At 37.9% G+C, this 144,179-nt stretch overlaps 6 protein-coding genes across 10 annotated transcripts; 3 read left to right on the plus strand and 3 right to left on the minus strand.

Annotated features, from left to right (window-relative positions):
- Positions 1-741: 741 nt before the first annotated feature.
- Positions 742-29,158, minus strand: slc37a1 (solute carrier family 37 member 1). 3 transcript variants are annotated; one of them, XM_056755593.1, is made up of 20 exons: positions 29,052-29,158; positions 28,369-28,601; positions 25,887-25,968; positions 25,397-25,505; positions 24,341-24,419; positions 9,400-9,535; positions 8,075-8,151; positions 7,756-7,922; positions 5,727-5,779; positions 4,808-4,885; positions 4,576-4,704; positions 4,390-4,480; positions 4,024-4,086; positions 3,672-3,757; positions 3,501-3,549; positions 2,975-3,048; positions 2,795-2,873; positions 2,563-2,660; positions 2,382-2,446; positions 742-2,281 (listed from the first exon to the last, which is right to left on the minus strand). In XM_056755593.1, exons 2-20 carry the CDS (start codon positions 28,422-28,424, stop codon positions 2,266-2,268), a joined length of 1,587 nt encoding a protein of 528 aa, XP_056611571.1. In that variant the 5' UTR covers positions 28,425-28,601; positions 29,052-29,158; the 3' UTR covers positions 742-2,265. The 3 variants fall into 3 exon arrangements, with proteins under 3 accessions (XP_056611571.1, XP_056611569.1, XP_056611570.1); XM_056755591.1 differs by having other exon boundaries at positions 28,941-29,152; XM_056755592.1 differs by having other exon boundaries at positions 28,369-28,628; positions 28,941-29,152.
- A 613-nt stretch (positions 29,159-29,771) lies between these two features.
- Positions 29,772-37,580, plus strand: zgc:152951 (uncharacterized protein LOC569013 homolog). 2 transcript variants are annotated; one of them, XM_056754073.1, is made up of 9 exons: positions 29,772-30,021; positions 30,497-30,744; positions 31,522-31,636; positions 34,171-34,244; positions 35,727-35,924; positions 36,030-36,167; positions 36,329-36,418; positions 36,538-36,681; positions 36,796-37,580. In XM_056754073.1, the coding sequence occupies exons 2-9, from the start codon at positions 30,505-30,507 to the stop codon at positions 36,922-36,924; spliced, it is 1,128 nt and encodes a 375-aa protein (XP_056610051.1). In that variant the 5' UTR covers positions 29,772-30,021; positions 30,497-30,504; the 3' UTR covers positions 36,925-37,580. The 2 variants fall into 2 exon arrangements, with proteins under 2 accessions (XP_056610051.1, XP_056610052.1); XM_056754074.1 differs by having other exon boundaries at positions 36,538-36,667.
- A 21,131-nt stretch (positions 37,581-58,711) lies between these two features.
- htr1fa (5-hydroxytryptamine (serotonin) receptor 1Fa) lies at positions 58,712-77,899 on the minus strand. 2 transcript variants are annotated; one of them, XM_056755122.1, is made up of 3 exons: positions 77,743-77,899; positions 62,520-62,645; positions 58,712-62,442 (listed from the first exon to the last, which is right to left on the minus strand). In XM_056755122.1, the coding sequence occupies exon 3, from the start codon at positions 62,438-62,440 to the stop codon at positions 61,337-61,339; it is 1,104 nt and encodes a 367-aa protein (XP_056611100.1). In that variant the 5' UTR covers positions 62,441-62,442; positions 62,520-62,645; positions 77,743-77,899; the 3' UTR covers positions 58,712-61,336. The 2 variants fall into 2 exon arrangements, with proteins under 2 accessions (XP_056611100.1, XP_056611101.1); XM_056755123.1 differs by lacking the exon at positions 77,743-77,899 and adding an exon at positions 63,302-63,365.
- Positions 77,900-96,025: 18,126 nt separating this feature from the next.
- Positions 96,026-105,421, plus strand: pou1f1 (POU class 1 homeobox 1). Its single transcript, XM_056755529.1, has 7 exons — positions 96,026-96,167; positions 101,981-102,130; positions 102,258-102,356; positions 103,857-104,102; positions 104,755-104,919; positions 105,058-105,118; positions 105,211-105,421. Exons 1-7 carry the CDS (start codon positions 96,026-96,028, stop codon positions 105,419-105,421), a joined length of 1,074 nt encoding a protein of 357 aa, XP_056611507.1.
- A 4,922-nt stretch (positions 105,422-110,343) lies between these two features.
- Positions 110,344-126,797, minus strand: chmp2ba (charged multivesicular body protein 2Ba). Its single transcript, XM_056754092.1, has 6 exons — positions 126,629-126,797; positions 122,925-123,016; positions 116,323-116,517; positions 113,982-114,084; positions 113,790-113,896; positions 110,344-111,879 (listed from the first exon to the last, which is right to left on the minus strand). Exons 1-6 carry the CDS (start codon positions 126,660-126,662, stop codon positions 111,760-111,762), a joined length of 651 nt encoding a protein of 216 aa, XP_056610070.1. The 5' UTR covers positions 126,663-126,797; the 3' UTR covers positions 110,344-111,759.
- Positions 126,798-133,111: 6,314 nt separating this feature from the next.
- vgll3 (vestigial-like family member 3) lies at positions 133,112-136,459 on the plus strand. The gene is made up of 4 exons (XM_056755380.1): positions 133,112-133,489; positions 134,445-134,769; positions 134,929-135,432; positions 135,838-136,459. The coding sequence occupies exons 1-4, from the start codon at positions 133,364-133,366 to the stop codon at positions 135,876-135,878; spliced, it is 996 nt and encodes a 331-aa protein (XP_056611358.1). The 5' UTR covers positions 133,112-133,363; the 3' UTR covers positions 135,879-136,459.
- Positions 136,460-144,179: the final 7,720 nt, after the last annotated feature.

Raw genomic sequence — 144,179 nt, forward strand, 5'->3', positions numbered from 1 at the left:
CTGTTCCTGAAGTCACTGATAAGCCTCATCAGGTGTTTTATATCAGAGTTCGGGCTAAACTCGGCAGGAAAATGGATCTCGCGGGCCAGAGTTGAGAACCACTGGTCTAGTGTTTCCTCGCGTTTTCCCTGGTTTTTGGATTAATTGTTTTCATAATATCGTGTGGGGTAAATCCCTTACACGTAGATCTACCATGATTTTCAGGTGCTACTTAAGTTACGATGCTTTTGGCAAATAGACCCAAAATTAAGACCACTCTTACTATTGTTTTTACGATCAATTTAAGATTACAATTCTTTTTGGAAACACAGTCCAGGGCGGGACTTGTCACATAAAAACATGTAATTATTGCCATTGTGTATTTTTTGTAGAAATTTCCCTTTTATAGAAATTCTTCAAATTACGAAAAAAGTATTTTTACTCCAGAGTTCAGTAGATAGTTGGGTTGTGTGGGTGGTGAAGTGGTTAAAAGAACAGACAGGGTTCAGTGCTGGAGTCATTCAGGGAAAGCATGGTATTCCCTGTTGGAATGATCATAACCCAAGCAATAAAATGTCCTCATTATACTCAATAATTACATGTCAATTCACAAACTGTCTTTGTGAAAAAAGTCTAGTGTCTGTGTGGATATATTATGTTTTACAATCTTGAGCCAGATTTTGACAGAATCATAATTTCAACTAAATAAAAAAACAATTGCACAAAATGTACATAGCTTGCACAAGCCACAGGAGGAAGAGGTAAGCTATTTGTTTACTTTATTCAAAATGTCTTCTGTATACACATAGCAACATAATACAGACAATTTCCAAACAAGGGGCATGTAAAGCAGCTGATAATAAATAAAATAACAGTAAAAGGCACAATGTAATTTACATTTCATCACGCCAAAGTACTATTCATAAATTATATAGATACATTCAGTTATCTAGAGTGTGCTCTCCTTTAAGGACAGATGCACATTTGTGTGACACATGGTTATATAAGCGGTCCAGCTTCAAAATAAACTTCTGCATGTGCCTCTAGCATTGCAGATCAACAGAACCCTGAACATTATACACTTTACACATGAATAGCTGCAGAATTCTGTATACGAAACTAAATTCTGTCAACAGAATTTTTCCCCCCAGATTTAAAATGACCATTTACAGAATGGCAGTGTATATATTATATATCAAATAACCAACAAAAAAGGTTTGTTTTGTATTATTATATTTATATTAAACAATCTAAATTCTGAATTGATAAATATATTCAGAGCAGTAAAAATGTTGTCCTTGTATGTGCAGATAAACTTTTCTGATATCCTTCTTTTATAATCAATCTTCGAAAATATTCAAGTTGCAGGCCAGCATTAAAAGACTGACAAGAATAATAAATAAATATATTATTAAGAAAATAATTTTATAAGTGAATGATCACATGGCAGAATGCCCTAGTGGATCCCCTATATACAAACACAGGATAAGAACATTTTAAATCGGCACACCAAGAGACAGAAAAACAATGATGGAATAAAGGTTTTAAACAATGCACAATATTGGCTTTGGTTCATAAAAAAGGCAGATGAGAACTATATAGGCCTAAATATATTATAGATTTATCCTATATACATAAACCCACTATATTCACTCCACAGGCTTTATTCACGACAAAGAACCTAATAAATTTCTGTTTAAACAGTTCATTAGACTTCTAATGTCACATTCTATTTCATGTGCCAATTGAAATTAATACCCAAGTAAGGCGCTACATGCCTGGCAGTGGTTTCGTGGTCTCATGTAGAAATTACACTGCATTTATGAAAGATTCTCCTCAATAGCAGAAAAGGAGAGGCTACTTTTGGTTTTGCAAGTGTGCGGTCTTCAACTCGAGATACGTTTAGGTTTGATCTCTAGGTAATGTTCACTTGTTTGGGTTCAACCCTCAAGGGACAAATGCAAGCAGAGCCGCAGATTGAATATGTCATCACAAGACTCAAAGATCATCAGAGTCTGTGAATCAGTAAAAATATGCTATATAAAGAAATTATCTCGTCAAAGCTGTTTGGCTGTCACCTTACACTGATACTCATCTGAAAAAGGTAATAAATTGTCTTTGTACTGTCCAAACAAAGGGAATAGAACTGGTTTCTGTCAAGTTTTGGTCCCAAATTCAAGTTGTGGTCCAGGTTAGGAAGTGGTCAGATAAGAGATGAGATGAATTTAAACATTTCCATTTAATTCCGCCTCTCTCCGTTACTCTCCCTCAGGTAAGTGCAAGTACTCAATGTTCCTTCATTCTGAAAGAGAAAAATGATAGAAAATAACTCATTTTCTTAAAACCAATAAAACATGTACTTGGCTTTTGATTTGCATACAGAAAGTAATAATATCACTCACTCTACAGCAACTCCTGGACGGCTCTTACGAGAGCAAAGCTCCTTCATTACAAGTCTCAGCAACAGCTAGGAACAAACATACAAACAAGGTCGATAAAATTGTTTGCTAAACGAATAAGTATAAACGAAGGGTAAAAATGAACGGTCTCTTACAGAAGAGTAATCATAGGTGTTAAACTCACCAGAAGTGCCAAAAAGTCAGCAGTCATGAGCATGTAAAAGACCTGATTCCATCCTCTTGATGACAACAGCCCTGCAAGCAAAGGTCCTACAGCAGCGCCTGGGAACAAGGAAGGTGCAAGAGTGACCTCTTTCAGTTCTACCTGCAAGTGCCTGAGGCTGAATCCAATGTCTCACAATACCACTTACATACAATATGAATGTCAGCTGAGTGGATGAATGATATGTGCTTACCAACAGATCCCGTACCATCTATAATAGCTGTAACTGTAGAGAGAGCCCTGGCATTACCCTTTAGACTCTTGTGGGTGCCCTATAGACAGAAATAATACCGATCAATTAAAATATGACCAAGCAGAAGATGCCCTTCTGCCCAGAAGATGAAGCCCACATTAGAGTTTATAAAGTGCTTACAAGATCAGCAGAGACAGCTGTTGTGATGAGAGAATAAGGTCCATTAACTAAACCACCACACACCAGCAGCATTCCTTCACATAGATTAAAAAAAATATCAACAAAAATTATAATTTTTCTGTTCTGGAAAATATTTAAAAATAGACACTGTTTTAGATCTTTTTAAAGTGTTTGTAATTGTTTTATTCAATGGGGCACACAGAGTTTTGGAAAATAGAACATTTTCTTATGACAAGACTCAGATAATATATTTGATGTGGTTGCGTTTCTTTTGAGGGCAAGTTAAGTGTTCAATTGATAATCATTTTGTATGTTAAAAACGAATCAAGTGTCTCCTTTCCACATGCAATGCAAAGCAAGACACATTTATGAATAAAAAAATGTTGCAAAACACAACTTGAAGTATCCGTCATGAATCATTTCATTTATACTTATCATTAATCCTCTACAATAAAGCAAAGCAACATGGGTCAATACTCTTACAGTTTATAAACTTTGAAAGGCAACACCATGAGACATGTCTTACCAATAGTGGGACCAAAGCCAAACTGACTCATCATAGAGAAGCCATACAGCTTGAAAAAGAAAGAAAACACAAACCACAGTCAATCACGGGAAAAATGATCCACGTGTTCAGTTCCCCTTCATCTAATATTTTCATAATGTTTTAAGCATCTGTATTGGGAGTTTAACATACGGTAGGTGCAGCCAGTAGAAGCATCACAGCGCATGTGGTGGCCCTCTTTCCCAGCTTATCAGACATTACTCCAGCCAGAATGCCTCCTACATACATACACATGCTATGTTAAATAAGGCCATGTGGTATGAGGATAAATATGCATGACAATGAATACACATGAGGATAAATTTGCAACATTAGACTGGTCTTTGTTTTGCTATGCCACTCATACATACAACATGGAGAAGAATGAAAATACAAAGTGGGGCGTGCTTATAAGTTGTTACTGTGCTATAAAATACTATGACAAAAGATCATACTGCACACCCCTTTCAATGCTAATTAACATAAAAATTAATCTTCTACATACCGACAATGCCTCCCACATCAAAAAGAGTTGACAGATCTCCAGCTGTCTTGGCATCAAGGTGAGCTGAGAAGCATGAGAAAATGCCATTTAATTTCAGTATTATAAAATGTGGTATTATAAATGACAATTTGAATACCGTATCATTTATCACAATCAATGCAGATTACTTATTTTCATCATTTTATGGCTATGACTACTAAAATGCTCTCAATCTCATTTTTAGATTTTTTTTATTTAAGTCTGAATTTCAACGAGTGTGACATTTTACTGTCAGCCTAATTTGCAGAGCAACTTTTCCCTGACATGCGGATAATAACCCACCAAATGAAAAGTGTGTGTTTGAGTGCGTAAGAATGTTTCTCGAACCTGCTTTAGTGATATAGAGGGGGAGCCAGAAAAGGAAAGTATAACTGACCAACTTGGCAAACAGCAAACATAGAGAGAACTCCACCACTCCCTGCAAACAAAGGCAGAGAGAAATTTCAATAACATGCTGCAACTTTTCATTGATGATGGCATCCTGCTTTGCAAAGATAAATGAACGGCGCTCACAGGAATTCGTAAAGCCCCCATGAAACTGATGGGTGACGGTTCTGCTTCACTCTTCACCACCACGACCTGCTGTACAGGAACACACACTCCAATGCTCTCCTGCCCAAGAAGGAGCTCTGTATCCCAGCTCTAACAAACACAACCGCAAAGAGGTAAAAACATTAAATATTAACACGTTATAAGGGAGTGCCTGAGAGTCTAATGAAAAACATACACGCACAGGGATTCTGACCTGTGTTTTAGTTCCTTGTTTGTACTGTAAGTAGAGGTCTTTATGTCCGTTTGCACCATTCCAGCTTTTATGAAGTTTCTGAGCAAACAAAAAAAACAATTGAACTATCTGACAGAGATGTTAAAAAAACAGAGAAAGACTACTATTCTGTGTATATGCTGTAAGAAAGTGATGACATTACTATACTGTTTTTTCTTATGTCTCAACCGAATATTCTTAAATGTACTTTCAGTGAAGCTGCTTTGCAACAGTGAAAAATTGTTAAAAGCTTCAAACTGTTACACTAGAAAAAAAATATGAATTTATTTATTTGCCCCTCAATACGACAAACTCAGATTATATGTGGTCAATCAGTGAAATAATTGTTTGTTGTCGTGGATTATATCCGTGTGCATTTGCCATTTGCGTAACATTCATGGAAAATTGCTAATTATTTACTGCCATGAATATTTAAAGAACATCCAGAAACAATTGAAAAGGCATTGAGGTAAACAATATAAAAGAATCAAGAAATATGCAATAGCCAGCTGCAAAGTGTTTGAAGTTCCCCTTGAATTTAATTAATTCCTCCTCCACGTCAAATTGAGAAAAAGAGGCGTCAATCTACACTTCCTGCATCTGTCATCCCTTTCCTCCATCACTTAAGTATCTGTTGGTTGTGATAAGCCACGCCTCCTGGATCAGAATGCGTTTTACAAATTGGAAATCTCTTAGCATTAGAAGAGCACCATTCGCTCTACTGAGACTCAGGTGTACGGATCACAGACTCGTCGTCATAGCGACAGCTATAGAAAGCAAATGTGTATGAAGAGATGTTACCAACCCTTCTCTTACCCCAACCTTACCCCTAACACGAAGGCGACACAGAAGCGAATGTGAATAAAACTACAAGCAAAACTAAATAATACAGTTTATTCACCTGATGACTCGCAGCTGAGCTCTGGGCACTGGCTGTCTTGAGATCATTAGGGTCTGGAAGAACAGACAGATTCATATCAGATTCATAAACAAGTTAGGCAGAGGCTGTTGGGTTACATCTATTGTATACATCATGTGTTAAACAGCTGTGGTTGCTATGTGTTTGCAAAAACATCTGTGTGGAATTTAAGTCATGCAACAATTTTTGTTTGTTTGTAAATGGCACCTGGGGCCAGTTTCAGAAAGGAGGTTTAGTGCAAACTCGGGAGTAAATTTACCCGGAAAGTCAGGGTTTTCTGTTTCAGAATGTGAGGTATGTCAAACCCGAGAAAGCAGGGTAACTGAAGGCGTTTCTAAAAGAGAGGTAACTTTCTCAGAGTCAGTAACAATACTAACTTACTCTGTGAACCACACCAGGTCGGGAGCAGGTTTACTCTGGTAAACTCAGTTTCTTTCGATCTCCTCCCCCTTTTAAGCACAAGTGGTGTACCTCATTCATTAATTTCATTCATTCATGGCACACATTTTGATCACTAAGATGTCATACAAGCTTTTATAGAGGATTCTGTTTGTGAAGAGGCTGCATTCATTCATATGAATGTTCTTTGATTTCAGGAGTGCAATTTAGGACCCGAGTGGATTTTGTCATTTTCCTGTGCATTTTTATTAAAACTGTACCGTTTTCTTTACAGTGAATTAGATATATAAAAATATATGTCCCCCCTCCTTACATCAATAACATCAGCCATCGTAGCCGTATATTACATCAGAGCATATTCTTTCCCTTACATGTTTTCACAAATGGTAGTTTTCTTTGGAGAATAAAAAATTACTTAATAAAGTGTGTAAATAAACTGCATGAATAAAGAAATTAATAAATACAGACAAATGCAGAAATTTTGTGCTAAAGGTAATAAGCAATTAATTTAGACGTGCACCCATTCCTACCCAAAACTGCTTTGAGCAGGGTTCGAACCGATGATCAGTCTGACTTTTACACGAGAGTCTTACACACTAATAAGTGTCCTATACACCATCACATCACGTTGTTTTAAGGTGCTATACAAATAAACTTGACCTTGATTCACAGCTTTCATTAACTATACACTTTACTGTATGTCACTCCTGAGGTTTGTTTCTTTTGAAATTCAAGATACACTCGAGTGTAATGCATGCAATACATGTAGAAATGCTAATTAAATGCAAAAGAGGAGGGATCTCTTCATTTGTTCTGTGGCTATAAGTTACAGTACACACTACACATGTGTAAGTGCTTTTTATAAACTAACACAGGGTCACAGGGTTCGCGAGTTTTCTTGACAGGTTTAGTTTAATATTTACCAATTAAAATAAATGCATAATTAATAACATATGAAATCATATCTACAAATGATTTAACCCAATTGCATGTTTGTTGGTTTGGAATATAGCTGTTGGGAAACGCATTTTCTTCGCAATTAGTTTGTTTTTGTTGACAAATAAAATGTTTAAAATCAATATTAGTGGGCATGACTTAATTAATTGGATGTGTGAAAACAGCTGTTGCATTGATTTTTAAATTAAACTGGCAGCAGACTGACAGTTGAAAGGGAGGAATTAACGGATGCTCCGGCCAAGCAGTCTCGATTATGTCACTTGAGATGGTCATATCAGGGCAGAAGTGCATTTTCAGATTTTAACCGAAGATTGTGAGGGAATTGAAGCTATTTACTATAAACGCTGCAATATTTCATGAAAAAATAAGAAATCGTCACTTTCAACCGTGGCCACCTTGGCTAATATGCTGTAAAATTATCTGAAATGATGTTACCCTGTTTTAGATATAGAGCTAACTTAATGATGATGAAATGTAAACATTTTGCAGTGTAGGACTGGGATGAGAAATGAGATTTGCATTTTGTCTGGCTATATGAGACTACTGGGGTGCAGGTGGTTGTGGCAGTTTCATTCACACTTGAGTGCAAACAGTCACTCTGAATAAAGACCAATATGTGATCTGGCGAAAACCATGTCATTTTTAAAAAACTCACGCTCTATCAAAAAGAAGAAGCAGATAACCCCCATGGCAGCGATGATAATGCCAGGGACGATGAAAGACAGACCCCAGTTTGAGGAGACATAATATCCAGCGATCAAAGAACCCAGAATGTTCCCCACTGATGTGTGAGAGTTCCACAGACCCATGATGAGTCCTCTCCTGATATGAAAACATGAACACATTATGTTACGTCTGTTCAAGTGCCATTAACAGATTTAGATACAAAACAGTTAAAAGGTAGATAAACAGTCGAAAAAGTACTGTATATGCTCAGGATATTTCAAAGCTAGTAGTAAAGTACTTCCTCTCACCTGCCTTTGCCAAACCAGTTTCCAATGCAAGTGACCACACTCGGCCAACCAGTGGTCTGAACCAAGCCATTCACCACCTACAGACAAACAAAGACAGTTCAAAAGTTAAAGGGGTTGTGCAACATTGTTTCATACATTCTGACCTATTGTCAAAACACGAGTTGGGACACATAGCATTTCTGTGCTCAAACCACCCCCCTAGGGTTTGTGATAAAAAATCTGAACATAAAATTCACTTAATCAACAACAGTTCCTTTTATAATGTTCTTGTTGCTGTCACTTACAGTTCATATATTAAAACATCCACACAAATATTGCATCCAGTATATACCTTTTCATGATATTTAATTAAAAGGGATATTGTCTTTTTAATTGCATTTTATATTCCGTAATACGTTAGTTTACCAAAAATGAATTTGCTGTTCATTTTCTCACCCCCAGTACTTCCAAGATGTGGGTGGTATTGTTTTTTCAAGAAGATATTTAAGAAGATATTGAATTAATGAATGTCAAATTAAAAAAGTTAAAAACTGCTTTTTCAGCACAAAAGTAATCCCTGCCCCTCGACGTTAAAATGGCGTTTTATGAAGCGAATCAATTGGTCTGTGGAAATAACTGAATGCTATTATCGAAACTTTGAGTGAATTCCAATTGAATTCATGTGCATTCATACACTTATAAGGGCAGATTATAAGTAAATACTGTTTTTTAAATCATACATAATGAATGCAGTAATAAAAACAACATCGTTATTTATTTATCTGAGAGAACAGTTCACGTGGTGTAGTACTTTTCCTGCTGTTACATTAAAAGGCACAACAACGTGACCTATAGCATGTGCAAACCTACTGCCTGTGGATTGCCAATTATAACATTGCAAATAACATTAAGTTTCTTGGATAGACCGATCAAATCGCTTTATAAGACTATCGTTATGAGCCACGGGAATTACTTTCGTATTGAATGTAGCAGCATTTTGGACTTTCAAAGGCGTGGCATCTTATGACGTGCATTTCTTAAAGCACACCATTCTTAAAGTCTATCCACATCCATTGATTGGATGATTCCTATTTGCATATTAAGAGTCAATAATTTTGATGAATATAGTTTGTGACAAGCATGTAACTTGTAATGATGCTTTTCCATCTGTTGAAATAATGCCATGTTAATCTCAGCTGGCTGTCCAAAGTTACCTTAAGCATGCAGAAACAAACGTCTACAGACGTTTCTGAGACTGTACAAATCATATGAATATTTAACAATAATCTACATAATATAAAGAGCAGTAGGATGCGTTATTTTATTGTTTTATAAACAAAACTTACCTGAACAAATATATAGAACCAAAGACTATGGATGTCATAGATGTATCCCAGTCCAAAAATACAGGTGAAAAGGCCACTGGCCAACATGCCGACCGTCAGGTACAGACGAATGGGCAAACGCTCTCCTATGATTCCACTTAAAGGGAATGAACGACTGTATTACTCACTTTTACATATATACAAAAAATCTTTAATCTTAGCAACAATGAACTATTGACAAACATATTATTACGTTTAAGTTGTCATCTGTAAAAAAATTCAGTTTCATGTGCTGGTAGACCAGTGGTTCCCAACCTTTTTTCCTTGGGCCCCCCCATACATTTATGACAATCGGAGCCCCACCAACCCTCATTTGTGTGCGTGTGTATAATTGGTACTAACACACACATAAGTAGATAGTAAATATAAATAAATTAAATGGTTAAAAATGAGTAATTTAAAAGATATTAAATTACATTTTTACTTGAATAATAAATCAAATGTTCATGTAATTTTTCAGGCTACTGTCAATAACTGATTATTTTTACATTTACATTATGCATTTGGTAGGCCCTTTTATCCAAAGCGACTAACACTACATTAACCTATACATTTATACATAGGTTTGTGCAATCCCCTGGGATCGAAACCCACAACCTTGCGTTGTTAACGCAATGCTCTAACCACTTGAGCTACAGGGTGTCTTTACATTTTGCTTGGTTTCATCCAATTTTCCACCACAGAACACACATTCTGGCCGAGACTTGTCTTGTCCTTCAATAAAACATAAATTGAAGTTTTGTAAGAGCATCTAAAATGTTTCATAATTTCTGACTAAGAATCACCGCATTTACATATGTAACGAGCAAGGCGGGATGAGAGCCGTGGGAACGACACGAGGCCTGTGATGCGAATGATAATGAGTGTCAGCTGCGCTTTGTACCGGTCTCACATCTCTCAAGGAGGAGATCGGAAGCATAAAATGTCGAGCGACAGGAGTGTACAACGTTTTTTCGTGGTTTGTTTATTAGGGTTTCGAGCACGAAGTGCTGAAAACCTATTGTTTTTGTAAGGATTTTTATTATTAGGGTTTCGAGCACGAAGTGCTGAAAACCTATTGTTTTTGTAAGGATTTTTATTATTATTATTTTTCCGCCTTAAAACCGGTCGCCCAGCCCAAACCGTAAGTCGTAGAAACTTGAGGCTTGGTCAGTTGGTTGTATCTGTGCAGGTTACTCAGATACATTGACCCAGCCAAATCGGCCCATAGGTGGCGCTACAGCGATGCTGAACGCGTTTGGGCTCGTTACTCCTAAACCGTTTGTCGCACACCCAAGTGTCTTATATCAGTGTAATCATTGGCTCAAAACTTAAAAAACGTATATCTCCGATTTCATTTCCGGTATGCAAATTTTTACGCTAATTTGCATTTTATGAAAAAAATAAAAAATGAACTAGTCCCTGGATTTTTGCCCGATCGGAACCAAACCAACGCTGATAAATTCTGTGGAGTGTGAATGTAAATATTCATTGAAAAAAAGTTGAAATTTCGATTCAGGGTCGCTAGGGGGCATCAAAACGTCAAACCCGGAAGTGGCTTATTTAATTAAAATGGCTATACCTAGAGAATGGTTTGAGATATCTTCACGGGGCTTAGACCATATGTGTAGATTCTCAGTCTGGGGTTACAATAAAAAAAACTCGGTATTTGGCCACTAGGTGGCGCTATAATAGCAAAGAACTCGAAAAGGGCTATAACTACGCAACCGTTTGCCCGATCGACATATTATTTGGTATGGTGTGTCTTTGTGTCATGAACCTTGACTATATAAAAGGACTTTGGCGTTTCTCAAAAAACATGTCTGCCATCGGCCAATGAAGTTTGAGCACTCATTAGACCGGGTTAACGGAGGCCGATCAAAACGACACTCGCTGGGCTTATTCGTCTCACGGTCTTTAAGGTCTGTAAGAAATGTGAACTCATTTGGCCACCGGGGGGCGAAATAGCGCTTTTGGAGTGCATGATCAATTCTGTATCACGTGACATTTGACATATACAGAAACTATTGGTATCATAAGATTGCTCTTCTCATTCTGAACAACTTTGCCTCTGGACACTCTTCTGTCGATCAAACGGTTCGTGAGTTATCGCTGATGATGTCAAAAACCTACTTTCGCGAACTAGTTCCTGGTTTTTCAACCGATCGGAACCAAACCAATGCAGATGACTTCTGTGGAGTGTGAATGTAAATAATCATTGAAAAAAAGTTGAAATTTTCTTTCACCGTTGCTTAGGGACGCAAAACTTAAAATGGGCTGAGCCTATCACATTAAAATGGCCATAAATCCAGAACGGCTTAACATATCATCATGGGGCTCAGATGATATGTGTAGACCATCACTCCAAGGTCATCTACAAAAGAAGGTGGCGTTTGGACACTAGGTGGCGCTAAAACAGTTTGTTGACATGCATCTCATTTTTAAACAATTGTGTATCATATGACATTTGACATTTACACAAACTAATGATATCATTCGATAGTCCTCCTCTTCATTCTGAACAACTTTGCCTCTTGATGCATTGATGTCAAACAAAAGGTTCACGAGTTATCGGTGATGGGGTTTAAAACTGACTTTTGCTAACTAGTTCTTTGATTTTCAAGCAATTTAAAAATTCTCTATTGCAGGCACATTATAATTTATCAATAGAGATTAAAAAATGACCATGCCAGTTAATATGACGCGATTGTCTCCCGGCTTCCCTAATGTGATTGGTGCCATAGACTGCACACACATTGCCATCAAGGCACCCCCAGGCCACAATGAAGGGGATTTTGTGGCCCAAAATGGGGTTCACAGTATAAATGTGAAGGTGAGATTCATAACATTTAGTTTGATAATTATTCAAGGGAATGTATTCAATTATAAAACAAATCTCTTAGATGGTGTGTGACTATATATCATAGGATCAATGTGGTAGCGAAATGGCCAGGCTCTGTGCACGACCCAAGTATCCTAGAGAGTTATGCACATTATTTAAACGTGGCAAGTCAAATAGACTTTACAAACTAAATAGATTACTAATCTTGGGCCTAACAGAACTGCATGTTTCTATTATACAGGTGACTATGATGGAATCCTGCTAGGGGACAAAGGCTATGCCTGCAGGCAGTATTTTATGACACCATTACCTGACACCAACCAACTTTGAATTAGATTATTTTGTTGTTTTATCGAGAGAAAACAGCTAGTCATGAGTGTGTAATCATGCAACGCTTCTGTGAGCTAATACTGATAATTTCTATCACTTTTCTGTGTGTGTGGGACTTTGATCCGTCGTGGGTTCGTTGGGGTCTGACCCCTTACACTGTTCGTGGATGCACTACTCCATTGAATGGCATAAATACTCGAAACCCGCTTAAAGGCTGCTTGCAGCTTTAATTAGGGTTCGAGCCCGAAGGGCTAGAAACCTATTGTATTTGTTGGTTTTATTATTAGGGTTCGAGCCCGAAGGGCTAGAAACCTATTGTATTTGTTGGTTTTATTATTATTATTATACTTCTTCCCTAGAACTGATCGTGCAGCCCAAACCGTAAGACCGACAGAGCTGAGACTTGGTCAGATGGTAGTAGTCCTTGTCGCTACTCAGATACACGGAACCAGCCAAATCGGCCCATAGGTGGCGCTACAGCGATGCCGAACGCGTTAACGCTTGTTACTCCTAAACCGTTTGTTGCACACCCAAGTGTCTTATATCAGTGTAATCACTGGCTCAAAACTTAAAAAACGTATATCTCTGATTTCATTTCCGGTATGCAAATTTTTTCGCTAATTAGCATTTTATGAAAAAAAATAAAAATGAACTAGTCCCTGGATTTTTGCCCTATTGGAACCAAACCAACGCTGATGAGTTCTGTGGAGTGTGAATATGAATAATTATTAAAAAAAAGTTGAAATTTTCATCCCCCATCGCTAGAGGGCGCAAAAATGTCCAAAACGGAAGTAACATATTGAACTAAAATGGCCATAACTCCTTAACTGTTTGAGATATCTTCATGGGGCTTGGAACATATGTGTAGACCCTCAATCCGGGGTCAAGGTAAAAAAAATGCTGCGTTTGGCCACTAGGTGGCGCTATAATTTGAATGAGCTAGAAAATGGCCATAACTACGCAACAGTTTGCCCGATTGACTTATTATTTGGTATGGTGTGTCTTTGTCTCATTCTACATGAATATCTAAAAGGACATTGGCGTATCTGAAAAAACATGGCCGCCATTGGCCAATGAAGTTTGAGCACTTATTAGACCGGGTTAACGGAGGCCGAACAAAACGACGCTCACTGGGCTTATTCGTCTCATGGTCTTTAAGGTCTGTAAGAAATGTGAACTCATTCGGCCACCGGGGGGCGAAATAACGCTTTAGGAGTGCTTAAACAATTGTGTATCACGTGACATTTGACATATACCCAAACTGTTTATATCATACAATAGCTCACTTCATTCTGAGCAACTTTGCCTCTTAAACCACTTCTGTCGATCGAATGGTTCGTGAGTTATCGCTGATGATGTCAAAAACCTACTTTCGCGAACTAGTTCCTGGTTTTTCAACCGATCGGAACCAAACCAATGCAGATGACTTCTGTGGAGTGTGAATGTAAATAATCATTGAAAAAAAGTTGAAATTTTTCTTTCACCGCTGCTTAGGGACGCCAAAACTTAAAATGGTCTGAGCCTATCACATTAAAATGGCCATAAATCCAGAACGGCTTAACATATCAGCAAGGGGCTCAGAAAATATGTGAAGACCACCACTACGATGTCACATACAAAATAACGTGGCGTTTGGACACTAGTTGGCGCTATAACAGTAAAAAGGGTTAAATGTACATGTCTTTTGGTGGCCTAGACCACTGTGTGTCACGTGACATTTGACTAATACACAAACTATTGATATCAAACGATAGAACTCCTCATTCATAACAACTTTGCCTCTTGAACCATTGACGTCTATCAAATGGTTTGTGAGTTATTGGCATGATGTAAAAAACCTACTTTTGCAAACTTGCTTAAGGATTTTTAAGCAATTTCAAAATTTCCACTACAGTACATTTCTCTGGACTCTCTAGGTCAATAATCATCAAAAACATGTTGAGTTTTTTTTGTTTTGTGACCATAACAGGGTCCTTTATTATATTAGCGTTAACCGAGTACGGTGAAGGTCGCTACTCCTTAATAAATAATCCAACAGAATTGCCATTAAGTACTATTACACATATTATGACACAAAACAAGCACGCAACATGTGATTCTTATCGGAAGAGGCATGCCTTCACAACAGTCAAAAAGGTGAAATATCATACATTTAAATTACTATTTTAAACTTGTCTTTAATAAATACATCATTTGCTAATCAAATTGCTAATCAGCCAGTCACATAGCATAAACTCAATCCATTTTGGCATCCAGACGTGGTAAACACACTTGCTGAAGTTTAAACCGAGCATCAAAATGGAGAAACAATTGCATATATGGTATGGGATATATTAGATAACACATACCACCTGAGAATTGTTGCCAACCATGTCCATGTTTTGATGGCTACTTCCAGCAGTAAAAAATGGACCATGTCAGAAAGCTCAAATGATCTCAAACTGGTTTCTTGAACATGACAATGAGCTCACTGTACTCCAATGGCCTTCAGAGTCACCAGACTCAACGAAATAAGCATCAGTTAAATGGCAAGGTCTTCTGGAATATTGTTGCAGACCATGAATGTGAATCAATTATCTATTTAAATTGGTCTTATTTTTATTAATCAATTTTTCAGAACACAAAATGAGCTATTTTGAAGAATGTGCATTGTATTAACAAAAAAGACCTATATATGTGCATGGAATGTTTTAGAGACACAGGAGTTGCTTTGTTTTGCTAATGGCTTCGTTCTTTATCAATTGACAGCTGCCAAGCCACACCCTTAGCAACCAAACAGATTATTTTTTGCAACCGTCTAGCCAGACCTACATCTCTGCAGTAGAATATTATAGAGACAAGGGGCTTGGTTCGTTTGACTTGTGGTTTGATGTGTTATTAATTGACAGGTGCTATTCCACACCCATGGCAACCGAACAGGTTAGCTTAGCAACCGTTTAGCAAGATCTATATCTCTGCAACAAATCATCGTAGAGACATGAGAATTGGTTCATTGCACTCGTCCCTTAGGTATTATCGGTTTACGCCCGTTTTTGCATACGAGTGTAAGCATGCATGGTCTGTATTAAAAGTTACCGACCGTTTCTGTCATATTTCTTGGTGTGGAAGAGTGTCATTCGTTGTGGATTTGTTACGGTGCCATTCCTGAGCCTAGTTGACAATGGCAAGGCCAATAGAGGCCTTAGACTGCTCGAACCCGCTAAATGCTGCTTGCAGCTTTAATTCTTCTTCTTATTATTATTCTGCCATAAAACTGATACTGCAGCCCAAACCGTAAGGCCGACAGAGCTGAGACTTGGTCAGATGGTAGTAGTCCTTGTCGCTACTCAGATACACGGAGCCAGCCATATCGACCCATAGGTGGCGCTATAGCAATACCAAACGCGTTTGCGCTTGTTACTCCGAAACCGTTTGTCGCACACCCAAGTGTCTTATATCAGTGTAATCACTGGCTCAAAACTTAAAAAACGTATATCTCCGATTCCATTTCCGCCATTATAGATTTTTCGCTAATTAGCATTTTATGAAAAAAAAAAAAAATGAACTAGTCCCTGGATTTTTGCCCTATTGGAACCAAACCAACGCTGATGAGTTCTGTGGAGTGTGAATATGAATAATTATTAAAAAAAAGTTCAATTTTCAATTCACGGTCGCTAGGTGGCGCTAAAACATCCAAACCGGAAGTAACATATTTAGCTAAAATGGACATAACTCCTGAACTGTTTGAGATATCTTCATGGGGCTTGGAACACATGTGTAGACCCTCAGTCCGGGGTCACAATAAAAAAACAGTGGCGTTTGGCCACTAGATGGCGCTATAATTTGAATGAGCTAGAAAATGGCTATAACTACGCAACAGTTTTCCCGATTGACTTATTATTTGGTATGGTGTGTCTTTGTCTCATTCTACATAAATATCTAAATGGACATTGGCGTATATCAAAAAACATGGCCGCCATTGGTCGATGAAGTTTGAGCACTCATTACGCCGGGTTAACGGAGGCCGATCAAAACGCCACTCACTGGGCTTATTTGTCTCATGGTCCTGACGGTGTGTAAGAAACATGAACTTATTCGGCCACCGGGGGGCGTAATAGCGCTTTTGGAGTGCATGCACAACTGTGTATCACGTGATATTTGACATTTACCCAAACTATGGTTATAATATGATAGTACTCTTCATTCTGAGCAACTTTGCCTCTGGAACAACTTTTATCGATCAAACGGTTCGTGAGTTATCGCTGATGATGTCAAAAACCTACTTTCGCGAACTAGTTCCTGGTTTTTCAACCGATCGGAACCAAACCAATGCAGATGACTTCTGTGGAGTGTGAATGTAAATAATCATTGAAAAAAAGTTGAAATTTTTCTTTCACCGCTGCTTAGGGACGCCAAAACTTAAAATGGTCTGAGCCTATCACATTAAAATGGCCATAAATCCAGAACGGCTTAACATATCATCATGGGGCTCAGATGATATGTGTAGACCATCACTCCAAGGTCACATACAAAGGAAGGTGGCGTTTGGATACTAGGTGGCGCTAAAACATTAAAAAAGGCAAAATGTACATGTATTTTGGTGGCCTGGACAACTTTGTGTCATGTGACATTTGACTAATACACTAACTATTGATATCAAACGATAGATCTCCTCATTCATAACAACTTAGCCTCTTGAACCATTGATGTCTATCAAATGGTTTGTGAGTTATTGGTGATGATGTATAAAACCTACTTTTGCAAACTTGTTCAAGGATTTTCAAGCAATTACAAAATTTCCACCACAGTACATTTCTCTGGACTCTCTAGGTCAATAATCATCAAAAACATGTTGAGTTTTTTTTTTGTGACCATAACAGGGTCCTTTATTATATTAGCGTGAAACGAGTGTGGTGAAGGTCACCACTCCTTAATAATTAATCCAACTGACTTGCCATTAAGTACTATTATACATATTATGACACAAAACAAGCATGCAACATGTGATTCTTATCGGAAGAGGCATGCCTTCACAACAGTCAAAAAGGTGAAATATCATACATTTAAAATTACTATTTTAAACTTGTCTTTAATAAATACATCATTTGCTAGTCAAATTGCTAATCAGCCAGTCACATAGCATAAACTCAATCCATTTTGGCTTCTAGACGTGGTAAACACACTTGCTGAAGTTCAAACCGAGCATCAAAATGGAGAAACAATTGGATATATGGTATGGGATATATTAGATAACACATACCACCTGAGGATTGTTGCCAACCATGTCCATGTTTTGATGGCTACTTCCAGCAGTAAAAAAAATCGACCATGTCAGAAAGCTCAAATGATCTCAAACTGGTTTCTTGAACATGACAATGAGCTCACTGTACTCCAATGGCCTTCAAGAGTCACCAGACTCAACCAAATAAGCATCACTTAAATGGCAAGGTCTTCTGGAATATTGTTGCAGACCATGAATGTGAATCAATTATCTATTTAAATTGGTCGTATTTTTTATCAATTCTTCAAAACACAAAATAAGCTATTTTGAAGAATGTGCATTGTATTAAAAAAAAGACCTATATATGTGCAATAGAATGTTTTAGAGACACAGGAGTTGCTTTGTTTTGCTAATGGCTTCATTCTTTATAGATTGACAGCTGCCAAGCCACGCCCTTAGCAACCAAACAGATTATTTTTTGCAATCGTCTAGCCAGACCTACATCTCTTCAGTAGAATATTATAAAGACACGGGGCTTGGTTCGTTTGACTTGTGGTTTGATGTGTTATTAATTGACAGGTATTAATTGACACCCATGGCAACCGAACAGGTTAGCTTAGCAACCGTTTAGCAAGATCTCTATCTCTGCAACAAATCATCATAGAGACATGAGAAATGGTTTATTGCACTCGTCCCTTAGGTATTATCGGTTTACGCCCGTTTTTGCATACGAGTGTACGCATGCATGGTCTGTATTAAAAGTTACCAACCGTTTCTGTCATATTTCTTGGTGTGGAAGAGTGTCATTCGTTGTGGATTTGTTACGGTGCCAATCCTGAGCCTAGTTGACAATGGCAAGGCCAATAGAGGCCTTAGACTGCTCGAACCCGCTAAATGCTGCTTGCAGCTTTAATTAGGGTTCGAGCCCGAAGGGCTAGAAACCTATTGTATTTGTTGGTTTTATTATTATTATTATACTTCTTCCCTAGAACTGATACTGCAGCCCAAACCGTAAGGCCGACAGGGCTGAGACTTGGTCAGATGGTTGTAGTCCTTGTCGCTACTCAGATACACGGAGCCAGCCAAATCGACCCATAGGTGGCGCTACAGCGATAAAAAACGCGTTTACGCATGTTACTCCTAAACCGTTTGTTGCACACCCAAGTATTTTATATCAGAGTAATCACTGGCTCAAAACTTAAAAAATGTATATCTCCGAATTCATTTCCGGTATGCAAATTTTTTCGCTAATTAGCATTTTATGAAAAAAATAAAAAATGAACTAGTCCCTGGATTTTTGCCCTATTGGAACCAAACCAACGCTGATGAGTTCTGTGGAGTGTGAATATGAATAATTATTAAAAAAAAGTTGAAATTTTCATCCCCCATCGCTAGAGGGCGCAAAAATGTCCAAAACGGAAGTAACATATTGAACTAAAATGGCCATAACTCCTGAACTGTTTGAGATATCTTCATGGGGCTTGGAACATATGTGTAGACCCTCAATCCGGGGTCACAGTAAAAAGAATCCTGCGTTTGGCCACTAGGTGGCGCTATAATTTGGATGAGCTACAAAATGGCCATAACTACGCAACAGTTTGCCCGATTGACTTATTATTTGGTATGGTGTGTCTTTGTCTCATTCTACATGAATATCTAAAAGGACATTGGCGTATCTTAAAAAACATGGCCGCCATTGGCCAATGAAGTTTGAGCACTTATTAGACCGGGTTAACGGAGGCCGAACAAAACAACGCTCGCTGGGCTTATTCGTCTCATGGTCTTTAAGGTCTGTAAGAAATGTGAACTCATTCGGCCACCGGGGGGCGAAATAACGCTTTAGGAGTGCTTAAACAATTGTGTATCACGTGACATTTGACATATACAGAAACTATTGGTATCATAGGATAGTACTCTTCTATCTGAGCAACTTTGCCTCTGGAACAACTTCTGTCAATCGAATAGTTTGTGAGTTATCGCTGATGAGGTCAAAAACCTACCTTCGCAAACTAGTCGTTGGATTTTCGACCGATCGGAACCAAAACAATGCAGATGACTTCTGTGGGAAGTGTTTGTAAATAATTATTGAAAAAAAGTAGAAATTTCCTTTCACGGTCGCTTAGGGGCGCCAAAATAAAAGAATGGGTGGAGCCTATCACATTTAAATGGCCATAAATCCAGAACGGCTTAACATATCATCATATGCCTCGGGAAATATATGTAGATCATCACTCCGAGGTCCAATACAAAATAACATGGCGTTTGGACACTAGGTGGTGCTATAACAGTAAAAATGGCTAAATGTACATGTCTTTTGGTGGCCTAGACAACTCTGTGTCACGTGACATTTGACTAATACAAAAACTATTCATATCAAACGATAGATCTCCTTATTCATAACAACTTTGCCTCTTGAACCATTGATGTCTATCAAATTGTTTGTGACTTATTGGTTATGATGTAAAAAACCTACTTTTGCTAACTTGTTCAAGGATTTTCAAGCAATTTCAAAATTTCCACCACAGTACATTTCTTTGGACTCTCTAGGTCAATAATCATCAAAAATATGTTGAGTATTTTTTAGTTTTGTGACCATAACAGGGTGCTTTATTATATTAGCGTGAAACGAGTATGTTATAGGTCGCTACTCCTTAAGAAATAATCCAACTGACTTGCCATTAAGTACTATTATACATATTATGACACAAAACAAGCATGCAACATGTGATTCTTATCGGAAGAGGCATGCCTTCACAAAAGTCAAAAAGGTGAAATATCATACATTTAAAATTACTATTTTAAACTTGTCTTTAATAAATACATCATTTGCTAGTCAAATTGCTAATTAGCCAGTCACATAGCATAAACTCAATCCATTTTGGCTTCTAGACGTGGTAAACACTTGCTGAAGTTCAAACCGAGCATCAAAATGGAGAAACAATTGGATATATGGTATGGGATATATTAGATAACACATACCACCTGAGGATTGTTGCCAACCATGTCCATGTTTTGATGGCTACTTCCAGCAGTAAAAAAAATCGACCATGTCAGAAAGCTCAAATGATCTCAAACTGGTTTCTTGAACATGACAATGAGCTCACTGTACTCCAATGGCCTTCAGAGTCACCAGACTCAACCAAATAAGCATCACTTAAATGGCAAGGTCTTCTGGAATATTGTTGCAGACCATGAATGTGAATCAATTATCTATTTAAATTGGTCGTATTTTTTTATCAATTCTTCAGAACACAAAATAAGCTATTTTGAAGAATGTGCATTGTATTAAAAAAAAGACCTATATATGTGCAATAGAATGTTTTGGAGACACAGGAGTTGCTTTGTTTTGCTAATGGCTTCATTCTTTATCAATTGACAGCTGCCAAGCCACGCCCTTAGCAACCAAACAGATTATTTTTTGCAATCGTCTAGCCAGACCTACATCTCTGCAGTAGAATATTATAAAGACACGGGGCTTGGTTCGTTTGACTTGTGGTTTGATGTGTTATTAATTGACAGGTATTAATTGACACCCATGGCAACCGAACAGGTTAGCTTAGCAACCGTTTAGCAAGATCTCTATCTCTGCAACAAATCATCATAGAGACATGAGAAATGGTTTATTGCACTCGTCCCTTAGGTATTATCGGTTTACGCCCGTTTTTGCATACGAGTGTACGCATGCATGGTCTGTATTAAAAGTTACCAACCGTTTCTGTCATATTTCTTGGTGTGGAAGAGTGTCATTCGTTGTGGATTTGTTACGGTGCCATTCCTGAGCCTAGTTGACAATGGCAAGGCCAATAGAGGCCTTAGACTGCTTGAACCCGCTAAATGCTGCTTGCAGCTTTAATTATTATTATTTTTCCGCCATAAAACCGGTCGCCCAGCCCAAACCGTAAGTCGTAGAAACTCGACACTTGGTCATTTGGTTGTATCTGTGCAGGCTACTCAGATACAGTGACCCAGCCAAATCGGCCCATAGGTGGCGCTACAGCGATGAAAAGCGTGTTTGCGCACGTTAACGCTCGTTACTCCTAAACCGTTTGTCGCACACCCAAGTGTTTTATATCATTGTAATCATTGGCTCAAAACCTAAAAAACGTATATCCCCGATTTCATTTCCGGTATGCAAATTTTCCCGCTAATTTGCATTTTAGGAAAAAAAAAAAAAATGAACAAGTCCCTGGATTTTTGCCCGATCGGAACCAAACCAACGCTGATAAATTCTGTGGAGTGTGAATGTAAATATTCATTGAAAAAAAGTTGAAATTTCGATTCAGGGTCGCTAGGGGGCATCAAAACGTCAAACCCGGAAGTAGCCTATTTCATTAAAATGGCTATACCTAGAGAACGGTTTGAGATATCTTCACGGGGCTTAGACCATATGTGTAGACCCTCAGTCTGGGGTCACAATAAAAAAAACTCGGTGTTTGGCCACTAGGTGGCGCTATAATAGCAAAGAACTCGAAAAGGGCTATAACTAAGCAACCGTTTGCCCGATCGACTAATTATTTGGTATGGTGTGTCTTTGTGTCATGAACCTTGACTGTATAAAAGGACTTCTGCGTATCTCAAAAAACAAGTCTGCCATCGGTCAATTAAATGTGAGCACTCATTATACCGGGTAAACGGAGGCCGATCAAAACGACACTCGCTGGGCTTATTCGTCTCACGGTCTTTAAGGTCTGTAAGAAATGTGAACTCATTTGGCCACCGGGGGGCGAAATAGCGCTTTTGGAGTGCATAAACAATTCTGTATCACGTGACATTTGACATATACAGAAACTATTGGTATCATAAGATTGCTCTTCTCATTCTGAACAACTTTGCCTCTGGACATGCTTCTGTCGATCAAACGGTTCGTGAGTTATCGCTGATGATGTCAAAAACCTACTTTCGCGAACTAGTTCCTGGTTTTTCAACCGATCGGAACCAAACCAATGCAGATGACTTCTGTGGAGTGTGAATGTAAATAATCATTGAAAAAAAGTTGAAATTTCTTTTCACCGTTGCTTAGGGACGCCAAAACTTAAAATGGGCAGATCCTATCACATTAAAATGGCCATAAATCCAGAAGGGCTTAACATATCATCATGGGGCTCAGTTGATATGTGTAGACCATCACTCCGAGGTCACGTAAAAAAAGGAGGTAGCGTTTGGACACTAGGTGGCGCTAAAACAGTAAAAATGGCAAAATTGACGTGTATCTCATATCTTAAACAATTGTGTATCACATGACATTTGACACTTACACAAACTAATGATATCATTTAATAGTCCTCCTCTTCATTCTGAACAACTTTGCCTCTTGATCCATTGATGTCACACAAACGGTTCACGAGTTATCGGTGATGGTGTTTAAAACTGACTTTTGCTAACTAGTTCTTTGATTTTTTTAAGCAATTTCTAAATTCTCTATTGCAGGTACATTATAATTGATCATAAAGATTATGAAATGACCATGCCAGTAAACATTCATAACATTTAGTTTGATAATTATTCAAGGGAATGTATTCAATTATACAACACATCTCTTAGATGGTGTGTGACTATGTTCCACATTATAAATCTGGTGGCGAAATGGCCAGGCTCTGTTCACGACTCAAGTATCGGAGAGTTATGCACATTATTTGGACGTGGCAAGTCAAATAGACTTTACAAACTAACTGGATTACTAATTTTGGGCCTAACAGAACTGCATTTTTCTATTATATAGGTGACTATGATGGAATCCTGCTAGGGGATAAAGGCTATGCCTGCAGGCAGTATTTTATGATACCATTACCTGACACCAACCAACTTTGAATTAGTTTATTTTGTTGTTTGATTGAGAGAAAACAGCTAGTCATGAGTGTGTAAGCATGCAACGCTTCTTTGAGCTGATACTGATAATTTCTATAATTTTTCTGTGTTGGTGGGAGTTTGATCCGTCGTGGGTTCGTTGGGGTCTGACCCCTTACACTGTTCGTGGATGCACTGCTCCATTGACTGGCATAAATACTCGAAACCCGCTTAAAGGCTGCTTGCAGCTTTAATTTTATTAGAAGTTGTTAAATGTTCGCCGGTTCCGGCCTCCTTCCTTCCTCACATGGAAGTGTGTAACTATGTTTCTCTGGTATTTTTCCTTTTGATTTTTATGTCGACAGGAACGTTGACGACTGACAGAGGACCTTTCTCAATTGAGTCTCATAGCGAGAACAGCAAAGTTCAGCTACCGCAAAGCACTGTGTGAAGGTCTGCCGATGTAGCCGGAAACTGTTATAATTATTGTACATAAACTTGACTGCATTGTAAGCACATCATTTTTTTTAAACATACAAAATATTTTTTAGTAAAAAGGTTTAGTGGAACATTTTATGCAGCTTTATTACACCTCAATGTATGTCAGCTCCCACACCCCTTATGTGAACTCTGGTGCCCCCCTAAGGGGGTTGCGGACCCCAGGTTGTGAACCACTGTGTCAGACTATGTGTATAATGTTTCGTATGTCACTTCTCCTTCCCAGTGTGTTGGTGGTTAGTAGGTGAGTGATTTTGATCTGTTCTTACCTCAGATACATGCCTATAGCATAAGCAAACAGGAAAGAGTAATCCATTGCTCCAAGTAACTGCTTATAGTTACTTCTATCTATAGAATTAAGTAGACAGAGATGTTTAATTTTCAATAATCTGGATGATAAAGACAGAAATTTAGATTATTTTGAATCAGGGCTGTCACAATATCAGATTTTTAGAAACACTACTGTCATAGCAAAACAATTGTTACGTTATTACGAAGAAATTTCTTGGAAAAAGATGTTTGGCCATTGCATTATACTAAAAATATGAGTGTAGAGAGGCAGATAGAGTTTGTAACTATAGTGTATCCTAAGGAAAAACATTAAAATGGTGCAAAACTGTCACCTACTTTGTTGAAGTATCAACCAGAGATTGGAGCTGGATTACTTACAATATTGTCATATGTGTAATATTAGCACAATATTAATAATCACAGTTATTAATGTCATGATTATTGTCAGTATGAAAATATTGTGACACCCCTAATATAAATGAGGCAACATAAAAAAGATTGTTGAAAATTGAAAAGTTGTGTTTAGAAGAGTTATGAAGCAAAGCAGGACTGCATGTAATTCAGAATTGATTTAAGAATAGCTTTTAAATTCAATATTTGAATTTGAATTGATGTAGAAAAAGGCATGCTATATTCTAATTTCGATTTATAAAAACAGAATTGCAGCATAAACAGGCAATTCAAATAACTGCTAAAAGTATAGCTGTTAAAGATAAGAATCAATGAACTGAAAAAGTTTATCATAAGAGGATATAACAATTAACGTTTAAAAAGCCACCTAGGGAAGTTTTAGTTAAATTGCATTCTTGTATATTTTTTTGCAGTGTTTAACAAATTATTGTCTTGTGTTGTAACTGTTGTTTTATTTATTTAAATTCAGTACATTTACATTTCTGTCACTCTAATTACAGTTGGATATGGCTAATTCAACTCAAATTCAAATTTATGAATAAAAAAAAAAAAACATTTTAAATTCTGAATTTTGCCTAAGCCTGTAGCACACAGAAAATAATATATTTCAACTTCAATCCTACCGAATGGTTTCCAGCTGCAGTCTAGTTCCGGGTGCAGTCCACCCCGGTGACTTGTGCTGCTCTCTGTTGATAACTCCATGACCTGAGAGCAATTCTTATGCAGCTCGCTCTACAGACATAAAAACACATGTAGTGGTCAATCAAAGAGACATCAGTAAGCAGAACATGGGTTATCTCTGAAAACTCATACTACAAATTGACGGAGGTAATGACTAAATATCAACGCTGGGTCAATTGTGCAAGTTTAACACTGTCAAACGGCTGAGTTCCATAGACTGCTAGACTACACCCCTATAAATGTGTTAATATATTACAGGAATAGACAAAATAGCCGTACATTTCCTGTACGTGGGTTGTAGGTAAAAGGTTGAATAAATTCTGATATCTACACATTAATATGTATATTACAGTAGAGGTGACTCCATAAATGCATGTTGCCTTTTGACACTTATGTGTTTATTTGAAACAATCCTTGAATTGAATTTGTTACCTTGACAATGCTGATGGGCTTCCTGGATAGATGAAAGCTGGTGTAGAGAAGAAAAGTGAGCCCGAATGTGAAGGCCTTGTACCTGCGTAAATCAAACATCAACCGCAACAGGGTTAAAGAAAGTTTTCTTAACATTTCTTGGTCAGGAACTTACAGAATGTTGATATATCTCTATATAAGACTGTCAGGGGTTTATTTATTTATTAATATCTATTTGTTTTTTATTATTTTTTTCGTTTACTGTATTTGAAATTATTTTCTATTGTTGTTTAACAAAATAAAAAGCTAAAAAAAAGATTGGCCAGACCAAGAAATATGGACATTTTACATTCAAATGACCTCTCCTTATGTGCTGTAATGGCAAGGGGGAAGTGTGAAAAAGTGACAAACAAGAATCTTTTTTTATTTAAAAAATGTGTTAAATTAAGTTCAAATGTATAGAACACAGTACCATACTCTAAAAGACAAACAAAAGTAATATAATTTTTTTATGAATAAACATGGATAGGACTGAGTGAAGCACAACTTTTTAGTTTGGATTTTGATGAAATCTGGGAGCAGATTCCATGTGAGTTTATAAATGACATTTCCACCTCTGTAATAAAGCAAACAACTTGTTTGCTTTATTACTATAACTTTATTACTATATTAACTATAGCGAACAAATTGATAGTTACAGGCAAGCAAAAACTGCTTGCATGTTTAAGACGTGTGACTCTTTAATGTACTAAAAGAATCACTACCATTAGGTTTAAATTATAAAAAAAAAAATTATTGTATTTATTTATTTGATTAGTTTTTATTATTTTATCTTGGCTTTGGCTTAAAAACAAAGAAACTAGCAAGACTAATGAACATCTCCAAACTTGCCCCAAAAAATGTATAGGCACTCAAAGGGCGTGCATAGCCCTGCAAATGAAGAGTTTGCTTCCAAAGTGAGATAACTCAAAATAAAACAAATCATGTTATTATGTTATGATGTTATCGTCGTGTTTTATTATGTTAGTTAGCTGTATTTTGGAGTTATTATCACTTAAATCAAAACAAACCAACTGCAGTTTGATTGACATGCACAGTAAAAAAAACAACATGATTTATAAGATAAGTTAAAAATGGTTTTATCTCATTTTAGAACCAAACTCTTCAAATAATTGAAGGATGTCTGCATTCCACTGAAAACAGGTCCATGTGTTTGTAATATACTGGTGTAGCTTTCGATCTTCATGTTTTAAAAACAAAAACCTTCCAGAAATTTTAATGTCTTCTTGCTCTGTTTATATTCTCTTGTGACACAGTGGAATTTGGTTGTTTGTAAAGTGAAGATCAAACTCTTTTGTATATTGTATCGCTATTTTATTATAAAACTCAATAAATAGAATGTTCCAAAAAGGATCATGGCAGCCTTTTGGCACATGACAGTCCTTGAATAGTTCACCCAAAAATTCAACTTCTCTCATACTTTACTCGCCCTAAATTCCAGATGTATTTGACATCATTTCTTCAGTTGAACACAAATAATTTCTAATAATATTTATGACTAGTTGTTATATGCGTGTTTTGTCACGAGACACACATGAGCCAGTGCGATTTAAACATGATGTAAATTATGAATTCATTTTTGGGGCAAACTATTCCATTAAGATTACAACACATTCTGATGGCTTGTTCATGAATTTAGACATGGCTATCCTAGTCTGTATGCTAAAGTAAACTCACCAAACCGGATGTATCACAATCTTAGCTCAAATGACTGTTGTTAATGACGTATGCAGTGAAATATTCATATGTTGTAGGGCTCAAAAATTTTGATTCTTATTTATATACATGTCAGTAATCATGGTACTGTTGAAGAGTGAATTATGTACCGCCTACATTAAACATTTTCACATTTTATTCCACTAAAAAGATCAAAACGGATTGGGAGGAGCTGTGTTAATGCGTCATGAGGAAGTAATCCAGCATGATTTTGTTAAATTACACAGCAGGTATAACATTGATTTAGCACAAAGAGATTACGGCTTGCCAAGCCTGTTTAAAAACAGTGAGGGATTCAAAGTTTCAGGAAGTAGACTTTTTAAGAGATAGAGATTCATGTCATTATTTATGGAACCACGTGTCATTTAAAATGCGTATGAAAAAAACTGAAGAATTTAAGCACAATGTCCAAGCTTCTCCCATCCATACGATATAAATGCATATGGACCGTAACACTCAAAGCACCATAAAGGTTATCCATTTGAGACTTATTATTTATTGCTCTGAAACCATACATTTTCAATGACATCTTGCTCGACAGCATTGTCATCCACCCTTAACTTTCATTGTTTGGAAAAAGCATGAACATTTCGTTATAAATATCTGCTATTGTGTTTCAAAAAAGAAATGAAGTCAATCTTGTTCCGAAAAATAAGAGTGAGCAAATGAGACATATGACACAATACGCTTAATTTTATGGAAAACAAACTATGATGCTCATACTCACCATTGGTCCTTATTGAAGGATGCCATGAAACGAATGCCAGGTGGGACTGGTGCCATGTTTGCGAATGTGTGTTGGTCCGTAGGTGAAACTCGGTGGGCGTAATACAGCAATGAATTAATCTGATAAAGAAATTAGGCAGAATGCCCGTAATTGTATAATTACAAAACCCATCTCTGACCAGGACTGCCTTTTGATGTGACCAGGAAGCGACCCATCCGAAGACGCTTTACATCCTGAACAAACGAAGACAGGGGAGATATCTATCGTAAATAGACAAACAATCGCTTCAATAAACGATGAAATGTTCCTCACAATCATCTGGGCAGTAGAGAGATAATACATTGTTTGTTAATTCATGACAGGTGAATGACTGAGCCCTGAACACGTTACCATGATGAATACGAAGACATTGTACGTTCATTTCCAAATAATAACGAAAGGACAATATTCTAGGAAATATCACGAACTGCGAAAAACATATCTACATTACGATAACAAACATCAAACTGAGGTCTGATGTTACACATCATCCTAAATGTAACTTTTATGATGTTAGAGTCTTTTGCACTTACTCGTAAACTCTAGAGGTTGTGGGAAGACAACACGTTTATCAAACAGTTGTGATTGATAACAGGGAAAGAAACTAATTCTCAAAAATACGAAACGATTTATACATCACGTACATGAAAAAAAGAAAATCATTCAAAGGTCACTATCTGCGGTACTTCACGTTCAGCGTCGTCTGTAGCGACCAAACAGTGTGGTTCACTTCCTCCTTGTTGAACGCAACGCTATGACGCCACCCAGAACAGCATGAAGACAGAAACAACACAGAAAAAACAACAAGGACCTCCCGGACCAGTAAAATATTTCAAAATAATAGACTCTTCAATGGGAAGAGTAATTAAGAAAGGTTGTTTAGCTATGTTAAATAAAAGGTATATTCAAAGAAAATGTATTAATATTGATTCATTCTTTATAATTTGATATAACAAAAAAGGTTTGAATTATTGTGGTCAAAACAAAAGCAGCCGACAAGCGTCAACATTACCTGAAATTTCTCAGTATAGTCAAAAATACATAATGATCAGGTTGTGCGCTGTAGAACTGTAATTTAGGCCAAGAGTGGGTATTAAAACAGCATAAAATATAAAATGTGGTCTTTTGGTCATATGTAATTTGCATAACTTTGTGTTCTTTCATACTATTTTTAATTTTAAAATGCGGAAAAGAGTGCAACATTTTTATTCTCTTTTTTGCTTGATTTGACGTTATTTTACCTCAGTTTACAAGTGTATTTATCACAGCCTATTTGCCTATAACTGTTTAGGAACTCTTAATCTATAGATATTTCAAACGCCTTGATTTTACCGACTTCACGTTGTTGTATTATTGATGCGCCCTCCCAGTTTTGTCCGTGCTGCCCGTGCCTCTATTCCTCTCTATTCAGACAACTTCAGATAAATAATGAATGAATAAGAGTATGAAAACAACACCATACTGCTGAGTGACAATATACAGCGATGCTTAGTATTTTATTTATAGACAGTCAAAACCAGCCTAGTCAGCTTATGTGTTTAGCCGCAGTCAGTCTACAAAGTCTATTGTGGCTCTGGCCGAAAGCTTTGATATGATATTTCAGCTCTTTAAAAGGTAGGTCCAGAAATCAGCTAACCCAGATCCATAAAACCTGCTTGTTAGTTTTCATTTTAGCTTTTGTGACACAATACAATTGTTTGCTTTATTATATGTTTGTGACAGAGTCGTATCTTTGGGTAGTAGTTGGTATTTTGGCAGAGAATATGATACATGTTAGGGGCATATTTTACACATAAATATATAATTAAAATAAAGTTTAATATAATTGAAGAATTGGTATATTAAGATTAACCATGGTTTAACTGTAATACATTTTTTTGTAGTTAATCCATAGGTGCCACAATTTTTTACTATGTTCACAACTACAATAACCAAAGTATAACCGTAGTATTTGTTGTACAAGTGTCATACTTTTACTATAAAACATTGGATAGTTTTCACAAGGGAATACTCTTTTAATGACTTCAGTGACACTTTATTATGTTTAGAGATTTGTTTAGTCTTTATTTGTTAATAACTCACATTTCAGGTGATTTGATGGCTGAGAACAAAAGCAACATGAAGGGCAGGGTAACAGTGTACTCTGTGCCAGGCTGTCCACACTGCACACAGGCAAAAGCAGCTCTGAAGAAATTAGGTCTACCTGTGTGTGAAGTGGATATAAACAAACACAGAGAACTGCAAACTAAAGTGAAAAGACTTGCAGGCTGCAGTTCTGTACCACAGATTTTCTTCAATAATGTTTATGTTGGAAACAATGAGGACCTCCAGAACCTGGTGAGTCCCACATGTCATTTCTTCAGTGCAATATATTTTTATGTCGTTTGTTGCATAAAAATATCAAACTTTTAAAGATTTTTTAAATATCATATCCAGTTTACACAGGGATATATATATATACTTTGAGATAAAATTGACATTTTTTGCTTCTACAATATATGAACCTCCAGGAAGTATAGTCTTGCATTGCAATTTTATATGCATTTGGCAGACTTTGATCATTTGTAGTGGGAAAAACATTATAAGCATCATTTAATATAACAAGTTACATATTTACATTTTCAGTGTCTGAGTTTAACCAAAGAATATTCTGAAAGTCTGCATTTTAAAACATAAGTAAAAATAAAATCTAAAAGTACCTCTTTTAACACAACACAAACAATTGATATTTTTTAAAAGTTGCATAGTTAAAAAGGAACGGCATAATAGGTATTACCAGATAATAATGACACATAGTAATATTGACTAAGTCAATAGACCGTTTTAGAGGGAACAACATAAAGAAACGTTATGTGGCCCAAACTTAACTTCCGGCTGACCTTAACTTCTGGTTGATAACAATAACAGTTGAGTAGTTTTAATTTAATAAAATGAATATACATTAATATAAATTAATATACTAGCCACTAGCCAGACCAACCAAACACAGACCGGAAGTTAACTTCGGCCAGGCATGTGCATCTGATAAAACCGTCTATAAGCTCTGAGTCTGACTTGATATTTGATTCTTAAAAATGAGTTTGATCAATATATATATTTTATATGTGTTTTCAGGATCCTCAGCAGCTGGAACATCTGGTTCTCTTGGTACGAGAGGAACCAGTGCCCCCAGATGCTCCACCTGTCCCTGATGAAAATGTCCCTGATCCCGAGGGAGTACCTGAAAGAGGTTAGTATATTTGTTTGCTTTTTGTTCCTTCTACATTTACATTTACATTTATGCATTTGGCAGACGCTTTTATCCAAAGCGACTTACATTGCATTATCCTATACATGTATACATAGGTATGTGCAATCCCCTGGGTTCGAACCCACAATTTTGCATTGTTAACGCAATGCTCTTACCATCTGAGCTACAGGAAATGTTTATTGGCATACAGTGTTGATGACTTGTGTCGCTTGAATGCTTCTGTCTGCATGTGAGCCTCTTTAAAATCACCATCTGTTTCTCTAAGAATATCTGCTGTCATCTGTTTATATCAATGTTAAAGACTAGATAATATTTGTGGAGACAATCCAACATCTGCAAAGGATTATTCACCATATTCTAGACCAGTGGTTCCCAACCTGGGCTCCACGACACCCTTAGGGGGGCGCCAGAGTTCACATGAGGGGCACGGGAGCTGACATACATTGAGATTAAATTAAGTTGCATAAAGTGTTCCTCTAATCATTTTATATACAAATCATGTGCTTACAATGTCAAGACAATGCAGTCAAAAATAGTTATATCTTCCATAAAATAATTATTTCAATTTCCGGCTCCATCGGCAAAAATTCACACAGGGCTTTGCGGTAGCTGGAAGCACTGACATTGGCCCTTCTCACTATGAGACTCACGTGAGAATTGTCTTCTGTCAGGCGTCAACATTCGTGTCAACATAAAAATCAAAAGGAAAAATAGCAGAGGCGGGAACCGGCAAACATTTAACAACACTAAACAAACCACAAAACGAACGTAGAATGCCGGCAGCTCCCTCATGGTCAACTGCCGGCCACACAAACATAATAAAACATAACAAAAATCCAGGCCTGGTCCTCTCTCATCGTACACTCCTGTCGCTCGTCATTTTATGCTTCCGATCTCCTCCGTGAGAGATTAAAGGCCGATTCAACGCACAGCATACCCTAATCACTTGCATTCCCTCGCGGCTCTCGTCCCGCCTTGCTAGTTACAAACTTTAATGCAGTGATTCTTCATAAGAAATGAAGAATAAATGTTTAGATGCTCTTACAAAAGCTACTTAAATTTAGGCAAGACAAGTCTCGGCCAGAATGTATGTTCTGTGGTAAAAAAATTGGTAAATGACAGCATGAACCCAAGCAAAATGAAAAGATGCCTTGTAAAATAAGCAGTAACTGACAGTAGCCTGAAAAATAACCTAAACATTTGTTTGAGTATTCAAGTGAAAATGTCATAAAAATCTTTTAAATTAGTCATCTTAACCATTTAATTTAATTTATGATTAAATTATTTAATTTAATTTATTTATTTTTACTATCTCTATATGTGTGTGTGAGTAGTAATTATGTGTCACACACACATATATGAGGGATGGGGGGGCTCCGATTGTCATATATGTACTTGGGGGGATCCCAAGGAAAAAAAGTTGGGAACCAATGTTCTAGAGGTCCACATAAAAAAAGCTCCATTCTATACTTGTATTGTATTGAGTTTATAGACGGTTTCAGTAACATCAACATAAACAAACATTTTGTGGGCCAAACTTAACTTGCGGTAGGCCCCGGCAATGAATCTATAACTGTCGAGTAGTTTCAATATAATTTCGTACACTTAATATACAATAAAATGTAAATATTAATGAATATGAATATACATAAAATATAACATGCAATTAATATAAAAATAAATTGTTATATATTACTTGCCACTAGCCAAACACAGACCGGAAGTTAACTTTGGGCCAGGCGCGAGTGTCCGATGAAACTGTATATAGGGCAGCCTAGTGTTCTTAAATATGGCAGTGCGGTTGTCACATCGCATAAAATACCAATCTTCTATGTAGGTCTATGATTATTTGTAATGAGTTTTTCTCATTAACTATGAAAACTGTGTCAGTACCTAGAACGTACAATGAGGTTATTCAAATTAGCTGCCCATCTCACTGAAATGATTGAGCTGAAAAAAGTTTTTTTAGGTTTGTGCACTAGTTAAACACTGTAAAAACATCCTTCTTTGAGCATCCAGACAAGGATGACAGTTTTGGTCCACAGGTACTTTCCCAGTCATAAGCCATTGACATTGATCAATGGGATAGCTTTCTCCATGTATTATACTAAGACCATTGTGTTTGTCACGTCATTTTCCATCTGGAAGGTTATACTAGAACAGAGCTGATAGAGTTCCTGCCCATAATTATATTTTTGTGTTTACTTACTGAACAACAAAATGATGAAGAATTAAACTCTGTTAGCCATTGGTGTTGGCTGTCATACTGTACTTGCATTCACATACAGAAATAAAGCTGGTGATTTTTTTTAACAGCCACAGGAAACATTGAAATCTGTTTAATGACAGCAGTTTGATTACGAAAATGTACCATGTTGGTAAATGTTTGCTATGTTTGGTAATACAAAAATAAGGTTTCTGGAGAATGTTACCAATGCAGCATATACAGCCTTTAGTGTTTGGTGGTTTAAATTATTCTTACTTTTATTGTTTGTGATGCTGACTGTATGCAGCTTCTGACGTCTCTGAAGCAATGAGGAATCTGATCCTGAAACTCTACTCTGATCACCTCTCTGAAGATGGCAAGGTAATGCTCTCAACTCAACTCAACTCAACTTTATTTATATAGCGCTTTTTACAATTTTCATTGTTACAAAGCAGCTGTACATGAGACACATTTAATACAAGTATGAATTCTAAAGCAGCCCCCCCGGCCAGGCAGATAGTGCAAAACAATATGCAAACGGTGGTGAGGAACCCAAAACTCCCATCGAGAAAAAAAACCTCAGGGGAACCCAGGCCCAACCAGGGGATTCCAGTTCCCCTCTGGCAAAAGCTGCTGCCTCTGCACAAGCTCAACAGTGCTTGCACAACAAGGCTTAGTAAAAATATAAAAATTAAGGATTAAAGATTATCATTAACAATCTAATAGCATTTGAAATGTTGTAGGAAAAACAAAGTTGTCGCGTCCTTTATCCAGCTCTATCCTCTTAGCACTTGTCAGGTCACCGCTTTCCATTCTCAGCTCTGCCATCAGGTCTGGGCATGAACTGCATCCTGCGGTAACCTTGGAACAAAGAGACAAGACTGGCTGAGAGTAGAGTACTGTTCTGCACTCTTTGATGCAACAAGTGCATCATTTGTTGTTGGATGTGTTCCTGGTTCCGGTTGATCTAGATAATGCAGCCTAAATCCTCTGAGGATTAATATTATGGAGGTGTAGTGTATGCAAGATTAAAAAGATGAGTCTTTAGTCTAGATTTAAACTGACAGAGTGTGTCTGCCTCCCGGACCGTGCAGGGAAGAATATTCCAAAGTTTAGGCGCTAGATAAGAAAACGATCTACCACCTGCACTTGATTTTGAAATTCTAGGTATTACCAACTGACAGGACCCCTTAGAGCGTAATGTACGTGGAGGTCTGTAATACAATAGAAGTTCATTCAAATACTGCGGCGCTAGACCATGTAGGGCTTTATAGGTAATAAGCAAGATCTTAAAGTTAATGCGATGCTTTATAGGTAACCAGTGCAAGGTTGACAGAACCGGGGTTATATGCTCATACTTTTTTGTACGTGTAAGAACTCGAGCTGCCGCGTTTTGAACCAGTTGCAGTTTTTGTAATAGGCCCGCAGGGCAACCACCTAGAAGTGCATTACAGTAATCTAGTCTTGATGTCATGAATGCATGAATTAATTTCTCTGCATCTGAAAGTGACAGTATATGACGTAATTTAGATATATTCTTAAAATGGAAAAATGCAATTTTACAGGTGTTTGCGACATGGCTTTCAAATGAGAGAGTACTGTCGAATACAACGCCAAGATTCTTAGCTGATGACGAGGATTTTATGGAGCATCCGTCAATCGTTAAGCATTATTCTTGTGCTCCATTTCACCATCTAGTAACACACTTCATGCATATCAGAAGGATGCAAGGCCGTGTCACACTTATGCTTGTTGCACTTATTATGACGCATTATGTTAATAGTGAGTAAAGAATCCGTTCCTCCAGATTATGTTTTAAATAACATTGTCAGTCTGACCGTCTGGCTGTTCACTTTTGACCAGGCGGTCGATTACAAGGCCGTGCGTCGGAGCCCGTACTACGAGCAGTACTGTGAGCTAGCTGTACAACTTCAGCGTGCGGAACTGCTGTCCCTGAGTCACGAAGAAAAACTGGCCTTCTTCATCAACATCTATAATGCTCTCGTCATCCATGGAAATCTGCGCCTTGGCTTTCCCAAAACCTTATGGCAGAGGTACCGGGTAAGAAGACATTCTCAAATCTAAAGATTATTGCAGTTTGGTTCAGGTCTTTTGTTTAGAAATAGAAAGATATCATTAATGTTTGCCCTTTTGATTCTTATATAGTTCTTCAACTATGTGAGCTACCTCATTGGCGGTGAAGTGTTCACATTGCAGGATATTGAAAATGGAGTTCTGAGAGGGAATCGAAGAGGCATGGCACAATTCTTAAAGCCATTTTCAAAGAACGATCCACGACTGCGGGTATCCAAAAAAGTTTTTGTGTGGCCTGAAATTTAAAAGTATAATAAAAAATGTTGTTGCTATAATGTGAGGTTATTAAAGGTTTCATCTTTTTTCTTGAAGTTTATGTAGAAATTGAGTAAATGTCACTGGCATGAGTTATGTTTGTTTAAATCCATTAGGTGGCGCTTCATGATGTGGAGCCTCTCATTCATTTTGCACTAAACTGTGGTGCAAAGGGCTGTCCTCCAATTAGAACTTACACACCACAGGTTAACTCTAAAACTATTATTATTTACTAAATGTCATTCTTTAGATCTTGAAATGCGGATGTATATATATAAGAATATTTTGTTTTAAAACTCAATATACTGCGCCAATTTTGTATTAGGACATCAATAATCAGTTGCGTGCTGCTGCGGAAGCGTTCTTGGAGAATGATGACAGCTTCACGATCGACAGCATGAGAAGAGAGGTGAAACTCAGCCTGATCTTTAAATGGTACAAGGTAGACTTTGGAGGTACAGATGAGAAGGTATTACTTAGTCATATCACTATTCTTGTATGGATATTTCCTTTTGTTATGTTTTTGGGTTAACTGTCACTTTTAGTCCACATTTCATCAGTCAGTTCTGTTTATTTTTTCTAGCTGCTGAATTGGGTGTTTGATCATATGGGACCGTCACAGAAGAAGTTGAGCCTAAAAGCCCTACTATCTGCAGGAAATGTCAAAGTGAGCTATTTGCCCTATGACTGGTCTATAAACAGCACAGACTGACCACATTCTCACACACATAATCATTCTATCACATTGTGGGCACTGTGTTTTATTGAACACATGCTGGAGGCAATAGACATTATTCAAAACTGTAGCCTGTTATGACCTAACTATGCATTTAGATTCTTTCCCTTGTTCTTCCACCTCGTAAAGGGCAACATGAAAATGTAACCTAGTTTTTGCTACCTGTCGATTTCTAAATTGTATTACAGTGGTTTGCACTGATTATTATGCAAATGCATTTGTCTTAAATGTTCTTCTGTAAAGATGTCTTTATAAAAGAATATAATATTATTCATGTAAATCATTATATTATGTTTAGAGTTTATAAACTCGTAGAAAGATTTTGCACAGATATCGCTTGCATATTTCATGATTATGCTTTACACAAAGGCACGTATTTTATGTGAGGGTAAGGGCTGGCCTGAAAAGGTTATATATTGATATTTTTCAGCCTTTGCACCTTTCTTGAATTAATGAATTTGCTCTAAAAGGACTATTAGAGTGAATCGTTATTTTAACAATTTTTTTACATATTTAATTTTTGGCAAGATTCTAAAGGATTAAATTAAAGATGTCATATTTAATTTTTGGCAAGATTCTAAAGGATTCAATTAAAGATGTCATTACATTAAAATCAAAATGCACGATTTTTACACTGATTTCACCAAATGAATACATGGAAGAATGTTTAATCTTTTCATTTGTATGGACATATATGACAATATACAGTAATTTATTTAATACATTATACATTTTAGACAGTTTTAAAACAACAACATAAACAAACGCATGTTAAAAGTACACTGAAAAATGTGTGGAGTCAAATTTACTTGAAAAAAGCTAGTAGAAGCTGAAAAGGTTTTGACTTAAAGAATGTGAGAACATTTTAAAGGAGCTTTCATGTAAAAGCTTTGCACAAATATCTGTTGCTTTTATAATAAATTCTCAGGTAAGGTTTACACTGAAATTTTCAAGTAAACTTTACTCGATCTTCATTTGTAACCCAGAGGGTAAGAAACCACTATCAAAAACCACCCTTATTGTGATCGGTGTTTTTTATTTAGTTGGGCTCATGACTCATGAGTTTTAGCATCAAGTTTACTTAAAATATTAAAGGAATATATAAAAGTGTACTTGCTATGTCAAAGAAAACAAAAGAATTATGGTAACGAGAGATCGTTGGTGTGTTTACAAGATGATGCCATCATTTTGAATTATCTAAATCACAACGGAGTGTGTTGATATTAAAGTATATGATTAAATCATTTGGGTGGGTGGGTATCCTTTTTTAGCAACAAAATATTCTAAAATTGAAAAACCATGAGCAAAGTATAGACACACAAAGACATCAAGAATCAATGTATGAATCTCAATAATTGTGTCAATCAACAAAAGAAAATATCATTCTGCAATGCATGCTGGGTAAAATCACAGTAAAAAAACTAGTCATGACTCCGAGCATGCATTGCAGTTGATCTGTTTATCTGAATTAGTTTTATAATTGTCACCATTGTTGAGTGTTGATATTTCAGTGTTTCAGAAAAATTTTCTTTTATGAAGTATTTTAACACTTTTACTTCTCATAGAAGGCTTAATTTAAATTATTATTTATGGACACCTCCAGTCTTTAATTTTTATTAGGGGCTTCCAATTATAAAAAAAACAAGAACTGCAAGCAGTACCACTGGGGCCAATCCCACACTTTGCCTAGTGTATCCACCACACCCAGCCCACACATCCCCCACATGCCACACACAGCCCACACTTCCCCTAGTGTACCAACAGCATGCCCACACTTCTGCCAGTGTACACCCACCATTCCTGCACTTCCCCTAGTGTACCCACAGCATGCCCACACTTCTCCCAGTGTACCCCCACCATTCCTGCACTTCCCACAGTGTACCCACACCATGCCAACACTTCCTCAAGTGTACCCGCAACATGCCCACATGTCCCGCGGTGTACCCACAGCATGCCAACACACAGCTCACACTTCCCCCAATGTATCCACACGATGCCCACACTTCCCTCAGTATGCCCACACTTCCCCCGCGTACCCAAAGCATACCCACACAAGTCAAGAATAATAGGTGACAACAAAGTAAAACCCGTACAATTTACATAAAAGTATGGAATACGGCTACAGCATGCAAAGACTCCACGCCGGTGATCCTACAACCGGGCTGTTGAGCAAAGCTGATAGATGTGTAAATAGCGATATGTAACAATAACCAAAGTTTCAGCTAAGAGAGTGCACATAACGGCATCCATGATCCAGTGCGCCAGCCTCTGGTTGGAGACAGCCTTCCCCTTCTGCTGTCCTCCAAAACAGACAAAGAGCTGATCAGAGCTTCTAAATCTCTGCGTGCAGTCCAAGTAGAGGCACAGTGCGCTTGCTGGACACAACACGGATGGGGTTGGGTCTTCCTCCCCAATGGGGAGCGCCTGCAAGTTCGCCACTTGGTCTCGGAAGGGAGTAGTGGGAACTTTGAGCACGCATCCAGGGCTGGGTCTCACGATAACGTGAGTTTTGCCAGGGCCGAATTCAAGGCAATCCGGGGACACAGAGAATGCTTGGATTCCCCTACCCTTTTGAAAGAAGCAAGCGCCATCAGGAGGGCCGTCTTACTTGTCAGGTGAGGAAGATCGGAGTGCCAGAGAGGGTATGGAGTGGAGACGAGGCGGATTCCGCTCTCTCGCGCCCCTTAGGAACGTGCTGCCCTAGACAGTGTGGGCAGCTTTTCCCAAGCTCCCAGGGACTGTGACAGGGGGACCAAAGGGACGGTCTGCTTCACCATTCCCACGGAGGGTGGTTCTTGGCTGGCAGAGCTAACCATATATCGCGTGGGGGGTCCCCGGAGGGAAGGTTGGCTCCGCCTTATTGCCTGCCTAGCGGGACAGCTGCACGCACTGTCGGTTTGAGAGTGGTGGCAGCTGTCATGTATGTATGACCCTATGCCTCACCAGGGTGCGAGGTCGGGTTGCTGGGCACAGTCCAGTGGAGTGTGCGATCGGCTGGAAGGGACACCCAGGGGAAACTGAAACTCTCTTTGTGAGTAAGTGGGCGCCAGGCCTTGAAAAGGGCCCGGCTTTGGAGAGGAGGTCAGAGTACCGACCGGTCAGAGGTGGAACTGTGAGGGTCAGGCCTGATGTTATTTCCCCTGGGATCTTCCCGTCAGGGTTGCTTCTTCTGGAAGGTTGCTGACGGGGTGGAGGTTTCCCTTTCGACTTCCTCTTCCGGGTTGCAGCCTGGGGGTGCACAGGAACCGGAGCGGACGTCGAACCCGGATCTGCAGGGAACGACCCTCAGGGATCACGACCAGCGGAGATGAGTAGGCGGGTTGAGCTAAGACCCTGGACTTCGATTGATCCACGGCATACTGCCAAACGGTATCAAAGTCCAGTGGTCTCCGCGACCTCATCCCCGCACACGAGAGTGGTTCCCTGAGGCCAGCGTTAAAGAGTGTCATCAGCTACTCCTTTCCGAAAACCATCTCCTCTGCGGCTTCTAGGAACCTGCCCGCATAATCGTCCAGGTCCCCGTTACCCAGGTGAATGCCGCAGAGGAGGCGAGCCTGGCTGGACCCCACAGCATTCATACTGCCTGCTGGGGTCTTTCTTGGTCGGATTGTTCTGTCATGCTACAGGTTGGCAGGGTAAGGTTTAACAAAATATTTTAATAACCCAAAACAGAGAAATGGAATGATTACGGGAGACAGAAGAGCGGGGCTGAGAGACATGTCAGAAGTACACGTGGCGCAAGGTAACAACAACAGCCACGTGTCTCCACACAAAACAACCACAGGACGTGGTTCTGTCCTGACCTTGTCCAGAGAGTTAGATAACTCAAAAACAGGAAGGACAAAGTCCTGACACAAAATAATGACATACACGAAAAATTTCAGTATAGCTTTAGACCACATCATAGCACTGAAACTGCACTCGTTAAAATTACAAACGACCTTCTTATAGCATCAGATAAAGGTAACATCTCACTTCTGCTTTCGATACTGTAGACCATAAAATACTTTTAGATCGTTTAAACAATTATACAGGTATTTAGGGACAAGCAATACAATGGTTCAGATTTTACTTGTCAGACAGATATCAATATGTCCATTTAAATGGGGAATCGTCAAATCTAATGCAAGTAAATTATGGATTACCCCAGGGATCGGTTTTAGGACCCTTGCTTTTCTTAATATACATGCTGCCCCTTGGCAACCTTATTAGAAAACATGGAATTAGCTTCCACTGTTATGCAGATGATACTCAGCTATATATCTCATCAAGACCAGATGATTCCTTGAAGCTATCCAAATTGGCAGAGTGCATAGAAGATATGGACCATTAGAAGAATAGTAATTTCCTTCTTTTAAACTCTAACAAAACAGAAATATTACTTATCGCACCAAAAACACGTAAACAGAATATCACAGATTATTACTTGCAAATTGAAGGCTGCACTGTTACCCCAACAAACACAGTTAAAGACCTAGGCTTTATATTATACGGCAACTTTTAAAAATCACATCTCAAATGTCACAAAAACAGCCTTCTTCGATTTTATGTGTTTTTAACGCAGAAAAACGTATTCATGCACTTGTGACCTAAAGACTAGACTATTGTAATGCTCTACTTAGTGGTTGTCCAGCTTCCAAACTCAGGGCTTTTGATAATACCTAGAATAAAGCTTTTTCATAAGTAGCACCTAAACTCTGGAATAGCCTTCCTGATACTATTCGAGAGTCATACACACTCTCCCAATTCAAATCTAGATTAAAGCACATGTTTCAGCCAAGGTTTCACTAATGCAAAGTTAATGAACAGCAGCTACGCTAATTATTCTCTTTCTGCCTCCACCTCGGGATGCCCATCCCGGGGTAGGGAGAGATTCCGACAGGCCCAGATGAATGTCACATGCCCATCCCCAACTAGAGATTACGCCAGCTACAGATGAAGTTCCTGTGCCATCCTCCTGCGAGAGCTTGCGGACTGACTGACCACCATCCCAGCTTCATCTCAGACAATTTCATCACCACCCAAGAGAAAGGCGACCATCTGACCATACCAGCTCAGAAAATTCCATCCCCAGTTAAGACGACAGACGGACTACTTGTCACATTAATGCTAAATTTACATTACCTGAAAGCAGTTTGAAGTTATAGCTGCATTCAGTTGCCCTGATTGGAGGTTGCTGGGTGGGTATTTGTGGGGAGTGGGGGGGCTTGTTGGTTGGGGTTTGCAGGATTTTATTGTTAGGTCAGTGTGGGTCTGGTTTGGTCTTGTTTTGTAGTCAATGTCGGACAGCAGCGGAATAAAGCTAGATTATGCCATTACTATTTTTCCCTGGTTGTTCCTCTGTTTTCTGGACGATCGCGAAGTGGAACCGTGTTGGACCTGTACGGTTTCAGCGAGGGGACTTCCTGGGTTGCGGGTGGTGGACTCTCCCCCTTCTTCGTGGATGTTTGCTCGCTGGCTTTTGGTCGGGGTGACTGAGTGCAGCTATGACACAACAGAGGGGATCAGGCCCATTTTTTCTCCATTAATCAATCATTGGAGTTTGGTTTTCCTAGCCCAGGGCAGTGTTGGCATGTTCACCGGGAAACGGTCATTTATTTATTTAATTATTTATTTATTAGATATTATTTATAAGAATGATCTTGCTTTTTCTATAAACACCATGTACTGTGCTTTGTTGCACCTTTCTTAGTTTTTTTCTTATTTGCTCCTGTAAAGCTGCTTTGGAACAATGCAGATTGTGGAAAGCGCTATATAAATAAACTTGAATCGAAATTTGAATTGAAGTCCCAGCAGAGTGTCCAGAGGGCAGGTTGATGGTGCCAGCTGCCCTGCATCCTGGGGCCCGTTTCAATAAGGAAGTTCAACCAACACCGAGTTAAAATCTGAACTCTGAGTTGATTTACTCAGAAAATCGCTACTCTGAGTTTTCAGTTTCAGACCAGCTGATTTGAGATAGTTCAATCCACTCTGAGTAAGTTCACCCTAGGTTACGCGCGTGCACCATGGCTATAAAAAGAGTGAAGATATCACTCAATTGATATCATATGTTAATATGTTAATGTGCAAGTTTATATGTCAATCACTTTTATATTTATTTTGTTGAAACTGTGAAAAATGGGAATTATATTTAACGCTCTCGCGCTCTCTCTCTCTCGCTCTCATGTAGGTGCAATCCTTCTGCAATAAAAAGATCTAGGCAGCAGCTGAATATGAAATACAATAACATCATTCATTCAGGAAAGTTAAAAGAAATAAAATGCTCTTTCTAGTAGGATGCCTGATTGGGAAATGTTAAATATACTACTTAAACTGGCCTTAAAAGTTAAGAAAAAACGTCCAAACCATGCCTCACAATTCTCTACCGACATAAATGTAACTCTCTGCGAATTAATGCAGCTTCCTCATCTACGGGTTTCTGAATAAATGGACCTGCCATTTTAAGGTCTGTGTGACTAAATTGAGTGCGATTAGGAACAAGAATCATTAAACAAATGTCGTATGCAATTTCAACACCGCTCACGCTTTAAAAAGGGGTGGAGATTGTAACAAACCCTGGGTTTGCAAATAAAACCTGCTCCCGACAAGGTTAGGTTCACAGAGTTTGTTACTCTGGTTACTCACTCGGAGTATAAGATATCTCGATTTCTGAAATGGGCTTGACTTACTCCGCGGTCGTGTTCTGAAACGAAAAACCCTGAGAATTCCGTTTTCTGGGGTTGACTTACTCTGAGTTTGCACTTACCCTGCTTTCTGAAACGGGCCCCCAATGTCCTGCATTGGGGTCATTCGGCCAGACTGGTCTGCCATCCAGAAATTCAGGGAACGTTGGCTGCCATCCACCAGTGCTTTTAGTGGCCGTTACTGACACCGGAGTTTGTGTTGGCCGCCGACATGCGCTCAATCGTCCTCCCGGTTTCCGTCTCAGAAACACGATGCTGTCGTCCCGTCTTTTGTGGCATTCATCAGGCATTGCCGCCACACCTGGGTGAGGGACAGAGAGATTCTGTCCCAAACTGAAAGACTGATCAAGCTGGGGCCAATAGCCACCGGTCCTCTCCTCCTGCTTATATTTGTGGTCAGCGAGTATGGCTCTCAACCAAGGACCTGCCACTCCGCGCCTTCTCGCAAGCTGGTACCCAAGTTCATTGGTCCATACTGCATCACGAAGGTGGTTAATTCGGTAGCTATCGGGCACAGTCTTCCCTCCCTCCTTTGGTCAGGTTCACCCTGTTTTTCATGTCTCGAGTGTCAAGCTGGTATTTTCTACCCCACCGCACCCTTCCAGTAATCGTCCTGTTCCTCCGCGTCTAGTGGATGCTCACTCTTAGCACCTGGGTCTGATTTCTAATCAATTCTTTTACTCTGGCTGTCTCTTCTTAATATTCTGATTTCTCCCCTCTTTAGTCCATCTGGTGTCAGACCGTTGTATGTATTTATGTCTCTGATCTCCAAAGTCTAGTTTGATCTTGTCTTGTTTAGCCATTTAATAACCACCCCTTCTTGTTTAGGCTACAGAGCTGCTAGACCCGTGCACGGTGTATGCATTCTCTGTCCCCTTAGTGACTGTCCCGACGACCTTAGTCACCAGCATCTTCTCATACGGACCTCTGTTTCCTGGGAACCTCCCGCTGATGGCGGCACACTTTCATCGGCTATTAGTACTTACCTGTAGTTCTCCGCTTTTGTTATGAAAACGACCCGTGCCATTATGTGCAGTCAGATAAAGACACATTTATTTTTGCACTTGTAAAATAATTAATGGTTTATTAAATGTGTATGGTTTCAAAGAATTTTCTTTAGACCACCTTACCCAAATCCCACCCCTTACCTCAAACCTAGCCACAACACACAAGTAAAAGTACAGTCACTTGAATTTATTCATAATTTATAATTGAGGAGTGAACACAGCGCAGGAAAAAATGAGAGTCGACAGTAGAGTCGACTGGAAACGAAGCAATGGAATAGATTTTGTTCGCGTTTAACGCATTTTTACTGGGCCAACTAAGTGTTAAAAAGAGTAATATTATTTAAGAATTATTCGGGACAATATTCAAAAACGCTGTCAGAAGTAAATAATAAAAGCCGGGATTTTGTTTCTCTTATTATATTTCTTGTTTTGCATTCATTCATATGGATGGAAAATATTGATTATTTTTTCTTTTTATTTACTTGTCTCAGCCCCTCTTTAAATTGATGTTTTTGAATGTTTACTGTATTCTTGTTTTGTAATGATATTGTTCGCAGATGAAATCGATGCAATTGAACTTTTTTTTTCTGTATAACTGCCACAAAAAGGCAATGAAGAGACAAAAAACATTCACCTCATTAAAAAAAAACAAAAAAAAACAATGTAAGCATACTATGCCTGTTGATTTTTCCCAGATGTGGCAGTTTGGTTTTGTTATAAATTTGAAAAGATAGTCTTTTGCACATAGCAAACACAGCAAAACATGGAGAGCATAACTATGAAATTAGAGGCGAATAGCGAATTAACACAAAAAGAATGGTTGGATAAAAAATCATACAATTTATTGTTGCATTATCTGGACTTTCAAGACTAAATTACGGTCCTGACATAACATAATCCTCTAACTGATTCAGCTGTATAAATTGACTGAGGTAAATTAATTGACTTATGTTTAAAGATCGGTTATCAAGCTATGTTATGCATTCTGACTTTTTTACACTGTTACACGTGCTAGCTTCTCATGCTTAACATGGTAAACCTATTAAAAAACGAGTTTCACGTACAATGTAGTATTTCTATACTTTCCCAGTTTTTTGTCATTTGGATCCCTGTGTGAAATAAAAATCTAACCACTTCACACAATATTATTACAAAATACTACCACAAAATGTACATGCTGTAGGCAATAGTTTTGCATGCAGCCAAGAGAGGCGCTAATTTTGTAAATTCGCGTATTTGAGGAAGGGACAAACGACAAACGTATTTCGTATGGGTTGGAGGATATGGTTCAAGAAGATATTTATTTTATTTCGTTTAGGTTGATTAGACAGCTCTCCATAGAAAGTATTGATTTTTGTGATAAAAATGTACAAATATGTTATCTTAACCCATTAGAAAATAGAAAGTGTGTACAAAGATTTTGATAAATTAGAAATAAATAAAAGATAAAAAAAAATCCTCTTCCTCCGAAGGCAAAGTTGACTTTTATTTTTTTAAGGAGATTTATCCTACAAACAATTATTAAGATTAAATTAAATTTTTAGGTGAATAATTGAGTATTTTGTGAAACAAATTTTGAAAGTTTCTTTTTCTGTGAATTGGTGCAACCTTTTTGGAGAGATGTAGAGAACTGGTTGTAGCAATCCAGAGATTATTCTCTCACCACCCCAAACAGTCCAGCTACTCAAATTTGGATTTTTTTTGGGAGAACAAACATTTAGATTTTGTCATTGATTTTTGTTTTTTTATAGCAAAGTTTTTCAATCGTAAATTTGGGTGCTTTAAATCAAAGGCCAACTTCAATCAGTGGATAAATGTGATAAAACAAATGTATAAAACATTTAAATGAGTTAACAATAAAAAGCTCTTGTTTTGATTTCATGTTTTGAGGAATATAAATTCATTAGAATTAGCCTCTTTCACTTTTTTCCCTTTCTTTCCTGCCTTCTGTTTTTATTTATATTTATTTTCTCGATTTGTATTTCTGATTGTTAATTACTGGTATCCTCAACTAAAGTCGCTAATTTGTGTATATTTTGAATTAAGATTGCCAGCCTATTTTGTTTGTACATTTGGTAGTTTATACAAAAAAAATGTTTTACACTCCATCAAAAAAAAAACTCTGTCTGTAGCAAGAGGCTAAAAAAAGCCTTCAAATTGTAAATAGGACTGGAAAGCCATCAGATCAGTTTGGACTGACCTGATGCATAGGTGTCGATGTGAGATACAAGTATTTTTGGCTTCATAGAAAAACATATTTTCCTTCATCTGCATTTAGCAGTAGCTCCCCTGGCGAATTGTAAATAGACTTACTTAAATTAACTCCTTTAATAAATGTGTTGTGTCATACTGTAGGAGACAGAAAGGCAGACACACTACCAATTCTAAGCAACTGATTTTGTTAAGTCATGTGCATTTCAAATTAATAAATTAAATGGAGGACAACATATTAATCTATTAAGCCAAATTTTGATACATACAGTATATATGCAATCAGCCTTTAGTTTACGTCGCAGCTGGATTTGCCATATAATTGTTATAGTCAATAGCATTTTTTGGAAAAAAATGTCTAAAAAGCCATTTATTGTGTACGTATGGGTTTTTAAGGCATAGTTGCACATCAACCCCCGCTCTGATAAACTCTAGTTTATCATCCTGTTACCTAGTGACAAGCCATACAATACATGGTGTAGGATCTTGCCCAGATCAAAGGTGACCATTTGGAACATCGTAAAATATCCTGACCTCTCAATAGGGGTCGCACCATTGATTAGAGTTCCGGGTGTTGAAATAAAGAGGACCATTGAGGGTTGTTAAGACATGACCTCTCAGTGGAACTCTAATCGGCGCCAGCAAGTCTGATCCAACTGTCCTCTTGTAACACATCCATCAATTGACCAGGATAAATCCCAACCAACACTCGTGGACTTCCCAAACAAATCCCAACAGGGAGGATGGGGTCGTTGACACTAACATGGACTCCAGATGTCTTAACAGGAATGAGGGCAAATGGTCAGTCAAGTCTTGAAGTCTCCCTCTTGTTAACCACAAAAGAATAGTTTCAAATAATTCAAACCTACATCTCCACATTGTATGTTTGTCCCCATGTTATTCGGACTCGCCTATAACCTCAAAAGCATTTGTGTTTAGTTGTATTCTGCTTATATTACCATTCTTGTACGAACTTCTTGTCAATGTACTTATAACCCTGGCATGTTTTATATCTAAATGTTTCTCTCTTCATTACTGGAAAGATGATGTATAGCACAATAACGTGTTTTCGATCCTATCGATTTTATGTCATTCTAAGAGTTCTACAGCACCAAACCTCTAAGTGATCCTGAATGCAAATGAGCTACTAAGCAAAACAAAGAAACTTTGTTTCGCTCCAAAATCAGCTCATCAGATTGGATAACTCACTTTGAAGGGCGTGAACCCGTCAAGCTTAAAGCAGCCGTAAACTGAGCTATCGATGCTCGGCTCATCTCGTGTCCTCGCGCTCCTGCCCGGCACGTCACCGAGACCTGTCTCTCCCTTGGAGACAGTTCATCCGGCAGTTTACATCGGCTAACTTCGTCCTACCCTCGTCAGCCAATCCGGCTCCAAGAAAGAAGTAGACTGACTCACCCGCTTGCTTTGAAACCATCAGGACTCATAGAACCTTTTCAACGCGCACAGAACTTGCCCCAGCACACTCAGGGAACCAATGCAAGTATCAACTATATCCTAAATAGCTGCGTTTAAGCTTTAACCCCTTTTTATAAAAGGAGATTATCCTCGATGGTTCATGCAGATGTGAATAGCTGTTTGTAAAACTGCCACTCTTTGTCTATTTCTTACCTTTCTTTACTGCATTTATGTTTCATGTTTTGTTTGTTAGCATTTGTTATTTTGTTAGTCAGTCGTTTGTTTCCCCTTTAGTGTAGTAAATAAACCCGCATTTGTTATCCACAATTAAACTGTTGCTGTGTAATTTTATCACATATTAACGTCACTTAAACTGCTTGATTTCGTTATAATTTCTGGAGCGGTACTGTACTACATACAGTAAGAGTGTTATTTTTCCAAGGCCAGGAAAGTAATATTTCTTAGATTTGATATACGATCTGCGGATCATTCGCTGGACGAGTGAATTTAGTTTGTCGCTATTATGAGGTCTGCCGAATCCGTGTATTAAGTGTATAAAACAGGTATAGTTAGTCATCATTAATTATACGTCTTTTACTGTGATCAAACTCATAGTTTCCCCCGAAATACACTACATAATTGGTGGAGAATGCGGGCAGTTTTAAACGTTGTTTGTGAGGAAAGCCACTTTCAGTTTCATTTGTGTCTGCATTTGTGTGTAACGGTAATGCGCGCTGAGCGAAACTTGAAACTCGCTCTTTGTATGAATGATTGAATGGTTAAGTTACTGCGCCGAAACACACTCTGAGTCTCATTCCAGGAATCTCCAGTCACTGTTGATGATGAGCGAGCTAACTGCTATTTCAAATTTGACCCTATATCACGAGGAAACCTTTTATAGCGAGTCACGATATATTGTTGTCCGCCCTAATCTGAGCGAAGAAATCCTCTGTTAGCGCGAAGGAAATAGTGGAGCGGATTTCCTCCCTGTTTCATGTATACGGCCGAATTTTGTGTATTTTAGACTGATGTAAAGCCATTGATGCATTTTCCAATGAGGGTTCAGCTAAATATACAACGCTTCCCGAAGTTGAACCATTAGCCTAGCTAGCTAATGCGTGCTTTTTGTTTCCTCGTAAACAAGGCGTAAGGATATTGTTTTTGTACTTTACTTTACTGGATGTTGTGGAGTTAAACAATAGATGACGAACGTTAAAAGGGAAGTGTTTTAGAATCTTGATCAAGTTAATTGTACGACGGCGAAGAAATCCCGTTGTGTGTTTTTTTTTTTTTATGACTGTGTGTTGTAAACTCAGTGTTTGGGCAGCGAAGAGATCCTGCCGCACGCGTTCAGGTAGTGAACTGACGCGTAGCTTAGATCCGCCGAGATCGAACGTCACCATCTGTGACGCCCCCAAAAGCGGGCGATTTGATTTGAATTTATATCAATCTGACGTCAAATTCTGTAGCATAATTGTCTTGTAGACCCAGTTAAGAAAGTTATTGGTTGACTTGTGTTTTGACGTATATTTTAGATGTAAATTCTTTTCTACAGCAATTGCCGCTTGAATGTTCAGATTAAAGTGATTGTTAAAGTCTTTGTGTAAACGAGACGGTAATCACGTTGAAGTCAGAGGATATGGTGTTACGACTTACTAACACCAGAGGGCAGTGTAGCGTGTTGTAGGTGACTAACACTTTCCTAACTCCACCCCTTCCTCCCTGACTTCCTTTTGGCGTGGCTCGACCACGCCCACCTTGTGGGTCCTCTCAGTCAGTCTCTTCACCTTCACTCATTTCCATTTTGTTGTTTTGACTTCTCAGTTTATTTTTATTTATTTACTTATTTGATTTTGAGTTTTGGTTTAACTAATTATAATAATAATTAGTTTTCAGGTTACTTGTTTTATTTTGTTTCAGTTTTTGTAGGTTTATTTGTTTTCATTTCCTCATTACTCCCTATACAGCCCCCTACCTAGAAACATCATTAATTTGATTTGATTAAATTTTTAAATGTCATTAATTCTACCCCTGTTCAGCCTTTGTGTTTCCTTATAGGTAGCACTTCCCCTAGCACACCTGGGTAGCGAAGTGATGACTCTCCTCAGTGGTACCTTGTGAGTGGATCCGGCTCTCCTGGCGTGCCTGGCATTGGTGGTGGATTTCTCAGATACCTTTGTCCCCGGCTCTAGGTGACGGCACGCAGGGAGACTTTCAGCCACTGGCACTCCTATGTTTAGTGGGGGCCGATGGGTGGTGCACTGCAGTAAATTCTGGGGTACATAACCCCGGGAAGTGCCACTTAGCGGGAAGAAAAGCCTACGGGCTATGTCTGTTGCGAGTGGCACCCCCGGGTAAAATCCCAGGTTTCTCTGCGCCCACCAGTCGGTAACCCACTCGGTACGGTCAGGTTGGGCTGAGAGTTGTGACTGTTTGAGTGGTCGCACCTGAGTGGCGTGTAGGGCAAGGGGTCTGGGTGATTGCTGCTGGGTGTCCAGAAGGGCTGGAGAGTTGGATTTGTTTGCCTGGGACCCATCTTGAAGCCCTCACTTCATGCCAGGTCTATGCAAATAAGGTACAGCCCCTACGGATTTTCTATAGGAAGAAAGGGAAGTAGGAACGCTCCCTTCCCCCGCTTTTAAACTGTGTAGTTTTCCCTGTTGTTTTTGAGCTTAGCTGCCTCCCTAGGCTAGATGACACCATAGCGCCCCCTACCTGCAGGCCCTGTCATAACCCTAGGGTTCCCAACCAGCGGAGCCAAGTTAAGCAACCCTCTCTAGCCCCTTTTCTATCTCTTTATTTTGTTTTGTTATTGATTTAATTTGGTTTTACTTTTTTGTTTTCTGGAAGACTGAATCTGCATGAGCCATCAGGGAATTCTCAGTAATATGTTGATGAAGTAAACTCCCCGGTCATTAGAATGACACCCTAAGTTTAGACCCATCGAAACATTTACTCCAACAATTTCCCTGGGCCCCCACACACTCACTCACACCTTCTATCCACCCCGCCAATTCACCGCTAGGTTAAATAGGTGTTTAAGTTACGCCACTGACTGTTCACCCAGTTAGCTGCACAACACATAGCATAGAAGCGTTATAGAGCTCACTGAACTTGTAGGGACTTGCATTGGCCTTTTGTGCTCTTCTCTCTCGACCCAGTGTGCCAGCATGTCCAGAGTATCCAGCCCTGTCACCCACTGGGACCAGCTAGAGGTCTGGCTGACCGCAATGACGGAGGCCCTCCTGCCCGAGGCGACCAGGGATCTACAGGACCTGAGCCGGGAGCAGCTGGATGACGATTTGAACCGGTTGATGGTCCCCGATCCTACAAAGAGCTACACCCACAAGGAGCTGGCTAGGATCAGCGGTGCCCTCGCCCACAACCTCATCGCCCAGTTGAAGCTGAGCGACGGAAACGTCACCCTCTTGGAGCAAGAGACAGCAGCCCTAAAGCTTCAGGCTGAGGAGGTTCGCAGGAACCAGGCAGACACCCAGAACCGCCTAGATGAACTGACCATGGAGGCCCAGGAGCTGGCAACGGATGAGCGGCACCCAGAGCTAAAGGAGGAGGTGCAAAGGCTCCAGGATACTGTAACCGACCTCCGTACAGACATCGAGCACAGAGAACGGTTGGAGAAGCAGGCCTGCAAGGACCAAGAATGCAAGCTCCAGGAAGCAGAGACTCTATTACGACGGGCTGAAACCGTACTGAAAGAGAGGGAGGCAAAAGCCAAAGCCTCTGAGAAACGCTTTCAAGCAGCCCGAGCAGAAGCCCAAGCCTTGGCTCAGCAACACGACCAACTCCAGTCGGAATTTGATACCGTGCAAAGAGAACTAAAGTACGCCTACATGTTTAAAGCTGAACCAAGGGGGGGAAGAGCCAAACTTCCTGAACTTCCCCCGATAAGCAGGACCAGACTTCCCAGCCAAGCATCATCCGGGAAAGAGGAAGCTGATAGCCTGCGGTTAAAGACATCACCTGCCAGTATCCAAGAGCCCTTAACCGCCACTGAGGGATGGGAGCATCTTCAGCAAATCCCTACAACAACCCACTGCATGGCTCCAAAGGACCTTGACAAACTGGCCAGGAACATCCCCACGTTTACCCCAAACCCTGCAGGAGGACAAGACATACACTCCTACCTGCAGGATATTAACTTTCATCTTCAAAACATGGCAAATGTTTCCACCAGAGACACTCTGTACTTGCTCAGGATTACCTCCAGCCGCGAGGTGCGCAGCTTCCTGGACCGGCAGTCAGACACTGTCAAAGGGGATTACAAGCAACTGCAGCAGGCTCTAATAAAGGAGTTTTCAGACCCAGAGTTTGAACAGGGACTTGTTGCTGCCATGGACCTTAAACAGGGCCATCTCGAAACCCCACAGGCCTATTATAACAGGCTGAGACGGACCTACTTTGGTGCCAGAAATGAGCCAGAGATGGAGGAGGATTTTAACTTTAGAACTCTTTTCCTGCGCAACCTGCATCCTAGCGTGAGCCATCACTTAGGAGTCACTGCATGCCCCCGCACCATAGAAACTTTGTTTCGCTCCAAAATCAGCTCATCAGATTGGATAACTCACTTTGAAGGGCGTGAACCCGTCAAGCTTAAAGCAGCCGTAAACTGAGCTATCGATGCTCGGCTCATCTCGTGTCCTCGCGCTCCTGCCCGGCACGTCACCGAGACCTGTCTCTCCCTTGGAGACAGTTCATCCGGCAGTTTACATCGGCTAACTTCGTCCTACCCTCGTCAGCCAATCCGGCTCCAAGAAAGAAGTAGACGGACTCACCCGCTTGCTTTGAAACCATCAGGACTCATAGAAACTTTTCAACGCGCACAGAACTTGCCCCAGCACACTCAGGGAACCAATGCAAGTATCAACTATATCCTAAATAGCTGCGTTTAAGCTTTAACCCCTTTTTATAAAAGGAGATTATCCTCGATGGTTCATGCAGATGTGAATAGCTGTTTGTAAAACTGCCACTCTTTGTCTATTTCTTACCTTTCTTTACTGCATTTATGTTTCATGTTTTGTTTGTTAGCATTTGTTATTTTGTTAGTCAGTCGTTTGTTTCCCCTTTAGTGTAGTAAATAAACCCGCATTTGTTATCCACAATTAAACTGTTGCTGTGTAATTTTATCACATATTAACGTCACTTAAACTGCTTGATTTCGTTATAATTTCTGGAGCGGTACTGTACTACATACAGTAAGAGTGTTATGTTTCCAAGGCCAGGAAAGTAATATTTCTTAGATTTGATATACAATCTGCGGATCACTCGCTGGACGAGTGAATTTAGTTTGTCGCTATTATGAGGTCTGCCGAATCCGTGTATTAAGTGTATAAAACAGGTATAGTTAGTCATCATTAATTATACGTCTTTTACTGTGATCAAACTCATAGTTTCCCCCGAAATACACTACAATGGAAAATATATGAAACAATCGCAATGGTTAAACTACACTACATGTTCTTCATCTTAAATTATACTTTGCATTTAGATTTACATTGGCTTGATCGAATGGACAGATTGCAGTTTTTAATACGTATTTCAGACTGTTACTTAGGTTGTTGCTGCATGGTGTGCCTGTTTTACATGGGCTTTTTACGCATTAAAATTGTTTAGAAATATTAAGGTTTTTAAATAAAAGGCTATGTGATGCAGAAAATAAAAAGCTTAGTGCTACCTCTACAGTTCAGTCTATTGTTAAAGCATCAAGGTCTCAGTTTTCTGTGAATTGTACAATTGCAGAGACTTAATAATACATTTTAAATTATATGTGCTCAGACCTTTCTCTAACCTTTTTATATTACATGATTACGATCTCCACATTTGCATTTAGTTTAGCATTGCTAATATTACTGAGCGCAGACTCTCATAATAATTTCCATTTTATGTGACATTGTTTAAATGCCCCAGTGTTTCCATAGCTCACACGTTGACATGAAGGGTAGGAAATGACATGGAACATGAATGGCACTAATGAGAACACAGTTGCAGTTATAAAAAAGTGACATTTTTCAGGTCACATTTCTGAATAAAACCCTATAGTTGCAACCCTGCAAGTTTCATTATTCAACAGGAAAATGAAAATTTAGTTATAAAAGTAAAATATAATCCATGACTTGTGTATGCAAAATAACATTTAAATTAACAGGAAGTGTAAGTTACATCAAAACACCCGAAAAACAGATCAGTGTTTTGCATAACACTGATCAGTATGGGAAGATCAGGTGGCACAAAAAAGCCATTATACCACAAGCACAAACATAATAGTCACCTAAATCCATTGTGGAAATATATTTCCCAGCTGACAGCAAAGAATAGAGGTGGCAGGGAGCATCATGCTGAGGGGCTGCTTTTCATTAGCACGGATAAGGACAGCTTGTTAAACAGAGAGAAAGCGCTGAGGAACTTACTTCAGTCTGCTAATGACTAAAGGTTAAACATGAAATTCTCTTTCATCAGGACACTTATTCGAAGGATTAGGTCACATTAACACTTTCAACCCTTCTATAAAGCATCGCTGATCTCTAGCACAGGTATTGTTGTTATTATGGCTTTCTGGCTTCCCTGTCATGCTAAACTTAATCAGTGAGCCTGACCAGATCGAACTAAATCTGATGTTTTTGCAGAAAATATGAAAAATACTGACCGTCATTATAAGAATATGACCCACCCTCCTGTGACCCAGGAGAGGACAAGAAGTTTTTGAGAAGGGATGGATGGGAATTGACAACTGCAGAACATAAACATCTTACTAACATTAACAATCTAGTTATGAAGTACTTGATCAACATATCTGCAAAACTTAGATTTTTCAACATGAACAAAACACAGTATTACTTTGTACAGTCATAATGAGGATCTTACTGTATTATGGGGGCAGCATCAAAACAACAACAAAACTAATAAAATGGAACCTACAAGGAGAAAACATAAGATGCTTTTGGGAACACTTGTGTTATGACTAAATGAAACAGTGAATCTATATTTTGAACCTGTTTAAATAAAATAACCATGCATTCTTTAAAAATGAAGAGCTCTGCATTCTGAATTCCATGCTTTTTAGGTTTTTTTAACGACAGTTATACTCAGATGTCAATATTTGGTTTGGTTATGAGCATTCTTCCAAATCTGTTTCAGTGTTCATCGAAACAAATACATTTATGCAGATTTGGAACAACTTGAGAGTGTGTAAATGAAGACAGGTTTAATTTTTTGGGTGAACTGTTCCTTTAAGACTGAAAGTTCCTTTATGTAGTCATAGCACACTGGCTATTTGGAATGTCTCATACAAGACTGATTCCTATCTTCTCAGATTAGGAATGTCTCGGTTACTACTGTAACCTTTGTTCCCTGAAGGACGGAACGAGACGCTGTGTTGAGAGACTGACTGGGGTTTGATCTTGAGAACCTATCATCTCCGAGAGGATTTAAAACACCAATAAACTTGAAGAATTCATTCATCTTTTTGGGTTGAGAAATCTTAGAGACATTTCCTGGTCGCTGCAGCGGGCCAGCGAGGTGCGACACAATGTCTCGTTCCCTCCATTAGGGAACAAAGGTTACAGTCGCAACTGAGAAGTTCCCTTTCAGTTGGTCTCTCGACGTTGTGCTAAGAGACAGAATGGGGTCCTATATGACAAAGCCACAGCACTGAACCGCATCACAAGCTCAAGCGGAGTGACACTGACTGGACTAGTGAGTCACAAGTGTGCGCTACCACGAGACATACTAGATAACTAGTAGTATACTTGACAGGCGGGGAGAACTAATGGAATATAATGCGCTAGCCAGAGTAAGGAGCATATGACCCAGGTGGGATAATCCACCGAGCGAAATTAACAGGTTCGCCGACAGGGAAACCAAGAGTGAGGAAGTCAACATACCCTGCAGGGGAGTCACTATGCATGGGGCAAAAAATCCAACTATAGGGGTCCAACTGAATAGGGGTGACTCTACCACTCCAACTGGTCTGCTACTGACTCACCTGACTCACCTGAAGAGGGGAGAAGGCGCTTTTGCAGGCGTACACCCACCCAGCCTCAGGCGGGGTCTCAGGATCACGTGAGAATCAGCTACCCGAACTGTAGGCACTTGTCGGACAAGGAGAATGCCTGGAGGTCCCCCATCCTCTTGATGGAGATGCGTCAGCAAGAGTGCCATCTTCATCGTCAGGTGAGGAAGACTGGCATCTCTCAGGGGCTAGAATGGGGTCATACCAAGGCCCTGTAGGACAACATTAAGGTCACAAGAGGGTACAGAGCGTGGTTGAGGTGGATTCATCTTCCTCATGCCTCTAAGGAACCTGGTGACCAGGTCATGTTGCCCCAGAGACTTACCCTCCACGAGAATGTGATGAGTGGCAATCCAGCTACATAAACTTTGGTCATCCCTCTGGAAGAACACCAGGACGAAAAGAGGCACCACTTCAAGGTGTACAAACGCCTTGCGGCAGGGGCTCTAGCCTGCAGGACAGTCACAGCGACTGCCGGCAGCAGGCCTCTCAGAATCTCCTCGTCCCGTCCAGAGGCCAGACATGGAGATTCCAGAGGTCACACCGTGCCCTTCCCCTGCGACAGAAGGTCCTTCGTTAGTGGAATCGGCCCGGGGGATTGTCATCAGTGCCACCAGGTCTTGTTTGTCCTGCACGAGCGGTTGAAACCTCCTCAGTAACAGAAGGACGGCCAGAAAAAAAAAAGACGGGGGGCCTGTCCTTGCAGGGAGGCGTATGTCGTGACTAAGACATGCCTGGAGGCCTGCCCGAGCGGAACCCTCGCTTTGAGAATGTCAGGTGTGACAAAGGTGTGAGGGTGGGAAGAGACTGAGATGTGATATGCCTGGTGCCTGTGTGCCACGCCCTCCAAGGAACTCGAGTCTGAAGCTAGTGCTGAAGTGGTCGCGTGTGCATCAACCCGAGCAGGACAACCCACTGTTTCAGACAGTTCAGCACTGATTGTGCGCACTCGTTGGTGAGACGCGCTGTCATAGGGGCAGAGTTCCATACCAAAATAGGAGATCCTCTGTGCTGGAGAGAGCTCGCTCTTTTCCTGGTTGACCAAAAGGCCAGAAAGTCTATGTGCCGGAGCACAAAATCCCTGTGCATACACAACAGATCTCGCGAGTGAGCCAAGATAAGCCAGTCATCGAGATACTTGAGTATTCGCAGGCCCAGGTCCCTGAGAGGAGTTAGGACAGCCTCCGCAAGTTTGGTAAAATCCAGAGAAGACAGGGCCAGACCAAAGGGCAGGACTCTGTACTGGTACACCTGCCCCTCGAACGCAAACCATAGAAACGGCTGATGTCGAGGGAGGATGAAGATGTGAAAGGCAGCGTCCTTCAGGTCGATTGCCACGAACCAATCCTGACAACGAACCGACACCAGGATGCCCTTCTGCGTCAGCTACCTGAACGGCAACCTGTCGAGGTGCTTGTTCAGGGAGCGCAGATCCAAAAAAAAAAACTATTTTTGAGGACGAAGAAGTACGGCCTGTAAACCCGGATGACATCTCAGCCAGAGGGTTGGGCTATATTGCACCCTTTGCCGCGACAGAGAAACTAGTGGAACGATCTGCTTCACTGTACCGTTAGGGGGTGGTTTGGTGGCAGAGCAATTACCTCATGCAGGGGCAACCGTGGGGAGGTTGACGGTTCTGTTGAGCCACAAATGCCTTTCTTGGACCACTAGTGTGGACATAGTCTGACCCAAGGCACTCGTCGTTGCCTTCGTTGCTCGGAGGAGGTGTCGTGCCCGTCTCAGTCTGTCACACCCAAGAACATGCTCGCTGCTGCGAGAAATTTGCTCTTTTAGTACTCTGTGGCTCGCTGCCGAAAAGCCCAGGGGTAATCTCCTTGAAGAAGGGGGGAAGTTCCGCTGCATGCATCTTAGGTCTAGCAGTAGTGTAGAAAGATGTCTCAGAGACAAATTCGCTTGACATGTAGTCATGCAGGTTCCGAAGAACGAAAGAGACCGACTGAAAGGGAACCAATATCTCTAAATTCCCTGGCTAAGGTCACAATATGGGCTTACAACATATTTCCCACCAACAATTAAAACTGACATTAACTTTAACATACCTTATGTTTCTTAAGCTCAAATTGATCTAAAAAAACATTTTTCCAGGTTACTACAGAACGTAGAGAACCCCTTTCCCCAGAGAATTGTCAGTCTGTAGCAACTGATGTTTGCTCCTTTTTACCAGAAGTTAGGAATTTCTTTGCTAGAGCGGTTGAATTGAGCATTGCATTTTTCCCATTTTACATTTTGTGTTGTTATTTCACTGAATTCCTGATTAGTCATCAGTGCATTAGTTACAAGCAACATTTCAGGGTCCTTTATTTTTACAGTATAGGCAATCATTACAATCAATTGTGTAAAACGTTTATTACATTAACAGATCTGTACATCATAACAAATATTTACTACATTATGGGCCCTTGTCAGACAATACATTTCTAAGAGCTTGAATGTATGAAGGTCAATTCTCTGTTTACTTCTTTGGTCTCTCTGCAACTTTAGGAAACAAAGATTCTATCAGACAAAACACATACTATCCAAACAAATGCACAACATTTCTGCCTAACAAATATTTGCCTTGCAAATAGTATGAGACAAAGTTACATAAACAATTTAATTGTGCCAGTCCCTATCTACATATACAGTAGTAATATTAATTAAACATGACACGGTTAATATATTCTTGGTTTAAGATTAAAAGTTTCAAACCTAATGTCTCTTCTCCAGATAAAAAGTGATTTCACATTTCTTACTCACCAAACTTTAAAGTCTATAATGCCTAAGCCACAAAAATATAGTTCAGTTCTAGTTGCATATACAGATTTTTACCTAACAATAAACTATTTAAAAAAATTATCAAAAGTGAAAGTCATTTGGCTACAAACTGTTGTTTTCATAGTTTTATAGCAGACGCCAGTACTTTACATAGGTTTTACAGGGCATACTTTTACACACACTCAACTTCATAGGGGATCATGTCCCAGTACCAATCACTCTTGTGGAACAGTCTAAGGGTTTTATATCTCCGATATGTGGTGGACCATGATGTAAGTGGCCGTATACTGCAAGAGCTTTTCCAACAATACCTCAAGCAAGAGCCCTGAACTTTAACTTTGTTTCATTTACAATTAATACCACGGATTTTCTAATATTAACAGTATTAGGTCATAAACTGTAGGTAGTTTGAGGCACCATTTGGGGTTCTTCAAATGCCACACTGGTGAACCCTATGAGACCTCCAGGCAAAACTTAAACTAACCCTGCGTTCCATTTCGAAGGGATCATCCCTATGCCCAAAGGGTTTGCCCTCCGGAGTGAGATCTTCAAAGAGTTGAAGGTTGTAGGGGACGAAACAACTGTTTCTTGAAGTGCCCTTCTGCGTCATCATCCTGTGTTCATGAGGAGGCGCCATTGCCTCGCAAGAATCATGGTGGCGCGAAGTGTCCATCAGTTGTTCCCTTCGAAATCCTTAATTCCGAAGTGCCTTTTGAAGTGGCCAGTTATGAGCACTTCGGTTTGGAATGACTCTCCAATAGGAAACCTTGATTATTTTCACTCCAAATTGCCCTTCGGATGGCGATATATCCCATTTGGAACGCACTACAAATTTTAAAGTGTATCAATGACTCATGTTGGGTTTACAAAAGAAACATTTCAAGGATCTGAAAGAACTAAGAGTATATATTTTAGAAACCTTGTACCTTGGGGACTTTTGCACCATACATATATATAACTATATGTTGCATTGGATTGCTCAAGACACATACAATAGATGTTTCTGCCATGTTGGAAAGGTCCACTGATGTGACTCAAAATTTGCAAAAATTCTAAAACACTGCAGCCAAGGCGTTGTAAACCACAGGGACTTAAAATAAATAAAAATGGAATACCCTTACTTTGCTGTCACATGTAAGTTAAGCAAATTTAATTTTTGCGTTTAAACCACAGTAAATACGTTTTCATAAAAATACTAATATATGTAACTTCATAACTAAAGTTACTAAAGCTTGCACTTAAATATAAATGGACCGGCTTTCAGGGTTGCCAGATCTGTGAAACAAAAAAAAGTGTAACATCACTAGCATATTGTGCCTAACAGACCTTCACTTTCAGAAATAAAATCATCTTTAAATTGACAGCTAGATAAGAAATCCTTACACTCTTTACATAGCAACAGATTAAAAGTACTCCAATTCCCCGGAAAAAAAAAAATTTGGGCACACTAATTCACAGACCTTCTCTTACCGTTCCAATATGACCGACGATCTACATATAGTGGCCCATACAAACAGCTGCTAATGCAGCATCTAGTTAAAAGTATCTTAGTATGTTTTGGACTGTGTAGGAATCTGTCATATGAACAAGCCACCAGGGTGCAACATCGCCAACTAAAAAGTTTTCAAACTTTATTGACAGCCGAACCCTTTTGACCTTAATTTTATACTTTAAGTACCCCCTGAGGTTTTACGTAACATAAATTTGTAGTAGTATTTCACAAACTTGTTATTGTTAAATCTGTAACATTTCTTTGCAATTAAACTTTTTTCAAAGTAATGGAAACAACTTGTATGTACAATTGTAGACAGACAGTATCCCAACTCAGGAACCCCCTGCAATTCCCTTGCGAACCACCAGTGGTTTGTAAACCCTATTTGGGAAACCCTGCCCTAGGGTCATTCCTGGTCCCATTCACGCTGGCAGTACTCTAGGACCTCTGAAGTAACATAAGACATCCGATTGCAATATCATTTAAGCACTGCATTCAATCAATTTCCTACACAAACTTGCAGTCCACATATCATAGAGGTTGCAGAACCCAACACTGCATAAAAAATGACAGGGAAATGCTGTTACCGTTAGCTTTCTGTATGTTCATGTCTTGGAATTCCTGTGGGTATGAACACGTCAAAAAGCAGGTTCTTCCACCAATAGTTATAGGAACTACGAAACCCCCATGTGTGGCATCTGGAAACCCCCAAATGGTACCTTGAGAACCTTTCATTTCATCCATCTTACATTATCACAGATAATGTTTTTCCTCTTTGTTAGAGATAACTCTTGCATTTGATTAACTTTTGAAAAGCCCTTTTGAAATCCTCATTAAAGATGGTGTAAATCAGTGGGTTGATGAGGGAGTTAAGATAGCCCAACCAAGTAAGAAAGTTAGACATCTCAGCAGAGGGTTGGCAGGAGGTACAGATATTAACAATCAACTCATGGATAAAGAACGGCAGCCAGCAGATAACAAATGCCCCTAGTATAAGCCCCAGGGTGGTCGCCGCCTTCTTCTCACGAGTGCTTGAAATCTGATGTCTCCTGACAGACCTGTCTCTACGAGACTGAGACTCTGTGCTTTTCACAGCAATGCGCACTTTGTCACATTCGGTGGAGGGTTCAGACACCGATTTCTCTGTGGGGTTCAGAGTGTCGGGAGTCGTAGGCTCCCTGTCGCTGCACTTTGGTAGCATGTGTCCGTTCATCTCTGAGTTGTTGAGGCAGTTGGTCCCTCTCCTGTGATAAAGCGTCTTTGCTGCTTGGTAAATCTTATAGTAGAGAATGAGAATGAGAATCAGAGGAATGTAAAATGCCCCAAATGTTGAGTAAATTGTAAAGCCAATGTGTTCGTGCTTAATGATGCACTCATTTTCTATTTTGGTTTTATAGTGTCTCCAGAGCAGTGGAGGAAGTGAGACAACTATAGAGAGGAGCCACACCACGATGATCATGACAGCGGCCCGTAGAGATGTCCTTTTCTTGGAGTACTCCACAGCATTTGTGATGGAACGGTAGCGGTCCACAGCGATAGCTGCAAGGTGCAGTATGGAGCATGTGCAGCATATTATGTCTACGCTCAACCAGACATTGCACATTACTTGACCCATGACCCACGTGTCCTTCAGGATGTAGACTATGCTGAAGGGCATAACTAATATGGCCACCAAAAGGTCAGTCACAGCAAGAGAGCAGATTAGATAGTTGGCGGGATGGTGTAGCTTGCGCGTGACAATGATCGCTGTGATGACCAAGCAGTTCATCGTGGTGGTCAGCACAGCCAACAGAGAAAGAGTGAGGGAGAGGAGAATCAGACCCCATCTGATTTTACTGGGGTCGTCTGTAGGTACTGGTCCATATGTGTGGTTTGAATCCATGCCTAGGATAGAATAGAATAGTCTGAAGCAGCAAGATATCTACTGCATCTACTGCAATTTCATGCATGAGTGTTCATACCTGTATAATTGCTGCTAATTCATCTGATGGCTTCTGTCTGTGTACATTAAAGGAGATGTAGTTCATCACAACAATTAGCTCAGTGATCTTGAATAGAGGAACATTCTATCACTTGCCACAAAGCATCTAAAAGGGACGGAGAGCAAAAACTGTTATTTTTGTTTATTAAAACACATTTGTAATTCTTCCTGTGCATATCGCTCTTGCAGGCGCAGAAATAGCGTGTGCACCATTGACAACATTGATACTAGAGGAAGATACTGTAATTTTCTCCGATCTTTATAATGAAATTGGGATACAGAGTGCCAAAGCGTCTACACAAAAGACCCCACAGGATACTTTGAATTATCTCGTTCTTTTCAGTGATGACCAGCTGGTTCATTTTAATTACAGCTATTAGGTATTTATGTGTTTTCCTTTAACCTTAAAATAAATCACACCAATACAATAAGGCTAAATGTGTCAGTGAGTAATCAAAATTATTGTACTGAGGCACATTTTATGACATACTGCCAGACCCTGTCTGCGTGTTTACACTGGCTGAGAGAATACGGTTGTCATAGAGACTCATAAGGATGAGCTTTTTATTACTCAGAAAGACTAGAGAGCTCTACAAGACAAAAAATAATTTCAAACACAACAAGCCCTTCTTCTGTGAGTTAATGTAAAGGTTTTAATATATAAATCACACTTAACTATTGCAATATCCAATGGAGATTGAGAACATTTTAATTTGATAACTCAAATTTTTGTTACAGTATAACAAACATTAGTATTTCTACCTGAGCATTGTTTCTGACCATGTCCATCCCTTTATGACCACCATGTACCCATCCTCTGATGGATACTTCCAGCAGGATAATGCACCATGTCACAAAGCTTGAATCATTTCAAATTGGGTTCTTGAACATGACAATGAGTTCACTGTACTTAAATGGGCCCCACAGTCACCAGATCTCAACCCAATAGAGCATCTTTGGGATGTGGTGGAACGGGAACTTCGTGCATCCCAAAAATCTCCATCAACTGCAAGATGCAACATTTCTAAAGAATGCTTTCAGCACCTTGTTGAATCAATGCCATGTAGAATTAAGGCAGTTCTGAAGGCGAAAGGGGGTCAAACACAGTATTAGTATGGTGTTCCTAATAATCCTTTAGGTGAGTGTATATGTGAACTCTTTACGACTCTTACCCACATTTTCTTTCAATACAAAATCATCTTATACTTCTATTCATTTGACAAATGTTTTGGATAAGTGACTTACAGTGCTTGTATGCAGTGCATACTGCTTTTAAATGGAAGCAATTGTCCTTTTTATGTGAACTATTTTAAATAAATTGTCTCTTCATGGTGTTTCATTGTATTTAACAAATAAAACCATTTCAATATATTTATGTAAAGGTTGCTTTGATATATTTGATATAAGAGCATGTATATTCCATTTTACAATGCATTAAACAATTAATTACAATTAATTAAAATAATAATGATTGTATCACCCATTTAATTTTATGGTGTTCAAATGTAATGCTGATGCTTCCAATTTATCTATTATTACCGAACATCAGTGTCTCCACAAAGAGATTTTGATCCTACCAGCTAAGGAAGTGTTTTAATGTAATGATACAAAGCCAAGTTGTTACATTGATCAGACTTCAATGTAACAATGCAGCATGCAGTTGACGTGCCAAAATTGTGATGAATGGGAATGCTACTTTGATATCAAGTGGTATTATGGGGTATTATCTCATGCCAAACAGTGCATTTATCTAGAATTTTTAAAAGAACACTGGCATTGATGTTTATAAAAAGACTTAAAGTAAAGTTATTGGGATATTACATATAATTGTGTATTTCTATTAAAGATTTGATTATGAATCATAATTTTAATCTATAATTTACCTTATTACTATTTAGCCTTGTTGTGCAAGCACTGTCGAGCTTGTGCAGAGGCAGCAGCTTTTGGCAGAGAAGGACTGTAATACCCTGGTTGGGCTTGGGTTCTCCTGAGTTTTATTAATCCATTGGAGTTTTGGGCTCCTCCCCACCATTTGCATACTGTTTTGGACTATTTGCCTGGCCGGGGGGGGCTGCTTTAGAATTAGAATTTTAAAGTTTTACATCATTATTATTGCATATTGCATATTTGATCTGTAATTCTCTCTCCTTTATCTTAAAGGTGAGCTTTCACTGTGCTTGCGTGTCTGTGTGTGTGTGTGTGTGTGTGTGTGTGCGCGTGTAGTGCTCCACGAGCTGACGATGCCACACTGGGAACTGAAGGAGACTGTTGATGGTTTATTGTAGTGAGGAACAGGAGACAGGTAAACAAATCCAAGGGTACATAAATCCACAAACAATGGGTAACATCCACAAGTAACTAATAGAGGGCCGGCGCTAGAACAAAATATAATACATCTAGATCTGACAATGAACAGAACAGAAACACAAGGAATATTAAGGATCCAGGGAATGCGGATCAGGTGTGGGTGTGGGTCTCTGTGTCCGTGTGTGTGTGTGTGTCTATGTCTATGTGTGTTAGTACGTGTACATACTGTGTGTGTGTAGCATTTGTATGTGAGTATGACTGTCTTCTGTGTTTTCACCTTTTTCTTGTTTTTACAGGTTTATAACTTTAATTGATTTGGTTCTTTAAGCTATAGATTCCAACCAATTTGTCCATTTTCATCCTGTGTCTCTGTGTTCCACACCTCAGTTGTTCTAGGTCTACAAAACAAACATTCTTAGCATCCTTGAAAAAGCTACAACAGTTTGTCCCTGAAATCCAGAGGTAGATCCAATTCGAGTCAGCAAAACTGAAAACAAATTGGCCTTCTTCCACAGTTATTCAAGGGTCTTGTCATGTTTATTCAGAAGGCATAATGGAAAACAAAATCACTGAGAGGCACTTGTCGTTTTCTTTGAAAAATGTACAAATCCCCTAGATCAGGGGTTCCCAACCTTTTTTGTGCCAGGGACCAGCGTATTCATAAAAAAAAATCCAGGGACCAGTTGTCAATTTTAATGCCTCAATTTTATGATGCATCATTTGGAACTGTGTAAAACAACAGCCTATCATTTATTTGCAATGAACTAGAAACATTGTCAATCACTTAGTGACAACTTAATAACTTATTCATCTCTCGGTGAATCATGCAGTGAGTTGCCTCACATTCTGGCGCAACTTCTTTCACCCTGACAGATGACCCGGCCGGTCATCGCGGCAGCCCCGTCAGTGCAGACACCAACACAAAACTTCCATTCCAGTCTGCCTGCTACGTATTCGTTCAATACTTGGAATATTTCGGAGCCGGTGGTTGTGCTTGGAAGTGAAAGACAACAGAGCAAATCTTCCTACATCTCATCTTGATGCACGTACCGCACATAAACTAACATGATCGCCTTATTTTCCACGTCAGTCGATTCGTCCACTTGAATTGCGTACCACGGAGATGCTTTTAATCTGCCCAACAGCTGCCCCTCAATATCTTCAGCCATGTCATCAATTCTCCTGGCAACAGTATTGTCAGATAGTGGAACATGTTCCAACTTGCAAGCTGCTTTTTCCCCAAAAGTTCCCGACAAATATCTTTTGCTGCCGGCAAAATTAGCTCTTCTCCGATTGTAAAGTTTTTTTTAGCTTCAGCTATTCGGTGAGCAACCAGATATGACGCCTTTGTTGCAGCTACGTTTACTGATGTTGAGGATATCAAAACTTGCCGCTGAGCGTCCAACTCACGTTTCTTTCTTTCGAAAAACTCCTCCGTTTTGTCTTTGAGAGTTGGGTGTTTGGTGGTTAAGTGCCGCTGAACACACAATGGATTTGGCGCCACGGAATCGCCTGTTGTGGTAAATCCATACTTAATGTATGAGTTATCGTATTTACGATTGAAGCTGGACTTTTTTTTCTTTTTTTTTCTCACTATTTTCGAGTTGGTCATCGCCTTTTCTTTTACCCGAACTGTCCGCAATGAAATTAGCCATTGAAGTTTGCTGAGGCCCGCTCATCTCTCACTTCTCTGTCACTTCAGGTGCACCGCACTTTTTTTGCAGTCCGTTCAGATACAACGCGTTGCTAAGCAATCGCAAGACGCCCAAAGAAACATATTTTAATCTATTTATTATTTATATTTTGGATTAAATAGCATGACATGTCATAACACTTAAAAAAGCATTTAAAAAAGATAATTATTATTATTATAAAAAAAAAAAAAAAAATATTCTGGGAATATTTCAAGGCCCGGTACTAACGGGTCCACGGACCGGCACCGGTCCGGGGACCGGGGGTTGGGAATCACTGCCCTAGATAATAGAATGTTAATTAAATGGCTTTCAATTAATATGCATAACCACATAGGCATGGGAAATAAAAAAAACACCCAACACCTAAAATGATTTTAAGTAGATTTCAATGTTTTGAAAGTACATAAGAATATGCAAACTTGAAACACATTAGAATGTTTAAAAATGACGCCCTGCATTAATGTTCAGGGCCGCGTTTCCCGAAACCTTCTTAACGCTACGTCGATCTTAAGTTATACCTTAAGCAGTATCTTATCATTATTATGTGTTTCCCGAAACGTTCTTAGTTAAGTATGCTTTCTGTCATACGTTCGGAAGGTTGGTCTGGAGCACTCTTAGCTACCTTATCACTGTTAAGAGTTCCCCCGTGTGTGGCCACTGTGAAAAAAGCTGATTTACACCTTAGTCCATAGAAAATAAAATCCTAAAGTTAAAAATACCAGTATTTTGAAATGCTTTCATGCAAGGAATATAATTGTCTTTACATTGATGGTTGGTAGCTTTTAAATTATTTTATTTGTGCATCAGCTGTCATCCCAAAGAATTTTGAGTATGTTTAAAGAGAAAGATTGCGGTATGAAGTTTACTGCGATACAGCAAATGTTTTGGCAAAATCAAAAACGGCGCCATCCGTGAGGTATTTTAGTGCATTTAATCTGTGAAAACCTGGCCAAAATGTATGCTGAAATTATAATTATAGAAAGCTGTTGATTATATGTTCCGCTTTCTGTGCTTTTATTGAGTAAATAATGACACTTTAGCAACATAAAGTATGATAAATAAGGGGTTCCCAAACACAGGTATAATCAAAGATACACTGTTAAACCTTGCTGTAAATTTCAGGGTAAATAACTTTAAAATAGGCAGTGTTTAGCAGTAACATTGGGAAACAGTATTTTACTGAAACATGAGATGCATTTCTGTACCGCAAATAATATATTACAGTTAATTACTATATAAACACATTACAGATAACAGCTGTAATATTCAGCTGTAAAATACTGCCTTTTTTACTACACTGTCACTACTTACAGCACTATTTATTGCCAAGAGTAAGATTTTCAGGCAGAAAGCAAAGATTTATGCATTAACACACACGTATTTGCACTGACTGCTTAATTCTTAACACAAAGGTGTTGCCCCTTTAAGGGCAACCAGGTGTGTGTGATCTCTGAGTTTATGTTCTTTTGCTTGTGCTGTGTTAATTATCTTAGTGACTGCATTTTCATGGTTTAAAACTTCAAATGGAATCCCCAACAATAAGTGAGTAAACATTTCAAATATTTAGAAGGTTTTTTTAAATATACTGCAAATGTAGGTATAGTTAATCATTTCTTATTATGTGCTCCGTATCTTTTGGTTCCAAAAAGCTACCTGTTAGCTAGCTTTTAGCATCTCACAACTTTCAGTATCCCATAGTGTTGAACATTATTTTTTATCAGCAGCTGACCCCACCGCTTGTTTCTTAATTTTTTCTGTTTATTTTTTATTGTGTAGTAACATTACCCACAATGTACAGATGTAAACTGTGCGATTTGCCTTTCCGCCAACTAGGCCTTTTTTATACACATGTTAAAAAACACCAACAAAGAGCAAATTTTCAGTTTGACTGTGGAATGTAGCAGTGCCCTTGTATGTTTAAGAACTTCTCCTCATTAAGGTCACATATGCACAGAAACCACAGGCAGTCACAAACACAGGACACGCATAGGCATCCACAGGCTGTATTCCACTGTCAGCTTCCAGTGTGTGAATTTGTGGCTAGCAATTTTTCAGATCTGTGCATAATCCTGCGGATTCATATTAGAGATGGTAGAAAAGTTGGTTGCCCCGTTGAAGGTTGCTTGAAATATTTCAGAGTGAGAACATCTTTCACCACTCATTTATCACAAAAGCATTAGCAGTCAGGTCCAAAGCAGCAGTTTATCTCCTCACACAGTGTGATACAGCAGCAACAGACAGACAAATTAATACTTCAGATCAATCACTTAATGTTGTGGTACCGTCAACATTGTCTATTGAAAGTGATATAGATACATGAAGAGCCATTTTACATAATCGGGCTATGTTTTACGTGAAGATGCAGGCAAAAATGTTGTTGCCTGCCAGTACAATTCAGTCTATTATTGCATCACTCACTATTATTATCTAATTTTTAAGAAAACTTCCACAAAGATGTCACTGGAAAATGAGCTAAATCTACCAGCCACACCACGGCTAATCATGCTGGGTAAGCAGAAAATGTGTACTCAATAAATTGTGTTAAGATGTTTTTGGAGTTTTGATGATAAGCCTCATATTTCAGGAGATACACTTCTTACTTCATCAAAGTGGATGATCAGCATTGAGGGGAAAGTGACACATTGCATTGATGAGGAGCTAGATTTTGCGGCAGCACTCTCTGTTCTTTTTACTTGCTTTTATGTTTTTAATATTGAGTACCAAGAGTCAGCCAGTGCCACACTAGAGCTCATTCAAAGGTAAGTGTCAAAAGAGACATTATATGCACAGTAATGATTTTAATTATATTCTATCATGTCTTTATTTTAGTGTTTCTCATGATTCTTTGTTTGATTTGTTACTTACTGATAAAATCATTTGATTTTCAGAATCTTTGTGAGAATTAATCCTGAGGGGACAAAATGTGCTGCAAAAGCTGGAACTAGCCTTAAAACTGGCTCATCTGTTACAAGAAAGGTTCAAACCATGAATCCACATGTTCATACATTTTTGCAGCTGCTCACCGAATTTGAGTGGAAAACATGTAATTAAGTAAGTGCAAGCAATATTTATTAATACAATTATTGTAACGCATAAAGAGGTAATTCAATTTGTGCTGAGTTACTACCAGTTTGGAACAACATGCTAAAACAAATCTACAAATAATTGGTATTGTTTTTGTTTTGATTATTTATGTTTTTTAATACTTTTTATTTCATTTAAAGATTTGCCTGTTTTCTACATATTTGTGTGTGTTTGTGTAAAATTGTAAGTGAATATTTTAGTTTTTTGGTTACATGTATTGTTGTGACTACTATTTCATTTGCAAAGTTCTGTTGAAAATATGTTTAATGAATTGATATGTGACAAAATTTCTGTTGTTGTGTTTTTATATATATTTTATATTGTAAAAGAAAATAGAATGTATTTGGATTTGGGCTGAAAAGATTTTGACTGATCTTTGCCATACATGTCTATATACACACCCATATCTACAATACAGTGTTATTATTTTCTATATTTTCCTTTCATTTTATTTATACTTATTTATACTTTGCTATACACTGGCATTGGATGTCTTATTTCAGAAAAACATTCAGTTTTGTTGAATTATGTGATTTGTTTAATTGTCGTATGTAATTATGGATTTTCTTGTGTTTTGTATGCATGTTTTGCTAAAGTAATAAATTACGTTTGTTGAAACCTCTTGAATTTCTTTGTCTTTTTAGAAGATAATACCATTAAATAAAATTGCAGCATTTTTGATGGAGCAGAATGACTACAATATTAAAAACACAGAATGTATATGTAGTATTCTACTGTGATTGTGTTGCATTACAGTAAATAACAATCACTACTCTTGCCAGTTATAAGCTGTTATTCTTGATTTACAGTAAAATACTGACAAAACTGTTGCCAGTTAGTCACCGTAAAGTCTCAGTTACAGTAAAATACTGGCAACACTGTTGTTGCCAGTATTTGACTGTAGAAATGCCTGGAAAGGTCTAACAGAGGTAAACAACACACTATCACTCCCTTTACTTTTTATTTTAATTTCAATTTTCTTTTCATGAATGAATAAGATTAATTTCAATATCAAAATACCTTGGCATACTTTCCCTTGTTCCCCTTGATATTGTAAGTGTGATTAATAATGTTGATTATGTTTTAATAAATCGTGCTGTTAATGCGCCAGTTGCACATCCAGTGTCCAAGCACAATAAACGTGTGAACTATAGTAGTAATTGTTAGTTGCTTGAATAAACTTTTAATGCACCGCAACAGCAAGTGGCTTTGCGTGACCCTCCTAATCAAGGTTTGTGAACCTTTGATAAAAATGACCGTACTGCCAGCTAGTGCAGCGGGTTGATACATTTCGGCATGAGATTGCGGGTTCGGACACTCATTTCATAAACTAAACAATACCCATGGATGGATTCTGCAACTTCAACTATTTCTAACGTGATTTTATAAAGAATGCCTCTGCCTCACACAACGCAGTGAAGCAGTCCATGTTAAAAGTAAATCATTGATTGTCGAAAGATCGATATCCATTAATTCAGCACCACCGCAATGGACAGCACCTGGTAATGTGGGACGTAGGAAAGTAAACCCATAAGGTATAGTTCGGGGAACACGCCTAGAAAAGGTATAACTTGAGTTAAGGTGTACCTTTATAGTCTTCGTAAGGCGCTAAGAGACAACGTAATCGGGAAACGCAGCCCAGAACAACCTTACGAAAGTATGACTTACTGAAGGTATACTTAACTAAGATGGTTTCGGGAAACACGTATTAACGATAAATTGCTTAAGGTATAATTTCAGTACGACGTAGGGTTATGAAGGTTTCGAGAAACACAGCCCTTAACACTTATTTAGCCTATAGACTACTGATTGTACAATTTCCATCCAATCCATCTATTTAAATGAATTACTCTGCATTTATTGATTTCCATATTTATAAAATAAAATAAAAAATCGAAAGCAGCCTTTGTATGAAAATGTATATAAAATAGTTAATTTGCAAAAACAGATCATTTAATTTATAAAAATCTTGATTTTTACTGTGTATCATGTTTTCATAGTCTTGGTTAGCTGTTTAAAATTCTGAGTTTTTAAAGGAACTCTTCATATATTTTTATATATTTCAGAAAAATAATTATATTACACTGAAGAAATTAGATTTTGGTTTGAAGGGAAATGCATTAAAAAAAGTACACAGAGAAAAAATATCCTGATGAGGCTATATTAAAATGTTTGCCAATGGCATAAAATGGTCCCAACTTAATATTTAACTTTTCACTTGGCTGAAAAAACCCAAATCATTACTATGCAAAAATAACAATGAAATGCTCATGTACAAACAGCTTCTGCATTTTAAAATAAACAGGTAGCATAATTTGCATATTCAGCGTTTGCAGACAAATATATTTATTAAATAGCAGCTGTCAGATATACCCTGACAAAAGTATTGAGTGTTTTAACAAAAACAAAATTTTTAACAAAAATGTATTAACATAAACAAAATTTTAATTCTAAAATGGTGTACATGATGCCATGATACATCAAGTTAGTGTCTATAAAAGCTTTAATTGTGGTATGGGTGATGTGTCTTTCACAGCACTAGGTCATAAAAAGACATTCCTGATGAGAGTGCTTGATACATGCTTCCTCCTCACAGCAGGTACTAATGAAAAACATAATGCTGTCACTTGTCAAAATGGAACCAGTGATGTCACAGCAGCCAGGGTGATAAAATTTGACAGGATGGCAAATAATTACACATAGCCTATGAATGATGGGCTGTAATTGAGTTCCAAATAGGCATAATGAATTAAAAAACTGAAAGTTGGCTGAAGGAGACTTGCAGTCAATTGCTTGCTTGTTTTCTGCTTTCAAAAAGAAACTTGTTTGATGGCGCTTATCTATCAGTGAGGAAAGCACACCATGCAACATTACAGGAAATCCATGTGAACTGTTAAAATAACAGTGTAAGATATGCAGTGATAATGATAAGTGTGTCTGAATCTTTTCTAATGAAAATGGCCATTATGACACTGACACTATGTTCAACCACCAGGAAGATACAAGCGCTCTAAGGACAAATTATTCATTCTGCAGTTACAAATGCACCTGACACTATGGGATTGTAAAATTATTGCAATGTACCTGCATAGACATGTATATTATTTTTGGAAAACCACATATTTTTAAACAATATTTAACCCTAACTTGGCATAGTTTATACAGTATGAATTAATTTAAAAACTGTTCTCCCAGATAAAATGCACATTACTGCTTCAAAACACATATAAGTAATTTTTTCAGTAAATTTGTCTATAACAATAGAACAAAACAAATTCCTCTAGCTGAACTGACAGAGCATTGTTAGCTAATAAAAGGTCATAGGTTCAATCCCAAGAAATACTGATAAAATGAAGATCTATAGTGCACTATAAATTGCTTTGGATAAAAGCATCTGTGAAATGCGAAAATGTAATTTTACTGTACAATCAAATATTTTAAGCAAATAACACTTTTTTAGAATTTTCAGAGTTGTTCAGATTGTGCTAAAACAAACAAATGAGTTGATACAAATTCTCGAAAAATAGTTGTGAACTGCCATTGGATTGGGTCTAATCATATATGAATATTGAAACTTTTGGGAACTTCCTTAAGATGGTCACCTATGGTCCCAACATCCTATTTTGCAAGACAACTGAAAACAAAAGGTTTCCAGATGACAATGCCACCCCAGTTATAAAGTGTCAATTGCCTTTGACTTGCATGGAGGAAAATGCTTGTTGAAGGGTTTGAAGACAGAAGGATTATTAATGACAGCTGCACATCTTCAACAGCGTTTTGATTGTTCTTAATGAAAATATTTCCCATGCAGATTCTAAAGAGACAAATAGGTGACAAATTGAAGACCTACCATTCTGTGTCAAAGGAATAATGATTAAAGGTTTTTCTTAGAAAATGTCACTGTTTGTCAAATCTTGAGCAGTGGCACTTTTAAATGGAATCAACATTAGGCCTGTTTGTGTTATATCTGTAGAATTAAGATTCTCCATAGGAAAATATGCTTCCTGTTCTCATTTTTGTTGGAGACACAATAGGACATTGAACAGGCCTATTTATTTGGATCAAAGGGATGCAAAGCAGGGACATTATGCTTCCTTAACATGCCCCACACAACAGGAATAGACGTATGATTGTTATCATGTACTATCACAATGTATACGAGCTAAAAATAGCTATATTTTATACTAAATACCTAAAGTATAAAATAAAATACATAAAATTCTATGTGGTACATTTCTATTATTTATAAATATACAAATATACATATTCTTTATTGTTGTAGAAAGAATACCTTTACATAATTATCAATACTTTATTGGGTTTCTGAAATTCAAAAGTTGAACTGACGCAGAATATTTGATTGCACAGAAGCATACAGTTGAAAGAAAAAGGATGTGAACCCTTTGGGCTTACTTGGATTTCTTCATAAATTGGTCATAAAATGTGTTCTGATCTTCTAAGTCACAACAATAGAGAAACACAGTCTGCTTAAACTAATACCGCACAAACATTATTCGTTTTCATGTTTTTATTGAACACAACATGTAAACATTCATAGTGCAGGGTGGAAAAAGTATGTGAAACCCTAGGCTAATGACTTCTACAAGAGCCAATGGAGCCAGGAGTCAGCCAACCTGGGGTCCAATCAATGTGATGAGATTGGATGTGTTGATTAAAGCTGGCCTGTCCAATAAAAAACACACACCAGTTTTGAGTTTGCTGTTCTGAAGAAGCGTTGTGTGATGTGAACCATGACTCGCACAAAAGAGCTCTCAGAAGACCTACGATCAAGAATTGTTGACTTACATAAAGCTGGAAAGGGCTACAAAAGTATATCTAAAAGCCTTGATGTCCATGTGTCCACGGTAAGACAGATTGTCTACAAATGGAGAAAGTTCAGCACTGTTGCTACAGGCGTGGTCGTCCTGTAAAGATGACTGCAAGAGCACAGCGCAGAATGCTCAATGAGGTGAAGAAGAATCCTAGAGTGTCAGCTAAACACTTACAGAAATCTCTGGCACATGATAACATTTTTGTTGACAAATCTACAATAAGGAAAACATTAAACAAGAATGGACTTCATGGGAGGACACCACGGAGGAAGCCACTGCTGTCCAAAAAAACATGCAGCACGTTTGAAGTTTACAAAAGAGCACCTGGATGTTCACAGCACTACTGGCAAAACATTCTGTGGACAGATGAAACCAAAATTGAGTTGTTTGGAAAGAACACACAACGCTATGTGTGGAGAACAAAAGGCACATCACACCAACATCAAAACCTCATCCCAACTGTTAAATATGGTGGAGGGGGCATCATGGTTTGGGGCTGCTTTGCTGCCTCAGGACCTGACGGATTACTGTCATCGATTGAAAAATGAATTCCAAAGTTTATCAAGACATTTTGCAGGAAAACTTAAGACCACCTGTCCGCCAACTGAAGCTTAACAGAGGATGGACGATGCAACAGGACAACGACCCAAAGCATAGAAGTAAATCAACAACAGAATGGCTTCAACAGAAGAAAATATGCCTTCTGGAGTGGCCCAGTCAGAGTCCTGACCTCAACCCGATTGAGATGCTGTGGCATGACCTCAAGAGAGCGATTCACACCAGACATCCCAAGAATATTGCTGAACTGAAACACTTTTGTATAGAGGAATGGTCCAAAATTTCTCCTGACCGTTGTGCAGGTCTGATCTGCAACTATAGGAAACGTTTGGTTGAGGTTATTGCTGCCAAAGGAGGGTCAACCAGTTATTAAACCCAAAGGTTCACATACTTTTTCCACCCTGCACTATGAATGTTTACATGTTGTGTTCAATAGAAACATGAAAACGTATAATGTTTGTGCGGTATTAGTTTAAGCAGACTTTGTTTCTTTATTGTTGTGACTTAGATGAAGATCAGAACACTTTTTATGACCAATTTATGAAGAAATCCAAGTAAACCCAAAGGGTTCACATACTTTTTCTTTCAACTGTATACTGTATCCCTTAATAATCTCAGAACTTGTAGTATGTCTGTCTTTAAAAGTTAATATATTATAATTTAAAATCAATTTGTCTATTACAGAACCCAACTGTTACCAACCCTTAACACATATTTACTTTAAACTACCGTGTCATTATTCTAATTTCTGCTATTTGCTTCTCAAAGTAACAGGAACCTTGAAGTCTATACTTTACATTTAAACTAAGCTGCTTTTTTTTTAAGCAACACTGCATTATTTAAATGGATAATTTCATAAATGCGCCCTAATGGAAGAAAGAAAACTAAATTATAAATCTAATTATTCTCAATGAACTCAGGCTTGTCTGAAATTGTTAGTTTACAATGCTCTTGTGCAACATATATTATTGTGATCTTCTGGGATGCAATGACGACATCCCTTATAAACTAAACTAACTAAAACAGAGAAGCTTGAGGTAGCAGATAATCAATCATTTGCATTACATGGAGGTACTAAGAAAATGATAAAAAACATGATGTTAATCTAATCTATGCTAATTATTCTCTTTATTCTCTTTCCGCCTCTGCCTCGGGATGCCCATCCCGAGGTAGGAAGAAGTTCCACCATGTCCAGACGACTGACAGATGCCCATCCCCAATTTGAGACTACGCCAGCTAGAGCTGCAGACTGACTGACCATCCCAGCTCCATCTAAGGCAATTCCACCACCAGCCAAGAGAAATATGACTATCGGACCATCCCAGCTCAGACCACTACATCCCAAACCAAGAATAAAGACGGACTATTTGTCTAATTAATGCTGAAGTTACAATATTTGGTATTAAATGCTAAACTTAAATCACATGTCACCAGTTTGAGTGCAGCTATGACAGGTCAGAGGGGATCTGGCCCTCCCGGTTGAGCCTGGTTTCTCCCGACGTTTTTTTCTCCATTAATCAATCATTGGAGTTTGGGTTCCTCGCCACAGCAGGGCAGTGTTGGCCTGCTCACCGGGAGACTGCATTCATTCATTTATTTATTTATTTAGAAATTAGATATTATTTATTAGAATGATCTTACTCATTGTATAAATACCATGCACTGAGCTGTGTTTTAACTTTTCTGTTTTTCCTGTTTGCCCCTGTAAAGCTGCTTTGAAACAATACACATTGTGAAAAGCGCTATATAAATAAACTTGAATTGAATTGAATTGATGGATTGATATCCAGTGGTTATATATATTTAAATAATCAGCTATTTTGTTTTAAGGGCAACAAAATGTGGAATTGTAAAAAACATGATCAAACAACAACACCTATTAATTTCTCTAGAATCAACAGAATTTGCATGCAGTACAAGTGTACTGAAAACTGAAACTGAAGAAAAAAAACTCTGGGTTTTGGTTTTCTCTCATGATCTCTCTGTATAGACTTTTTGTGTTATTTATAGTTTTTAATCATATAATATAGTGTAAACTAATACAGTTACAGAAATCTACATCCATACGAATGCTCTGTATATGGGTTTACACTAAAGATAAATCTCTCTCACACTATTTTAAATTATAAATTCATATAATTTATTTGAAATTATATATTATCAACAGTAGGTGTATATTTTTATAGTTTATTTGTCAACCCATTTATGGTGAGCAAGCTTCATCCCTCTTCAATAAACATACACTGTTACAAATGGCATACAGTATGACTAAACTGACAATGCAAATCCAATGATATGTACAGTTATTTGCTGTGCATATTCAAAATAAGTCTAGATATAATGTCAGATAATGTCAGATTCTCGTCTAAAAAAAGCTTTTCGTTTTACAGATATCACACGAAATAAGGATAGCGTAGGCAATAATGCGAAGAAAATACCACGAAATAACATCGTTACCACTCAAACCACAATGTATAACCATTTCAGTTTGAAAACAGCAAACAACAGCGAAGAAACAAACATTGATTTGCTAAATTAACTGCCAACTTTTGTGTAAATTATCAGTTAAAACTATCATTTGGAAACAAGCTTATCTATGTATGCAGCCGTGAACACTTAACTAAACTTTATAAAAGCCACCATTACATCGTCGAAATAAAAAAGGACATTTAAAATGTCTTAGTAAAAACAACAGGGATGCTTGAAAGAAAGAAATTATACTACTCACTAAAGCACGTTGCATTCCTCTGGTCGAATCACACAGCAATGAGAGATATATGTCGCCATGAGATAGATACGATTCACCCAATAGAAACCGATTGCAGGTGCACATGCATAAGGAAGCTTGCTTACTGTTGACTGCACGCCCCGCTCACTACGCCATGCAACGCGTAGTGCAAGCGGACGCACAGAGGCAGTCGTCGAGATGGAGAGATGTAGGCTACTAAAATATATATACAGACAGCCTGGTTGTTTCATCTGAGCCTTTTATTAGGCTTAATCTAAATCTAAGTGCCTTTTGTCATATTTAATATTAGCTCTATTTCGACATGGACGTCATATACAATACAACATAATTCAACAAGAAAAAATCAAGAGATATAAGCTAATAAAGCTAATAACATAAAATAACAAAATGATGATAATAATAAAAGTAAACACGTTTCACTCTTATACTCAAACGGAGATTGTGTCTGTTCTCCCCCCTCCCCCCTCCTCCTCTCTCTCTCTCTCTCGCATGCATGCTCGCACGCATGCAGGCACGCTCGCAAGGATCTTTTAACAAAGTGCCTAAAAAATTAGAAACACCTAGAAATGGAACTGTAAGTATTTCATCGGTGGTGATACAGACTAATGCAAAACAGCTGTACTTATGAGGACATAAGTACACATTTTACAGGATCAAAGACTGTACAATACAATATTCAATACATGTTCAGAGCATGGTACAGTACCAGTGAAGCCATAAAGGTCATTGGTTTGATTCACAGTGAACACATAGTGACTACACGTACGTAGGCTACTTTGAATGTGTTGGGATAAAAATGATAAAGCCAAATAGCATTAATGTATGAAAAAAGTAAAAACGTTATGTTCGATGGGAATTTGACTGACAAGCGATTGGACTAATCATAATGTCAATATTACATTCCCTCGCATATTTGCCATTTTGCCCGACAAACAAAACAGACAGTAGGGTTTGTAGATTAATGTCAATAATGGTGAAAATGTGCTTCTACCATTGGACTAAACCTGGCAGAAATCTGTGGTGCAAACTAATGTAATTGTAAAAGTAGTTAACTAACATTATTGACTTACTACTGAATGTGATGTAATAAATGCATTCTGCTGCATGCTTTTTATGTAATAGTGAACATAGCTTTACAATGTCAAAGTTTACAGGATGTTGTTCCTAAATGTTTTTTTTTCTCAGTCTCAATTGCCAGGTCTTTCACATCCTGAAATGACTAGAGTTTGGTCCCAAAATGAGATATCTCCGTTTTTAAAAATCATGTTTTTCTATTGTTATGATGTTTTAATTGTGTTTTATTGTTATAGTTAGTTGTAATTCTTTAGTTATTAGAGCTTAAATTAAAACAAACCAACTGCAGTTTGATGAATATTAATTGGAATGCACAATCAAAAAACATTTTTAAACTGAGTTATCTCATTTGGGAACCAAACTCTTCATAAGCTTCAAATTAGAGATGCATGATAAATTATATAAAAAAATTTATGCCGATATGTTAAAGCCGATAAATTTTAAAACATTTCCTCTCGTTGAACTACTTCATCTGAACCTTGCTCGCGGTTAAAATACTGGTTACCTTTTTTCCGAGAAGAATGTTTTCAAATAAAGGCAGTTTTCCCCTTTTTGCCTTTTGTCTCAGTCTTATGGAATTTTATATTAATATTTAGATACTGTATATTGGCCAATATATCGGTTATCGGCTTCCAGTGTTAAAGAATTATCGGTTATCGTTAAATGCCAAAATTTACATATCAGTGCATCCCTACTTCAAATGCATATTTCAATTTTTTCTGTCTGCTTCTATTTGAAATCAATTTGTAATATGTCCAGAAGATTATTATTTTGCTGTTGTAGTATGTAATGGAATTATGTAACATGTTGTTATGTTATATATTATATGTATATATTAAACCAATATGAAATTTCTACAGAACTCAGGAGGGACACGCTTAATGCATATACACTACACTGCCACAGACTAGATTGTTTGGAGACGTGAAGGTTAAATAAGAAAAATTGTGACGGTATGTCCATACCTCCTTTTACAGTTGAAATATTCAAGGGGATAAAGCAGAACATTTTATTTCCTTTAAAATAACATGAAATGTGGAGAAGTCCAGAATAACCTTGGAGGGTAAAACCTGTTCCATTAAATGTTGTTATTGTTATCTGTTTATAGTGTTAAATTCTTCTTCAAAGTGTTTTTAGTGCTCAAGCTGTATGAGGTTACATCATTTTCATGATGTGTGTTGATTGACTCAATGAGCATTCAATCCAGCATTTTCTTGCCCATTCTTAGTTTCATATATATAAGTGTTTGTTTTATGTGTAATAAGAAGAAAATAGTATGTTTTATTATGATTTATACAACAATCCACATTTTGTAAGTGCATCTGACAGATTTTTTTCAATCTACACTACAGTACTGCTTTCTGAACTTATTTGCAAAGTCTTTCACTGTTCTGTCTTTCTTGTTTATCTTTCTTTAAAATAAAAAATATTGGTTAAAGTGTGTTCTAGTGTATTGGCAATAAAATGAACACATGTACATAAAGACATCATAAGCACTAAAAATAATATAATAATGCCTCTGTATTGAAGGATTTCAAATAAACTGAATCACTTCGCAGATCACTTCTGTGACTTCTGAAGAAAGTAATACAAAATGACATAAAAATAATAATGTTACATGTTATGATAAATGGCCAATAAGGTTTAACGACAAATGTTAAGCAACTAAAATAGTTCACATGCTGTTTGCATCTACAGAAGGAGTAAGGAACAGAGATTATGTACATAAACTAGAGGCAGCATTTTTAAACAGCTGCCATCCAAGCAATATAGAGTAAAAGAGATCAAATGAAAGTTTGGGAATTTAATTAGTGGACCTGTAGATGTTGAAAAGGTCAGACTGTCACTATCGGTGACCTTTGACTTTCTTTTTGCATGCAGCAGTATTGCCTTTTTCATGAGTAAATTGGTATCATCTTCCCTCTTTAGCTTGTGGTAAACTGTCTGTCTCCAATTAAATGTGAAGCTTCCACAAAACATTTAAAGCATCACTCCTCCTGTCTGCTTCCTGACTGCTTGGCTTTTGCCTACTTCTAATTTTCTTTACTGAAACCTCAGCAGACAACATGTTATCAATAAAACTTCTTGATATGAAAATTAAAGATATGAAATCATCAGATATTATTCATTGCAATGGATGGGATGAGAAGCGTATTATCTCATAAGAGTAATTAAAGGGGTGATATGACACGATTTTAGATGTAATGCATGATTCAGAAACGCTGTATTTTCCACACTCCGTGCATGTTTGTATCTCCTCTTTGCCCCGCCTCTCTGAAATGCACAGATATTTCACTCTGAAAAGCGAGGTGTGCTATGATTGGCCAGTTAACCAGTCCGTAGTAAATGGTCGAATACTGCAAGCGTGTTACGGAAATGTAACGCCTCTTACCATATTTGGAACACCAGGTTCCAAAGCAATTGTACTGGCAGGTATGCCCAAATTGCGTATACATTTGGGCGGTCTTAGTCAACTCATACCACAAACTAAGGTAGATTTGTGGGGGTGTGGTTACACAAGGCATTTCATCCAGGTCCAGTTGAGCATTTGCTTTTAGATAAAATGCATCTTTTTTTTCTGACACCTAAATTTTTGCTATTTTACGTGTCTAATACATACATGGGCAACTTATAACACACAAAAGATACATAAAAACATGTTTTTTCGCGCCATATGACCCTTTAAGTATACTGTTTTATATAGTCAAATCAAATATGGAATATTTTACTTGGAGCTGGTTGATTCCCTCTGAACCACTGAACCAAGGAACATTATTGCATTATTATGTCAGGCTGTTTTAGATAAAGCTTTAGCGGTCTATGCCACCTACTGGCCTCCGCATTGTCAACTGCCGATACATAAGCATTCACTGTCCAATCAGCAACAGTATACTGCTGATGCTTTTTGAACATTTGTCTTTTATCAGGTATATAGAGGCATTTCTAGACCCTGTGTCTGGAGTTTCGCCTCTGAAGTCAGTCCTTTCATCTTTGGAGAACATTAGTTTTGTGGCAGTCCTCGGGAACTGCTATGTCACATATAAAATTTATCTGAAGTCTTGGAACAATAAAGAAGATAGTGTTTCTAGGTTGAAAAATGACTTTGCATTTCTGAGGAATTGTCCCGGCTGTCTCTCTGGTGTGGCTAAAATAAACTGTTATCATTTCAGCAGTGAAAATCAACTAAATTTTGGCTGAAAAAAGGGAAATCTGAGCCACACACTATAAATAAAAAAACGGGTTATAACGTGGGTTCACAAAACAAAGTATGATTGAAGGAACAAAAAGTTTGCTTCAATATTTTTCGGGGTTATACATTTTTTATTTTAAAACTAAACAAATTTTTTAGTTTACATTGTAACAACAGTAACTAAATTCATGTTATCGAGGGTTTAACATGTATTTATGTGATTCTGTTATAAAAAGCTTTATGTAATTTGGTAAGAACAGCTGACATTTGTAACGGGATCACCCACACAACACAGACAAAGGTACTGTAGGTAGGGAACAAAAACACTTTTAATAACAACATGCATATACATTTAAGACTTGACCAAGAACATGAAAACATGGTGAGTATATATTGTGTCCTAGTGAATGGGCTGATGACTGTCAGGTGCGGTGATAACAGACGAGGAACTGGTGCAGGAACGTGGAGAATGATGGGAAATAAAGTCCAGGGGCAAAAAACGGGAGAAACGGAGGGGGGTGGTTGTCCTGGATTGTGCTCCCAGCAAGGGGATTCAGGGGGACCACGGTGGATCTGGTAGCTCAGGAGGCCTAAGGAGTTCTGGATCAGGGATGGCAGCCTTGGCCGTAGCAGTGGAGCAGGGTGCCCACAGAGGATCCAGGGCCATAACAGTGGGGCCGGGGACATCAGGGGTGATGGACCTGGGGGAATCCAGGATGGGGGCCACCGTGGCACTGGGGTGTGCTGTGTTGGTGAGGCTGGAGAAGTAGGCGGTATCTGGGGATACTGGAGGTGACACAAGGAGGTGCTTCTCGTGAACGGTCGTCAGGGTTTTTTCCCAGAAGGTAGGACCAGCCACTGTAGGGCTGTGGGTACAGGAGCCCCCCCCCCCCCTTTATATACTGAGACGTTGCAGGCTCTGAGTGCTCCAGAGACTTGTAAGGCTGAGAGGACGCGTGGGAAGGCTCAGAAAACCTGTAAGGCTCATGGGAAGGCTGGGAAGACTTGGGAGACTCGGAAGACTTGGGAGATTAGGAAAACTTGGAAGGCTTGGAAACCTCAGAAGTGGGTCCCTAAACTAAACAGAATACTAAAAGTCTGTATGGTAACCTAAAAACAAATAACATATCAATCTAATAATAAGTTGCTTTTAAGTGACTGCTGACCATGGCTGTCAAAAATAATTGTAAAGCAATATTTCCAAAGGATAACAATGATTGGTTGGTATCGATACGAAGATGCAAAATTCTATGTCATATTGAACAATATTTTTAACCAATTAACAGTTCAAGACATGATGTGTTTCATTCATCGCTGTTAGATATTTTTTGTGTGGCGATGTACAGTAAAACTTTTCTATTGTTTTTGAGGTAAGTGATTTGGTTTTGAGATTCAGTAGTGGGAAGAGTACTGGAAATTGGTTCAAGTACAAGTACTGTTAAAATGCTGAAACTGCACTCAATTACACGTAAAAGTACTGGTGTTAAAAAAGTAATTGAGTAGAAGTCAAAATTACTCTTCTCAAAAACTACTCAGAGTACTGGTTACTCGATACTTTTTAGGCGGTGTTATTTAATGAATAGTTAATAATCCAATTAAATTTGGAGATTTATATAGAAAATAGCTACTTTTAATAAAAACACATCTTTGGCTATCGTTTCAATCACATAATTTCCCTACTCACTTATAAGGGCTGTTCACTTGAAGTATAGACTGTGGAGAGAGATGGACAATTTTATCTCATGATTTAGCAGTTTGGATGAAACTTGGGGAACGGAGTGATTAAGGAACTCAAAATTTCTCCATATCTCAAACAAGCGTTTGTATTGTGTCCCTTTCCCGCTGTGACTTTCAAGTGCGTAAAACCGCCGTTTGATACGCGCCCTCCCTGCTGCACATGTTTGTCTTCCTGCATGATTAAACTTAATTGGTGGCAGAAGTCTTGAAATCTGTGTGTCGCAAGTTTTCTATACGTGATTTGAGTGGACGGGGTCACGTGACGGTACTTATTAATATCCTTAGCCAATCCTATCAAAATGAAACATAAAAAGACAATGTGAGGAAAAATAGCGCAGTAACAGAACAGATACAGCACTGAAAATGTACTCAAGTAAAAGTAAAAGTCGGCCTACACTGTTTTTAAGCTACTTTAAAATTACAATTCCTGTAAAAAACTACTCATTTACAGTAATTTGAGTATTTGTAATTTGTTACTTTCCACCACTGTTGAGATTTATGTTGTGCATCTAAATTTTTCTAATTTTCTCTGGATGTGTTCCATGACTCTGGAACAATCTCCCTCTTGCCAGAAAGAAAAGCGGATTCTGTGGTTGCCTTTAAGAATCGGCTAAAAAAGTATTCTAATTCTTTTTATCTTTCATAGCCCTCCAAAAAAATCTTAGCTTCATATACTTTGGTAGGCTAACGGAGACCAATTTTACTGCACCAATGCATTGTTGTTCTTTTGTTGCACAAATTGCTTTTACCCTAATTGTAAGTTGCTTTGGATAAAAGCGTCTGCTAAATGACTGAATCTAAATGTATTGTTCTTTGGGAAGAAACTGAGGAGAAAATATTAAAATAATAAATAATTCAGCTGTCTTAGTTTCTTTGAAGCCAGATTGACAGTGGCAGAGGGGCCTTGAATTCAATATTTTCTATTAGTCTTCGTTTAATTTTTTACACAAAACATGTTATATTGAAAATATACAGTATATTTTACATACAAATATGTATACAACCTAAAGTTACAATCTCAACAAATATGTTAATACAAAAACAGGAAACAGCCATGAAGCCATGGACATCTTAACAATAAATGTTTCAAACAATGCAACATTTTTATGGGCTTATGTTTGTAAATTGAACACTAACAAAACAGTCATAAATAATCATTTCATAATCAACAACTAAGTAGTTAAACTTTACTTGCCCTGACTATTAGAATGAGAATTGTGTATTCATTTATATTTTAATGAGATCTCTTGCTTCAGTTTCCAAAGAATCCTTACACAGCCACAACAGAAATCTTCTTGGCCTTTGTTTACCTCCCACTGAGCTCACCAGAAAGTGACAGAAATGCTTAATTAGACTTGGTGCCTCCGTACGGTGATGCTTTTCTAAGAAATGCTTTGCAGTGTGTGATTAGAACAGAACTCCACAGTGTTTACTAATGAGAATGTTATACAGCACATAAGACACAACTCGATTACAATTTCCTTATTTAATGATCAGGGTCAAAGTCAGTCAGCCTACCAGTCATTACATTTAGGCAACATTTATGCATTTTGCAGATGGTTTTATGTAAAGCGACTTGTGAGCAATACACTTATTTCACTATGTGTGCAACCTGGGAATCAAACCTTTTGAGCTGCTAACTCAATGCTCTACCATTGAGCTACAAGAACATTTAATTTAACAATTTGTAATTTGATAATATCTTCAGGCACCTCTTATTACTTTCTACATCACGACCCAAACAGCAAAAGTACTGAATTAATGTAATTATCTGTTTGAAGCCGATGTATTGCAATATGGTGGTGTTGTGGTTATATTCACTTTCATGTTGGCAAAGGATAGCACTGAGTTGTGTTGAAGCTGAATCAATTTACCCTTTATGTACTGTGTATGACAATGTAAATTCTTAGTCATGAATATGATAAGTCCTACTTAAAACATTTTTTGGAAAAGGAACACATTCTGCAAATGAGCTGTGTAAAACAGCACAATGCACTGGATTTTAACAGAGAGAATCAGAGGAAAAACAGATGGAGAGAATGAAACCTGTCCGTGGGCTTACATACAGCTGCTGATTTTGTTCATACAGCCAGACAACTCACCTTGTCTCTGTTTGCCAATCAATCGGTTCTGTTCCCTTTGTCTCTCTCTTTCCGTCTGTGTCACCATCATTTGTCTCTTGTAGATTCCGTGCCACATTTCTGAGCCTTAGGAAGTCATCAGATTTTTGCTCGGTGGTTAAAAGGCCATGAAATGGTACAGCTGCCCGAGTGTCTGCACTCGTCTTTTATCTTTTACTAACAGCCTGTCACCAAAGATTTGTAACTTTACCCTGTGTTGTTAGTCTTGTGAGACATCATGGTCAGGGCCATCAAAGTAATATGAATACTTAAATATCCTCATTAAAATTGACTACCAATCACATTGCAGAATCGAAGGATCACCATGGCAGTGTTATTCTTAAAGGTACATAGGACTTTTGGTAACTTAAAGTAGTGTGTATGACTTGACCCCTTGTTACCAGAATTGATTTTGAAACTTTATAATTTCTTTGTTCGGATGAATGCTTTTTACATGCAAAAAATAAACGGATATCTATCAAAAATCAGCTTATAAAATAAACCTGTTTTCTCGTGTTTACATGCATATCAATATACCGGCTCCGCAGAAAAGCGCGTTAATATGGAAATTTGAGACTTGTCAGGTTTCCCGCATGCAGTGATGTCACCCTCGATAGTTTGTCTAAAATGCTGCGGGAAATCTGTTGGAAGCTGTATTTTTGTTTCACTTCCCGTGTCCGCAGTACCTGCAAATGCAACAATAGTTTTTCATTTTGCCATTTCTACACCAAAAGACAATAATAATCAGTATCAAGACACCATAGAAGTCCAGTCCACTGAGAATCCAGACTCCGTCTAGAGAAATGGCACCAAGGCCCAACGTTTCACAGGATTTGTGGAAGAGCGACGGGGAGGAGAATGGCTGGGAGAACAGTCGACCCGGACCACAGCAAGAGAGTCCCCGTCGAGGAGCTGCTCAGTGTCCGGGGAAGTGGTGTCTGGTGAATAGGAAGGAGTTCAGTCCTGGGCGCCAACAGGAAACTGGAAGAGGTAATAACGTCCGGAGAGGATAGAAGCTGTTAGACAAAGCTAGGACTATGGAAAGGCAAAGACTAATACTAAGACTTAACACTAGAGACTAGCGTAAACATGCAACGGTCGGACACAAGACGAGAGAACGAGAGGGGTTATAAAGGTAAAACTAATAAGTAGGGATCAGTTCCAGGTGTGTACTAATGGGGAGAGAATCAAATCTCAACTTTATGTATATAGTGCTTTTTACAATTTCCATTGTTACAAAGCAGCTGTACATGAGACATATTGACAATAAGCAAAACAACTAAAGTGATATACCTGTAAAAACAAGAAAAAGGTGAAAACAGAAGACAGACATACCCACATACAAACGCTCCACACTCACAATATGCACACATATTTACACACATCGACATAGACACACACACAGACGGATGCGCGCGCACATACACACACACACACACAGACAGACACCCACGCACTCACAGTGAAAGCACACATTTAAGATAAAGGAGAGAGAAACACAGGTCAAATATTAAACAGACTATACATTTCTATATGCAATATTAATTATGTAAAACTAAAGCAGCCCCCCAGCCAGGCAAATAGTGCAAAACAGTATGCAAACGGTGGCGAGGAACCCAAAACTCCAATCGAGAAAGAAAACCTCAGGAGAAACAAGACCCAACCAGGGGATTCCAGTTCCCCTTTGGCAAAAGCTGCTGCCTCTGCACAAGCTCAACAGTGCTTGCACGACAAGGCTAAATAAAAATAAAAATAAATTTACCAATAAAGTAAATTATATATTTAAGATTATCATTAATAATCAAATAGCATTTGAAATTTTGTAGTGAAGTCGTGTCAGGTCGGCGCGTCCTTTATTCAGCTCTATCATCTTAGCTCTTGTCAGGTCACCGCTTCCCATTCTCCGCACTGCCATCAGGTCTGGGCATGAACTGCATCCTGCGGTAACCTTGGAACAATGAGACAAGACTGGCTGAGAGTAGAGTACTGTTCTGCGCTCTTTGATGCAACAAGTACATCAGTTGTTGTTGGAAGTGTTCCTGGTTCCGGTTGATCTAAATAATGCAGCCTAAACCCTCTGAGGATTTATATTATGGAAGTGTAGTGTATGCAAGATTAAAAAGATGCGTCTTTGGTCTAAACTGACAGAGTGTGTCTGACTCCCGGACAGTGCAGGGAAGACTATTCCAAAGTTTAGGCACTAGATAGGTAAAGGATCTACCACCTGCACTTGGTTTTGAAATTCTAGGTATTACCAACTGACAGGATGCATGAGAGCATAATGAACGTGTAGGACTGTAATACATTAGAAGTTCGCTCAAATACTGCGGAGCTAGACCATGTAGGGCTTTATAGGTAATAAGCAAGATCTTAAAGTTAATGCAAAGTTTTAAAGGTAACCAGTGCAAGGTTGACAGAACCGGGCTAATATTCTCATAATTTTTTGTACGTGTAAGAACTCGGTCCAATAAGTAACACTTCTGTTTTGTCCGAGTGCATCCAGTTTTTTATATCGACTATGATTTCCATTATTCGATGGAACTCCTGCGTTTCATGAGGCTTCGAGGAAATATAAAGTTGAGTGTCATCAGCATAACAGTGAAAGCTTATTCCATGTCGCTTAATTACATCTCCTAGAGGTAGCATGTATAATGTGAAAAGCAGAGACCCTAGGACTGAGCCCTGAGGTAAACCTCATTGTTTATTGCAACAAATTGAAAACGGTCGGATAAATAAGACTTAAACCATTTCAATGCTATTCCGTTAATGCCAACGTAATTTTCGAGTCTATGTAGGAGTGAGCCGTTGTCAATGGTGTCAAATGCAGTAAAATACAACCTCGGTCGGATGCAAAAAGCAGATAATTTGTAACTCTGATCAAAGCCATCTCTGCACTGTGACATGCTCTAAATCCAGACTGGAATTCTTCCTTAATGTCATTCCTTTGAAGGAAGGAGCATAATTGTGTTGAAACTACTTTTTCGACAACTTTCGCCATGAAAGGCCAAGATGATGGGAAAGGTGTGAGTGATCACCAGAGCGAGGAAAGCCCTGACAGGGTAACACGAGGGCAGGGCGAATGACGTAGACAATGCGTATGTGGTGAGATGACAGAATAATAACCACACACCCTCACAGATAACATAACACAGCCTCCGTGACAGATAGCGTTAAGTCAAGACCGGAATCATGACAGCATGATCCGAGAGAGGACATGTATGCATTATTTTACTGTAACTTCTGTTTGAGACTTTTAAAACCGGTAAGGGCGTTTGTAACGAGGTCCAATAAAAGGAAGGAAGGAGGCAGGAACCGGCGAACATTTAAAGCACTTTAATCAAAATAAATAAACAATAATACGGAGGTAAAATTCCACAAGAACATAAATACACTTAAACTTAAAACATATGTCCGGGCCTGGTCCTCTCTCGTCAGCAGTCCTGTCGTTAGTCCTCTTATGCTCCTGATTTCCTCCTTGAGATATGCGGGAACGGTGTGCGCACAGCTGATTCCAACTATCACTCACACCGACGGCCCCACCTCAGTGGCTCTTGACCTGCCTTCCTCACCACAGAGTTTACCTCTGCGAAGCGGTTATTGCTTAAGCAGTTTATGACCATTCCCCGATAAAAGAAAACCAGGACCTCTCACCTTAGCAGCTTATTAAGCATAATCAAATGAAGACTGTGCATGTAAACGCACTCATTGACTACCAGTAGAAATAATTAAAATGATAGTCAAAGGCTCCCCAGAATTCCTAAATTCTTCAAAATATATTTTGTGTCCAACGTAACAGAAAAAACATAATAATCTTTCTTACTATGGTAGTCAATTATGTCCCAGAGCTTTCAGTCGCTAACTTTTGCTTTAGTCCCTTCCAAGTATCTTTCTTCTTCAACACATTTTATGGTGAGTAATTCATGACAAATTTTTCATTTATGACTAGAGTATACCTTAAAGATGGCAAAAAAGTATTCCTTTGACACCAAGTTTTGTTCTTAAAAAATAGTTCAACCTATTATAATACATCAATTCTATTTGGTGGTCGAGCTGTTTCAGAGGTTTATAGAAAGCACACTGTGACAACTGACGTCAACACTGGAACGAAGCACATGCTTACTTTCAAATGGAACCTTCACCATGGCTCTTGCGGACCTATTACCATAATTTGTCTGACATTCTCTTTAATTCTGCCCTCCAATGAAACACTTGCATAACATGACTTACTAAACACTTGTTGTAAACAAACTTCAACTTGTCTTCTTTGAAGAAAGATAGGGAGCAGCAAAACAGTATTCGTTTTTTATTAAGCTTAAACAGTCAAGACAACATTCACTCTTAAGCAAACAATTATAGCCGTCCGAGGATACCAGGCATTATCATTTGATAGAGCTCTGTATGATGTTATAATCAATGAACTGGGCCAGCACCAGATTATTAGGGTGAACTGCCAGGAGTCTGTTGTAGTTCATCTTGAATCTCAGTCCGGTAAGATAGCGGCAAGCCACTTTCATCGCCGTTTCAAGCAGACTGTTTGATCTCAACCTCCAGGCTCATAATAAAGGACTACAAGGACCAACAGTAGCCTGTCATTAGCCATGACACAATTATCTGCAAAGCTAGCATCAAAGCTTATTCAGACAATATCAATCATAAATCATGACGGAAATGCCATATGGTTATAATTTTGTGCAAAACCATCGAAGCAACATATTAGCAACATGTATTTGTCTGTTCTTGTGAATAGCACAAATCGATCTTTAGTCCTTACCCTATAGCAGATTATATAGCACTATTTTTCTTTTCTGTTCTCTTTTCTTGTCTAGAACACCAAATCAGTCCCTTAAAATGACTACACAAGCAAAGAAAGTCAGTCCATACAGGAAGAACTAGCATTTATCAAAGCTAGATGAATGTTTGTCTGTGAATTGAGGTCATGCAAAAGCCCTTTCGTGGATTTCTTGAGTGCTCTTTAATCAAGTGGTGGACATGAAAGTGCATTGTTCTGTGCAGAAGTATCCTTTTGAGGTTTACAAGAAGACAGGGTGCAGAACAGCGTTTATTACTGCAGCTGTATTACTATAACCAACAGTCTGTCTGTGAAGGGCATCTATCCTGCAGATTATTACGGTTTTCAAATTAAAACGTGAAATTTGCATCACACTGTAAAATCCTTAATTTCAACCAAGAAAATTTAAAAAATACATGAAGGAAATTCCAACAATAATAACAACAGTTTAATATCTACAATCATTTAGGCAGTATGATAGTCTTTCATCCACAGCAGCAAGCATACTCTACCCCACTTAGCCTGTTGCTTAGTTACCAACAATTTCAAAATTTTCCATCCTACGTCAGCAGACGATGTGAATGTAATCGATTTTGCTGGAAATTTCATCCTTGTCACCATTCATTGCATTAAATATGCACTGTGCTTGCACATTAACATTAAAATTACATAAAATATGGATTGTTATAACAAATGTTTTTTGGCTAGGAAAAATTAAAATATTATAATTAGTCCATGCAAAGGCATATAAATATTTGCCTTAAGGTTTATAAGCAAGGTAAAAAATTACTCAGAGATTTCAATATTTACAGCGAATTGCTGCCTTTAAACTCCAGAGACCCGATACATAATGAAAATGGAGAAGGTATGAATGAAGCATTTGGAAGCTGAATAAGTAAACATTTAAAACTTGACATGCTGATGATTCCTATTGAAAGATTAGAGAGATTCAGACAGGTGTAGCTAAGCCGAAACTTTCTTTAAACATTAAGCATTTATTTCAATAATTGTTTTTTTTAGAGAAACCGTAAAAGCAATGCCTGGGGCTAGCAGTACAGATCAATTTGCTGAAGAGAACAGACCGTCTTTTGGATGCTTTTTAGTCTATGAAAATAATAAGCTATGCAGGGAGAACAAAAAATCAAGTGCTACTTGCAAGGTAGGCTTTACCTTTTTGGTTCTAAGATAAAAAATAAATCAAATCAGTACTTTCTTTTATTTTATTTCTGGATTGTTATGCTATTTTTTTATTTCTTTAGCCTTTGCTCAAAATTGGTAAAAGATATAGGCCCTATTAGAACAATGATATTTATTATGCCAATATTTTGAACCATGTTATACTGAACATGCTGTTTGTACTCACCAGCAGACCCGAAAACACTGTAAACTGTAATGGTCATTTTAGTATGTGTATTTTTCGACTAAATGCACCCATGCTTTTATCATATCATATTTTTACCATTATTGTATTTATAGGGTTACTATATATATTTTATTATACTTTCATTTTTTTAGAATAATAGTCAACTCATCCAAACTATGTAACACAAATAAAATTTTGGACATTTTAAACATCTTTATTGGAGCCATTCCTTGTCTAGAATTTGTCAAATCTACTCTTTGCATTTTATCAACTTTTTAAAAAGCATTGAAGGAGCTACCATCTAGTTGTACTCTTATTTGCTGCTTTTGTTTATTATTCAGTCCAAGTCATGCATTTGAAAAAAAATTCAGTCTAAGGATCTAAACTTTTATTATATGGATATAGTTGTTAAAATAGCAATGTTTAGAACAAAGCATGGTCATATGAAAGTTGTTATGTTATTCTTGAAAGATGTTTCAAGATGCTATACGTGAACTAATTAAAAAGTGAAAATCACAGCCAAATAAGTGAGATAAAATCATATACCGGTAACCATGTCCTCCCTCACTGCCTTTCTGCTCTAACCTTTTACAAAAAGAGACAGTGTTGAATATACTGATGAAATTACCTTTATTGCCTCTGTTTTGCTTGTTTATGCATTGAAATCTAAATTACTGATCCCTCTTGACAGATGTTCCAGGACTTAAACATAAGGTACTCAAGATATTCATCAGTACATTGGGTTCCGCAATAGATCATGTTTGCATAATGAATTAAGGAATTAAAGCTGGGAGCTGCCATTTGCTTTGCTCCTAAGCTCTGGTCTGTTTACTTTCAGATGACGTTCATCTCAGGTAAAGTCCGATGTTTAATGTGTATAAAACTAACAAAAACAACAGGCTATAGAAAGCAACTAAAACAGAATTTGGGATGTTCTCCAACACATTATAATTAATCATTTAGGATTTCTCATTTCACTGAGAGTGAAAATCAGGGCTAATGACTGTTCTGCAATGTAATTAACAACAGCCTACTCTGCCTTAATTTCTTATTGACTGAAGGATCCGTGCTTGATCTGCCTGAGATTGGATTTAAATTTATAGATGTTTGCTACTGCAAAAATATAGTATTAGCTTGTATTTGAAATTTTTTTTTCTAAATATTTGCAATTGCTAATTTGATTGGAAGGAAATTAAAACCTTAATTTTATTTGTATTATTATGGTGTTCTAAAGACTAAACTATTGTTTATTATGTTGTAATTGTGTTTGTAATGTTATGAATAATACATTTGTGATTGAGGTCTGTGTTGCCTAAGAACCACAGTTTTACAGTGGAGCACATAGAAAATAAATAAAACAAATAAGAAGCTGGAATACAAAGCTGACCATTTATTGTAATAATTTTGAAAACAATTTCGCCTCTCATTTTATAAATTTATCCTCATATTTTCCTGCATCCACAACTGAACCCGTGAACCTTTGATTTTGTGACGAAACACTAATTTCGAATGCAATCGCTGTGTTTTCCAAACACATACATTTTAAGAATCAGGTGTATTGTATGTGTCTTTTGCATTAGATGGATGTGATACCTGTGAGAAGGTCTGTGATGGTCCTGTTCCCACTGCAGCGCTGGATAGGTGTCTGTGTTGCGGGCTGGGGTGAGGACCCGGTTTGAACAGGTGCAGGGGCCAAGCTCTGGTCCTCAGCTCATGCTGCCTGAACTAATTAAGTTTAGAGGCTTTGTACGGGCGTGCTTGGTTACTTTGGTAGGCTATGTGGACTCAATGTGCAGGGATTTACCTGAGGGATGTAATGAACATGGTCTTTTTTAAATCACATGTCCTTTGTTTGTTCTCATGGGAAAGAGTCTTCTCCACGCTCCCCTTAATCCTGTGTTTGAAACCTCTTCTAACCAGCCCTCCCATTTCTTCTCTCTCGTAATTTATCTCTTTGGTATACCCTCCATCATAACAGAAACTTGTACAATAGTTTTTGTTTTGAGTGCAGACACTTACTCACTTGGGACTTCTGTTGCAAGCATCACCTTTTCTCACTTCCTTAGGCAGCCTGGAGGATCAGACAGGGCTAAATGTCTTCTCAAGACGGACTTAACAGCAATTACATTTTCAAGCTGTGTTGTTTTTGGTCGATTAAACAAACCTTCAATATGGAAGACTGTACAAAAATTCACTAAATCTACAAAAACATAAACTCAAACAATCCTTAATTTCACACAGCATGTTTTATAAAAAATTACTGTGTAGTCACAATGTATTAGTGCTTTTTCATTCAACACTCTTGATTTACAATTCAACAGTAAATCTTAATTTAGCGAGGCATGAAATCATTTTGCTTGCATAAAATGAATATTGCACAATCATAACATATGAACACACTAATTCCTAACTACAGTTTCAGCTTTAGCTTCAGCTTCAGTATAGATTTTTCTACTAATCATACATTTTTGTTATATTAACATTGTACGAATTCATACACATAAAATTAGGCCTCGAAAGTTAAAAATTCCTGCCCGATCAGGTTGTGCATTTTCATCTCAGCATAGTTATGATACGCCTTCTTTTTAAAAGGTTTCTACTGGGAAGAAAAATATTGTTGTTCTGTATAAGTTATTATGTCTGTGATTTGGCAGTACATCATGTTGAGTGTAAAGTAAGAAAAATATCTTCTTACTAGTAATTAAGTCTTTTCATGTTAAGTGTTTTAATATGTTCCCTGCTAACTAACCTTGGGAAATCGAACATGATCACCTGAGCAGTCTTGAATGCATTATTTCGATTTTATAGCTAAATTATACACTAGTTATATATGTAAATTGATATTGTCCTTTTTATCATTCATTTTGATAGCCTGTAGTGTAAATACAATTCTCTCATAATTTCCCTAACCATAACATCATTCTAAACAATGTGTTCTAAAAAATACCTTATAGAAAATAACTTTTTCTGAACTTTCTTTGTTTGGGTTTGTTCTATATAGTGGCCAATAGTAAGAATACATTTTTGGAGCATTATGAGAAAGGGGAACAGATTTCTTATTGTTGACTCTCAGAGATGGGCACCTGCTTACCTAAGAAGAGTGATTAGTTTAGGTAAACAAGTAAAGACATCTTTGTCTCAGGACAAAGACTTTTAATGCTTTTTCACCTAACACGTCAAACAAAAACAAATACTGATTGATCAGATGTGTCTGTCAGCTAAACACTATGAAATTATTGAAAAACGTCATATATGAAGTCATATCATAACATGTTTCACAGATTTATTAGAGTTGTTTATGTAAGTAAGCCATAAGTGTAAATATATAAATGCAGTATTCCAGGAGTATTTTTGAAAAGCTTAAGGATTAGACAGAGATGTAAATTATGAGCCAAAATCTTTTTTTAAATGAAGTAGACATATTTTATTTTCTACCCACCTTATAAACATATTGAAATGTTCAAAATAATGAATAAAATACACAAATTAATGAATAAAAATAGTTTTAATATGCATGCAAGGGTAATACATTTTAAATAAAATCTTACAATAAAATGTTGTGTCATCTACCCTCATTAAATATGAATATTGTTCAACATACATCCTCTTACATCCAACAATAAATCCATATTAAATGCAGTCATACTGATTTACTGAATCTAACTGTAATTACATGTTTAGGTTGCTAATTAATGCAGATCAGTTCAGAAACTTTAACTTAAGTCACATAAGCCCTGGTTTGTTGAAAACCACACACAGAGAAAATGGACAGTATTAAATTACAGCTCTTTGCCCTAATTACCAGAGCTTTACCTCAGGAAGCTGCTGTGGGCTTCCATGGTGTGCTGAAAGCAAGAGGACATTAACATAAATGAGAGGGTCTGAGGGGGATCGATATAAATACCTGCACACGCCCTGCTCGTGTCACACAGGTGGGCAGATTCGGTACATGTAGGACGTAGTCTGTAAGTAGTTGAACATCTACGGTCATGACCTGCCAGGCATTTAGCGCCAGTGATTCCTTCACTACTCTAAGCGGCGATTCAGCTGCCCTGCCTCTGCTGATGCATCACACTGGACCTTCCGACTGCTTACCCGTCTCCAGCCACACCACCAACATGATATCTTCAGGTAAATCTGATGCAGGCAATCTAGAAATGTGTTTCTTAATTGGTCTGTTGTGACCCTCAAAAGGGTCTGCTACGAAAGGGTCACTGACAGCAGGAAAAATACCAAAATGCAAATAAATAAATGCAAATAAACCATGTAAAAGTCCATAGTTTGGTTTGGGAAATAGCTAAACAGTGTTTTAAAACGAGCAGAAATTGCTTCCCTAGGTTTTGTTATTGATGTAAAATGCTGTGCACTGGTAAATTGATACAAGTACTATAAACAGTAGTAATATGGATAGTATTTAATGAGTATTTGCTGGTTTATGCATTTAAAAAAGGTTCAATTTTCTTATACATTTAGTTATTCTTAATAGTGCTACATTACATACTGTATTACTGGGCCTGTGCAAGATATGGTTATTATAATACATTGCATTTTGTTGTTGTTTGGTTTTAGTTTAGTTTTCCTTTTGTACCGGTTTGTGTTACTATTTAATGCTCAATGGAAAATCTTAAACCTGAAGCTATACCAGATGAAAAGCATTAATATCACTATACAGCAACTCGCCATACATTCATTTTATGTGGCAGCTTTAGGCAATGGGGGCAAATGCTTTTTTTGTTTACTTTATTCACTTTCTAAATGTGTTTATAGACAACAAACAAATGTTATGTGTCCCAAACTTACTGTAATATTCGTTAGAGCTCTGCAAAGAATCTATAATCGTTAAGTACTTTTAATGTAATTTAATACAATTAATATATAGTAAAATATAATTTATTGTAATATCAATATTAATTCAATATAAAGTAAATTGTTATATTATAACTTAATACAGACCGGAAGTTAACTTCGGGCAATTGTTTGTCTAAAAGAAAGTTAATTCTAACATACTTCTTAAAGTTGGAACATCTCAATTAAAGGCATTTAAATAATCTCAGACATTGCGGTATTTTATGTAACATTTTAAACTGGAGATCAATAACTAGACTTTTATAGATATTTCTTCACATTGAAATAGAAGCATTTATCCTTGGGGAATATTTCTCATAAAGGATTTTTTATGTGGAGAAGAGAAAAATGTTGAAAGATGGAGTCTGGGCTATAAGTGGATGTCCTTCTGACCTAGTCAATGTGACCCATAAAGTTCACATCTTATTTAGCATTACTTCCAATCCACACTGCTGTCAACGCAATCATAACAAAAAATGACCTTTCAATAGATCACATCTCCTGTTCCCTTAGGAAATGTGTTTGGAGAAAAATCGTGTCTATGAAACATTTTTTAATTGTCATGTCTGCTTCTGACTGAGCCTGAGAGAGGAGAAAGAATAAAACTTGTATTCTAAATAAACAAATAGTGAGAAATGTGTCTGTGTTTCTGACAAATGTTTTCAAGGGTGTTGGTACAATTGGCCGAAAGTCCTGAATAAAAGAGATGATAAATATTTAATTGCGTTCAAAAATAAACAATCTTTCATTATTTTTTTTTATTATTTTTTTATTGGTTAATCCAATGTCCAACAACATACAATTACAGCCTCAATGGTGCAATTAGAAAAGAAAAAAGTAAACTACAAAATATAGTATTGAAGTAAATACAATCAGTCAGGAAAATAAATAAATACACAGTAAAATAATGAGTTAAGAGAGGACATTAATGAAGTGCCAAAGAGGTGTCTAAAAACCTCATTCTGTTCCCCGGTGGTGGAATGAACTGCCAGCTTCCACCCAAACTGCAGAATCATTCATATCTTTCAAAAAACACCTCGAAACATAACTGTTCCACATTTATTTGACTAACAATTAACATTCTGTCTGTCTAAAAAAAACGTGTTCTTTCTGTCCATTGCTTACTCAAGTGTTAATCCTCCTAGTAGCATGGCCTTTTAAACCAATGGTATTGTTTAGCGTGTTGACAAAATGTTTATGTGCTCTCCTACTTGTAAGGTGCTTTGGATAAATATGTCTGTCAAATGAATAAATGTAAATGTTAATTTAGTATTAGAGTCAAATATTGTCTCTACTCCAATTGATAAATATAATTCAAAAGATAAATAAAATTGCATCTCCATGAGGTTTTGTAAGAAATCATGCACTTTTATCACAATCCCAAAAGCAATGTAGAAATGCTCCCTTACATTTTTTTAAATTAAAACAAAGACCAGAAGAGTTTCTGTAAATCTTTTTCACACGTAATTGTGCAAGGTAATTTATATTAGTGAATTTATAATTAAGTTCATGAACCCCCAGTGAAGTACACTCAGAATATCTTTTTTTCAACAACGGACCAATCGGCATAATCAGTTCTGTGACCTAAATCCTTTTCCCAGACACTATTGTGTCAGCCAAGGCATCATATATGACAGATATTAACCCCTTGGTAAAACAGTTTGTCACAATAAGTTCAAGTCTTAGTTTACCATTGTCAAACAAAATGTTTATGAAGTGACAAGGAATTAGACCGATAACAAGGGAGGGATGGAGATATACAGCAGGACATCATCTGCATAAGGAAAAATTGGGTGTTCTTCATCTCCTATCACATTAGCATATTTGTGACTTCATCGCGGCGTGTTTGCATGTGTTAGCATTTGATATCTCTAATCCTGTCACACTATACTGTATTTTACAACTGAATGCCACCAGCAGTTACTTTAAGTGCTGCTAAAATAGTGATTTATAGACGCAACATCATCGGACAAAATCACAATACAGTACATCTCCATTACAGAGCGGCTATATGCTGTTTGCCCTTTCTCCACAATGTTTTGCTTTATTATGAACGCTTCTTTGATTTTAAATGCAAGTGACAGTTAAATACACTACACGGTGCTAACTACAAACGCGGCCGAGAGGGCGAGGACTCACACACATAGCGCTCATCGGAAGAGAGTGCATGAAAACACGGAAAAGGATGATGCACCACTCACACCAAACAAGTCAGGAAAGAGAGAATACGTGGAAGCGCAGTTTATAGTTAATGGATCAAAGATACAGTCATTATCCCGGATGGATAAAAAAATACAAAATGGTTAAATTCTGTCCAAAATACTCTATAAAACTAAAGGGGAATCCGTCAAGACCTGGATATTTATTGGAAGACAGATTGAATTGCACTAAAAACGTCTTCCGGTGACAAAGGTGCATCTAAAAGTATTTTTGCATCCTCACGTTTGTAAAGGGAATTTAATCTAAGAATTCCAAAATATCAAATTACTCAGCAGTTATCTGTGATTTATACAATATATCATAATAATTTCTGAATAAATTATTAATCGAGTTAGAGTTGTACAAGATTAAGCCATCTGACACCTTCATTGACTTAATTGTTATTTAACTTTTTAGTTCTTTATTTGATGGGCCAACATTCGATTTGATTTGTTTGCATATTCATAGTACTTTGGAAAAGAGAGAAGTTTCTTAATGTGATGTGTGTAATCCAAACCAATTTCAGCTCTGACTCAACATAATTGGGCCCAATTTGTCCACTAATTCTTGAGCCAATCACACATTGATTTACAAAATGTTTTGACAGTCAGCAAGGAAGAATTGAATGTCCAGATCCTGGTGGTCCTGTGCTTGCTTAAATCCCTATCTAAATAGACGGGAGCATGGTCGGACAAAACGATTTAACCAATTTGGCAGGAAGCTACAGTATGAAGGCTTTAAGTAGGAATCAAAATATATATCCAGCCGGCGTTCCAGCAGGTGACTCAGCTGGCGTTCCAGCAGGCGACTCAGCCGGCGTTCCACCCGGCATCCCTGCCAGAAGTTCAGCCAGCACCCACCCTTGCATTCAGTCCAGTCCCCACCCTTGTCGAGCCGTACTTTCAGCCGGTCTTACAGCCGGCCTAACAGACCTTCTTACAGCTGGCAGGTCCCCCCAGTTCAGGGGAACATAGAACTTCCACCCCATTGTCCAAGGGGACTCCCTGTATTGGCCCTAAACTGCACTCGCGAGCCCCCTTGTCGAGGACTAAAACTATTCCCCCCAGGTCCCAAGCCCTGTGAACTTCCACCCTTGGACTCTTGTGTTCATAGTTTTGCTATGTTTGCCATGTTACCTTGCTTGTTCACCTTACCATGTTTTCCTTGCCTTGCCTTACCTTGCCATGTGTTTACCTTGCCTTGCCTTTGCTTGCCTTGACTGACCTACCCTTGCTGTATTGCTGACGTTGTGTCGCTGTTTGTATTTAGATTATTTTTGCCCCATCGTGGGAAGCGTTTGTTTTCAGTTTGTGTTTCGTTTCGTTCTTGTTTTACCCCCTTGCGTGTCTTTTTTTTTTTTTACAAATCAGTGTTTCATTAGCTCCTTTCCCGCTGCGTGCAATTTGGTTCTCTCCCCGAACACATTGCTGACACTTCCTTGTGCTTGTTTTAAAAGATCAATCCCACCTAATCTCACTTTAGTTTCAAATGTTTTGAGTCCAATAAATGTGTCTCTTGAAGCATAGCGATAGTAGTTCTCTGCTTTTTAAGATAGGTTAATATTTGCATCCTCTTAATCACATGTCCTAGCCTTTTGACATTCCTTTAAATAAATCTGGTTGTATAAAACGTTGTCATGCAATACAGCAATATCATTTTAAATCATATACCACAGACCAGATTTTAAATTAACGAGTACATAACTAGGGATTGTTAAGGTCCTATTTTGGTTTATGGACTGTCCAACAACAAGTTTTTACGGGCAGTCCTAGCAAAACGTAGGCAGAGACTATATATAGTGGCCAATATCTACGGTGGTTCGCAAATCGGACTAGGGATGACTCGTTTGCGTTATTCAGAGTCGACTCCCTTTTTTCCAAGCCAATAACTTTGTTATTCATTCACATTCGGGATTTATAACTTGGCAGACTGCTTACTTTCAAACACGGCAACATTACACACTTACTGAAATGTCATTTTCATGATCTCATTTTATGTACTCTTTAACCAAAACATGTTTCATGTGTTTTAGATGAATGCCACTCACTATCACAGGAAGCAGTGAGGAGATTGACAAGACAAACTGTAATTTATTGAAATACATTGAAATTATGTAGACGTGGTTAATCAGCTCATTTGCGCAGCTGTTACTTTCCACAGATAATTATTAAAGCAGACATATTATTACATTGACGTGTTGATAGCTAAATTAGCCTGTACTTATTTTGTCTCAGTTTCGTCTCACATGCAAAATTTACCAGATTGAGTCACATCCCTGCACATTGTTTGCCATCGTAAAGCCCTTGTGCATAATAACTAAACTTTGCAATTGAACTCTGGCTGTCATCCAAAAGTCACAAAACTCTGTTCATTTCAAATGAAATGTTTTGGCATATCTATTCATACACATATGCCCTCTGTCAACTCTACCTGCAGTAAGTGAATCTTTACCAGACTTTGCAATGTCAGAGTATGGAGCTCTTTGAAAGTTTGAAGAGCTATAATGTAATGGAGTTGTTATCGTATTGAAACACTTAACTGTTGGCACTTAGGTTAGGGATTGAATAAACCAATGATTTTTTAAGAGACTTTGAAGGTTGATTGTCTGATTAAACGAAGTGATTTGCATATTGTTTTGGACAAACTCATCATGCAAGAGGATCATCATGACATACTTTAAGTATTTTGTGGAGGCTGTTCTTGAAAAGATGAAGCACTACTTTTTAAAATTTATATAATGGTGCTGGTTTTATTACCTCCCACAGTTAAACTATGATCCTAAGGAAATTAAATAAAAAGTTTAACGGTTTCATTGCACGTTTTAGTAAATGTCACCTTAAAGATCAATATCTGAGTCTGCCTTGAATGTATCACTGATTTGAATTTATTGTCTGGTTTATTCCCCTCAGGTCTACCACTGGTACAGTCGTCCAAACGTGCTCATATGCACCTGTCCGCTTCTGCTTTGGGCAACGCATCAGCCAGCCTGCACTATCAAATGCCCCCATGTCATTATAGCAACCAGCAGACCACCTATGGCATGATGGCAGGTGTGAAAAGTAATGCACAAGTGCAAGTGCATAAAGTATTATGTCTAAGCGCACATGCTTTGTCATCTGTCAATAACGCATTACGTTTGTGATGTATAATAACAATGTAGTGACTTTGTTCCTGCAGCACAAGAAATGCTCTCTGCCAGCATCTCACAGACTCGCATCCTTCAGACCTGCAGTGTGCCTCATGCCAACATGGTAAATGGAGCCAATTCATTACAAGGTAAAACCTGTGTTAATATAAAATTCTTAAGTTAGTGGAATCTTTTGCTGTTTTCCCACTTCAACCAAATTCATGCAAACTAAACCCATACACAGATAACCAAGCTTAAATTTGAAATAAATTTAAAACACATTTAGTAATTTTCCAAATCAGCTTTACAGAAAATATATTTTGAAACAAGCAGAAGACACAAAAAGGAAAATTATAAGATGCAAACAACGAATGTAATAATCAAAACTAACTGTAAAAATAAAAAGTCTATAGGATTGAAAGCATTCAGTTTGTATGTTGAGAGACAAAGAGAGATTTTTAGTTCAGTGTATGTTAGGCTTCCATCTAGTGTCTGAAGAAAGAGGTAACACGTGTAGCATTATCTGTTGTGCTGCTTTGTTAAAGAAATAATAATCCTTAAATCAAATTAATTTATTTAGCTAGTAAGACAAATTCGAATATTTTGCATGTATTGCTCAATGGATACCAAATCCTAGCTATAATCATATTAGCGTCCATGTAAGACACTAACGCTAGATAATAAAAAACATTTTACACACCAAAGAACCTTTTCATCAAGTCTTCTTACCTTTGAATAGCCCAAATATTATTTTCCCGCTACGAAGAAATTATGGAACAGAAATGTTCTGTGAGTGTTGAAGGTTATTTATAGAACCATATAGCCCGCAGAAGAACGTTTAACGAACCTATAGGAGTGTATAATTATAATAAAAAATAAAGAGATCCTGCTTTTGTCCGCATTGAATTTAACCAGGCATACCTTTCAAACAGGACCAAAACAGCAAAATACAATTCCACGTGAACGAAGGATAATTATAGGCCTATGCAGTGACTATTTTCAGCCACAAGAGGACGATACAGATCAATGTATTTTATAAAACAACCTTACAAAGACCGTTTTGTAGATTTGCTAGATACTGAATACTCAAGTGTGTGAAAACTATATATTTTTAAGTTTTATTTGCATATTATATTAAGTGTACGGTTTCAGATTCTAACACATTTTCCCAAGCCTTTATATTGTTTTCAAAGCAAAATATTTTATTTTAATAAACCAGTATCTTTAGTTTTACCTGTAGGCCTACATAACAATGAAGAAAGAAATTAAGGGGGCAGAGGAGATATTCTCATTAAAGAAGCTTATTTAGGTGAATAAATTTAATTTATATTGATATTATAATTGTCTTAACTTTGCAAGGCATAAACATATAAAAATAATTATCTGAAACGTGTAAAAAACCTATTATAGCAGCAACAAAAATAGTGATGTTTGCATATCATTAACAATGGTTAGCTGGCTACATTAAATAAACAACTTAAACGTTCTTTATTACAATAACACCCAAGTAAAATACAATTTACCTATTAACTTAAAGAGTGCAGTTATGTTTTTTAATCAAAGATATGCTGTTTCTGCCGTGATCTTTGTACACAGTTGTTATTTCCTCTGACCACAGCCTTTATTTCTATTATCTTTCAATCCGAAAGGAGCTTTAGCCCCATGCCTCTATAAGTTCCCTGAGCACAGTTTGGGTGGAGGATCTTGTGCTTTGAGCCACAGTTTCCCACCGCTACCACAAGCTCTTCTCACTGATGAACACACTCTCAGTGACATCAAGCAGGAGCTGCGCAGAAAAAGCCGGCCTCTGGAAGAGCCCCCCGATATGGATTCTCCTCAAATCCGTGAACTAGAGAGGTTTGCTAATGACTTCAAACTGAGAAGGATCAAACTGGGTTTGTCTTTTCATTTGGACTAAATTGTTTATGATATTAAAAGACTACTTTTTCTACACAACATCACTATATACTGTATGTGACATGCTTTAGCAAGCCCACAGACCATACACAGAAAGCTTCAATGAGATTCACAGGATGCAATGAAACAAGTAATGACATGTGCAGGGTTTTATCAAAATCATATATAAGCACATTGCCACATGAATGTCTGTAGATAGATTAGCTTGTTTCCTCAAATCTCTGGAAGATTTGAAGATTTATTTAAGATAGTTGGTAGAAAGTAAACTATATCCACAATATGTCAATGAAATACCGTAAAAACTGATTTGAACTTGGATAATAAATGTTTGATCACATTTGCATTATTATCACCAGAATAGATCCACACTAATCTGTTCTGGTATAACATACTGTACTATTTCAGTAAAATCTACCCCTACGTGGGATGTTAATCAACTTGAAACAAACCGTGGTTGGTTGCTTTATAACACAGTCTTGACTAAGTGGGCAGTACTTGGACAGAATAAGCTGAAAGGAGACTAACCTAGATGAAACACATTTATAAATAAGAAATATATTTGAACATACCATCAAGGAAAATCCTTTGCTTGTAAAATTCTAATTTCTATCACCTAACTTTGATTGACAGGTTACACACAGACCAATGTGGGTGAGGCACTGGCGGCCGTGCACGGCTCTGAATTTAGCCAAACCACCATCTGTCGCTTTGAGAACTTGCAGCTCAGCTTCAAAAATGCCTGCAAGCTCAAATCTATCCTGGCAAAATGGCTGGAGGAGGCTGAGCAAGCAGGTGGTGAGTCAACAGTCAACAACCAACTCTTTAAGTGTAATTTTTAAATGTATTCATACCCACCATCATTCTATTGCTCTTGTGCTATAATGAAATCATAAGACTAAAGAAAGGCTTTCACATATCTGTAATTTGTCTCAGCTCTTTTTAATGAGAAGATGGGCATGCATGAGCGTAAACGAAAACGGAGAACAACCATCAGGTAAACAGGGAATTTGAAGCACATTAAGGAAACAAAACCCATTATATCAGCATCTCCACCTAATTATTATCTAATTAATTCTCAATTCTCAGTCTCGGGGCGAAGGAAGCCCTAGAAAGGAATTTTGTGGAGAAGAGTAAACCCTCGTCTCAGGAGATTGTGCGACTGGCAGAGGGCCTGCATCTGGAGAAGGAGGTGGTCCGTGTGTGGTTCTGTAACCGTAGACAGAGGGAGAAAAGAGTCAAAACCAGCCTACACCACAGCTCATTCATGGCCAAAGAGACTGCAGCCTGTAGGACCTGAGCATCTTCTTATGATGCACTGTCCAATATGCACCTTTGGGAGAATCAACACAAGCCTTTGGCAGTCAGTGGATTTCCTATACAAGAGTTAGATCTTAAGAACTTGTTTTTTTACTTTTAACAGATCACAAAATAGGCATAGTAACCATTAATGACATTTTAAGGTGTTCTTGTTAAAATACTCTCTCTCTCACACCGCTTGAGCATCCGGACTAGACACACCGGATCATCTAAATGCTCTGAATTTAGAGCTTTTCTAACCAGTGGTTAGTTTTGATATTTTGTTTGAAAAGTTGAGCGGCACAGAAATGATAAACTTCATCTTTCTGACATAACAGAATGTTTGTGTTATGAGGTCTATGCAAAGTGACGTCACAGCAGAACTGCATCTGGATATCTCTGGTATGATAATTTATTTAAAATACAATCTATTCGCAGTTTAATATATTGGCTAAATATGCAAATATACTATGAATATCAGAAAAAAGTGTCATTGGAATCCCTGTATTTGCACTCTCAAATTTTGTATGTGGTTCTAAAATCTTTTTGTGATACATTTGTACAGATATAATTAATGTCAAAATAAATTATTAATAATGTAGTCACACTTGATTTGTTATATTATCATAGGATCTCATAAGTCATTAGTCACTCTCCAAGAATCTGTTGGCATTTAAAATGCGAAAAACATGCTTTCCATTAATTTACAACAACAACGGTAAGTGTGATTCAGATTATATACATGTCCTGTAACAACACCCTGTGAACATGGTGCATGTTAATTAAGTCCACCTGATATCTGGTGCACAGTGGAGCCCTGTTCCGTCTGGGTTTGACTGAGGGAGTTTTTCTCCTGTGTTATATTGCTCCTGACAGCGTTATAATGAGGTAGCAAAGCCTCTAACCTGCACACAAGAGCTCTCAGCAGAGAGATATGGGTGATGATCTACAATATCATCATCTTCCTTCCATTGGTTTTTGTCACCAACGTATCCCATAACACCCTATTGTGGTTTAATAATGCAATAAATACTATATTGTTTGGGATGATGTTGGCAGGATTTGGCATTATATTTATATATAGTATATATAATACAGGAATGCTGAGAAAACAAGAAAATGATGGATTTGTCCATATGCATTTTAACACAAAGGTTGGGGTCTTCTGGGGGGGGGTTGGTTTTGGTAGCTTAGAGCAGTTACACATCCATAGTTCATTAAATTAGTTTCAAATTAATAGACTCCACCATGGTTCACTTGATTTAAGAAAGGTCGCTCTACAAACTCATTAAGACCTTATTTGAAAATCATGCTAGTTATGAATGTGAATAATGATGTCTACTTTAATGAAATGTGAAATCTACAGTAAAAGGCCATTGCAACTTGTCACCTTAGAATTCTAAGGTTATATATGACATTTTTGTCAAAATTGAGTTATTCATATATTCTTATTCTGTGACAACCTATTAACGTTACGTGATGTTGATCTACAAAGTCTAACTTGGTTCTGTTGATGAGTTCATCAGCACTTTGAAAGGACACAAGAGGAATAGTCAGTATCCAATTTGAAAGATCCTATCTTTATCTATTTTTTTCCATTTTTACAATCAAGTTCTTAATTTAATTTTTATTTAAAAATATTAAGCCTTCAAGGTCAAATAGTCAAGAATTTAATTGATGGGTTCTTAATAACAACAATAAACATTAGCATGTTATTTCAGCCAGACTATTTACCTGTCATACTTTCTGTGGAACAAAGTCCTGGGCCCGTATCCCTAAAGATTCTGAGAATCCTCTCAGAGAGCTCCTAACTTAACCTAAAAATTCCTTGCCAAGAGTTTTAGCTTAGAAGTGATTCCAGTGAACTCTGAGCAAGGAATGGATGGAAAATCCTATCTTAGTGAGGAGGTGTGGTTGACCCCGTTGCTAGGTATGAGTCATCATTTCAAAAGCCGGGATTGGTTGATCCTACAAGTTTGATGAAAATGAACTTTTGGTGATAATGAGCAAAGGATGTACCCTCAAATCAATAAACATAATTATACAATCTAATCTTATGCAGACTGTAATTGTAAATAATATTTCACTTTCAAGAAAATATCTGGAAAATGAATAGTAAGCTGTAGGGGTTATAGCCTAACATTAGAATCTAAAATATGTGAAAACTTAAGCTCATTACACCCTGTTCAAATAATGATTCGTGTCTTATTTGCTCAGATTAATATCCTAGCTGGCATATTTTGTACTTTCACTCCCATATGGACCCCATTGAAAACAAGATGGCCTATCTCAAGGGGCTGTCCGTAATGAAGTAGAAATTACAACGTTACAACTCAGTGTGGTCTTAACGAGGGTAACACGGCTCAGCTTTTATCAATGTCTGTGATTGCTGGCTGGTCTATTTATGAAGGCTTGTTAATAAATATCCTACAAACACAGAAAATGGAGAAAAAAAGGAATCGCAAGCCAAACTGGACTGAGGAGCAAGGTTTGTTGCTGGCCCAGTTGGTGAAGTAATTGCATCTCTAAGGAGGTCCACCACAAACATGATTCCTGCACGATCCAATCTGTAGCGTCTCAATAATTCTCTGTCATCCAGTGTTTGCAGGACATCTCTCCTGCCTCCTCTGTTGGCCATTTTGTGCAGCTGCTTAGGGGAACTCCTAAGCCACTAGAAGTCCTCTTCCCTGCTCTTAGCAGATCTCGCCTTAGGAGCCCTTTTAAGCGCTAGGAATCTTGAGGAATAGCTTTAATATTAACTGGGATTTTCGTGTCACTTTTAGGGGAAATTCTAAGAAAACGTCATGACTCTGAGAATTTTCTTAGAATTTGGCCGCTAGGAGCCACTTTTTGCACAAAAATTCTTTAGGGATACGGGCCCTGGTTCCTACCTAAATTTACATCTGCACAAGACTAAATATTTAGCACTGCCATTTGAACAAGAAAAGTTATGCGTCCTAAAATATCAAATCAATTTAATAGAAAGCAGTACATGTAACTATTTTGTAATGCGCTAATATGTTGACGCATTACTAAAGCACAAATTTTGTTTTACAACAAATTTTAAGTAATATGTGTTTCTTGAAAATGATTGCTTCAATTAATGTTTTGCAAGACAGAACCTTATAATTCATGTTTTTTTAGAATGAGAAGGTTTTATCTGCATTTGACCTGTTACAGAAATCCCCATTTACAAATTTGAGATGATTTTAAAATTGTACATTTATAATACACTAAGGGTCTGTCTTGTTCATGTATGAAAGATAGAACCTTATACTTCCAAAGTGATTAACTATTGTACTTTGAATTCGCTGGGGCTCCCCATTGTTCAAATACAGGGAATACAGGGGAAAACAGAACCCTAAAATTTCTGGTCACTGTATGATTAATCGACATACAAATTAGCATGCCGATCTTAGTTCACAAATAAAAGATTTTTCATCATTTACACCCTCTTGTCAAAACCAAACAATATCAGCGCTTATTGACTTCCATTGTATAGACTCAAAACCAATTAAAAACGTTATTATATATATAAATTATATATACAATATATAAATAAACTTTATATATAAACTTTTGGGTAAACTAAACTTTTACACATTTAATTGCATAAAAAAGAGGTATTTTATTAATTAGATAAAAAACAAACAAATCAAAACGTAAAAATGTACTGTACATTCATTTAAACATCAAATTGGTCATAATAAAATTGCTATATGTAAAAGTTATTTCACGACAACAAATAAACAGTAGTTACGTCAAAAAAACTGCTTTCATTGATGCTGTATTACTCATATTTCATGACCACAATATGACAATGAAGTTGTGGTTTTGAAAACAATTGTAACATTTATTATGGTACATACTGTATAGGGTCCTACATTGTTTAAATTAACAAGCCCTGTACAACATTGTGATGGTGGCCCCCACTGTCTGCCCTGATTTGTTTCAATATTAGGTACCATTCAAGTCATACACAAGAACAATCCATCAATTCAAAATGAATAATAGACGTGCATAAATTTAGCACAAATTCCATTCAACCCCTAATTTTTTAAAACTACACTCTTAAAAAAACGGTGCTTTAAAAGGTTCTTCGATACCTTTTGGTTCCAATAAAAACCTTTGAAGGGGTGCTGCAACGATGTGTCTGACTTCTTGACAATGTTAAACTTGCTGTCTTCTCATGCTTAACATGGTCACCTTGTCAAAAAACTACAAAATCGCCGTATTATGTAATATTTCTGTGCTTGAAACACTCCCCCAGCAATCGTACAGGTTTCGAAAGTTATATATTCCAAACATTATAAACTGTTTCGTAACAATTTGTCTTAGTCCCTTATTGGACAATTCTCCCGGAAAGGCAGCCGGCACGCCCTCGCGGCAGCAAGGAGAGCAGGAGAAGGAGCATGCGCAGACGTCACTTTCACTTGTGTGCAGGAGAGAGCATACGTTCGTACACAAGTTCTGTTTTTGGTTTGGTCACTGCATTTGGGTGATGAATGTTATAAATGGTGGATATAATGCTGGATTTGGAGAGCATTTGAAACTGATATATGGAGCCGTCCCACAGCTAAAAGATGCCGGATATGAACCGCAAACTGATGTCTGTGTTTTGTTGACAATGGGTGCGCACGTGCTTTAGTTCAGCCTTACCCCTCCCCCACGTATGCGCCGAATGAATTCAGAAGTAATCGTACAGCTGTATCTATCTTTTATAAAAGTGATCTTACTAAATACTCTTCGAAAATACGAAGTATGCAATACTACTCTATAGGTACTCAAGATTAATATGAGATTGTCAGAAACCGTGTGTGTTAGGCCGCTTTAACATCTGAAGAACCTTTCTGTTTCACAGAAGGTTCTTTGTGGCTAAAAAAAGTTATTCAGATTATAAGAGTAAGAAAGATCGCTGTGAAGAGCCTTTTAAGCACCTTTATTTTTAAGAGTGTACACTTCAAAGAGGATCTTTATGGATCCTTCGCAGTTCAGGGCCTGGGACAATCTTCCGTTTACTGCACTGTGAATGAATCAATGATATTCGTAAACATATCCCATAATCAAACAGAATTTACAAAAGGATTGATAATCTCTCTGCAACACCTGAACAAGGTGGATATAATGAGTATTTCAGCTCAGTTGGTAGAGCATTGCGTTGACAGCAGAGCTCTAAGGTGTAAATTAGATTGCCAGGGAAAACACATCCTATGAAATACGTACTGTATTACTACAGTAAAATACACTGTAAATCACAAAAGATAAAATTGTATGTCAAATGCATACATATGATCCAAGTTCACCCACCTGGTACTGTCACTGTAACATCATTATTATCATCTCAACAAAGAATCTCATGCAAGATATTTTCTTGTAAGTAATTGAGAGTAAATGTTTACTAAATCTCACCGTGACTGAAAGCTGTTTCTCTAACTTACTTCCTAAAGTCATACGTAACCTAAAGAGACAAAACATCATGAGCATCTTATGAGTTAAAACATATTTGAGATGATTAGCCCTATAACACACGGGGACCCATGAAGTGCCAAAACCTTCCAATGTTCAGCTATGTAGATGTAAATTAGGGATTTACAATCCTATCTTGGCACAGCACATTTTGCTTATCAGACACAGTTCAGAAGTCATCTACTTTATTCTAATGAGATGAGGAAAGCATACATTTGTAATGCTGGGGGAAAGGTTAGGAAGCACTCATTTAAAGGATTGAAGGAAGAAGACATTGCCACATTTGTGACATAGCACCCTTAAAGGTGAAATGTATAATTTCAGCGCTAAACTTCTAAAAGCCTACAATATGTGCAGTGTTTTTACATGCCAGGAAATCAGAGTTCTTAAATAGTATTTCAATATGAATGCAACTGGTCCAAACAGTCTTTACTTTGAATCCGTTATCTGCTCATTATTTTCAACCTGATCTCACTGGAAACATACTTTTTTATAAAGATTTTGAATTTGTTATTTGTGAATCATACAAAAGCAAGCATGAAGGTCCTTCCCTAAACACAGCCATCACTGTGCCAAAGCAAATTGCATGAAAACGTATGAATAAGATTGTAAAAATTCATACAAATTACCCACCAATTGAGCAAGATTTAAAATAGTAATGAACGTCGTGAGATTGTGTTGTTATAACAGACCATTTTATCAATGTACCAGTCTTTACATTCCTACAATAACGGCATGTCTCTTCAGGACCAGATGCCTAATGACATTTCTTCCTTCATTTATTACTTGGCCATCTCTACAAATTCCCTGTTCCCACTGTATAAACTCAGTCCTTTGGTGACAATGGGTGAACAGGTGTTGAGCATAAAGAGTTTAGTCCACGCCCAAAGCCTTCAGCTGTCTCTCGATCTCTGCGTCTGAGATGGTGGCAGGTTTAGACTTTGCAGGGGAAGCTCCGGGAAGACATTTTCCTGCTGCGGGGGCTCTTACCATCTGCAAAAAACACAATTACAGCCATTTATGAAAGCAGTAAATCTTAACATTTCACAGCTCAACTAGTGCTTATACTCGATAACCATAAGCCTCATGGTTTAATTGTCATATTGGGGGATTGAAAGAATGTGTTCATCGTCTATCCCAAAATAAATGTTCGACAAAAGAGAACCCAAGCACTTTTGGGGGGCAAAAACAGAACAAAGAAGCTGTGCTTATGGTAATAGGAGTATTACACTTTGGCCTGAGGAAACACACATCTGTTGCATAGGCACAATGATTCTGCATCTCATGAATGTAAAAAAACTGCCTACAGTAATCACAAGCACAGCTAGAGTCCACACATCTGCTAAAATCAGCCTTTGGGCTGCCAGTCTCACATTTTAAACAGTTTTTTTGGCTTCTATATTGCTTTAATTATTAAGTGGTACATTTTCAAAACTTTTAGGTCAACACCGATCACTCTTCATCTTTCATCTTTGAATGAACTTCTTTCATGCAAAACCTGCTATTGTGCTTCTGAAAATTAGTACGATATTGTGAGGAGTATTAAATCTAATTTATTATATTTTAATCACCAGAATGATCTAAGTTTAATGTATTTAATTATTTTAAATAAAAGAGAAGTCAAAATGAAACACTTATTAGGGGGTAAAAATCTAGTATATCATTTTAAAGGGCCGCAATCCCAGAAAATGCACTTTTAAATGTTTATCTGCCAGAAATTGAGTCGCCAGGGTGTGTGCAGAAACACCCTGTAATTATACAAATCCATCTATTCTTCTTTTTGTAATCTCCTTTAAACCACAACAGTGACAAAACAGGCTGTTGGGGATCCCCTAACAATCTGATGTCACATTGATTTACGCCTGCCCATGAGCACTTAGCACCCTTTTTCAGAGCAGATCTAGCCACTAGCCAGCGACAAAGATGTCTAAGAAACAACAAATGTGAGCTGTTGTTGAATGTAAAATGGAACATAAAAGTACCCCGGGAGGAGAACTTTCCGACGAGCCTGGTTGTGGGCCGGAGTTATAACGATCGAAAGTCCCAGGCGGGACGATGATGACTAAGCAAAAAATAATTTCTTTTTTTCGGATTGACAAACCAAATTCACCGGCAGCTGTATCCCCGGTCTGGAAAGACTAATAGAAACGAGCAAGGACTTGTTGGAAATGTCTCCGCCGGCGCATTCAAACGACGCTGACCACGAGTCGATGTGATCCCTAGGTCGGGAGCAATAGCTTCCTGTAGCCGGAAAGGTAGCAGTATCTGTCAGTATAGCATGGATTTCGCCCAAAAAAAAAATTCTCAAGAGTGGATCAGTACCAGCTGTTCAAGATCAAGCTTCATCTCCAGAAGAAGTACGTATAACACATCGTTTTTAAATCGCCTTTCCTAAATAATGTGTTTAGCACATTAGCGGCTGTTGTTTACATGTTCGCGGTTTCACTATATATTTTGCCTATATCTGTGTTTGTGTCTGTTAGTAATATGCATACACATGATTAAACATCAATGGCCAACATTTCATACAGCTTATGTTGTTCTATGTTTTTATCTTCTCCAATTAATTTGCAAAGAGACACACAAAGAGACACACACAAAAACGCCGAGTTTGCCATTGCAGCCACAAATGGCCATGTTCAACATATTGTAATGAAAGATACGTGGTGTATTTTGAGCTGAAACTTTACAGAGACATTCTGGGGATACCACTGACTATTTTACATTGCAGAAAACATCTGGATTTGCAGCCCTTTAAATAAAACTAAAAAATATAGTTATTTAAAAATTAGCATTTTTGATTATCTGTTGAGGTTGAGCATAGATAATATTAAGAAAACAACTGTAAAAACAGAACCAAAGCGATAAAAAACCCTAAACAAAAATGGTAGAACGTTTCTTACTTTTCCTGAGATCTCAATGCCGATTTCATCAAGCACTTGGTTTACGATGTCCTGGCATTCTTCTTCATCGCCAGATTCATCAAAAATCTCATCTAGCGTATCATTAACTAAGGGCAGAAATCGGATGGTTTCACATGTTTAATCAGGTAAAAGTTGATTGTATTACCTAATTTCTACAAAAGGCAGACTTACTCATGTCCTCCGTCATTCCCATTTTTAAGTTTTCCTTCTGAAAGTCCTGCATGGATTGTAGCGTCTTCTTGGGATCCATTCTTTTATTGACATCCTGCATAGTCTGAGAGACAGAAAAAGTTCAATCCATTCATCAGATTCCACAGGAGAAACGCGGCATCCTTACAGTGCACAAAACAGTGATAAAAAACACATGCCCTGACAAAAATCCACCACAGACCAATACATTCTGAATACAGCTCAACATAAATCTCAACATCGTACAGTAAGTAGATAACACACAACATAAAAATAGGTCAAGTTGAGAGAAGCCTGTTTTACTGTCACTCTGGGTTTCTATCCAACATGGCAGATTAGACACAACAGGAAGACTCCTATCTGATTAGAGAGAATTATTTACACACATGCTTTCTGACAGCATCATTATCACCAATCTATTCAATAAATGATGCTGTTATTGACTACACATCCCAGGATACATTTCAGGAGGGGATACATTAATAATTGCTTCCTGTCTCATACAGTATGAATTAGATAGAGATGAAATTAATATTTTGTGAGTGTCAAACGGCCTATTTAACTGTGAATGGGTGAAAAGAAAACACCAAAGGGGATCCACATACTGAATTCAATTATAAAATGTGCGTATCACAGTGTTGGATACTGCTTGCCTCCAGTATACAGTACATAGTTCTGGTAAATGTCTGTAATTGTATATAGAGACCACTTCGTAAGATGTAAACAAACACTGGTCCAGAAGCACTTCTTGTTTCTTATTTTAAATTGTATTATTATTAAAAGCTCTATATATCAATTTTAAAATATGTGTTTAACATTTTGATTTGGTTATAATAATTGTTCTGTTAGTTGCATTTTGTTTAAACGTTTAAAAAAATGAAACAGGAAGTTCTTGTGGACTGGTGCTGGACCAGAGATGTTTGCGTCTTCCGAATTGACCGAATTTCTACTTAGTGAAGAAAAAGTCACAGGAATGGATGGAATTTGGACAAGTTTAGACACCAAAGCTGTCTCATATTTCACTCTTTTGACTATAAGTCAAATTGCTACATTTATTCTTCAATAATTAGACCTTATACAGAAAGAAAAAAATACCACTTTGCTACAATTTAAAATTGTTTGCTATTTGTATTTATTGGTTAGTTACTGACCAAGTACATGAAAAATTCTGTGTTGAATTACCGTCTCCTAACCTTACCTCAATTTGCAACGGTAAGCTTATAGTAATGACTTTTAATTGATCCTGTAAGGAACAATTTTATGGAAAATGTTAGTTTGACGTAATTTGACTTTAAACAACAAAGACAGGTATGTAAAGTAACCCTGTGTTTTATGTTTCAAACAGAGATGCAGATATACAGTACAGTGTCAAAAGCTCTAAATAAATTGAAACGCCCCAAACAAGAATTATCTGGCTCATCAAGTTATCGTTCAGAAGCGCCACATAAATTAGTGTTAATGTAAGCAGTTGCGCATAGAACCAGAGATACTAAGAGGGCATTTACATGATAACGGTTTCAACTAAAACGCAAATTAAATGCGTTTTGGCTGTTAATTTACAAATCCTCCAGTTTTGGGGGACTAAAAACACGTTTTGAAAACGATGGCATTATCGTTTCCGTGTAAACTCTGAAGGTGGCGTAAGCATGTGTTTTCCCCAACAATAATGGCGGCCTCCATGCTACATGTTTGTGCCGCGTGACAAACTTACTATAATTTTTTCAGCACATAGATTTACTGCACCATTACAACCAGCGAAGACCTAGTAAATACTATAAACATGCCGACAAATTGTATTAAAAGAGCTTTTTAAATTAAAAGAGTGCATGCAGATGTGCGCAAGCATGTAGGGTTTCTTTATAGTGCCATCCACTGGCCTGGCATGCATTTAACATAGTTTTTATTTGTTTTCCCAGATCCACGTAAGTGCAGATCGTTTTGACAAAGCTGTCGTGTGTACATTAAACTTTTCAAAAAGCCTATGAAAAGCTTTTCCGTTTTATATTGTGTAAAATTATAAACTGGGTCACAATAGTGAACTTAAAAGCTATTCAACAACATGCTAATTAAAGCCTATTTAAGCATTCCTTTGAAGTACAGTGCTGCATAAGGGATTCTGTTTTTCTAGCGCTTCCCGGCAAAAAAACAGACTACATGTGAATAATACAGGGACATTGGGGGAAATAACAGGATTCCCAGCCCAAAAGGGTTCTCTATACTACATCTCATAGAATACAGAGGAAGGGACTGCTGAAATTCAAGTGACAATCCTGCAATACCAGAAACAATAGCCAGACGGGCACATTTGGGGATGTTATAGTACCTTTGCTGTAGTAGACATGGCTCCTGCCATCTTCATCTGAGAGTTCATGACCTTGGTTTGTGTGGACATGGAGGTGACCTTAGAGCTTACAGCATAGGTTCGATTCTTCTGTTTTCTAAGCTGTACAAGTTGCTTGGCTAAAATTTTACAGGCTTCTCTGTTTCCAGTCTTGGCCATTTTCTTGATTTCCATTTCCTGTTAAAAAAAAAAATGCCACTTTAGTTTCCAATGGTAAACAATAATGGTAGCATCTATACACATACTGTCATAGGACCTCTGTATTTTATTTCGGGACAACCAAACAGGTCAACCAGACAGACAAAGCAACAGCAGAGGTGTTCAAGATGTAACTCAACAGAGCACTTAAAACAGATTACATTTGTCATGTTTCTTGTTTAGATCCCAATTTCTGTTCGTTCTTTAAATTAGTAAACGTCTGATCAGTTCTATGCCCTGAAGAATTTGAGGCAATAAATGTTTTTCTTCATTCAGTTTGGGAAAAATAAGTGTTTGTGTATACAGAGCAATCCCATGGGACTGAGTGATAGTCTGGGCATCCCATCAGCTTTAAATGCTCTGCACTTACAAGGCAAACACTATGTGATTTTAAACCACTAGAATGGAAAGTATTGTAAGCCTAGACAAAAATGTTTCTTATAAATAACTCATAGCATCTTGTATAAGTCAAAAAATGTAGGCTTACTTGAGTTATACTTATTCAAAGAGAACTAAAAAATAATCTACTGAGGTCATGAAATGCGGAAATCTTTAGAGAATCTTAAAATGGGAAAGTGTAATTTTCTTAGCCTTGAGTCTTAAAGGTAGGTCACCAGGTATAACAATAAAAAAAGAAACAAAAGTTATAACAATAACTATAAAGTTTTACAAAATCGTTCAAAATTCAAGACAACTGTAAAAATCATAAGTTACACGTCCATCCATCCATTTTCTTCCGCTTTATCCGGGGCCGGGTCGCGGGGGCAGCAGTCTAAGCAGGGATGCCTAGACTTCCCTCTCCCTAGACACTTCCTCCAGCTCTTCCGGGGGGACACCGAGGCGTTCCCAGGCCAGCCGGGAGACATAGTCCCTCCAGCGTGTCCTAGGTCTTCTCCTGGTGGGACGTGCCCGGAACACCTTCCCGGGAAGGGCGTCCAGGGGGCATCCGGAAAAGATGCCCTAGCCACCTCAGCTGGCCCCTCTCGATGTGGAGGAGCAGCGGCTCTACTCTGAGCTCCTCCCGAGTGACTGAGCTTCTCACCCTATCTCTAAGGGATCGCCCAGCCACCCTGCGGAGAAAGCACGTTCGGCCGCCTGTAGAAGGCTGAGAAGTGTGATCCCTGATAGTTGGAGCAAACCCTCCGGTCCCCCTTCTTAAAAAGAGGGACCACCACCCCGGTCTGCCAGTCCAAAGGCACAAGTTACACGTATAAAGTAATTTATTTATTTGTTTACATGTATTTCTAAAATACATTTACAAAACGGTTCAACAAGAAGACAGTTTTTACAGGGAAAAACTTTTATTTCATGGTTTATTTGTCTTTATAGTAGTTTTTTTACAGTAGTTTTTTTCCCCACCACAGACAATACAGCAGTACCATACAACCGCATCACTTTCAACAATTATAGCCAATGAAAAAACATTTAAAATGTATCGTTTTGCCACCCAGAATACAGAATATGGTAAAATCTGGGTGAACTTTTCTTTAATGTGATCATGGGTCGAATGGTTTCACTTAATGTTAAATAAGTCCCTGGTGTCCCCAGAGTGTGTTTGTGAACTTTTAGCTCAAAAAACACCACAGATCTTTTAACATACCATGCGCCCACTTTTGAATGCCAGGAGAAACGCGCTGTTTTGGTGTGTGTCTCTTTAAATGCAAGAGAGCTGCTAGTCTCCGCCCCCTTTTCAGCAGAAACTGTGCAGTAAGCGAACGAGAAACAAGGTCTCGTCTTTGAACACCAAACACATTGTTTCCGATCAGCATTCCGATGACCACATTAGGGAAAGAGAACCGCGTTGCGTGTTTACAAACCATACACACAGTTTTCTGAAGTGAAGATACTCGAGACAAACACATCGCTATTTCTCTCAATGAAATTAACGTAACACATGACAATCCCGCCGCATGTTTACAAGCCACAGACATCGCATTCTAATAATGAACGGACAAACGTGTCACAGTGACATTTTATCTACTTTAAGTTGCCGCAGGACCCTGGGGTCTTACTTAAAAAATATCTGTACTTACAATGTCTTTATTTGTAGCTTTGCCTCGCTCAGTGTGGATGATTTCCATTGAAAACTAAATAAATCCATTGCTCTCTGTCTCCCGTGAGTCTGGGAACATGTTTTGTGCAGCCAACAACAAAACAGTTCGTAAGCTTTGCTACTTTTTCCATCGTGTTGGAACTTCATACGTGTGAAAACAACAATGGCGGCGGCGCGATTGGACACTTTCAGATCAAGGGGCGGAAATATTATAATATGAACGGCTACTTACGTCAGTAAGAGCGCGATTTCTGAAGCGCTCGTTTTCTCAAAGGCTTGCAGAGATGTGCTCGCATAAAAAAGTTAATGATTTGTCTTTTTCACGTTTTCTGAGTTTGCAGGTGCACTAGAGACCCGATTTTAGCATTTAAACATGGAAAAAGTCTGTTTTTCATAAAACGTCCCATTTAAGCAGTTAAAGGCATGGTGGGTGATCCTGTCCAGAAACATTTTTTCTCATGTTGTTTGGAAATCTCTTTACATCCTGATAGCAATCAAGAAGTATAGTGGTCAAATCATATTTTTATAATTATATTTCATCTGTGAAAGGAGTAGAACCAAAAAACGCTTGCCCGATCAAAACGATCTGGCCGATTACTGGTCAGGTGTAAATTTTCAGCCAACATATTTTGAATACCACTGCGCACCCTGTTCATGCAGATATTATACGTCATCAGCGCCGCAGCGCGCCCACGCTGTGTCAATGCAGGGAGAATGGTCGACATTCTGCAACAATCTAACTTTCCTGTGGAATCGACGACAAGTAAATCTTCAAAACGAAAGTCCGATTTTTAATTCGAAATAACAGCTTTTTGGTAAGTTTAAATTGTTTTATAATTTTTACCTATTAATAGCTTAATGAGTTATTCTTGCATGTAATATAACACAGTTTCTTTGGTTCGCCGGTATATGCAAAGAGTATATATATACGCGTATCCCCTTTGAGAAGTTCTTTCAATGTTGAACTTTGGTTATGTGCACTTGGTAAAAACATGGGTTTCTGCCATCATGTTTGATTTTACCGGGTTGATTGGGTGAATAAGTGTTAAGACCCGTATAAGATAAGTAATGTTGTTGGTCAACGAAGATGTAAGGAGAGTTTTTTTTTTATCGGGTGACTGAGGGGATCTGTCGGGGGGGGGAAATATCTAACGTTTATATCCGCAAACCGCAAGTTATATTTAGATTTTCTTTAGTGGTTTGTAAATTTATGTGCCCTGGTTGACACAGGGTATGTTGTTCGCCCATGAGAGAGAGCAGCAGCACGTTCGGCTAGCATTAAATTAGATGCCGGATCACATAGTGCAGTTGAAAGTGTTTTTTGTGCTACAAGCTATAATAGTGCCGGGCTGGACGTATTCATTTTGTTGTGGGACGCGATTAAAAGAAAGCTGCCAATTGAAAAGTGTATTGAAAATATCAGGTTAATATCCATCCATCCATCCATTTTCTTCCGCTTCATCCGGAGCCGGGTCGCGGGGGCAGCAGTCTAAGCAGGGATGCCCAGACTTCCCTCTCCCTAGACACTTCCTCCAGCTCTTCCGGGGGGACACCGAGGCGTTCCCAAGGCCAGCCGGGAGACATAGTCCCTCCAGCGTGTCCTGGGTCTTCCCCGGGGTCTCCTCCCGGTGGGACATGCCCGGGAAGGCGTCCAGGGAGCATCCTGAAAAGATGCCCAAGCCACCTCAGCTGGCCCCTCTCGATGTGGAGGAGCAGCGGCTCTACTCTGAGCTCCTCCCGAGTGACCGAGCTTCTCACCCTATCTCTAAGGGATCACCCAGCCACCCTGCGGAGAAAGCTCATTTCAGCCGCCTGTATCCGGGATCTTGTCCTTTCGGTCATGACCCACAGCTCATGACCATAGGTGAGAGTAGGAATGTAGATTGACCGGTAAATCGAGAGCTTCGCCTTGCGGCTCAGCTCCTTCTTCACCACAACGGACCGGTACAGCGACCGCATTACTGCAGAGGCTGCACTGATCCGACTGTCAATCTCCTGTTCCATCCTTCCCTCACTCGTCAACATGACCCCAAGATACTTGAACTCCTCCACTTGAGGCAGGAACTCTCCACCAACCTGAAGTGAGCAAGCCACCCTTTTCCGACTGAGAACAATGGGCTCGGATTTGGAGTGCTGATTCTCATCCCAGTCGCTTCACACTCGGCTGCAAACCGTCCCAGTGCATGCTAAAGGTCATGGTCTGATGGGGCCAGCAGAACAACATCATCCGCAAAGAGCAGAGATGAAATCGTGTGGTCCCCAAACCCTGGCTGCGCCTAGAAATTCTGTCCATAAAAATTATGAACAGAACCGGCGATAAAGGGCAGCCCTGCCGGAGTCCAACCCACACCGGGAACAAGTCTGACTTACTGCCGGCAATGCGAACCAAGCTCCTGCTCCGGTGCCTCTCAGGTAAATATTCCCCAGGGGAGATATATATGGTTTATTTTTAGGTATATTGGTTATTTCCAGCTGTACATCTCTCTATTTGAGTTTAATTTGTATTGCATTTTTAGGGATTATTCATACCTGAAATCTATATATACACATCTTCATAATTCTATTGATTTGTAGGTAAATTTCATTTTGTTTTTTTTCTATATTATAAATAAATCTCTTTAACTTAAATTTCTCTAGGTCATTCATTTATTATCCAAGCTAACAGAGAGGGGGATTTAATACATAGTCGAGAGACAATAATAACAAGGATCTGGTGCTCCACGCTATAGAGTTTAGTTCAGGAAAACCTGGGAGGGCAGGGGGCGCTACACATTTTTTTCAAGATGGAGACAGCTCCGAAAGGGAAAGGGTCTGAAAGTTGATATCATGGTTGCTCTCTTTCTTTTGGACAGGTATGTAGGCTACAAGAATTTAATCGTTACCTAGATTTACAAAATACATTCATGTGTTTTGAGGAGGCGTGGCTTTGTACGGTGAATTGCATAAAGGGTGGGATGATAATTTCAGTGATAGCAGGTTTAAATTAGCACCTTTCCAAATCGACCACTCCACCTTTAAATATGTCGACTCAACCTATAGTTTGAACAGTCGAAGAGAAGCAGGCCAGAGGGATGGACAGAATATTTTACAACCTGTCTGTTAACAGATCATGCCTCTAGAGGTGAAAAAACACACACCACGCAGCTTGAACAGTCATTATTATAATTAAAAAGAATCATACTTGTTACAACTACAAAGCCCAAGCTTGCTCATCTTAATATTTAACTCAGCAGATCCTGCTTTCTCCTGTGTGTTCTTAATGTCAGTCTCTCAGGTAAACTCATGCTGATCAGCTGCTTTAGCACATTAGCTGGAACAGACTCTAATAGACCAGGTGCTACTCGACACCTCACACGATGCCTGCTAAGCAATATGCCAGCACTCACTCACATTAAATGCATCAACGTGCGTGCACACACATGGTCAGAGTACTGTCCCACTTTACCACACAAACTGCATCTCACTATAGTAGCTTCTCATACTGGGCATACTGGGCATGTTTGCCTGTCATGAACAAAATATGACTGAAGTAAGGCTAGGTTTACTGTTACACCCTAATAAAAATGATGTGCCATGTTTATAAATATTCATGTGGAGAGAGCTGAGTGAGATGGAGCTGTAGAATGAGGCCTATTAGAGATGTTTTATGAGCATGTCAGCCACAGGGCAGCACTTTAGATTGGAAAACTAGAATAAAACTGAGAGACTATGTGCTTAACAAAAATATAGAAAACATCAGAAATACAGCACGGTGCAACATCACTGGCTTTGTTGTAGCTCTATATAAGAAAGACCCACTTAGATGATTAATAATTAGATTTTGAAAATCTAATTTGCACATACACATATTTAAATAATGATGCCATTTTTTGCTTCTCCGATATTCTGCCTTTGTTCATTGTGTTAGTAAAGAAAATAACACAATCTATTTTTTTATTCTTGAAATAAATCTGAAAAAAGGTAAAAGGAAAACCAGACTACACTGCAGCTACCTTTCAATGTAGATCGTCTTAAGAAATTGAAATATAAGATAACAAAGAAAAAACGTACATAATTTCAATAAAGATGAACAAAAAGGATCTCTCTCGGGAGGTAATTATACATGTCTCTGTTTATAGCTCATTTAAGGGAAAGTGAGGAGAAAATCGAATTTCTTCAGAGTGCAGTGGGTCCATTATTAACACTTTCAAGCGACCCTCAAGAGTATTGAGCACTTAACATACTTTCTATCAGAGTTTGTAGGCATCAGGGCGAGGTTGATGCCGCACGGGAGGAGGTGGAAGCTGCGACATAAAGTAAGTCAACAGATATGAAACTGTTTTGCTTCACTTACCATTTGCCTCTCCTGTCTCTCCAGGGCAGCTCTGTCTCTGGTGATTTGTCTCTGGGTGCCTCTCAGCTCTTTGGTCTGCTCCTTAATGATATCTGTGACACAAAAGGGTCGAGGAGGAACATGCAATAAAACAGTCTGGAAAATCCTCATGCAGTTCATTGATCCGAAACTATGAGTTTTTTTCTCCTTCATTCTCTCTCTTTCTTTCTCTCTCTCTTAATCTCCCTCTCGTCAATCTTTCTCTTATGCACCCACAGAAGACAAAAATTACATGCACATATGTATATATATATAACTAAATCAAGTGAAACGTACGTTTTTTAAGTGAAATTTAACTTTTATTAAACTTGGTTGCAGATTCTTCTATAGAAAATGTGAGTGGTGCACAATTCTAAGGTGTTTGATATTGTGCTGCTATAGTTGCTCAGCTGTTTAAAGTGAAAACTGCCCTTATGTCTTTATAAGGATTTTAAAGCCATTTTGGCTGCTTGATAAAGGCTCTTTTTGCATCAATGTGTGAATAAAAATTTGCCAAGCACAAATACAGCTCTCTTCAATAAGACACTAACAATTGCTTGAAAATGTGTATTTGTAGATTATGCGTAGTATTACCATAATAATACCATTTTCAGGAAAGAAATGGAATGTAAAAATGTATGCTGCCCGAAGTGGGAGATAATACACACTCATACAGTACAATCATGCATTCAAAATGCTTAAATGCCAGATTTCGGATGCATTGTGTAAACTAAAACGCACCAGTATGTGAGGATAATATGGCATTGCAATGCTGTAAACTGTATGTCTGGAGTTGGTTTTACTGACATTATACGGCAGAATGCCTGAATTGCTACTAATGCATTTTCTTGAGAAACAGCAAAGCAGATGGACAGAAAACAAGTATCGGTAGTAAAAGTCAACCAGATTACACTCACAGTTGAGTGGAGCAAAATGACCTGTTCCTCAATTGTCTAAATTACTTTAAACCAGTGGTTCTCAACTCTGGCCCAGGAGATCCATATTTCTGAGTTTAGCCCCGACTCTGGTTAAATATACCTGAACAATCTAATCAGCAACAGACGCATTTCACTTAATGCGGGGCTACGCAAATTGCTTGGCGTATTACATTAAAGTAGCGCGATAGCGATTCGAATGCTTATGGAGCCGTCGGCATTTCAACCGCTCTTGCGGTACTTTAATGACATAGACATACGCCGATAAATTTGAGCAACGCCGCATTAAGTTGAACGCATCTTTTTCTAAACACACTAATTATCTTGTTCATGTGTGTTTTATCAGAGTTGCAGTGGGTGAAAAAAACATGAGCTTTAAAAAGTACCCTTGTTCTTCCCCGACATGCTTACATAATGCTTAAGTTAAACTGGCATTATTTTTAATTTCTGTGCTTAATGTCGCTTAATCATTGAACAATGGACCGGATACCTATATGTTGAACATTACTATGTCATCTCTATGAATATTCAGGGTCGATATAACAATAATAACTTTTGAATCCAAACATTGCCTAATAAGACCGGAGACAGGGGGCCAAGACCTACATGATAAAGAACATCACATATTCTTGCACTAAAGGGAAAGGCAAAGCATTAGCACTCAACCTTCACCCTCACACCCCTCCTCTCTAAGGATGCCCGAACGTGGAGCCAGAGTGCCTGTAGGGAAGTTACGCTCTCCTACACAGCAATCAGCCCTAGTGCCCTCATGAATGCCAATCATATCATAACATCCCATGTGTTTATTGGACACTGTTAGAGCACACGGAACATCCGTTATGAGGACACTGGTTTAAAAGAATCAAGATGAGCAAACAAATGTATTCTGTGAAATGTCAATGAATCAGATAATGAATATGTGTAGTTTGAGGTAACTCCATGTGTTATTTATAATCCCACTATAGAAAAAAAGTGATGGTTAATCAATAAGATTTTAGACTATATAAGTTTTGACTATATAATAAGAAGATGTAACAGTATAATATATAATAATATTCTTTTATAAAAAAGAACGAATTAATGGAAAATAAAGTTAAAGATAAAGATAAAATACATTTAAAACAAAAATAAATTAGAAAAAGTAAATTAGTTACATTTGAATTAAAAGTAAAAGTCAAGTAAAGTTAGGAAATCTGATTCTATAATGCAATAATGAAGTAATAATAAGTTGTACAAAAATGGAAATAGTAAGGCATGAACCAAATGAGGTAAATGTCCAAGAAAAGTCTCAAATAGTTCTTGTTTAAAGTTTTTTTTATAAGTTTTCATATAATTTTGTTTCTCGCCTATCCTTAAACATTGATTCGAGTTTGTGTACACGTATGAGTCTACGTAAAAGATGACGTGTCCGACAACGTATTATTGAGGGAGGGTTATCGTCTACAAAACTTGATGAGCGAAACCAGTTATGCCATCTGAGTGAATACTTTGGGATGTGGACTCTCCGCTCACCTTGGCAACAGCTGACATCAGGTGAACAAAGGCTTAGAAATGACCCACACACTTGGACTACAAAGTAAGTAAAGATTACAGTTGACTAAAATGATCTCATCTCATTCATCCACCAACATGTTTTCACATTTTGTTGCAATGATAATCTTTGGTGTCATGCATCACATGTGTAAGTCTGTATACTGTTGTCCTATAATAGCTAGTATGCCAGAAATAAATTATAATAAAAAGTGAGATGGTGAGACTGCTGTAGTTTTGAATTTACAGCTTAACGCTGTCCAACTGAGAAATAAAAGTAGTGGTGAATAAGTGTTGTAGTGTATATAACTGTTGAAAGTGGGTTAAAAGTGTGGAAAATGTTATCCAACAATGTGTCCCAATGACATAAAAGTTATTTAGTTTTATGTTTTACAAGTGAGTTGCTGACAAATATATCATATTGTGTGACAGCAAACATTTAGAAAAAAACTAACAATGAAGATCTCTCTTATGCTACTTTTTATTAAAAATATAATTATAATATTCACAAGTTGACATATTTTGCTATGTCACACAATGGGACACAATTGTGTTGTGTGTTACATCCCAAACCAGCTAAACTTGTTAAATATTCTTATTTCAATCTGATCTACACACTACACCGTGTCCATTAAGTACATTATGAGCTATGAATGGAAACACTAATAATGTATGTTTGCTTCATTTAGAATGTGAGTGCAACGATTGTTTTGTTTGAGTACCTGTACAGCATCTGAATGAAATCATGCAATTTACATTGGTGTTTGATTCAGTATAACAGATCTAGATGTGATTTTGTTACTTGTTTCATGAAAAGGACAATTAACCTTAGTATATTATGTGTAATAGCCATGATTTATTGGCATATTGATTACCATTTGTATTTCCCCTGTTTTAAAACAAATATCATGGTTTAACTATTGCCGAAAAACAAATACCATTTTACCACAAATACCATAGTACTGTAGTACCATAGTACCATGGTTAATTTCCATAACGGATAATAAAATTATTAAAAAATCCGAATCACAAGTGAACAAAATAAAATAACGCAAAGCCTCTTCAATTAGTTCGCATGCCTCGGAATTCAGACAGCAAGACCGGTTTCAACCCAGTTTCAAAGTTTCAAAAAATGCAGCTACAAATGACAGCAGTCAAACAGGTGCAGACTAGAAATACAGTATTTGTGTGAATAAGTATAATAAACCAAAAGTGACTTACCATCGGCGGTCTTCTTTTTAAACAGAGATGCCATAATTACTTAGTTTTGGTTTTCTTTAACTGTCTAGTATAAAACTAGCTGATCTAAACACTATCTCACGTCCGGAGAAACTACACACTATCGATCTACTCAAAGGTTGAGATTTCCTTGTTTGTAAGCACAACTGACTTTTCAGCACATGATCCAATTGAGTCACGCAGGTTGTGACGTCACCGCAAGGGGTTTTATTCTGCAGCTCTTCTGACGTCCAATGGGGGGCAGTGTCTTACTCTTATTAATATCTTCTGCATGAACTAACCCACGTCCTCCTTTTGAACGGAAGCACGACTTTGGGAATGTCTGTCACTTTCACAGTGAAGCAAACTGCACAGCTGAAATGAGTTTTGTATGGCCCTTTATGACATGCATCTTCAGCTTAATATTTAACATAATTATTTATTGATATTGTGCTGTACACACTGTTTTCATGAACTCGTGATAAGTGATATTGAGTTATTGTACTTTTTAAAATCTGTCTAGACTGTAAAATTAGCCAGGGATGGCAAAAATATTACAGAAAAATGAAGTTCAAATTCCTATACATGTAGGCTACTCTTATGAATAAATGTGAGTTGCAACCCAAATCCTTTATGGGTTTTCCATAGAGTATATCAATTTTTTTATAATACTATATTAAACATAATACAGCATACCCACCACACACAAAGGATAACAAAGCACTAAAACGATTGTTTACTGCCATGCATTATAAACAAAGCCCTTTACCTTTACATCCATCACACCAGTGGACTTTAATGCAGGTTAGATGCCATATCATTGTCTGTGGTAAATTTAACATTCTTATCAATTTTACGCTCCATCCGCTTGAACAATTTATGGCTCAGTTCCTTGTGGGTGTAATTCTCATATGGTAAGTGGAGCAGGCGAACACAGCGAGGGCAGGAGATTACTGCCCTACAGCAAAGAAAACTGAGCCAGCTAGACAGGAGGAGCAGAGTGTGTGACTTTGGGAAGGATAGCTGATGTGCGGCCCCCAGCACATTACACCCTTTCTCTAAGGAGGACACTGGCCATCCCGGGGCATTATTCTCGTTAAGGTTATTAGGGAGATGTTTTCGTACAATCAGCAAGGTTGGCAACAGGGACTAGCACTAAATGTACTAATAATGGTAATAAGCCCACTGGTGATCCATCTTGCCCCAAGCACACATACCAGTTCTAACATGCAATAATGAGACAATGCTACTATTTTATTTGCTATAGCGGGTGTCTTTAACGTATATTAAAATCTCCATTTCATATTAGAGAGATTCTGTTACACTGCATTTGGAGTAGGCCCGCAGAGACTTCTCTGAAACATTTATCTGTCTCGCATTGTGCCTGAGGGTGGCAGACGTTTAATGTTAATGTGCTGAATATGTTTCCAGACATTATTATAAAGTAAGACGTCTCATCAGTGAAATAGACACTTTTTTATTATTTCTGTTATTGTGCAGCTTGATGCTTAAATATTCCCCACTAATTATATGGAAGCTAATTATAATGTGCTTTATCATTTCTTTAAAGGAATAGTGGAATAATGTGTATAAAAATTGAAACATTTTTCACAATTTGCTCATCCTTGTGTCATTCCAAACCTATGTGACTGTCTCTCTTTCATCTGATAAGAAATTCATTAAATGAGGAAACGTCAAACAATGACCATGAGCTGTCAAGCCTCTATAGAAGGAGCACCATAAATAAGAAAAAAAAATACTGAAACTGAAATGTTTACTAAAACTTGCATTTTCGCCTTGACACAAATGTCTTTCTGTTTTTACCAATTAAACCTTTTAATGCATAGCCTAGCCAAATATAAAAATTATTTGATCATTTATTTACTTATTGACATTTATGCATTTTGGCAAACACTTTTATCCCAAGCAACTTACATTGCATCTGATTCTAAGTAATTCCTATCCCTGGGATCAAACCCATGACCTTGGCGTTGAAAGCACCATGCGCACTGAGCTACAGGACACCTTATGATCATAAACTTATAACTCAAGCACAAAAGAGGATATTCTGACAAATGTCTCAGTTGTATCCTTTTCAAAACAATCCAGTATAAATTAGTTTTTAGTGTTATGTGTCCATGCAATGGAGGTCACTAAGGTCCAAAGTTGTTTTATACCAACGTTCTTCAAAATATTTTATTTTGTGTTCTGCAGAAGAATGACTTTTGGACATGAGGGTAAATAAATGATAACAGCTTTAAATTGATGATTGCTGTATGGCAATATCCACATATTAAAAGACAATATATACATTTTAAATTAGTAGTTTAGCCCCTGACTGTCAGTAATTTCCATGCCTTAACATGATGTACAGTAATTGTTGACTTTAAAAAAGAGTTATACATGTATTACATGTGCAAACAAGAGTGTGGTCTGAGTCTTATAACATTGATTTAGAAGTCACATCTTTGTGGTGATGAATGCGTTTTTCCCGAGTTCTCTGGACTAGTGCCTGGCAGGTAATATATCGAGTGACTGACTCCACTCCATCTGCCCCAGGGAAGAATACAGCATCAGACTCTTCCATGCCATACCGCACAAAGCCAACTGGGATTATGGGTAATGAGAGATTATCACCCCTGTTGAGTTTGTTTTACACACACACACACAGCTACAGCTACATATTCTGCCTGAGTGGATGTCACATACCACATCATTAATGACCACATAATTAATCAGTCCAAATATGTCTAACGCATGGATAGTGACCCTCAGTCTTCAAAATATTTAAGGGAGCTACTGCACACTTGGGGTCCCACTTGCAGGTCTTCTTCCGTACAGCCCCCGGGTTAAATGGAAACCAGAATTATTCAAGTGAGGCAAATGAATATTTGCATGGGGAAATAGAATCATTAAAGAAAGAAGGGCATTGGGAGGACAAGTCCTTCATGTTTATACACAGTCCTTCCTAAATCGAAAAGGTCTCTACAAACCGTGTCTCAGCACACCCCTCATGTTTAATAGCGCTCTTAATAAAAGGCATGTAATTATAGCAATTCAGGCAAAGATGCATAAGATTTAACTGCATTCTCTGTTAATTACTTAAATTGCTAGCGCAGCAGAAAAAGGTCTTGTGACTGAATCAGACTGTTTTATCACCAACAATAGCTTGCGTGATAAGCAGTTGTACTCGGAGCATCTTTTTCCGAAATAACAAATAAGTCTTCAATGTCCATTAAACCCATGTAGAAGCAGACAAAAGGACAAAGGAAAATCCAAAGTCCTTTTCAAAACAATTCAGAATAAATGACTTTTTAGTGTTATCTGATGTGAAATAACAGCACCAGTGACATTTCAAGAGCAAAGATAAATGTGACTATCTCAATCTAGGATGTCTTTGAAACTGTTGTCATGGCATTAATTGGTAGACCCCCCCCCCCCCACGTGATCAAATTTGCCAAGAGGGCAAATTTATTTTAAATGGAGCAATCCAATTATATTGTGCTTGTGAGCCTCGTGTGTACGTTGAAGACAGTCCTGATAGTCTGGAAAGTGTAAAAAAGGATGAAAAATAATGATGACCAATTAACATGAAAAGCCATTGTCTGAACATGCTCCACGGTGGCCGCACCAACTAGAATCTTGTCTTTTAAGAGTTGCACATGCAATTATCATTTAAATTTGTAATGCGGGGCGAGTGTGAAAATGTGATTTCCAAACCAGCTGGGTGGTTTCTTAAATAATTAAAAATCCGAAAAGTATCTTTGTGTCCAAGGACACGCTTGTTGATGTTTCCATTAAGACCTCACTGACATATTTTACCATTTGTCTTGGGGAATGGTTTTAAATTCAACCAAGAAATTATATTCTTTGATTTTGCCAGTGACACAAATTGAACCCCATTAAACCTTCAGCCTCATAGATGTCATATAGATAACTGGTAACACTGCCTCAGGACATGATTGCCTCGTTCTGTGTTCTCGAATTCTCATGAGCATTAGGAATCATGGCTCTATGGAGAATACAACTTTTCACATGGACCTCTAATTTCAGTCAATTTGAAGCTCATTATGTGACAAAAAGACATTCAAAGATTTCATAAATAAGGTAGAAAACCGAATTTAAATACACTTGAACAATGTGTGTATAACCGTTTCAAACTTATTTAAACACTAGTACCAATTCTTTAAAGAAATGGCCCAATAAAACAAATGCAACTAGAATTTGATATTTTTACCCAAGTATGTACAAATACAGAGTATATCTAGTATATGTTATGTATGTTTTATAACATTTGTCTATGTTTCATCATTGATAATATATGTTCTAAAACCTCTAATTAAAAAAATTAGATTTTAGTGCACTTTTCTATCGAAGACTCTTGGGTCTTGATTCCTGAGGGCTACGTTTCTGCACAGCCATCTGGAGAAGAGGCAAAAGAAAATTCATATATATAACTGTATATAGTTATACTGTATAACTGACCACATAACTACTACTTTGTTGAACAATAGAAGGTCTCCTTTAAGATCCTTTTAAAATATGAAAATGATTTAACCAAAGTTAATTAATTTGCAAAAAATATCCTAAGGAGACAGATTATGGATAATTACCTAGTAAACAAACACACTAATATACATATAAATTCAACAGACTGGATGTCATGAATTCGGATGAATGGGTGTACAGTTTATCTTCAGTTTTACTTTGTTCATGCAAGTTAATTGCCATCGTCAATAATCAGTACTACCCCAGCACTAACCAAGGAAGTGCATATAATTTGTTTTTAATTGGGGGTAATGATGTTGTTCCTCTTAACACAAGTCTCATGTGCAGAGATGCAAAGGTCCTGGCTGGAGTGATGGTATTAAGGTTGCATAATAGATCAACTTGCATGTTGTTTGCTACGCCTGCGACAGCTGCCACCAGTGTGAACTACTGTATACAGCCTGCTTGGTCCTGTAAATGATCAAATGTTTGGAACTGTAAACTATTGCAATGTAAAACATTTGTATTATGTTATTTCATGTGGTGAGGTCTGCAAAAATTGGTCAAACTAGCAATGCTTTCATTAAGAAACAGTGGTCCCAAAATATGTTTGCACACAGTCTTGCAATAAATACCATTCATTTTGAATGCTTAGTAAAGGGAGAGTTCACCCAAAAATGTATGTCTCATCATTTACGATTCCTCTGTATGGCTTTCTTCCTGAACCGAAGAATGGCTTTTTTGGTATAGTAAAAAGAAAAGATTGAATGAGAACATTTCCTTTTATTGCAGTTTAAGCTTCCTTTGTTCTCAAGTAAAATGACTTTTTGAGGTTTTTTGATTAAATGTGTGCCAGTGGAATCTGACAATATAGCAGCCACTTATGGTGTTCCATGCCACAAGGATACACTTTGAAATATCCTTTGTGAGCAGTGAGTAAGGAGAGACACAGGGGGAAAGAGAGATAGAGAGAAAAAACTGCTGGGTGTTTCCTGCTCACCCAATAAAAACATGATTAGAATCATCAGCGTCTCATTCGAGAAAAGTGGAGCACAGGGAGAAAAAAATCCTCTCATTCATTTAGACCTGCAGGACAACATATGTGTGTGTGTGTGTGTGTGTCATATTGTGACAGTGAGTCTCAGTAACTGTGCCCTAGATTTTCAATAAATTGTCACAATGCCTTTCAATTATTCACATTTCCTTCTGTATTGTGTCTCGCAATCAAATGGAATTAACCAAAAGTGATCACAAAAAAATCATTGATATTGTTTTTCAAACTGTTCTCTGTTGCATTTGACCAAATTAAATGCACAAAAGCTCTGTCACAGATTTGCTAGTAAGCTGTGCATAATACATATTAACACTCATAATAATATGTAAGTTCTAATAATAAATACCTCACAATAGGGTAAAGCCCATGAAATATACATTGATAAAATTATAGCCTATTTAAAAGATATCCTGAATTAGCTGCTTAAACAAGAACTCGGTGCTTAAAATACTACTAGGCCTATGTTTTATTACATGGTCATTATTACATGATTACATTTATACCAGGAACATCGGGGAGAGCAGTCTGATCTATGCCTTCAATTAGTCTACAGCAGATGGCAGCACATGCCTAATGCAAATCTATCTAAACCATAACAAATTTGAAAAACAAGGCACAAACAGTTGGAGTTAAGTCTCAGTTATTACAATTCGGTCAACTAGATAACTGATTTTGTCATCCTGAAAAATGACACTTTATTTGACATAAAAGCTATCTAAATCCAATAAGAAAAATCAAAGCAGGGAAACAAATCAATTCATGGATTTAGCGAACCAAGTTGGCTACTTAAGCTAAAATGTTTTAGTCTATTTAATATATTACAAGCAGTCTATACCATTAATAGGGTGCTGACTATTAAGTTAGAGGTTTAAAAATATTTGTTTCAATTTGTTCAGAGGAGACCTGATTCCACCAATCAAATCGTGGCGCTCCAAACTTTCCACCAATCAGAGAAGCTTCTGTAACTTTAGAGATCAGTTTCGGACCCGCTCGCTCCCGTCGGTCTGTTTTGATCCGCTGTCAGTCTGTAGGTGGTGAAGCCTAGATGGGGACGCTTTTGTTTTTATGCTAATATTTCCTTTACAAACTGCAGCGCTTTTGTCAAAGCCCAGGTTTATATAGGGGGAGAATGGTGACATTTGTCTGTGGTTGAGTCGTGTTTCTCAAGACCTCTCGAGATCGTGTAACCCTCTGCCATGAGTTGTTTGGAGGTTATGTATCAGAGTTATGGAGCTCATCATTACTTGCCTGCGACATCAGCGGCTGCGGCAGCAGCGGCGTACAAAGCGGCATATTACCATCATCATCAGCAGCAGCAGCAGGTACGTGACACACTAGAATCAGAACGTTTAACTTATTTTACTGAATTAGATAAAAAACAGTACTGAACATCGCCTGTGTCACTTTCTTGGTAAAACTGAATTAAATTATTTAGTGGTGATTACGTAAATATAACACTGGTTGCATAATTTCTTTAAAACAGTTGTAGACATTTAATATATTTGTTGATTAAAAGGAGCAATGATTGTTGTTTTATAATATACAATATTTAGTTTGCATTTTATATTACTACATAACTTTCTGTGAATTAAATTATGTTTAGCCTAATAAAAACATGTTTTTATGATGAGCCATTGAGCCATTGTCTTGTATATGAGAGCACCAGTACTGTTTATACATGGATACATATGCATGCATGGATTCTCATGAAGGTGGTTGTAAGAATGCACAAATGCAAATATGTAATCTGGAGTCATTACTTTAAAGAAACTAATATATATCAAGTTCAGATTTTTTTTTCAGATTTTGTTCAGAATTTAATCAAATTTAAGATTTCCATTAAGTTTTTTTAATTGGGTCACTACTGTAATTCCTACTGTGTTGTTTTATAGTTTGATAACTTTCTACAAAGTAATGCATTTTCTATAACAAGAACGAACAAACCTTTGACTAGTAGTGGATAACTCAATTCAACATGCACGATTGTAATAATATAAAAAAGATCTAAAATTGTACTATGAAATTTGATATGGACTTATTTCGAATTCCATGCTGTGAATTATAACTGGTTGTGTTTATACTGTCGTAGAGAATTATTTTTCCACGTAAATTAGCTCACAACAAAAGTGCAAAATGTGGGCACCAAGCCATCAATTCAAAGACAATCCTCGAAACTATTTAGGAAAAATTCCAGGTGGTCAATGCACGTGTTGTGGCTTTTAAGCCCTTAATAGTTCTTTTCGTAAATAACATTGAGCTGTTTGTGTCTTTCTTCAGAAGAAAGATCTCTACCTCAGGATGCAGGATTCCGAAGAGTTTTCCTCACACTGTGGCCAGAATAAACAGCATGCAACGCTGAAGCCCCGCTCTGAGCCTGAGCTTCAGAGAGAAGAGGAGCAGAATGCTGAAGAAGAGGAGCGGTGTAAGGAAACGCAGCCTGCCGAGACGGAATACTTGAGCTCTAGGTGTGTGGTGTTCACCTATTTCCGTGGAGACATTGGGGATGTAGTGGATGAACATTTCTCCCGAGCTTTGAGCCAGCCAAGCACCTTCACCAATAATGCTAAGACCAGTAGGCTTCATACTGGAGGACCATGGAAAGGTAGGAGAAGTCAAAGTTTTACGGGTCAAAAAACGTTGACAAAATTGGATAATACAATACTATATTGCGACTGCTCATTATATAACTACTGTATGAATGATGAATAGCAGTAGATACCAAAGGAACGACACCAACTAATTGTTTGGCTCTCCGTTTCAGATGGAGGCTCTCACTCTGAGAGTCAATGTGGCTCTATATCATCGTCCCTGTGGGGTAGCAGCTACCCATCTCACACAAGCCCGTGCGTCCCCTCCACTCACCCCGAGTTCCCCCACACAGCACCCTTCCACCCTGTAGACACTGGCATCTGGAGCAGCCACAACCTCACGCAGACTGGCCTGCCCCCTCATTCTGCTCTCACTGACTCTTGGCACTACGGCCTGGGCGGCCAAAGCGGAGCAGGATACGCCCATGTACATGAAATGTACCCGCACATGCATCCACGCCACCCGCATCCACATTCCCACGCCCACCACATGCTCCATCACACTCACAGCCCTGCTTTGGACCCTCGTTTCAGCCCCCTTCTGCTACCTGGTGTCAGAGCATCTTGTAGCCCTACTTCCTGCACAGATGGAATCAAGACAGAGTTGGAACCGAGCAGCATTACAACACCTACCTGGCCTGCTTCTTTCCATGGGTCAGTGGATATCTATGATACAGGTGGGATAAGATCATGCAGATTTAGCAAACTATGCATTAATTGTTTTGTATTGCATTTGTCGAAGTAATGTAACAATGTAAAGTGCTGTAAAGAATACAATTATTTATCTCAGTTTGAGTAATTTTATGACCATTAGGGTATCATGATGAATCTCACACACAATGCTGAAAATTCCCCCCCAAAATAATAATATATATTTTTGGATCACTTTCATTCTCTGGTTCATTTTAATTTAGTTACTTCCTTATTCTCACATGAAATTACTTAAATCGGTCATGCCATCCAAATATATTTACAACAGTATAGCAAAATTCCTACAAGTTGACACATTTACACCATGCCTTTATTTGAAGTTGTAAAATAAAGACAATGTTTTTTAACCTGATTTATGTATTCACCCACAGCACTTGAGCAGGATAAAGCAAAGGCCAGTGTTTGGTTCTAAGAAGGAGAAGATTCACTGGGACTTTATGCCGTGGACTGGACCGTTTCTGTTGGGGCCCACAGTACTGCATGTGGAGTCTTTCCCAACAAGATTTTCTCGGGAACTATTCAGGGAGACATTAGTCTTTATCAGTGAGACAAGCACAAAAACAGCTTTGGGGAAAACAAGTGTTTTTCTAAAGCATACCATCTTGTCTAAGTTTGTGCCTGTAATGCGTGCTCATGGATACAGATCAGATTCAGGAGGACTCTTCTGGCATCTGGGCTTTTAAAGAACTCTACAGTCTACAAAGTTGTATCTACTGTACAATGCCACATACCCGAATTATGTTTAAGAGGTATATCTCCTACTTTCTTTAAACAAGAGAGGTTTCTCATTGATTGTTGCTTTATATGTACTTACCACAGGTTCTGTTGAAAGAACTGGATGTCTTAGTACAGTAAAAAGTGTGAATGTTGGCAAAACGGTGGACTTTCAAATAAAGGTTTATTTACTTTAATATATTTGTCTGAAGTAGTCTTGTTATGTTACTGAGTTTTATTTTTATCTTGTAATATGTGTTTAGCAATTTTTTTTGTTGATGTCACATTGTCTTGCCTTACGTCATTACTTCTAATAATAAACTGCTAAGTTTTATTGGCAAACAGTAGGCTGTTTTGTTTTGATACATTCACTCAATCATAATGAGTACTCTCCCTAAAATTGCTTGATAACTGCTTATGTTATTGGCATGAAATGTACTTTTCCAAGCCACTAGGAAGTAAGGCATTTGAGAGGTCAGTGGCATCAAAGCACATTCATGAGCGGGGTTGTATAGCAGGCTAACTCTTATAGAGTCTTGACCAATTTTGGAAACAAAATACAGACAGCGCAAAATCTCAGTAGGGACAGTGTCATTCCATTCACTTTTAGCTTCATCCCTCACAAAGCCACAGAATCTGGGAGTGTTATAAACTGTATTATATTCCAAAATGTTTATGTGAATGCTTTTTTAAATGTCAAAGGTCGGCATGTGCTTCCAGTCTGAATCGGAGACAAATTTAACAATGGCAGTTAAAACAGACTCCTCTTATCCACTGCAGTTATGTTCTAATAGTGATTGTCTTAAACCAAAAGAATGTTGAGATATGATACTTTGCGTAACCTCAACCCAAATCCACCCAAAGAATGCAAGGAGCGTAGAATATGCACTCTGGTGTGAAATTAAACATTATTTTGGAGAGCTGCAGCTTTAAATATTTTTATACATGCGCTGTGCCAGATATTGCATTATATTCTTCGTAAAAGACAGCTGTTGGGCTGGTCGTCTTGTGGGTGGATAGGTTTAGTTAGTGTGAGTGTAGGGTTTGAGAGTGAAATCTCTGACCAGGTGGCTGCAATGACCCTAGGACCTCACCAACTGCTTCATATACTGACTCATAATTAGAAACAATTTCATTCTATATTTCTCAAAGACAAACATAACATTTGGAAATTTGTAATTATAAAAAACAAATGAATAAATAAAATAATGATTAAGGGAATTGAATTCTTTGCAACAAGAGCACAATCTGGGCTGGGTTTCCAGAAACCTTCTTAATGCTACGTCATTCTTAACTTATATCTTAAGAGAGGTAGCGATATATTTTTAAGAATGACGTAGTGATACGAAGGTTTTGGGAAACCCAGCCCTGGTGTCTTTATCCATGTTTTTTTTCCATGATGAGCATCAAAAATGCTGATCATTAAAATACAATTTCGGGACAGGAATAATGGCTGTTATCGTGTTCTAGTGGATGAACAAGTCCACTCATATTAGATGGATACATCATCTCTCTATACTAATTGCTCTACTTGATGATGTAAGTCTTAAGATGCAGAGAGCTGGCCCTGTGATCGCCAGCAGGAGGAGAGATTCTCAAGTGTGCCTAAAAGACAGAGCAGCAGATAAATGAGGGATACACAGACCCGCATGTGACATTCTTCCACTCTTCACAAGAGTAACATCATTAACAGAAAACACATGGGTTCTAATACTCTGTTTTTTCAGTGTGGGGGAATGGCAAAAAAATATCAACAAGCCAATGTGAATGTCCTGTCCTTTCGAATCAACATGTCTAAATTCGTTGTTATCAGGAAATTTACTATATATACGTTGATTTATTGTTAAATACTGTGTTGTCAAAGATGACACACACTTTTTAATACTTTTTATTGGTTAGAAATGTGCACAAAGCTGACAAACATAAAGGGTGACGAATAATTTACATTTTTGGCAAAAAAATGACAAAATATGAAGAATGAAGGTTTCAGAAGGACAGGGTCAATTTCCAAGCTGTTCCATTATATGGAAAAATTATGCTGTCAAACTAGATTTTCAGTGAAAATTTCACTCGGTTTCTATCATAGGACATTACAAAACTGTTTATGATACTTAGTTCTTTTTGTCTCTTTAGAGTCTTTCCTGGTCTTTTTTGTTGTATATACTATACCTGGTGGCCTGGTCAACTATTAATATCAATCAACGTGTTTGACTTAAATGCTTTACGTGTTTAACATAAAGTAAATTATGTAATGTATTTAATGTCTTTAATTAAATAGCAATATTGAAGCTACAGTAACATACACTGAGATTTCTTAAAAACACGACTGTATACAGTACTTATCAACACAAAACTTGTTTGATTGATTTTTTTAAGAGAATCACAAATCATTCCAGCCAAAACTTTACTACCGGATGTTTGCGACAGTAGAACAGATTTGTTTCAAATACGCAGACATCAGTACTGAATACAAACACAAAACAAAGTCTGCAAGGAGACATCTACTGTACATTATTCATGAACACAGCACATACAGTTGTGATGATGCAGTGCTAATGTAATGTTCCACTATTTTCATTTCATAAATACATGTATTTTATTTTGCTTAAAGAGGGGAAGATACTGTATAGTTCCTTCTCTGGCTCATGATATCTCAGCAGTGTACAAGGAAACTGCTCCACAGGCTCTGCTCCTCCTTCAGGAAACCATCCATTGGAGACATGGAGCCCCTGCCTGGATCATGGGAATCTGAGCACTGAGGCTACAGCCATTTACATTAGCATGTAATGCACTTCTATGCTAATTTCTGTCGGCTTCCAGTGGCACCCCTTGGAGACATTACAGGATATTTCAAACCAGGCAACTGATACAGGACAGCAAAGGGCCTGTGCTGAATTTTTTGTTCCAACATGTGTGCATATTTCATATGCATCTTGTTGATAGTCATCTGGAAAACAGTGGCATGCAGGATATTATAGCTGCTCTTGAAAATGGGAAATAATATCAACATTATGAACATAACATATATATTAATAGAAATGGAATGTGAAACAGGATGCACACAATAAGAAATGTATATTCTTACAAATCTGTCTATATAAATTCTATGCTATGGTAACTCTAAATTAGCCTAATTATGAACTAACAACATTCTTAAACAGCAAACCATTCAAAGACCTTTTTGTCCCATCGCACTTGACAGTTCAATGTCCAAGTACTGGGGTAAGCCAATGAATAAATTCTTTCATCACAGTTTAGAATCAGCCAATCAGTCCAAATAGTTCCTTTAAAGTCAGTGAAATGATATGAATGGGTTTACTGTGTGACAAACAAAAGCACTGTGCGCAAGACTGGAGGGCCACGCCAATTCACCCTAGAAATCAGAGTATAAAACATCTGAGTCATATTTCATTATAATTCATATGGAGCAATGATTGACCAAACCCTATGACAGTTGAAACTATTAACATAGGCCTATATTTCCTAAAGCTGCATTATTTGATGTGTTATCTAGACCTTTCCAAAACCAGAGCATGCGCATTTCAAAAACTGTTAAAGAAAAACATTTCATAATTACCACATATAATAATGCTGCTGTGTTTTCAAAAATAGAGTTGATACAATATAAAGCTGTGATGAATATCTTAATATATAAAGATAATCATAATATATAAAGATAATATACAAAAATAATCAAAACTACAGAGCTTGTTTGGCTTTATCGAGCTCATGGAAGGTTGAGAAGAGAAAATGTATCTAAAATGAAAAGTATATTTATTTTAAGACAAGATAGTGATTTATTTTTACGTTAATGAGCTTTCAGCTGAGGGTGATAATGTTATATTGTATTGATAAAGTGAAATACACACTGTGACTGTTGTCTGTCTATTAGAAACAAGCTCATAATTTCTCTGATTAGGCCAACTAAATTATTTTAAAGAAATACACGGATGAAATGTTGGTGGTGTGCTTAGACAACTACATAAAACCATGGTGTCAGATTGCCAAGTGAGTTAAAGAGGGTCAGTCAGCAGAGGGGCTTGACTTCTCACCCCAGAAGAGAGTTGGAGTGCTGATCTGTCAAAACAGAGCTCTCTTGCCCGTCTCTCACCCACATTCCGAAGTAATTGAGCTGATGATTAGTCTAAGAATCACCAACACAATGCCAGCTGCAAGGATGTGAAACGGCCTAAATACTGGCATCCACATTTGATTCCGCTTGCACAGAGCTGCACTGTTCGTTTAATGGAGTAGAGGAGCACATGGCTATCATAAAAACGCTTTAACCAAACCTGATCTGGGCTGGGTTTCCTGAAACCTTCATATCATTACGTCGTTCTTAAGAATATATCGCTACCAGTCTTGAGGTATAACTTAAGAATGACACAGCGTTAAGAAGGTTTCTGGAAACCCTGCAGCCCAGATCTCTCATATCCACATGCCAATATCCCTTTCTATTTGGGGGGATATAGTTTGGCTAATTTACTTTCTTCATGCAAGCCGGAGATAAAACGCTTCCCTATGGCTCTGTTTGGATATTGAGGGCAGGGTCCATTTTCTCTAGCCAATACATGTCAACACCCTCCTAAGTCGAATTAAATTGAGCGTGGTGGTTGAATTACACTGTATATGTCTTTTGATTGGAGATCTTGTTTGTTTTTAGTGCCACCTGACCATAGTTGAAACAGACTGTTCAGTTTCATCGAACAAATTATGTAAGGATCTGCTTCAAGTTCATCTTCAAAACTAATTTTTACAATGTTTTAAATTACCTTGTAATTGTAAATTAATGAACGTTTTTGTATTTGTAGTTTACAAATAATTTCATATGGATTTCTTCTTTAATTTAAAACACAATTTGAAATGGATTTTGTAATGAATGGTCAATGGTTTTTCTGTACTTTTAAGAATATCTGTGTAAATTCCGACATTCAAAATATGGTGGGATTCACTTATATTCAACGGTACAATAAGGACTGTTTACTTATGTGGTGTGTGCTTGCAGAAAAATGCATTTTTGCACAGCCTGTTAAATTAGTGGTGTGAACATGTGGTCTGTGGTAACGCTGGCAGCTGGCATGGTAGTAAATCAAAGTGAAACACAGACCTAATACATGGGCTTAAGTCAACACTGATGAGTGTTTAAAATCAGCCGTAGGAATATCTCATCAACATTACTGCTCGCTCCACCTGCAGAGTGCATGCCCACCCACAGCGTAATGAGTGTGCATACCTCACATTTAATGACAGTGTGGTTTCCCCTTATTTCACACTGTGCAATAAAAACCTAATGATGCTATCAAATATGTAACAGCGGTTAGTGTTTGTATGGTTTATTAAGTCGATGCCAATATTAAGATGATGGTTTATCTATACTGTATATGTACAATTTCTTTGCAGTAAAGAATACTTCATTATTATTATATAAGCACAAGTCAAGTTAGCATTACTGAGCCCACTCATGGTTGTAGTGTTTTAGATGTTTAGCTCTTGTTACTACTTTGGCTGATGATTTTAGCCAAAGTCACTTATTGGTGTCTTTATAATAGAACTATCCCCATGGAGCAACCTGGTGATTGTCTTTCTCAAGGGTACAATATGATTTTATCATTCAATCAAACCTTTCTTTCTTGCTATTTCATCTCATTCTAAGTCAATTCTAATATGTCTCCTCAATCCATAATTGGTTATTCCAAACACTATCCATCTTATCCTTGCCACAAGTGTGAATACTATGTAAACCTGAGTAGGACTGTAGAGTCCAATACAAAGTCTATTCCCACGAAACTCTATTTAAACCATTTAGCAATTCCAACTGAAATTCCATTTCCCTCCATGAGGAGCCTTTCCACTGGGCTGTGGCATCTAATTTGGACATTGATACATGTTAAAAGTTATTTATCCAAATGTCTGTGCCCTGGCCCGTGGCCAATCGGAGAGTTGAGACTCTGGAAATGGTACCAGCTTTAGGAAGCCCTGTGAGAGGTTCCTTCCTCCTCCCCAGAGCTGGAGACCAAACATTTTCATTAGGGGTGATAATCAGCGTGACTTGTGGTCATCCGACCAGAGGAAGAGATTCATTAGAAGGCCTGCACCCGTTTGCATGTTTTCTTCCTCTGCTCGTGCCTGAACCGTCTGTGGTCTGATGATGGATGAGCTGAGCAGGTGGCAGTCCTGGATAAAGTGCATGTTGATTCTTCTAAAAGTTTATAGCACTCTGATTCAGTTTCACTTCTCTCCAAGAAGACAAATCTAGTAGAGATCATATCAGAAATCTAACCCATATTGGAATCTGTTCGTTTCTAAAGCTGATCTAGGCTGAACATACCAATATTGTTGCGCGATTTACCCCATTCAAACCATTTAACTTTAGAAGTATCAACCTGCCCTTATCTCACAGGAAAATCTTGATCACACCCCTGTACAAAAAATTAAAATGAACAAATTCACTATAAAGTATTTTTTTCTTGAGCTGATTTGTACATCCAAAATGACATGAAACATTCTGACAACCTTGATAGGCTAATGGCACCCGGAGAACCTGTACAGCCCTACGCCCGGCACTAATGGTAAATTGTAAGTCCAGGATCATGCGTGCGCTGTGACGTCAAATAGAGCAGACATGGACAAATGAAAATCCATTTGAAGCTGATAATAGAATTCAGTCTCTGACGGTACACTTCAACTGCTACCAGTTAAACGTACTTTCAGTCAGAGCTAGTCATTTTTTTATTCCCTAATTGACAGTGTAAGGTGTGCTGTAACTTTTATTAAATATTTCAAAATGAACAGAATTGCATGAAAATATAATTTAGCACAAGAGAAGCACTCTTATCTTTAATTTTTCTCCGTTCTCTTTTATCTCTCAGCCAGGAGCACTTAACTGTCTGAACAAGGCTGTTAGGTAATGACGGGCTGTGCTCAGTCAGGGCTAGAATAACAGCACAGAATATATGCATGGTTAAAATATTTCTCCACTTTAATAAGAGATTAGTAGGCACCCTCCACCTGTTTCTAGGGTTCAGGCGCTTGGCAACAGGCAGACTGGGCTCAGCAAGAGAGTGCGGCCCCTACATCTGTTTGGCACGTTGTGCTTTTCAATCACAATGTCAGGCCACAAGCTTCTCGTGCTCACAATGAGATCACTGTGTTCTTCAGGACCCAAACCAGCCCTCAACAACCACAGCAGCAAAATAAACAAACCAAGGAATGTAAATTCATAATATCACTGCTTATTTCAAATCTACCTACAAGTGTCAACCGCATATTATTAGCAGTTATTGGATGCGGAGATGTGAATGATACTTGCGACACACTTAAATGTTTTTTTTTTACTTTTTGCAACATCTAACAAACATTTGTGATTAAATACAAAGTCCTGGGTACTTGAGTTATCTTTAAACTGTACATTTTCCCCCTAGGTAAATTGTTGATTGATACATTAGTTGAAGGGATGTTTTTTCTTTTGCGGATGTTTTTGATTTGAATAACCCATGTTGCTTACATCTGCAAGGGGCAAACAATCATTCTCAACATATTTTTATTCAATTACTCTCATTTGGCACATGTCAGGTGTTCATTTTGGACCCTGACTGATATTTGAGGGTGTAGTACATAAAGTACTACATGATGAGTAAGGCCATAAAATTAAAGCTCATGTACTAAACAACTTTAAATGGATCCAGGATAGAAACGTGAAGACAGGATTAAAATCACCACTACTCATATTTCCTGAACTCATATCCATATGCAGTTAACTTTTATTTGTGACCAAAAAATTTTTATGTGAATATTTTGCTACTACAGATGGGTTTGTAAAGGCTGTGACACACCAAGCCGATGGTCGGCCATCAGCCAATGTCGGGCTGTGGTTGAGTGTCTGATGCCTGGCGTTTGTAGCGTTCCGCATCGTTGGTAGTAGTCGGACCCCTGTCTGTGACTTTTCGGTCGACTGAGCATGTTAAATTGCCAGAGGCTTAATGAAAGCAAGCAAACAACG

Source organism: Triplophysa dalaica, chromosome 8, assembly GCF_015846415.1.
Source record: "Triplophysa dalaica isolate WHDGS20190420 chromosome 8, ASM1584641v1, whole genome shotgun sequence".
Classification (NCBI taxonomy): domain Eukaryota; kingdom Metazoa; phylum Chordata; class Actinopteri; order Cypriniformes; family Nemacheilidae; genus Triplophysa; species Triplophysa dalaica.

Bases quoted from the DNA above. Each gene is read 5' to 3' on its own strand.
- slc37a1 (XM_056755593.1), bottom strand. From the start codon at position 28,424: ATGGCACCAGTCCCACCTGGCATTCGTTTCATGGCATCCTTCAATAAG. The intron at 25,506-25,886 runs GTAACAAATTCA...TTATGTCTGTAG, and splicing joins AGCCCATCAGCATTGTCAAG to AGCGAGCTGCATAAGAATTG. The intron at 4,481-4,575 runs GTGAGCGCCGTT...CTTTGTTTGCAG, and splicing joins TGGGGGCTTTACGAATTCCT to GGAGTGGTGGAGTTCTCTCT.
- zgc:152951 (XM_056754073.1), top strand. From the start codon at position 30,505: ATGGCTGAGAACAAAAGCAACATGAAGGGCAGGGTAACAGTGTACTCT. The intron at 34,245-35,726 runs GTAATGCTCTCA...ACTTTTGACCAG, and splicing joins ACCTCTCTGAAGATGGCAAG to GCGGTCGATTACAAGGCCGT. The intron at 35,925-36,029 runs GTAAGAAGACAT...ATTCTTATATAG, and splicing joins CCTTATGGCAGAGGTACCGG to TTCTTCAACTATGTGAGCTA.
- htr1fa (XM_056755122.1), bottom strand. From the start codon at position 62,440: ATGGATTCAAACCACACATATGGACCAGTACCTACAGACGACCCCAGT.
- pou1f1 (XM_056755529.1), top strand. From the start codon at position 96,026: ATGACCTGCCAGGCATTTAGCGCCAGTGATTCCTTCACTACTCTAAGC. The intron at 104,103-104,754 runs GTTTGTCTTTTC...TTTGATTGACAG, and splicing joins ACTGAGAAGGATCAAACTGG to GTTACACACAGACCAATGTG. The intron at 105,119-105,210 runs GTAAACAGGGAA...CTCAATTCTCAG, and splicing joins AAACGGAGAACAACCATCAG to TCTCGGGGCGAAGGAAGCCC.
- chmp2ba (XM_056754092.1), bottom strand. From the start codon at position 126,662: ATGGCATCTCTGTTTAAAAAGAAGACCGCCGATG. The intron at 123,017-126,628 runs GTAAGTCACTTT...TTTGTGTCACAG, and splicing joins TAAAAAGAAGACCGCCGATG to ATATCATTAAGGAGCAGACC. The intron at 113,897-113,981 runs GTAAGTCTGCCT...TTCTGCCCTTAG, and splicing joins GGGAATGACGGAGGACATGA to TTAATGATACGCTAGATGAG.
- vgll3 (XM_056755380.1), top strand. From the start codon at position 133,364: ATGAGTTGTTTGGAGGTTATGTATCAGAGTTATGGAGCTCATCATTAC. The intron at 133,490-134,444 runs GTACGTGACACA...GTCTTTCTTCAG, and splicing joins ATCATCAGCAGCAGCAGCAG to AAGAAAGATCTCTACCTCAG. The intron at 135,433-135,837 runs GTGGGATAAGAT...ATTCACCCACAG, and splicing joins AGTGGATATCTATGATACAG to CACTTGAGCAGGATAAAGCA.